Source organism: Malaclemys terrapin, chromosome 4 (genome assembly GCF_027887155.1).
Source record: "Malaclemys terrapin pileata isolate rMalTer1 chromosome 4, rMalTer1.hap1, whole genome shotgun sequence".
Lineage (NCBI taxonomy): Eukaryota > Metazoa > Chordata > Testudines > Emydidae > Malaclemys > Malaclemys terrapin.
The window spans coordinates 108107299-108251477 of NC_071508.1; the positions used below are offsets into that span (position 1 = coordinate 108107299).

The following is a 144179-nucleotide window of genomic DNA, read 5'->3' on the forward strand; positions in this document are numbered from 1 at the left end:
TGAACGAGTAATTGCTTTAGGTATAGTGAACCATTTCAAAGAAAACAAGGATTCTAATTGATTTGCAATTTGTTTGGCACGTTGCATTGTCTGGGGCTATTGATTAGTCTTCTGGATTTCACACTGCATGTGTTTCCCTTTATTAAGGGAATAACAGGTTACTGATTACTTTCCTTCTGGGTTTAATGTAGCGGTTAATGTCTACTTTGTTCTTGTGTCATGTCACAGGCAAGGAAGGAATAATATGCAAGTGGGTGGCCCTTTGCTAAGAAACTCCCCTGCTGCTTTGAGCTGTGTACTCTAAGACATGCTGAAAAGCAGATCAAGAGAAAGGGTTAGAATAGCAGGACTCACAAGTTATGGCCTGAGTCAGGCTCGACCCAGGCTCGAAACTTGGCTTTCCTTCACAGTCAAAGCACAACATGGGTATGAAGCAGCTGGTGGTAGATTTGTTCTTGTGTTATTTGATTATGTATTATGTGTATATGTATGAAAATATGCTATAGTTTTGCTTTTAACATATGTATAAGAAATAGAAATAGAAGAAAAAGGAAATTAACATCACACAATCTTTAATGGAAACTTGTAAACTGGCATTTTGCTTGCAATCCACCCAAGGTAATGTCACTAGGATCATCCAAATCATTTCTTATGTTTAAAATAAATGCGAGGAACATGTGTCAACTTTAATGCCATTACTCCATTGTTTAAAGTATAGCAGAAGCATCATAAATGGAGATCCTTACAGTGCTTTTAGTTTTGTTTTAGCAGGTTTATTCCCCCAATACACGTCCATTTAAGAGGATGTCATTCCACATATTAAATATACACCTCTACCCCGATATAACATGACCCGATATAACACGAATTTGGATATAACACGGTAAAGCAGTGCTCCAGGGGGGCAGGGCTGCGCGCTCTGGCGGATCAAAGCAAATTCGATATAACACGGTTTCACCTATAACGCGGTAAGATTTTTTGGCTCCCGAGGACAGCGTTATATCAAGGTAGAGGTGTATTTTGGTTTGGTAAAGAAAAAAATGGATTTAATTAACAACTCTACTCCTTTAACAGGTCAACTTTCCATTGTGTATTTAAGTCTTCTTGGAAATATATTAGCACATTTATTCACTTAATAAGTTTGCTGGTCAAGTAAAGTGAACTTCATTGTTTTTAAATTGCTTGTGGCTTTGTAGCTCATCTGACTTCAGGTTCTGCCTTTCCACATTTGGCCCCACAGATGGGGTCCCTGGTTTTTATGTAATCTGTTTAATCAAAGGAATCACATTTTTCTGCGTCTCTCATACTCCTCCCTCTATCAGAGACGGCTGCCATAGCTTCCCCTAATTTATCTGAACACCTCTATATGGGCCTGATCCCAGTGAAGTCCGCGTGAGCTCTTTCATTGATTTCAGTGGCCTCTGATTCAATCCTGCGCGAGTGGGGCTTTTGTGAATTGTCCACAGATGTATCGGCATGCCCATCATGCTGCTTGTCTCTTGAAGAAAAGCTCATCATTTCTACAACTGGGCTAAGCTTCATTGATCACATGAGTTACCTCAAAACTTGTTGCTTTAGGTTTTAGCCACTTGACTCCCTTAAAGCCATTGGATGTTATGACACTCAAACATCAGGTGCCACTTTGAAAATGACAATATGAGAATTTTAAGGTCTCCGCTGAATGCTTCCACACAGCAGAGCTTCCCAAGTCATCAGGCGACCTCATGAATCTAGTTTTTGTCCCACTTGTTAGGATTTTGAATTTCCTTATTTGTAAATGAAGTTTTGCTTGGCTTATTAGGGGTATTGTTATCAATATATTATTTATATCTGAATGTTATGAAATCAGTTGAAAAAAATGTTATGTAAGGGAGCTTCATTTCAGTTAAGAAAATATGGAAATTACTCCTATGTGAAGTAAGCAGTGCTTTTAAATGAAAGTCGTTCACTTCTTTCCTTCTCAGCAGTAATAGAGTAAGTAGTTCTAAATTGCTCCATTTTGATGCTGTCTGAGGTCCTTGGTAAGTGTTCTGAATTGCATACTGTATCTGTTTCTCCTCACCATCAAACTTATTAGTTAGTCACTGTATATGTATTTTCTTGGCAGTTCATAAATTCAGAGTATAGCACTCAGTACAATATGTTGTACAGCAGTAGTTAAACCAGCTGACATATTAATTTTAAAACATAAATGGTAAAATCTTCATTACTATCTATAAAAAATACTGTGTGTAAAAGTCTTAAATACCCTGGTTGCATAATTAATCTGTTCTGCTAAATCGAGTTGTGAAGATCATAGAATATCAGGGTTGGAAGGGACCTCGGGAGGTCATCTAGTCCAACCCTCTGCTCAAAGCAGGACCAATCCCCAACTAAATCATCCCAGCCAGGGTTTTGTCAAGCCTGACCTTAAAAACCTTTAAGGAAGGAGATTCCACCACCTCCCTAGGTAACCCATTCCAGTGCTTCACCACCCTCCTAGTGAAAAAGTTTTTCCTAATATCCAACCTAAACCTCCCCCACTGCAACTTGAGACCATTACTCCTTGTTCTGTCATCTGGTACCACTGAGAACAGTCTAGATCCATCCTCTTTGGAACCCCCTTTCAGGTAGTTGAAAGCAGCTATCAAATCTCCCCTCATTCTTCTCTTCTGCAGTCTAAATAATCCCAGTTCTCTCAGCCTCTCCTCATAAATCATGTGCTCCAGCCTCCTTTTTGTTGCCCTCCACTGGACTCTTTCCAATTTTTCCACATCCTTCTTGTAGTGTGGGGCCCAAAACTGGACACAGTAATCCAGATGAGGCCTCACCAATGTTGAATAGAGGGGAATGATCATGTCCCTCGATCTGCTGGCAATGCCCCTACTTATACAGCCCAAAATGCCATTAGCCTTTGTGGCAACAAGGGCACACTGTTGACTCCTATCCAGATTCTTGTCCACTGTAACCCCTAGGTCCTTTTCTGCAGAACTGCTGCCTACCTATTTGGTCCTAGTCTGTAGCAGTGCATGGGATTCTTCTGTCCTAAGTGCAGGACTCTGCACTTGGCCTTATTGAACCTCATCAGATTTCTTTTGGCCCAATCCTCTAATTTGTCAAGGTCCCTCTGTATCCTATCCCTACCCTCCAGCATATCTACCACGCCTCCCAATTTAGTGTCATCTGCAAACTTGCTGAGGGTGCAGTCCATGCCATCCTCCAGATCATTAATGAAGATATTGAACAAAACCAGCCCCAGGACCAACCCTTGGGGCACTCTTGCTTGATACCAGCTGCCAACTAGACATGGAGCCATTGATCACTACCCATTGAGCCCGACAATCTAGCCAGCTTTCTATCTACCTTATAGTCCATTCATCCAGCCCATACTTCTTTAACTTGATGGCAAGAATACTGTGGGAGACCGTATCAAAAGCTTTGCTAAAGTCAAGGAATAACACGTCCACTGCTTTCCCCTCATCCACAGAGCCAGTTATCTCATCATAGAAGGCAATTCGATTTTTGCATGCATTTACATATAAAATCTTACTCTGTTAACTCAGAAACTTAGAATAGACATGAAAATAACAGATCACATAGGCCCAAGGTAACTCACCATGGCCCCAGTGCTGCAGTTGACTCTGTGCAGGCATATTTTTGCATGTGCACAGAGTCCCATTAACTTAATTTGGACTCTGCAAGGGCTCAGGGTGTGCCCAAGCAGTCAATTGCAGTATTGAGTTATCTTGTCCCTTCAGCTGCCAATAAAGAATTGTTCTGTATAGTATATTTCCTTGTGCTTTGTCAGCCTTGTTTGAAGTTTTATATATGGACAGGATTTGAAGATAATTAAATTGCTGAGGAATACCTGAGGACATAACTTGTCCTAAAGAATCTTTAGTCCAAAGAGATGATGAATAAGCCTGAAAGAACACAGCTTGACTTTCAGATCCCATGTTGAGTTTGCAAGGCTGGCAGTTAAAACACCATATTTTTACTTGTAAACTTAGCAAATTTGGTGTGGAAATTATTGAGAGACAATAAATGTGGAATTCCATTTTTACAAAACTTCTGTTCTGAGTAGAACCACATTTTTAAGTATTTCATGCAAATAAATTAGCCTGTACATTAATAGATTAAGTAATATAAACAGTAAAACATTACATACAAAAGGCTACTACAGAAATACCACAGAGCTTGAGTCAGCCTAGATAGCTCAGAATTTGAAATGGTCCAGAACTTTAGCTTTTCCAGGATTCAAATTGATTCTGAGTTAGATGTTTTGGGTCATCCAGAGTCATATTTTGCAGGATTGGCCATTTATACAGCACATAGGCTACTATGAACAAGATATGGGCCCAGGATGCAAAATTCTAATCTGGGTCAGGTCTAGATTTTGAAATACTCAGACAATGATATTTGGGGATGTCTGGCTTTGGCTCCAGTTTGGCCTCTTATAAAGGTGAGTTCTAATCACAAACTTCAAATATAGTTTGGGGTCTGGATTTCAGAAATCACCCTCTAAAGATCGGCGTTTGGGGTTCCATTTCAGATCTCTGCCTCTTTCTAACATCCCAAATCCATGAGCAACTTTCAAAGAGCTGATACTTAGAAAAGAAACAGAGAGAAACTCCCATAAAATAATTCTTTCTTTCTTTCTCCAACATGTACAATTGGATGCTTTATGAAAGAATCAGGTATTTTGAAACGGCTCTATAATAGGTTCATTTTTCAATCTTAAATACAGTGATTGCCATCAGGCAAAGGCTGAATAATATGCTAATATGTTACAAATAATAGACCCGCTTGAAAGAAACCCAGCATCACATGTTGTATCAAAGAGATCAAAATGCAAGTAAGTGTGAAAGAATGGTCTGGGTGGGTATATGTTCTCATTATTGTGCACATGGAAGATCTTAGTGATTTTTCCCCCCATTTATAGGGGGAAATCAGGACAATTCTTTCATCCCTTAAATTATTTATTCCTAGGTTTTAAACATTAAGGTCCATATTCTCAACTGGTGTATATGTGCATGGTTCCATTAAAGTCAATGGAACTACATCCATTTACACCGGCTGAGGATACGGCCCTAAATAGTAAACAATTTCCCATCCAGGGAATATAATTTTCCATGCTCCATTATTATTTCATTTCTTCATATTGTAATAGTGTCCAGAAGCCTGTTGTGCTAGTTGCTGTACAAACATTTCTGCAGTCCTTATTCATGCAAGAAGTCCTTCTGAAGTTGCTCATTTGAGTAAAGGTTGCATTATTGCATCTTGTGTTAATACAGACTGTTTTCAGACCACTGGTTTGGAATCCTTGTGTGTCTTCTCTCTCCCATCTGCTTTAGGAATTTCACATTGAAGTCAGAGGATCTTGTCACCTTTAGTTAGTGTTGGCCCTGCTTTGAGCAGGGGGTTGGACTAGATGACCTCCTGAGATTTCTTCCAACCCTAATATTCTATGATGCATTGTTTCTTTTTGGCTCCATCTATGCTGAGGATGGAGCTATTCTAAAAGAATGTTAGAACATGATGTGCACAGAGTCTGCTGAACTGTTTTCAACCATGATTTTGCTGATTAATGTACACAGGATCAAACAACTTTTAGAACAGAGTTAAAAACGATGGAAATGTTTTTTTAAAACTGTTCGGGCATGGTTTAGCTCCTGCTATACAGGCCATCCTGAGTTCAGCAGAGTATGTAAGCTCCCTGAGCCTCATTACCCTCTCATTTACACCTGTGTAAAGCAAGAGGAGTTTTACCAACATCAGTGGAGTTACACGGAAAGGGGGAGAGGACAATCTGACCCACAGACTGATAAGCTGTTGGGGCTTCCAGGACTGCTGAGTAACACAAAAAGTAAAATAAAAAAATGTAGGGCCACATCTGCAGCTTGTGTAAATCAATGAATCTTCATTGACTTCAAATGAGTTATACTGATTTACGCTAGCTGAAGATCTGAACCTTAATGTATAGACAAGAAAAAATCTTAACAAGCTTTACTGTGGTATGTCATTCCCAAACTTTCATAACGTGGACTACATCTTAACAGAGAAGACTCTCATGGATCATCTCCTCTTCTATTTGTGATTGTGGACACCTTCACAATAGTATAACATCTGCTGTGGCAACTGCAGCAATTGCTTACATGTAAAAGTAATAATAGGAAAGTATTCAGAGTAGCAGCCGTGTTAGTCTGTATCCGCAAAAAGAAGAACAGGAGTACTTGTGGCGCCTTAGAGACTAACAAATTTATTAGAGCATAAGCTTTCGTGGACTACAACCCACTTATTCGGATGCATATAGAATGGAACATATGTATTTGGGCTTCTTTTCATGTTATTTAGCTGACAGAAACAAGGAGGAGAGTTAGAACCATTTGACCAGTTGGGTTTCCATGGACTATTAGCAAGGACTCCATAGACCACCAGTGGTCCTGGACCACAGTTTGAGAACCTTAAACCACTGCTGTAGATATCATGAAAACTTAATTACAATTATTCTCATAATCTTGGAATGACTGTATCTACTACCATTGTAAAAATGACCTAAAGCCTCCTACAGTGGTCCCCAGCACACAAATGAGATGAAGAGTTCTTAGTCTATAAAAGAATCATGTATTTCTTGAACAATACAAAGTTGAGAATAAAAACAAATGTGTTCCTTTGAAATTGCCTAGTGAAGCATTTGTTTCATACTGCCTGTTGAACATTTGGGTAGACTGATTCAAATGTTAAAGCTGTGTTCAAACCAGAAAAAATAAAAATAATAAGCTGTCAGAATAATTACTAAGAACATACGAGGATTATACAAAGTAAACTGCAGCCTGCAAAAAGAGAATTGCATGTTAGCTAATTGTTAATTTTAGCAATTGCAATGGCTAATTACTGTGGCACACATTGACTATTAGCATGATGCCCCAGCACCTGCTTTCTCCAATGAACAGATTTCTTCATTGCTCGTGCAGGAGCAAAATGTGTAATTATTGGCCATCATTGGGGCGATTTTTCAGTGATTCTTTTGTGTGATGTGAATAAAGCATAATGACATATTTTATTAGAGGGCAAATAGCTGTTTGTTAATGGAAATGATTTGAAATCCAAGAAACTAGGAGCTAGGAGCATGTTTTCAGTATCAGCATGAATTCAAATGTATTTTCTTTTAACTCTTTATAAAAGAAGCATAGAAGTCAAATCTAAACTTAGTATAATATATTTAATGATATGTGCAAACACAGCATTGATTAATTGCCTCAAATGTTTTTCAATGCAACACCATTTCATTTGTTACAGCAATCGGCTAAATTTTCTGCATTTCTTATTTAAACTCTTCTTCTCTGGGCAGAAGATTGTGTCTTGTTCCTCATTTACTGAAAAATTCATTTTTGTAACTTAAGCAACAATTATGAGCACTATAAGGCGTATCTTCATTGAACGCATTGTAGAGCAGTGTACTAGGGTTATTATCTCGGAAAATACATGCTTGAATGTATCCATCAAGACCCAAATGTCAGCCACTGAATAGATTATGCATAGTTTTTGAGAACAGTGTACAGATAAACAATAAAATCTTGTAAATCAGCAATAGCATGTTCCCCTTTTGATTTAAAAAAGATTTTATTACATAATTTACCAGCTATCCCTGAACAGCCAAAAAAAGATTAACATATGGACCTGAACTATAGTAGTATTTAAAGTCTCCTTCTACTTATAATTTTTGAAGGACAGGTCACAGCCAATATATTTGAGTTGGACATTGTCTTCAACTTTTTATTACAAATAGATTTCAAAGTTGAAGGAAGGGAAAACTGTGAGACAAATTTTGCGTTGTTCCGCTGTGTAAATCTAGAATAAGTCAATGGAAGTCAAAGAAGTTACGCTAGATTTACATTGATATAAATGAAAGTAGATCTGGGCTCTGTGGCAGTTTGAATAAGTTACAGAGCTAAACAACTCCTGCAGTAGTCATATATGATGACCTAAAACTCAACTCTGTGTAATATGCTTTCTTAATAAAGCTACTGGGCCTGATTTTGATCTCACACAGATTTTACATAGGTACAACTCCATTAGCTTCAATGAAGTTAGTCCTGATTTACACCAGCATCAGCAAAATGAAAATTGGACCTACTTAATAGATGTTAAATGAGAAGGTTGAAAGAAGATGGTTCTGAAAAGTATGTGCAGATAAGTAAATAAATAAAAACTACACCCAATAGGAGTAATAGGAAGATATTCTTCTAAAGTAAAGGATGATATATTTGAACTATGTGTTTAGCAAAGTTGCATTTGCTATATGTACCAAGATGGTTGCAAAGATTAACATAAGAAAAATTATCCCAGTTTTATAGATATTGAAAACTTTATGCTTATCCCATGTACCATATTTTAGTTATTTATAAACATAAGGAAGAAACAATGAATGGGCCTATAGCTTCTCGCTGTTGCAAGATGTAGATAAGTTCAGTATTCAGGTTCACTGTTTGACCCATTAAACTGGTATTGAGGTATAATTTGTGTGTTTTCCCAGTACGGTTGCACATAGAATGGGGTTCATTTCCACAAGTTTGAATAAATTTATCCAGTTCAGTGAACCTGTTGTTAAGCTTAGCAAAACTCAGTAGGTGGCTTTAAAGTCCTGTAATTAGCCCATTACATAAAATCTGTACTTTAGATTTTTGCACATTGGTTAATAAGTGTAACATACTTCATATATATATAAATAACATTACATTAAATGATGCAAGCTAAAGGAATTAAAGGCCAAAGTAGTTTAATAAAATACTTGAAAGAGACCTCAGATTAACATGTTTAATTCCAACTCATTGAACAGGAAAAGACTGTTAGCCTTACTGTACCACATTCTTACTACTACATACAATCACATTTACAGAGTAGCAGATATTTAGTCTCTTCATTTAATATACAATAGCTGTCATCTGTGATCTATATGTGACTTTGGATGAAGTTTATAATTATCTTGTTTCTTTTAAGTTCTAATCATTACAATATCTAAATATAGTTATGAATTACCAAGAAAACACTTGCCTAAACATTTTCTTCATAATTTGTACAGAGCTAATTAATTTTTGATGTTCCTTAAGTCTTGCTTTCCACACTGATATCTGTTAGCAAAATATAATTTATGGGAATCTTAAAGTTCAAGCCTTTTTTTTATAGCTTTGCAAGTGTAATAAAGCTTTGTATCCTACTGCAGCAGGCCAAAATTTCATGCTAATCTAACTGATAATTATATTTGTTACTTTTCAAAATGGGGAGGGGGGAATTACATCTTTAAGACTAAAGCCCAACCTATTACTTTGTCCTTTGAACCTAGTGATGAGTTTCATAACTCCATTCAGTTAATATATTTAAAATGACAACATTACATGTACAAATGTTACCTATATTAGAAAATTGATTTATTTCCTTTTAGTTTTACATAGAACCCCTTTCACTGATTCAGGATTATCAGTGAGATATATTAATTTATAGGTTAAGCATCTTCATATTAGAGCTGTGTGAAATGTTCACTGTGAACCCTGAAACCATATAAAACTTGCCCAGGTTAGATCTCGTGAAAAATTCAAAACTTTGGAAAGTCTAAGATCCATGACCCTAAGGCTATTTGTGAGCAAACCTGTCCTGATTTGTAGTTTTGTATTGAAATCCATATCAAATTAATGATTTCAAGTTTCAACATGAAACCAGGTGGCACTCAGAAGTTTTTTTAATTTGTAATTTTAGAGTTTATTGAATCTAAAATTTAAATGGAAACTCTGGATAAATGCCTTCATGAATTGCAACCAAGAAAAAAAATTCTTGAACCTTTGAAACTGCCATGTTCCACCTCACTCTACTTAATATAATATGACAAATAAGGTTAGCTCTTTGTATTGTAGTGACTGTTTGTTCTTGTTGCGTTTATATTATTTCTTTTGTTTGCTTTTGCCTTTTTCCTTCTGTGGGTTTATCTTATATTACTCCTGTTTGTTGCTTTGCTCATTTTGTTTAATATCATTTTACTTTCACTTTTTCTTTTAAAAGAGTGATTGCTCATTTATACTTCATGTCCCAGTTCTCTATTCTTTTTCTCATACATAAGGAAGTGCAGAGTTACCTTTACTTTTATCATACATCCAGGGCAAAATCCAGATTTGAGACTAAATTCTATTCGGTTGTAGAGGTGCATCTCCCGTTTGCAACTATGTAACTGGAGCAAAATCCACCCCTACTGGAAGCTGTTGCAATTCTTATGCAATTGTCTGAACCTGGTTTTGTGGTGGCAGAAACAGTGGTGGAAATGCGATAAATGGTGGTAATTGGTAAGAAAACAGGATTAAGAGACAAAGTAAAGTAACTTGCTTTGATCTGGCATTCCGTGACTGTGCAAAATGAGTGTAATTTACATGCTGAGACAAAAGATGGGAGGAAAGTGTAGCAGGAAAAGATATAAGATGAGACAGGGTATCTTCCTTATCTTGCACCATCCTGGTACATTTCTGATCTTCTGCCTCAATTTGTCATGGAAGATGCATTTATTTGACTCATTACTGTAGTATCTAAGCTCCTTCCGGTAGTGCATTAAGCAACATGACTACATATCTATTGTGTGTTTTTTCTCTCATCCTCTTCCCAGAGGGAGAAGCATATGTTGTGGAGTGTCTTGTTTTAGTTGTGTGTCTTTTTAAATATATGTGTGTGTGTGTGTTTATATTAGAGAAGGGAAGGTCAAAGAAATGCACCTTGTACTTGGAGCAGAAATTGGTGAGGTTCACGGTTCCTGTGAGATTTCATTCCACAGTCTCGGACCACCCCTGGGGAAGATTCTGTGTCTCACACAGAGGAGCTTTACTTTTATTGTTGAAAGTTCCATTGTGCCAGTGGAACCTAGTTGTCAACCAGTCTTTGTCCCAGAGCTTTTAGATGTTGAAGCCATGGAGTGCTTTGAAGAGAAGGTCTGAGACCTGGAACTTGATTCAAAATTCTAAAGAAAGTCAGTGTAGAGAGCAGAGGACAGGTCTGATATGTTTGTGGTAGGCTGTGTTGCTGAGGAAATGTGCTGCAGCATTCTGTACTAGTTGGAGTTTCCTAAGTGCTGAAGGCTTCATGCCCAGGTATTTTGCATTGCTGTAATCCAGACAAGAGGTGGCAAAGGTGTGAATAAATGAGGCAGGGTCTTCATCTGCCAGAATGCAACAGAGCTTCCTAACCAAGCCGAGTCTGTAGAGAGTGTTATTTGCAGATGCTGCTGTGTAAAAAATCAATGTCAATAAGGAATCCACGTGTACTCAGACTATGCATTGAATTGGCCAGTTGTGAGTGTATATCATCAACCTCTGTCTTGCATGAGTTCAACTTCAATCAGCTGTTCTTCATCCAAGAGCTGATTTCACCCAAGAGTTGATTTCACCCAATGGGCCATATTGGTGGTAGTGGCATGGCTGTATGTGGTGAAGGATAGGTAGAGCTGTGTATCATATGCATACTGCTGGCAGTACTCATTGGGTATATCCCTCCAGGAAGGACTCAAACTATTTTAGCATATTATCTTGGACCCCTGCCACCTCTTTCAGGTGAGACAGCAGACTCTCATAGTCAGTAGTGTTGAATGCTGCAGAGAGCTCAAGAAGGATGAAATGTTTGTCTTCTATCCATTGACAAAAGGAAAATATTCATCAGTGCCACCAGTGCAGTTTCGGTTCTGAGTCCTGGCCTGAATTCAGACTGGGACAGATCTAGAATGTTAGTGTCAGTGAGATGAGCTTGCAGTTGGCCTTTTTGCTAGCTTCTTTATGAGCCTGCTCAGGAATGGGTGGATTGATATACCGCTGACTCTGTCCAGATGGTTGGCCAAATTCATGAGGAAACTCATTGAAGTTAATGAACTTGCAACTTAGTTACACCAGGAGTTGGTCTGGCTCATTATGTCTGCAGAGATGGTATTTCCAGCAACGACGTTCATCACAGCAAGGGATCGATTCGACATCTCTGGAAACTGGTGGGTAGATATACAAATAGACAATTTTAAAAAATATAATTGCCTAAAGTTAGGCTCCTAAATCCATATTTAGGGGGCTAAATTAAAATGCTCTGATTTTCATAAGTGGTGGGAATTGTGGCCTCTGATTTAAATGCTTAAATATTAATTAAGGTGCCAAAGTTTATTTGAAAATGTTGGCCCTATGTTTGTTTTAGATGTATTGGTTAACCCTTACCAGTTCAGAGATACTTGTCTTTGAAGGGTACCTTAGCATCTCTAAAGCAATCCTTAGTGCAAAAGTTACACCTTCTCTGGTGTTGCAGTAGTATAGAAAAATAGCATTATATTTTAATTTGGTGTTGAATTAAGAAATATTTTGACACAAACAGCTTGGAGCACTTATCTCTTTTTTCAGTGTTTTTGGTAACTTCACCGAATTTAGAGCTTGCACTACTTTGGGGTGTAAAAAGAAGTAGCCACTGAGGCACAGAAATGAATACTATTTTTTTTTAAAAAAGCAGAAAAAGAAAGTCTTATTTTTCTAGACTTCTAGCCTACTGATTTTTTACTAAGTAGTATTGCAGATAGCTTTTGGGATTTATTTTAAGCCATTAGTTTTCATAAATATAAATATGAGAGTATTTTAATAATCCCTGACTGTTTGCTCTTGCACACCCCAAGACAAGATATAAACATAGCAAAGATTTCTGAGAACCAAAACACAAGTAGGTTTGTCTACTATTCCAGTGATTCTAAGATCTGCTCTTTGTAACCCAGCAGAAACACAAAACCATGACATGCTTCTTTTTTTCATCATGTCTTTTTAAAATGTATTAAAAATATGCTGCCAAGAAACATTTTTACATGCAGCTAACAAAAATTATAGAAAATACTGTTGAATCCTCTTTTATTTTACATTTTTATAGTCTGGAGGTGCCAGTCATGACTGCATGGGTAAAGTTGATTTGTCATATAATCATAGAATATCAGGGTTGGAAGGTACCTCAGGAGGTCATCTAGTCTAACACCCTGCTCAAAGCAGGACCAATCCCCAGACAGATTTTTGCCCCAGATCCCTAAATGGCCCCCTCAAGGATTGAACTCACCACTCTGGGTTTAGCAGGCCAATGCTCAAACCAATAATGAGCTCTTACACACTGCAGTGGCACTGGGTTGGCACTTAAATATAATATTTGGCATACAAAATGCAATGGCATGGTATAAGGGTGCTCTCAGCAGGAGTTTGGTATGACCACATTATTCAACAATGGGTGAAGCCATGAGTGAATTATACAAGTTATCCTAAATGAGTTTACATGGTGTGGGACAAATATATTATTTATTTTGTGCCATGTATTTTACAGAAACACCATTTTTAAAAGTTGCTCGAGAGTTTTTCATAATTTTATTGGGACTGATTTTTGTATGCCTTCTCCTGTTAGAACTGGCTCACTTATTGCCATGAATCCAACTGTATGGACCTCTGAAGAAGAGGAAAAAATATCACTAATATGGTCTTAAAGCATGTAAAATTTACCTAAATTCATCTGATATCTTGGGACTTCTGAAGGCTAGAAGCAAATCCAATGTGTTACACTGGGAAGCTTATACTTTCCCTTTTCCAGGGGTATAAAGCTCCTAAGCCAAATTCTCTGCTGGTACAAATTCACTGGAAAATCTGACCCAAGCTATTTCTAGTTCGGCAGGATCAGGAGATGTGGAGTTGTCACCTGTAAAGGACTGACTATGCTCCTGCTGCACTTCCGAGAAGAGAGGGTGAGAATCAAACTTTTGTGGCTGCTTAATTTCTTTTAAAAGGGAAAAGGGCTGTGTGAAGTTTCAGAGGAAATGGATTAGTGGGCAGAGTGCAAGTGAAGTTATGAAATGTTCATGTTAAGTGAAACTTATCCCTTGATTCTGCAATATACCACATGGATATTACTACAACTTATGTGGGAAGAGAGAGAGAGTGTGTATACTAGAGCCCAGACTCACTCAGCCTGATTCTGATCTCACGCTAAATCAGGAGAAACTCAATTTCCATCAATAACAATAGCAATTTATTTTTGTTTACTAGGACACCCATACTGTAAGACCTCTAAGCATCTAAAAATACAGCTATGTGCATTATATCTTTCTACACTTGTTCACAGTTACCTACTTCTGTTCATTTTGTGGACTATTGTGAAGCTTGCTTTATTTTCTGCCAGATGCACCCACTGAAAATAGGGGTTATACGATAAACATGAAGAAATTATTAAAATGTGCACTACCCCTTACTAGGGTATGTTTATAATATATTTTGGTTCACTGTGATCAGCAATGTCTTCTGGAATGTGGGGTGGGGGTGACTCTTTCTATAGCTCAGGGTTTGAGAAAACCTGATTGCACAGTTTTAAGTAGAGGGCTCAAGTTGAACTTGTATACTGCAAAGTTGATGGAGGTTTGGGGTATGCAGGGTCAGATCCCTAAGGGGTGCAGGTATTTTATTATTAATTATAGTTTATTATCCTATATAAACAATTAAGAGAGGAAACTAACTTTATTTACAGAGGAGCCTCTCCCTTGTTGTAGCATAAAAGATGTAGGAAATACTTGTCACAATTTAAATTATACAAACATGAGGAGTTAGAGTGAAGGGAGTCTTAATTTCTGAAGTTATGCAGGTCTTCAAACTAGGTGCCTCTCTTCACAATATCCTATTTGGCTGCCCAAGAAACCACAATATCAGAGGCAGTTTTGTTCAGGAGCAGAACAGTTGGATGTAGGGAAGAAGGGGTGGACGGGAGGAGTTAGGGGGGAAGGGTGAGGAGGAACACTGGTGCAGGCAAGTTTCTAGTTATACATTTTAAATTCACTCTCCAGATTTTTCTGCAGGATAAAAGCTTACACAGACCAGTGCAGGAAGAGCCACTGTTCAGAGTAAAACTACTCCGTGTCTCTAGAACTCTGCACTGCCTTGTGTCTCAGCTATTCTCAATGAAGTGTCTTTAATTTCACTGAAATAAAAGGACTCCACAATACCACACCAGAAGCTAGAATTTACCAAACTTCCTCTGCAAAATTCTTAATTTCATCTTCACAAAACTTTGTCCAATTTATAACGATAAAGTTAAGTGCAGCACTTTCACTCTACTGCGGATTAATTACATGAATCCGAAAGGCCTGGCAGAGTTTATTTCTGTGAGAATAAAACATTTTAAATGTGTATCTAAAATCCCAATTAGGCTTCCAGATGTAGAGAATAAAGATAACTGTCCACCAAACATGTTGAATTATTTAAAGATATTGATTTGGGGGGGGGGGTAAGCTAAATTCAAAACACCCTGTTGTAACTTCCAGAGTAAAACTTGATTGCACGTACATGTCACATTCGTAGGGGTTTTTTTTTTTTTAAACCCTCTAATTGGAAAGCTCCCATCATCTGCACACTTGTTTCCAGGCATACATGAAGTGATCAATGGGGAAAGCAGGGTCAATCGAGACAGACTGTGAGTGAAATTAAAATTATAAAATGTCCAAACATTTAACTGCAAATAGGAAATCTTTATACCCACCCACACCCTATTCTGTAGCATAAAGCTAAGGCAACAATTATTCATATACCTCCAAGTAATTTGCAGGCTCCACACAAAAATCTCATTTAAAATAATAAATTGCTATTTCTGCACATTTATTCTCCCCAAATGCTGGCTAATTGCTGCAATGGCCATTATAAAGAATAATTTTCGCTTAGTGGGGGAAAAAAAGGAATGAAGAGAACATTTTCTGGTTTTGTTCCTCTGCGAAGGCTCTATTCAGTGAATCTTGAATGCACAGCGTTTCACTGCTACATTTATTATGCTGAGAGGTCAAGTATTACACAGCATCTTGTATTACGCTTTGCATGCTAAGTATTTCACTTCACAAATTGACCCTTCGGTGTACTTACTACATAATGCTTTAAAAATCCAGCTAAAACGCAGGACAATTAGCAATACTTTGGCTCCCGGTTAACAATGAGGACACCAATGTAGGTGATTGCATTTACAGTGTTGCTTTCTTCAGAAAACATTTTTGACACATTAAGGTACTTTGGAATTGTGCAGTACCAGTCCTCTCTTTCCTGAATGGCTTTTCCAGCATGCACAGAGGGAAAGAGTTACTGTAGTTTAGGCTTAATTGAAAAGAATTCAGGCACGGCCCTATGAAGCACCAATTAGGGGGATATTATATCATAAAAAGCTGTAATATCCATTTTCAGGCTTGTGCATCAGCGAGTACAAAGTAGGGCACGATCAAAAAAGGATGGAGTTTAAACTCTTGAAACTGCTACATTTAATGAGAAGTTCAGGATGAGAGAAAAAGAGGAAGTTCTCTGCGGGGCTGAGAGACGTGCCTATTATGACCACATAATCTGGTCCAGTCACCTATGGTCGTGGATGTAACTAGGAAGAGGAGGAGGGTTGTTTGCTTTGTTCCGAGCTACAAGTTCATGTGGCTGGATGAATATTCATGTGAGTGATGAGTTGAGCTGGGCAAGTTCCAAGAGCTCCGTGTTTTGTATTTGTCAGTGGTTCATTTGGTCACCCTGAACGAAGGCAGCAATGTATGCAGCACAGACCCCCACCTAGTTCAAGCCCACTAAAAAAAGGAGTAAGTAAGTGCCTTGCTTTCAACGATAGATAATTGTGAAATAATAATAAAAAAATCATCGCACCCCTTTGGTACAGAAGTCCCTGCAGGCATTGGCTTCTGCTTTATACTTAAATCATTGAGCTGAGGTTTTGGGTTATTGTATCAAGGTAATAATCATCAACAACATTACAAACCTGTAACGTGTTCGACTGGCTTTCAATGTTCCTAATTACAAACCTTGTTAATATCCATTTCAGTCTGCCTTAATATGCCCACCAGATAGGCTTATTTCACACTCCACTAGGTAAGAAGAGGGGAGCACCCTCACGGTTGTAATTTGCACAGACTGCAGTGTACACATTACCCTCGCATGGGAGGGCTTGAGGGTGGTTTAAAGGAAAACTACTGTAAACATCTCACAATAAAATGAAACCTACAAGAACATATGAGAACGAAAACACCAAAAATTGTTTTATTGCTTATACCTGTAATCTTGGAAACAAACAGAACCCTCCATTAGTGTTCAGCTCTGAACTTGCCTTTCAGTGATTTCACTTACCCACATCCATACATGGAAATTCAGGAGAACAACCATTTTTATTGGGGGAGGGGGAGAAAAGAACCTTGTTGCCCTGTACATTTTAGATTTCTAATTTCCAGTTGGTAATAAAAGTATGTTAATGGGTTGGCCCTTTAAAAGTATATTTTAAAAAGTTTTAACTTATCCTTTAAGTGCCTTTAAAAAGTAACATCTTCCATAACAACTGCCTTGCAGGAGAGTCCTTTGTACTTTAATTGGTATATGCAGTGTTGTAACTGTTTTGGTCCCAGGATATTATCGAGACAAGGTGGGTGAGGGAATATCGTTTATTGGACCAACTTCAGTTGGTGGGAGAGACATGTTGTGTAGCTCCTAAGCTTGTCTCTCTCACCAACAGAAGTTGGTCCAATAAGAGATATTACCTCACCCCTCTTGTATCTCTGTGTAACTTAAAATTATGCCCTGTTATTTGATAGCACTATCAAAGCAATGCTCCATTTAGCCTTTCTATACAAAATAGTGTTGAAGGGCGCTCACATAACCAAATCATTTTAAGAGATGAACTATCCTGTAAATAGCTGTGACAGGACGTATGTGCGAAATTAAACCAGATCGAGGGAAAGCGTTTCATTAAATTAAAGCGTTAAATCCACGCCCACATTGTTTTAGAACCTGAATTTCTTATCTTAAAAATAGTGTAAATCTAATGGGTTAATTTTGAATTCAAATGCTGATTGCACGCCCTAAAAATGTTGCCTACGTGTATCCCCTCTTTATAGGAAGAAAGTAAAATTCAACAAAAGAGGTGGCATGAAATCAGAAAAAGTTTGGGGCTGGAGAGCTTAAAATAACAAGTGGATCGATAATGAGAATAACAATGAACTAGGTTATGTTTCCCCTTTAAATGTACAGAGGTTCCCGTGCCATGACAAAGAGAATCGTATGTGTATGCCCCTTTTGCTGTAATGACCCAGTCGGGAAATCTCTCAAAGTCAGTGGCTCATACATTAGCTCTCCCGAGAGGTGCAAACGGTCGATTCTATCGCTTTCATTTTGTAAACGTTGAAATGTTAATGTGCTTCGGTGGCACATGCAGCTGCTACATTAGAAGCAAAGTTCCCTTCTTCAGTCCAAAGCCCTTCTTTTAGGTGCAGAGGGAAGTGTAAAAACTCCCCAGAAATGCAATCTTTCTACGGGGAGAAAAAAGTGCCTGATGCCTTTTGTAAAAGAGCTGTGACACTCAACTGCCCTTGTCACTGAATTCTAGTTCGAAAGTACTAAGCTTTGATGCAATAATGGGGTTCATTAAATCTACCTTAATTACCTACTCACCACATTTTATCCCCCAATAATTATTGAGGATTTCTAACTAACTTTCAAAACTTAGTCTTTAAGGCTGACTGGGTTTCAGGACACTCTTGTTCTTAAGGCATCTATTATATTTAATATTTTATATAGAACGATAAAAGGGTCATTTTAACTGCTAACTGACATAGTAAAATGACTGCTTTTATTAGTAAGATTTAAAAATAGCAACAATAATTAAGTTTGACAGAAATCAATTTTTTATAATTTTGATGGATAATAATGATGTTTGTTTTAAGCATTTTTTTTCAATTTTTATCTATTTAAATTTTCACTGTTGCACAAAATTATGGGTTTTAAACATTTTTTTCTCTATTTAAATGTTCACAGTTGTGGGAAATTATGGGAGGTCAGAGAATAATTACTTCATGATAGTAGATGTTGAGATTCAAACTGTTAAAGCTCTATAACCACTAAACAACAAATTGTCAACATCCATTTCAAAATTTACAAAGGAAATATCCTTAAATCAAACTGTAATAAGTTCTAAAGCAGCATTTTTCTTACTTTGCTTATGTGTAACTGTCAATTATTTCCTATGCAAACATTTTTTCACTGGTTCATGTGTGTATGGTAAAATGGATGTTTACCAATAAAAATCTAATCCTTCCAAGCCTAACAGTAATGTTTTATTGGATTAGGTATGCATCTTGAGCATGACAAGTACATTGATTGGGAAGGTTTAAGTAGTATTTAATTGCTAGTCTGGGCTCCAGCCTAGCTAGTTCAGATCATTCAGATTTTAAAATAGGACATAAATACAGGTGAAAATATACAGGTTATGTAACCAATAATGGATTTTAGCTTTGATCTGAATAGCCATCGCAACACTAGCTCCAAAATTTTTATGTCCATGGCTGTTTAGGATAGACAGACAATATTTTCCCCTATCAACCTAATGATCCAGATCTTTGGCTGCAGGCAAGGTGGTTCTGCAGCTCAGAAGGCTTTAAAACAAGCTTTGCAATCCCTCAATCCCGGGCTAGCTGTGTGCTGGGTCATCTCTAACGGCTGCTTTAATTTGCACCAGCTGTTAATTGCCCCAAAGGTGATGGAAGCCCTGGTCATATTCTTTTCCCCAGCCTGGTACCCTACATTAGCAACTGGGCTGATGCTGTCATATGAAGTATTATGCTGGTACTTCCCCGACAGTGTGGTGATAATCTCATGTTCAGCTACACCAGTTTTAGGATTGCTTAGTGCAAAGACTATAGTGTACTTCACTACTGAAATCTATAGTATTTAATAAATTGCTTTATAGTATTCCAAGTGTTACATTGTTTCATGTTCTCTGTGTATATATAAATCTTCCTACTGTATTTTCCACTACATGCATCCGATGAAGTAGGCTGTAGCCCACGAAAGCTTATGCTCAAATAAATTTGTTAGTCTCTAAGGTGCCAGATGTATGCCTCGACTTTCACTGTGTGACTTTGTCTTTGCATACAGATTCTCCATTGCCTCTGTTCTTGCCTTGCTGCCCCCAATGGCCTGGCCTTAGTCCCATTGAACACAATGGAAGCTTTGCCACTAATTTCAGTTAGATTCAATGACAGCACAACTGGCAGAGGTGAATGCCTTCAATGGGTGTTTGCCTGAGTAAGGACTGAATAAAGACCAAAGGATTTGGCTCAATGAAAATATGTAACCTCAAAAAGATATTTTAGCCATTTGAACTATGATATAATCAGGTGAAACAAATATTGTGAAACATCTGACTGCTGTTATATCCATTTTGCTAATATCACACACCTGTAATGTAAAATGTTAATGCAATATTATTTAAAATATCTTTCTAAATGTATTCTTTTTATTTGTTTTTGTTTATGAAATCAAAAGCTGCAGGATGTGTCCCAAATCCATATACTGCTCTTTTTAGCTGAAATGGTGGTTGGTTATGCTAACAAATCAAGGTCCAAAAATACAGGGCCATTGATTTTTAAGCGAGCTCCCTTTTGAGCCCTTTGGCATGTAAGGAGACTGAAGGGAGTGGTATACCACATAAGTGAAGGAATAACTTATTTTTCTAAAAAGAATGGTTGCCAGGTAGTATACTAAAAATGCCCATTTTTGATATATGATGTTTCACCTTTTGAGGCTTCAGCTTCAGAAACATGGGGGATCTAAAGAACTACCCTCATAACTTTCATGGAGGTCAGTGGGAGTTCTTCATGTGCATTAAGGGTGGTCAATGGCTTGTAGATTTAGATCTGAGCATATTTGGGAGAATGACAGAATATAGCAGATCAACAGAACAAGCATATATCCCACAAAAATATCTCACTTGCATCCCCTTTCAGATGTATGGATGGATCCAGGGCTTGAAACTGGACTGGTTAGTGCTAGTATACTATACTAACAACTTTTGGCAGGAAGATAAATCAGTTACAACTCTGTGAATTGTACAGCTCATAAAGTACTAGAAATCATCCTCCCCCTGTGTCTGAATTTTTCTCAGCAACATGGTGTTCTGCTCAAATTTTTATTTTTGTATTTGTGAAACTTTCCTTGCAGGTAGAAACACAGTTTCATGTACTATATCTGGATGTCAGTGAAAAGTTGAAGAAGTTTTCCATGAAGGATATTGAGTTTTGCACTGGATTGGTCTTTCACTAGAAATCCCACAATATGTGTTTTCTTAGTGAGCCCTGTAAATTTAGTCTGAAAAACTTAATACATGGAGATATACCTATCTCATAGAGCTGGAAGGGACCTCGAAAGGTCATCGAGTCCAGCCCCCTGCCTTCACTAGCAGGACCAAGTAGTGATTTTTGCCCCAGCTCCCTAAGTGGCCCCCTCAAGGATTGAACTCACAACCCTGGGTTTAGCAGGCCAATGCTCTAAACGTGGGTCTGCTAGACTTTGCCTAACGTGGCTTAATAACTTTTGCATTCTTATCATTCCCCAGTTAGCAGGAACTATATTAGTTGGTTATTTTTTCTCATATGTGCCCTTTTTTAATTTTATAAGGGAAATGAGAGGCCTAACATCTTTTAGTATATACCTGGCAAAGAGAAACAACAGGCTGATTCCATGGGAGAGAAACTCTCACTTTAACATCCTGGTTTCTCTTGCAGTACAGATGAAGCATTTGTATAGTTTTGGAACCCGCAGCAGTGAGCAGTAGGGTGATTGATGATACAAGTCATTTTCATGCTGCCCCTAAAAAGTTAGCATGACTAGTATTTCATGCTGCATTGGAAGGCCCAACATGGTCAAATCACCATTCAGCAGTGAAAATGCTAATGTAAACTAGTGGTTATATTCAGAAGAAGTTAGTGTACCATCTTCATACTGTTAAGCAGCATAGTTGTAATGGATACTTATTTTAATAGACAAATCCTCATACCATCTGATTTGCAGTCCCATGTACCAGTAGTCATATGCCGGTCACAATATAAATAGTTTACATCATATTACTGACTGAGGATTATCCAAAGTATTGGTGTGAAATGCCTGGGTACTTCTGTAATGCTGAGCCACATGAAGAACAGATATATTTTTCAATATAAAGAACATATTTTGAAACGTTAGTGCATTTGTGATCAAAGAGGGGGTGTGCTGGTATGATTGTCCCCCTCTGTTGTATTCCCCTTTTTACATGTGAAGATAGAGGGCTTTGGAGTGCTGATGACAGCTGTACCTCTACATTGGCAGGTGCAAAGTCATATGTTTTTCTCTACTAAGGCAGTGCCAGGGATTTTCAGAGCAGTGCACACAGCAGTGAGGCATACTTTGGTCACGTGGGAAGATAAGACCGCTCACTTCATCACAATGGTCAGGCCACTGTATACTTGTATGTGAGTGGCCAGTGGGTCAACTTTGGCAGGAGCAGCAATACCTGGCTGCATGCCATGCTGTGTATGCACAGCTTCATACTGCCATTAAATCTTCTGAACAAGCTGTAAACAGACATAATAGAGGCAGGCATAGCATATTTGGTCACTAGACATCCTCTCCTCCCAGGCCTGTGATATCAGATGATGATGCCTGTGGGCCTGAAGGGTTTCTCTGTGTACCGTGTGTCACACAGCACTTTAGTTATAAAGGGTTTCCTGGGGAGCGAGCAGGGGGAAGGAATTGATAAGATGGTTGCTGTGGCCATAAGCTCTGCAGCCTTTTTAGCCAGTTGTGCTCAGCATAGTATTTACTCAGATTGTTCCAGGTGCACAGTGAATTCTCTCCTCCACCAGCTGAAGCAAACAGTGGTGAGATGGTGGAATTCCACTCTGCTGCACGTGCTGAAAAGTCTGAATGAGCAGCTCATAACAATTCAAGATTTCGACATCTGGTCCAGTGTGAACCTGCAGCATGGCTCCTGATTGGGAGCCTGTGCCATTTTATAGCCAATTGATGCAGCTAAGGTAAGGAACTGAGATGCTGACAGCAACCAAATCATACTTTTTATGTGCCTGCTAAAGAAAAACCTTCTCTAAGTTCAGTTCATATGCCTGGGCAGCTGATCAGGTATTGCTGGCATTGGTGCACAATATGCAGTGGAATTATACACGTCACTAAAGTATGACATGCACCTCATAACATTTTGTCTACATTCTTGGATCCACGATTTAAAAACAACATGGCCACTTTTTTTCCTGGAAAAGAGAAGAACTTCACTAAATACAAACAAACGTTGATTGACACAGCATCCGGATGCTCCAGTTGGCAACAGCATGTGGAGTGGAGGGATGTTATTAGCAATGCTAAACTTGACAGCAATAATGCACATGGTAAAAAGTTCATTGGAAACAGGTTGGAGGGCTTCAAAAGCATGAGTAAACCCTAGAGCCTGAGGAATCTGCATGGAATCTTATCGTTGAGACACCTGTTATGTCTGCCACATTAGAATGACTACTTTAATGACAGTTCAAGGGGGATTAAAGCCATAGACTATCACAAGTAGCCAGGAATCATCTGAACAACTTGTCTTCAATTATCTATTATATGAATCTCTAAAGAAACTTAACATGCAGTTAGTTACACACAATATTTTTTAAAATAGCTAAAAAAAGAAATAGTAAGAAAACAAGAAACATCCAAAAAGGAAATTGGCAGACAGTATAAATCAAGGAAAAAGAGAGAAGAAAAAGGTATCAACAATTAAAAAGCATTATATTGTCAACTGAACTTCATCATGTCTATGTTGTTGGTAGCACTGCTTAGTTGAGACTTTCATTGATAAAGTATTTCAATTAGTTATGAAGACTTACACAGCTAATCAGTTATAACTGACGTACATTTTGACTAAATACCTATAATTACAGTTGTTTTGCACCTGAGTCCCTGTTATTGATGTTGTGTAACAAGCAGTCCTGATTGCTGACATCAGCCCACTTAATGTGCTTGCATTTATGTGATAATCAGATAAAATCAAATAAAGACTTACTGGTAACTTCATAAAATCCAGTAAATGTATTGACTGAGATGTGGTTCCAAAGTATTTCATTATTTGTGGTGTCATGTTTTTCTTTTTAACTGTTGAGCACAGCATGAAAATACTCAAGAAGCTTGATCTAGAAGTGTTATATTAAAAAAACACCATCACCAAAAGTAACAGTGCACAAGTCTTTAATGACAGTCTTAGAATTTACAAGTGATCAAAGAAAGGGGTGCTCATGGGTAAATGAGTACGGCAGTGACTATTTATCTAAATATAATACCTCAAAGATATTCTAGGGGCACAGCTTCATAATACAATGTTTCTAATGTGTCAAAAAGCAGAGGCAGAAAATATGTTTAAGATAAATAAAGTACCTTGGCTGTGAGACCAACAAGATTTGGATTGAGTTGTAGATTTTCCTCCTTAATTCTAAAGGGTAAAAATATCCATTTTTCTGTGTGTTGTAATGTACATTTCCAGATAGCATATGAAATACGTAGGGGATCACTTTTAACAGGAGAACTACGACAACCACATTGATATGCTCTAACAGTGACATTCACTGCAGGGCACAACATTCTTCACCACTTAAACCTCACAGTATGGATGTACAGTGAGTGTGGTTAGTGGCCACATAGAGGAGTCTCTGTGCACCCTATGCAATAGATTAGAGTGCTCTCTTCCAGCTGTGATTTGGCTGACCTGGAAGGACCACTGGATCCATGTATACTTGGTGGAGGCTAACAGCCACTATTTAATTCCATAGGCTTGTATAGCAGCTACAGGAGTGTAGCATTGCAACCATCTGGCCTGCCTGCAAGTTGGCAGTTAAATTACATCCCTTTGAGCTTCATGTTGTCCCTGGCACAAATCTCACCTATTTTGGCTGTGTGCAGGGGGTCAGGATTTTCTCACATTGCCAGCTCTTGTGCTTTTATCATGAGTCTCACAATGTTTATTGGGGGGGGTGGAAGGGTTTAAACCCCAGCTGCTAGGATCACATGAGACTATCAGCTTAAGTTTCTAACCCTCGTGATTACAGAGAAAAGTTTTCAAATGTGAACCCTAGAAAAGCAACACCAGAAGACACACAAAAAGAACACCACATTCATTATTTTTTAAATGTTCATGATTTTAAAGCCAATCTTCTGTTTTTTTTTGGGGGGGGGGGGCTGACTCATGATTTTTGAATGCTTTGGGTTGGCAATATGGTTAACTGCACTTATTGGCTAATAATGTAGGGACAACATGGTGTCTATGTAGCTACTAGGTTAAAGATAGCTATGATTCAGTCTGGCAAGGAAAAGGGAGAAGATGCCTCATTTGAAGCCGATGCCAGTGGGCCACATGCTATATTTGTTCCAAGCACACAAAACTTCCTTTGAAATCAGGAGGGAGTTTTATGTATTTAAAAACAAACAGCACAAATTTGACCTATTATCCAGTGCATGTTTATCAGATCTATGCTTACGTAGGGCGAAATTCACCCCTGTGCAGAGGGCCAACACAAGGCCTATGCACCAGTTAAATCACACTTACACCCTATTTTGAGGTCTTGGGTGTAATTTAAGTGGTTTATAGGTCTTGCACTGGCTCTGTGCAGAGTCGTGAATGTCACCCACTCTAAGATGAAGTCACCTTCCCTGTGGAAAAAATGGGGTGATGAGCCTATAATTTAAATTACTAATCGGCCAAGTAGATAAATGGGTAGAGAAAAGCTATAAGGATTATTTATAAATATAAAGGTCTTAATTGTAGCATTTAGTCCACAGTCCTTGAGAAGGGGCTTGGCAGTTACACTGAATCAGTGGGAGTTCCTGAGACATGTAGCTCCAGCAGCCCCAAGGAAGCACAGCTACCCATGTGGGGCTAGCTCTTCTGGTCTGAGGGAGACTACAGCTACATTCCCTTCCCAGACCTCTATCTCTTCCCCTCTCTGGGGAGGCTAGCAGTGGTGGCCAAGCTAGATCCAAGTAGCTCTTGTGCTCAGGGAAGCATGAGGACTGGGATTATCTTTGGTCCCTGCACAGGGCCACAAGTGGGGAGACTCCTTGTACCTTGTCTCTCACCCTTGCTGCAGATGAAGTCAAGCCCCAAATATGCAAGCACTGATCTTAACATTATTTTAGTAAACAGAACTTCAGATGCAAGCTAGGAAATCCAACAGTTTTTAAAAGCAGTTTTTAAAGGCATTCCTGGAATCCCAGACCATAAACAATATATGGTTTCCTTCTCAGTGCCTATGTCCTCTCTTCTATTGCTTTTGTGTCATATTTTTTAAATACAAATATCAATACACCAGTGTAGCTAGCTACTCTGATAGAGAAATGTACTTGACTCCCTACAGTCATTACAATTGGAGGGGAATCTGATTAGGATGCTTTACTTAATTAAGTGATATCATCTAAAGAGAGTTCTACCCACCATTTTCTGTTTAAATATGCTATAAAAATAATAACAGATGAGAATCATTTGGTTATTTTATTTTCCTGATTTCAATGTCATTCCTCATTCATATTTTATGGAATAAAATTCCATCTGAATGAAAGAATTATGGTCAGTTTCCTACTACAGCTAATTATACACTATTATATACCAGATGTATTTAGGGCCCATTTCTACTCCCCTTGAATTCAAAGGCAGCAATATTGGGCTTTAAGTATATAACTAAGGGCCAGATTGTGCCTTCCTCCAACCAAGATTCACACACAGAGTGGATCCTTTAAGCACCAACATTGGGAATCATCCATCTCTATGGTACCACCTCATTATGGAACCTCCAGAGGGTCCTCCATAGAGTTGAGGATCCACATATGGGGCATGGAACATCATGGGGGAACATCATCCCCGCAACCTGTCATATACTGTGTAGCGGCACTTCTCTACAGATAACCTTTGTTGTCCAGCAGCTTCCCTAAGATCCATGGGTGTGGGGTGCTGAACCCCCTGTACATTCTGTGTGTGTGGAGGAGGGGGTGAAACTATCATTCCATAGAGCAATCTGGGGAAAACACAAGATTCTCCCCCTGGCACCATTCTACAGGTTTTTCCATGGTGAGGCCTGGCCCCACATTTGATGAAAATGCTGCTTACCTTAGTGCCACAAGTAATTCCATTGAAGCCAATTGGCCAAACAAGCAAGGATTGGCTCATATTTCCATAGACTTTTAACTAAAAAATATCAGTTGTTCAAGTAAGACAAATGTGGCTCTATATTTTATCAGCCCTCTCTCTTTAGGTCCCCATCGTGTTAATACACACATGTGCATGCACACACACACACACACACAGAGAGTTGCTTAAGAAATCACACTTGTTTGTTTAGATCCTAATTGTTGTCAAACAGGGACCTAAAAGAGAGGCCTCTTCCCGAGAAGGAATAATTTGTTATGACAAAACCACTGCTGCACTTTAAGAAAATACCCAAGTTGAGGTATTGCAGTTTGGCCTGAAGGAAGGACTTTCCGTTGTGAATTTCAGATAAAAATGTTGGACCTAATCCTGCAGTCTTTAGTTAGGCAAAACTCTGATTTACATTGATGGAAATTTTGCCTAATGAAGACTGCTGGATCAGGCCCATGATTACATATGTTTTCTAAATATAATGATATTATGTCACAATTAAACTCATTCATTTATTGTTTGTTTACATAATGTTCAAATGCATGTTTTATTCATAGATGCTCAGGAGGAGATTTTTCTCTTGATAATCACATGCAGAATACTTAACAAAAACAATTCTCTTTCTACTTCAGCTTTCCCATTAATATAATGATTTCATATTTCTCATTTCTTTCATTCTGACTTGTACGATTCTATGTGCCTTATTCCTCCCACCCTGCTGCCTTTTGTGTTTTAATGCCCGCATGCTTAGCCAATAATGGAAAAATAAACTTTCCTGCAACTCAGGCTTTTGTTTCTTGTACTTCAGCTCCTGTTTTTGGCTTCTGTTGTTTTACTAGTTCTATTAAATTAAATAACACACAAAGGAGGCAAATAGAAGCATAAGGGAAAGAGATTTCACCAACCCGTTGACAAATGTTAATAAGCTTTATTAACGTTAATATTTACTATGACATTTAAAATATGGAAATAAAATAAATAACACAAGAGATCTGATTCTTCACTCACACCATTGTATACAAAGCAATTCATCTGAAGTCAATGGTATTACACTGACATAAAACTCATGTATGCGAGAGGAAAATCAGGCTCAATATAATTGCCAATTCCTCTAGTTCAGTGATTCTCAACCAGGGGTACATGTACCCCTGGGGGTACGCAGAAATCGTCCAGAGGGTACATCAACTCCTCTAGATATTTGTTTAGTTTTACAACAGGCTATGTAAAAAGCACTAGTGAAGTCAACACAAACAAAAATTTCATACAGACAATGACTTGTTTATACTGTTCTATACATTATATACTGAAATGTAAGTACAATATTTATATTACAATTGATTTATAATTATATAGTAAAATGAGAAAGTAAGCAATTTTCCAGTAATACTGTGCTGGGACACTTTTGTATTTTTATGTCTGATTTTGTGAGGAAGTTGTTTTTAAGTGAGGTGAAATTTGGGGTATGCGAGACAAATCAGACTCCTGAAAGGGTTACAGTAGTTCGGAAAGGCTGAGAGACATTGCTCTAGTCTTTACTTGGGCAAAATGCTGGGGAGAGTCAGCTGTGAGAATTTTGCCTTCATAAGTATTGCACTATTTGGCCAACTAGCGTTAGAAAGATTAAATTAAAGAGCAATACTTTCTGTATAGAAGTGTGATAGAATGCCTGTATTCAGTTTGTGAATTTGTATACATTTTTCATTTGAAATTATACATATTTGACCAAATTCTGCTGTCAGTTTTATTGGTATAGCTGAGAAGAAAATTGGCCTGTTAAAAATAGCATTCTTCTGCTTAAAAACCGACCATACAATATAGCCTACTGGGCCAGTTTTTAATCTGTTACCTCATTTTAAGAAATTTAATTTGTACTTCTATAACTTTAATTTGTCCATATGAAGATAAGAAATATTTTTTACCCAAAACAGTTTTCTTTCCTATCTAGAGCTCTAAGAAGTAATGGCTACAAAGACAATGTTTGTGACTATTTTAATATTCGTAGTTGGCATTAGAGCGTTGACGTTTATTTATTAAAAATATTAAAACATTAAAAACAATATAATTTGTAGCTAAGTGCTGTTGATAAAAACTGTGGTTAGTATTTTGAATATCGGCATCATTCCAGGCAAGCAATATCAATTCATAAATGTTTAATTTAAATATGAACATGAGAGGCACAATTGTATTACAGTCTGTTGTTACTATCTCCTTTAATAGGAACATTCAATAATTTTCATCAAGGTATACATTCTCTATTAACAAAGCAAGATATTAAAGAACCGCAGTGTTTCAACCTATTAACTATCATAGTTACTTGTTTGCTTAAATACAAACTGAAGAATTAGAGGGGTTAAAGGGCAGCCATTCAAAAATGTACTTTATTCTACTTTTGATTTTTATTGTGTTTTTCCCCCCAAACAAGCAGACTAATGAAACAAAGTACTTTGCCTCTTAAAGCAGAAGCCCTTACACTCTCTCTCTCTAATTAATCCCATCCCCAAATTCCATTCACTTTTTGCAATAAAGTTGGCTCCATTCCTAATGGTTATATACATTTACAACTGAAGGGTAGAAATTTTCTTAACATTATTTATTTTATTGCCCAGAGATGAAGAGCAGTAAACAGCAAGCAGATAATAAAGAATTACTTAGCTTAGACTGAAGAATACATATCAGGTTTTTTAAAGCTCAAGAAAAAAAAAAAGATACACCCTTTAAGCATTTTTAGCACAAGATTTTTGTCTGGTACACCCTGTAGTGTTCCGATTTAAAAAAAAAAAATCTGAAACTGGAAATCCGTGTTCTCAACATTTTATACATTTACAAATATGTTCAAATTATTTTCCCACAATGAACAGTAAATGGACAGTCCAAAATTTTAAAATTAATACATTTTAAAAACAAATATATGTCTGAGAAGATTGTTAATAGTAAACTGTTGGCAGGTTTTATGTTTTTGCCACAAACTTTGATCGTAATCAACCCTTTAAAGAAGCTTTTTTGACAGTTCATTGCCCCAGTGAACTGCAATGTGAAGACATTTGCTGTATCATTTTTTTATTAAAGAACCTGTACAAAATAATAAATGTTGCATACCTGTTTGAAGTATATGATGCAAAGAGTATAAATAATTAAGATAACCACCTTGTACACTACAGACTAATGATAAACTCCATCGAAATAAAAATTGTTCATGAAATATGATGCTTCCCACTGAAAAGTAACTGCCCTTGCCTAAACCTGTAACAAGTAAACTCTTCAATCTCCTCTGGACCAGGACATTGGTTGACTAGCTGAAATAGGAGGAGGGAATCAGATGCTATTTAAAGGCATTAAGCAAAGTGTTAACTTAGCTCAGGATTCAGTTAATATGAAAATAATTATTATAATGTTGCACTTCATTATTTGTAATGCATTAAATGGAGCATTTTACAGATGACTTCGCAGAACAGAAAGACAGTTATCTCTTGTATAGTAAATAGAAAAAGTACATTAAAATTACATATCTTTATTCAAAGCAATAAATGTGATTTGATTATTAAGACTAGATATTAAAGCACAAAATGCTAAACAAACAGGAATATGAAATACAATGTTCAGTGGTTTTAATCTCTGTTTTTATAGTGATGGTTTCAAATCTCTTTTAACTAGTAGATGGAAAGATTAACTAAAAGACCTCCATATTTTGAATGACTAAACTGTATATTTTCTAGTTAATTTCTGCATCAAGAGTGTGGGAAATGTTTATTCTAAAGCTCAGATGGAGCATTGATGTGAGAAATGTTGCAAAGCATCCAGTGCTGACTGGAGCTAATTAACTTCGGTGCTCTAGTGTTGATCTCATTTTTAAGCAGGAGAACACTACACAATACCTTTTCTTTTGCTTTTCAATAGATTTTGCTTAAAAACAGATGAATTCAATATCTGTGGGGTTTTTTGCTTTTAGTTTTGGTGTTTTGAATCTTCTTTTTTTTTCTTTACAAATTTTCTGGAAAATTTTCTTTGATTTATTTATAGAACACATTACAATTTATGTTTAAACAGAGTGTTAAATCAGTTAAATTAACTATATTGTTGTATCATTTCATAAGTATCTTGCACATTCTACAGTTCATGATTGCATTTCCAAACTACAACTAAATTCCTCTTTAAAAGTTATGCGTCAGAGATAATGTGAGAGCTTGCAATTACAGCCTCCCCCCATAGATTCTGTGGTGTTACATTTCTTTCTTCTCCCATATCAAGCTAATCTTGAGTCAGAAATACATACACATCTCCTAAAACACTTGATTCTGTATATAAGAAGATATAGATAAATTCAGGTGGTTGGGAGTTGGAATATTGTAGTGTGGTTTCAATGCTTTAGAGACAGGCAGATTTTCACTTTTAAATCAGATTGTTTTTAATGTCTGACCTGTGAAGTGCATGAAAGTTCACGATTTATTTTTGCCAATGTTGCTGAATTTTAAATCACCAGAGAAAGGTGAATACAATGAATTTTTGGAGTCTGATGTCATAAGATATTTGTGTATTGAGTTTAGCTTCTTAAGTGAGAAAGATAGGAAATTAATCATAGACTCTTATACTTTATACTGCTTTTTTTTCAATCATATTTAATGCTCGTTTTACCTTAGGAACACACATACATAGAGACAAAGATATACGTATGTATACATTCTTAAGGAAAAATAACATTAAATAATATGAATAAAAAGCAACACATTTTTTTAAAACAGATGCATAGAGAAAGGCTTTTTGATATTTATACATTCACTGACCAGCTGCAAATTTAAGCATCAGTTTCAAGGTGCCACTTTCCAAGGTTTTATCTGTCTCAGAACTGCAACTTAATTTTTCTACCCTGTTCCTACATTGCCACACATGAAAACTGTTAGAAGCAGAGATGGGGCAAGACATTAAAAACCAGAAACCGTAACAACAAAGGGAATTTAAAATACAGTAACAGTTCAGCTTCTGTGACATTAAGGGATGACATAGGAGTCTTTCCATTTACATCAATGAGAGTTGCTCACACCTTAAATCTGTAGCTTTTGAGGGCTTATACTGTCATTAATCTGGACATAACACTGTCACTGCCAGTGAGTTCTATACATTGGTGGTTATATATGTTCATCTGGCTTGCTCACAACAATAGATGTCTACTACAAAACCTGTCTCCAAATTCCACACACACAGGGCCAGTGCTACCATTTAGGCAAACTAGGCGGTTGCTTAGGGCACCAAGATTTGGGGATGCCAAAAAGCGGTGTCCCCAATTTCCCCCCCGTGGCAGCTCTCCACCCCCCTGGCCCAGGGAGCCGTGCGGCAGTTCCCCACCCCAGCTCACCTCTGCTCCGCCTCCTCCTCGAGCACGCCGCCCCCGCTCTAATTCTCCTTCCCTCCCAGGCTTGCGGCGCCAAACAGCTGATTGGGTGGGGAGCTGCTGCGGGGGGGGGGGTGCCTCAGGGCGGGGAGCTGCCGCAGGGCTAGGGGGGGCCACAAGGTGGAAGTTTCGCCTAGGGCGCGAAACTTCCTTGCACTGGCCCTGCACCCACAAGGTAGAACTGCCTGTATGGTGTGCAGACATTCCAATGTACAACCAAAAATAGTCTTCACCAAGAAGTCAGGAAAAAGCTGCAAACTCCAAAATGGAGGCTATGCACTTACGAATTGTGGGAGGAGTCAGGACAAAGTCAAAGTACTACATACACTAGCCTGGACAGAACTTGGGTCTCCTTGATCAATCTCCTTCTTCCACCATCATGCCTCTCAGCCAAACATGCATACCTTGCATCCCTATGAAATCATGCCTCCATAAAGTAGAATTAGAGCTGAGGGACCTTTTCAGGCTCAGCATCAGTAGCAGTGTGCTCTTTCTTTCTTTCTTTCTTTCTTTCTTTCTTTCTTTCTTTCTTTCTTTCTTTCTTCGTTTCCCTGCTTCTGATGCTTTCAGGGCTTTTTGGATCCAAGAGAGGAGGGATAATCTTGTGGTTAAAGCATTGATGGGACTCAGGAGATCTGGGTTCATTCCCCAGTTCTGCTGTCGATTTCCTGTTAGCCCTTAAGTCACTTAATCACTCTGTGATTCGGTTCCCCACCTGTACAATGGAAATAGTAACACTCCTTTTCTCCCACTGGTTGTTGGGTGGGGGCTGTTTCTCACTGTGTATGTTCAGTGCCTCTCGGTGTTACTGTTATATGGATAATTTTTACTTAATTTACTTCCCTTCACATCACAGTGCAGAACATCCTATAGCTGTAAATGTGACAGGGGGATGTCAAACTCATTCCATGGAGAGGGTAGAATTTCATTTTCAATTAGGATCAGTGGGCCAGTGTGTCAGTTTAGGATACATATAATTCTGTGTTCTTAGCAGAATGCCTGCGGAACTCAATGGAAGGTTTGCATGAAGATCAGGGTAGAATATGGCTGTTAGGTAGTAATTACACTTTTAGTTCATCATTCAGTAACAAAATGTTCTTACCTTTATGAACACATTTATTTCTGCCCTTTCATTCCTCTTCCTTCCCCATGCTCCTTTCTCTGTTTCTCTCCCTCTTTCCTATCTCTTTGGTTTCCTCAGTTTTTTCCTATTTTTCTTTTCTGTAGTAACTCCCAATTCCCTGTACCACTCCCCTGATCGCTTCCTTCCCGCTTCCTTCCCCTACTCTGTCTGTTAAAATTATCAGCAGCAAAGTATAACGTTGACATAGTGGTGACATCAGGCTTTAGTGTTAATACCGCAATGAAGTTCACGTTTCCTATAGTCATTGATTCAGGCTCTCTGCATAGAATTATACTCATTTCACGTTTAGAAAGTTGGCTTCACATCCATGAGAACTAGAAACAGCCTAATTCTGTAAAATATAAATATAAGATTCTGTACAATCTGTATATGTTTTGTAGGTCACATAAATACATCAAGTGAGCCAGCTCTGGCTCGCAGGTCACTGGTTTGACACCCTTCTGTTCTTCAAACTAACCAAAGTATCCCAAACTAACACAAGTCTAGAACTGCTCTGTCTTGAAGTACTTCAAAGCAGAGCATACCTTTTCCATTTGAAGTACCTCTTGTAGGATGACCAGATGTCCCGATTTTGTAAGGACAGTCCCGATTTTTGGGTCTTTTTCTTATATAGGCTCCTATTACCCCCCACCCCCTGTCCCGATTTTTCACACTTGTTGTCTGGTCACCCTAACCTCTTGTGACAGGTTCAGTCACAGAGACTCCCCTCGAGACTGTCACTCGATGAGCTGGGATACCACTGAGAACAACCCTCTTTCCAGAACAGGCGCCCCTCCGCTCCTGTCTTGCATAGTTAGACACTCCAGTCAGCTCCAGCACTGACCCAAAGGTGGGCCAAGCCTCTCTGCAGTTCACTGAAACTGAGATTCACCCGGCCCAGGGACTTCTCAGTTAACAGGGACTTTCCCAGTGTTCAGCCTTTCTGGGAGCCTGAACCCCAAATAAATCTGTTTTACTCTGTATAAAGCTTATACATGGTAAACTCATAAATTGTCTTCTCTCTATAATACTGATAGAGAGATATGCACAGCTGTTTGCTCTCCCAGGTATTAAGCACTTACTCTGGGTTTATTAATAAACAAAAGTGGTTTTATTAAGTATAAAAAGTAGGATTTAACTGGTTTCAAGTAATAATAGACAGAACAAAGTAAGTCAGCAAGCAAAATAAAGCAAAAACACACAAGTCTAAGCCTAATACATTAAGAAATTGATTACAGGTAATCTCTCACCCTCAAAGATGTTCCAATAATCTTCTTTCACAGACTAGACTCCTTCCTACTCTGGGCCCAATCCTTTCCCCTGGTACAGTCTTTGTTAGTTCCAGAAGACATTTCAGGTGGTAAGCAGACTGGCCACCCCTTTTGTCCTGCTCCACCCCCTTTTATAGCTTTGGCACAAGGCGGGAATCTTTTGTCTGTGCTTGTCCCCACCCCCACCTCATCAATGGAAAAGTACAAGGATTAAGATGGATTCCAGTATCAGGTGACATGGTCACATGTCACTGTAAGACCCCCTAGTCTCCATTCTTCCTGGGTTGGCCCACACATACACAGAAAGGCTTGCAGGTAAATAAACCATTTACAACCAATTGTCCTAGTCAATGGGAACCACCAAGATTCTAAATCACCATTAATGGCCCAGACTTTGCATAATTACAATAGGACCTCAGAGTTATATTTCATATTTCTAGCTTCAGATACAAGAATGATACATGCATACAAATAGGAGGAATATATTAGGTAGATTATAAGCTTTGTTATGACCTTTTTCATAAAGCATATCCTTGTTACAGCATATTCACACTCATAAGCATATTTCCATAAAACATATGGAGTGCAACGTCACACCCTCCACCCCCCAAAAGAAAGCTCATTAATCTGCAGTATTATTACTTGACAAGGGGAAACAAAACCCATTTCCTATTCCTATTTCAAAAATCATCTCCAAGACCCTTTATTCCAGACTAAGGTCTATTGATAAGGAGGGGCAATTTGATTCTGGGAAATAGCTCCTAGCTAACCTAAAGCTATGTTTCTTTCTAATCACTTGCGGGTTCTGCTTTTCCAGCTTACCATGCCTGATTTTAAGAATTTCTCCTCACCAGTCATGTAAAGTATGAACTGATTCTCTGCTCCAGTCTGCTCTCTTTGCACCACGTATGTGGCACATCAAGTCAGCAGAGCTGGTTCTTGTGCCTCCTTCTCTGCAGCCCCATCCACAAGGTTAGGTTGGGAGCAGCAAGAAGCTTGTTGGGGGTGGCAAGAGGTGGGTTGGGAAAAGGCCAGAAAACAATGCCCTCCAGAAATCCCCAGTTGGTGTACAGTCTCCTGTGGACTCTGCCCAACTGTTGCAAGTTAGAGCAGCTTCCAGGCTAACTCTAGCTTGTGAATATTGTGAATATTGTTGTATGGACATTTTTGTGACTGTTGGTGGCATTTTAGTATTTTCAAATTTCAGTTAATATCAGTTGCTGATACAGTAGAACCTCAGAGTTACGAACTGATCAGTCAACCACACACCTCATTGGAACCAGAAGTACCCAATCAGACAGCACCAGAGGACACCCCCCACCCCAAAAAAGCAAATACAGTACAATACTATGTTAAACATAAACAACTAAAAAAAGGGAAAGTTTAAAAAAAAAGATTTGATAAGATAAGGAAACTGTTTCTGTGCTTGTTTCATTTAAATTAAGATGGTTAAAAGCGGCATTTTTCTTCCGCATAGTAAAGTCTAAACTAATTGACTGTCAGTGAGACAGGAGACTAAACTAAATTGATTGAGCTTCATACGTCTTTCACTATAAGACATGTGTCAAGGCTGCTTCCCCACTTTGAGCTTTAGGGTACAAATGTGGGGGCCTGCATGAAAACTTCTAAGCTTAACTACCAGCTTAGATCTGGTCCGCTGCCACCATCCCAAAGCTAATTCCTTTTCCTGGGTAGCCTTGAGAGACCTTCACCAATTCCCTGGTGAATACAGATCCAAACCCCTTGGATCTTAAAACAAGGAGAAATTAACCATCCCCACTCCTTCCTCCCACCAACTCCTGATGGATCAAGATCCAACCCCCTTGGATCTAAAAACAAGGAAAAATCAATCAGGTTCTTAAAAAGAAGGCTTTTAATTAAAGAAAAAGGTAAAAATCCTCTCTGTAAAATCAGGATGGAAAAATAACTTTACAGGGTAATCAAACTTAAAGAGCTCAGAGGACCCCCCTCTAGCCTTAGGTTCAAAGTACAGCAAACAGAGATAAACACTCTAGCAAAAGGTACATTTACAAGTTGAGAAAACAAAGATAAACTAACACGCCTTGCCTAGCTGTTTACTTACAAGTTTGAAATATGAGAGACTTGTTCAGAAAGATTTGGAGAACCTGGATTGATGTCTGGTCCCTCTCAGTCCCAAGAGCGAACAACTTCCCAAACAAGGAGCACAAACAAAAGCCTTCCTCCCCCCGCCCAAGATTTGAAAGTATCTTGTCCCCCTATTGGTCCTTTGGGTCAGGTGTCAGCCAGGTTACCTGAGCTTCTTTAACCCTTTACAGGTAAAAGGATTTTGGAGTCTCTGGCCAGGATGGATTTTATAGTACTGTACACAGGAGAACTGTTACCCTTCCCTTTATAGTTATGACAACATGTTTTCCAGACCATAAATCATTCTTGTAGCTCTTTTCTGAGCTTCTTTCATTTTTTCAACATCCTGTATGAAGTGTGGACACCAGAACTGAACACAGTATTCCAGTAACGATCTCATTAAAGCTGTATACAGAGGTAATACCACCTCCCTACTCCTGTTTATACATCCAAGGATCACACTCATCCTCTTAGCTACAGCATTGCATTGGGAGATCATATTCAATTGGTTATTTACCATGACCCCTAATCCTTTTCAGTGTCACTGCATTCTAGGATTAGATGTGTCTATTGCATTTCAGTCTAAACAAGCTAGACATTTTTCTCCACTGAACATGGGAAAGCCTTGAGAACCAAAACATATTGAAATATTAACTTATTATCTTTGTCAATGGGTGCTGAAAGTGGAACCCCAGTATTATTTGTTATAAACATTACTTTCAATTGTACTGTAAAAACATGTTTAAATGACAATACATATTTTAAAAGCCTTTCATATTCCTTTAGTAAATTTAATATATGTTTTGTTGCTTGACTAGGACAGAGGTGGATTGTACAAGAGACAACAAAACAGAGGGCATTACAATAGCTGCAATGCTGGTTGCATTTCCAGTGAATAGAGTAAAATACAGTGTTTTAAAGGTAGCAGGTAGCAAAAAAGAGTTTTAATTGTGTCAAACATAGGGTGGTTTTGTTCCCAGATAGCAGGTGAAGTACACAGGAAGAAGTTCCTCATACTATGGGAAGATTTCCTAGCATCATAGAATCATAGGACTGGAAGGGATCTCAAGAGGTCATCTAGTTCAGTCCCCTACACTCCTGGCAGGACTATATTATCTAGACCATTCCTGACAGATGTTTGTCTAACCTGCTCTTAAAAATCTCCAATGATGGAGATTCCAGAACCTCCCTAGGCAATTTATTCCAGTGCTTAACCACCCTGACAGTTAGGAAGTTTTTTCTAATGTCCAACCTAAACCTCCCTTGTTGCAATTTAAGCCCATTGCTTCTTGTCCTATCCTCAGCGGTTAAGAAGAACAATTTTTCTCCCTCCTCCTCGTAACCACCTTTTATGTACTTGAAAACTGTTATCATGTCCCCTCTCAGTCTTCTCTTTTCCAGACTAAACAAACCCAATTTTTTCAATCTTCCCTCATAGGTCATGTTTTCTAGACCTTTAATCATTTTTGTTGCTCTTCTCTGGACTTGGGCGCATCCTTTGCATTTTTATATTCCTCCAAGTTATGCATCCACTACCTAGAATACTTGTATAATTCCGATGAAAATTTGAATGATTGAAAATGCATACCCTAGGTTTAGAAGAAGATACCAATTACAGCTGTGAAGGGATTGGATATAGACTGCTGGACCCTCAGGTGCACCTCAGCACTGCTCATTGTACCTGAGAGGATGGGACAAAGGTGGCTTTCCAGCACCTTTTGTCCCCTAATCCATGGGGCTGCTAGGGCCAGTTCAGTCCAGAGACAATTTAGAGCACTCCCAGGGCAGCTGTAAATTGCACTTGCTTGTAACAACCACCTAGCACCATTACTACAGGGAGGATTGCTAGAATACAGGGTGCTCTGACTATGCCAGCTTTATACCATTCATGAATTTTCTGTGCTTAGAGCACCTTTAAGTCCCTTTTGTGCCACTGGAGCAGCACAAAGGGAACATAGTATAGTCAGGGTTTTATCACAGAAGATTTTCCAAGCAGAGTGGACTCCACTCTGCCCTTCCAAGAACCATTAAAGTTTGAGGCCCAAATTCTACCTGATTTACAGTCAAGTCAATGAGATTGTCAGGGGAATATTTTGTCCTCGAGTGTATGAATAATTTATGGTAATCCCAAAAAGCTAACTCAGGTTTTCCATAACACTGAAAATGAGGCTTGGGGCAATGACTTTTCATTTAAGATTCTCACATACAATCTTATTTTTGTATAATTGCATGGAAGGGGGAAGGTCCCAGTGCCTGGGCTCCAGCCCAAGCCCAAACATGTACACTGCAACTAAACAGCCCTGTAGCCCGAGCCCTGTGAGCTTGAGTCAGCTAACACAGACCAGCTGCAAATGTTTAATTGCAGAGTAGACATGCCCTTACTGTATGCTGCCAATTACCAAAAGTGGGCTGAGAGGGGATATGCACATTGAAGCTGAAGAACTGATTACCACAAGATATCACTGAGGCCATGAACTCAGTGGGATTCAAAAAACTACTTGACATCCATATGGATAAAGATTTCCCCTTTAGGCAGATTATTCCATAATTGTCAACTCTGGGATTTCTTGCACCTTCCATTGAAGCAACAGGTATTAACCATTGTCAGAGAGAAGGATACTGGACTATATGGACCACTGGTCTGATCTGACCTTGCATTTTCTGTATGACCTATTCATTAAGCCTAGCCATTGCCCTGGGATAAATTTTCTTATAAACTTGCCAAGATGCTTATCTGCACACTTCCATCACTCCCATGCTTCTTCTGCAGCACCTATAGTACCTGCATTTTTGTCTAAGAAACCTTTATTTGTAATACCCTGCTGTTCCTTCTGACCTGACAGCTGCACTATAGGTTTTGAAGCTGATGTATTTTACTGTGGCCCATCTTTCGAAGCAAGAGCTAGCCGTTTTTTGCAGTTTTAACAACTAGCTAGTCTGGGGAAAGAATGTTCTGAATATTCTGATAGCATCCTAGTATTCCTCCCATCTCTAAGACTAGTGTGAATTCCACCAAAAGTTCTCTTGTACTGACACAGAAACAAATCCACCTGGGATTTATCTTCCAGAATGAGGTGGGAAGAGCTTTCCTGTCTGAAGAAAGGGCAGCCAAAGTGAAACAAGCTGTAGAGGAGATCCAAAGTCTTCAGCACTACTCGGTGTGTCTGAAACTGCTTGTCTTTCTGGTGTCCTGTCTCAAGGCAAGTACCCTTCTGTACCCGGCATATGTTCCTGATAAAATAGAATCCACTGGACATTGCTCTGCTTGTTATGGTGGCTGTGGTACTCAAACTGACTAAATGGAGCTTCTCTATCTAGTCTCCAGTGGATGATGTTGACCACAGATACAAATCTCTCTGGTTGTGGCATTCATACAGCATGCCACACAGTTTAGGAGAAATGATCCTAGCCAGAGTCAAAGCTCCATCCCATCCTTCTAAAACTAAAAGCCATGTGAAGAGCCCTGTTTACCCCCAGGGGAGTATTCTCAGGCAAGCCAGTCCAGACAGACAACACAACATGTGTAACCTACCTGAACTAACAAGGGAGAACAAGGAGCCCTTGCCTCCTGTCTGAATCCAGGCTTCTGTACGCCTGCCAACATTCTGTAGCAAAAAAGGATAGATTGTAATTGTATATACATAAATTCAGGGAAAACCCATTAGAAGCATGTGCCTTCCCGCTTCTAAAGTTTTATGATAACAAAACCCAGGCATGGAGAGAGATCTGCATGCATTTCCATGAATTTTTCCAGTCTCATTCTCATGTCTTTTTCATAGTGACATATCCTAAGGGCTTGTCTATACTTACGCGCTGGTTCGGCGGCAGGCAATCGAACTTCTGGGTTCGATTTATCGCGTCTTGTCTGGACGCGATAAATCGAACCCAGAAGTGCTCCCCGTCGACTCCGGTAATCCTGCTCGGCACAAGGAGTACGCGGAGTCGACGGGAGAGCCTGCCTGCTGCGTCTGGACCGCGGTAAGTTCGAACTAAGGTACGTCGACTTCAGCTACGTTATTCACGTAGCTGAAGTTGCATACCTTAGTTTGAATTGGGGGGTTAGTGTAGACCAGGCCTAAGAGAGTGGGAGAATTGGGGCAGGTTAACATTAACCCTAATTTAGTGCTCACTTAAACTAGATTAACATCAAAATTGTGGGGAAAAAGAACTAGGTGGCCTTCTTTATGACAACCAAAGTAACACCGAAGGCCCAAATTCAGGCCCTCTGACAGAGGCTGACTATATAGACGGCCTTTACATAGAACAGTACAGGCCAGGGCCTGAACAAAACTAAGCTGTACAATTCCCTGCCAAATACGGTCATGGGCTTTGACCAGAGGAGGGAGGGAAAGGAAGCAATGCGAAAGGCCTTAGCAACATGATAACCGCTTGTTTATGAAAAACATGATAACCACTTGTTGATGAAACATAATAACGGCTTATATGAAGAAATTGCTTCTAGTAAAGGCCAACTTCTCCTATAGCCAACCAGCTAATCATATATCATATGTGGGCGTCCCGTAATAAACCCCTATGACCCCGGAAAAAAACAATATGTACCCTGACGAGAACAACACTCCAACTGGTGCCAAGTACCACCCATGTCGGAAACCACCAAGAAACCCCCCACCCAATAGGCACCCAATTCTCATAAATAATGAGGAAGCTGCCGGGAAAAAGGGACAGACCCCAACTCTTATTTTCGCATAAATGATGTATTATTTGTACTATGCTTGCGGTTTGATGGAATAAAAGCAGCCTGCGTGCTGTGCTAGGTGTGGTAGTTTTCAGACTGCTACCCCAACGCGTTGGTATGTTTTGCAATAAACTAGCCTCAGGCTTGCGTCTGTGAACTAAAATCAATGTTTGGGTGACTTTTTCCACGACAAAAGTAAATGTAGAAATATTAAAACCATTTCTACAGCTCTCTATTGGTGGGCTTAGAACAACTGGTAATGACATCTTAAGGCTGTACATTGGGAAGTCAAAGATTTAAAAAAATGTATTTCCATTATTTGTATAGCAAAAGAGTGTGATGCCTCTGAGATGTATGTCTTGTGAGAAAGTTTTGGGCATCTGGATTTAGCTCAGATAAATTATTATAGAAATCAGAGAAGCAGAAGATAGCTTTAAAACACTTTAGTTCCAGGGTTGTTGCTTAATACAAACAAATCATTCTCTATTTCATGTGAAATGCCCTGCACTGAGTCTATAAACCCAGCACTAGTAAAAGCAATAGATTGGTCACATTTCATATTAGACAAAAAAGCAGTAGTCTATTGGGAAAAACAGTAGCCTTGGCAGATCTGCTTCTATATCACTAGGTTGAAAGCTATCTTATAACCCTAGGGCCTGTTGCCTCAAAGGAAAGGTAAAGCAGCATGAAGTACTGTCTAGAGTATGGGGTAAAACTTCTCTGAGTGACAGCAGTGTCTGCCATGAATAAAGCTGTTCACATCCCTGATTAATCCTGAAATTCTACACCTGGTACTCAGACATTCAGGGTGGGATTTTCAAATACACTTGAGATGGCCTAGCTCTGCCATCATGAGTTTTGTCATTGACTCCAATGAAAGCAGAGTTAGGCCAAAACTGAGCATTTTTTAAAAATTCCAGCCTCACACTTCTTCGATGGACATATTTTTAATCACATAGTCTTTGGGGTTTTGTACTACATAACCTCCCTCTCCATTCCAAAAGTAGCAACAACAACAACAAGAATTCTGGTCAGAAAGGACAAGTGTCATGCCTTGTGCATGAAGCCCCAGTGTGCCGATTGTGCTTGACTGTCCACAGACAAAAATGTCCACCTTCTGCTCACTAATTATCCAAATTAACTTGACTTATTACCCTCCTTACACAATGAAGAGGTAACCCACACATTTCACAGTAGGACTATTGTTCAGCTTTACTGTATTTGAAAAAAATAATGCCTCTCTATGGATGAGGGGCTGCTATAAAGATCAAAGTCAATTGTGGACTGAGCTTGCTCACATGGGGCCTGATGCATTGCCCTTTAACTCTAATGGAAATTGAACAAGATCCCTGGGAACAGACTTTTTTATTTTTTTATTTTTTTTTTACCTGTAATGCTATTTCTGTGATGACATAAGTTTTGTCCACTTTAAACTCCCCTCCAACCACACACACACCTTGTTGTGCTATTGATTTGTGTTTGATGCCCTTCTTGTTGCAACTGTCCCAACTATGCAAAGTATCCTTCTTTGTATTATGTCTCTTGTAAAGCTGGGCAAATAATAGGGGAGAAATTTAATATGTTATTTTAAAAATAATGCAAAATTTGTTGGAAAATATTGTCATTAACATTATCTAGCTTGCTGTAGTTTCATGGTTAACACTTGTCCTGCCCCTGGATTTAATCTTGCTGTTATTAACTTGCAATGCCATAAGTTTCAATTTCCCTTTGTCACTGTGAAGCTTTTGCTTTTCTATCTTTGTCTTCTCTTCAGTGGTTCCTTTATTTTGCAATCTATGAACATTCCATCTAAAGTGCTATGGCAGCTGCTGGTGAGGCTGGGAAGGGAAGTGGGCTACAGACACTGGAAGATGCTTTGATTTGCACCCCAAGAGATCCCTCCATTCCATTGCTCACTCATGCCTATTGAAGCCTGGCATGAAACTCATTAAGCTGTGGACTGAGCTGCTTTCAGCTAAGAAATATCATTTACAGGCAAGAAAAATTGTCCAATCTTTTGAGATCGCACAAAGAGAAGACATTTCCCTGCATTTTCCACTATTTTAATAAGAACAGTTTTCTTGGCATCAAAATGAGTAGATTTGGGGCACCCCATTTTCAGCAGAGAATATGCTTGGGTCGCACCGTTTTATTTTCCTGTCTGATAGACATTGTGGGGTAAATGATCTACACACACATCATTATCTGAGAAGACTGAAGAGGAGTTTATCCTGCAGAGATATCAGGGTGAGTCCAGGTGAAGCTCCCTCATTAAAGGGAAATTGTGTCTGTGTTTATGAACCAAAGAGGAAAAATACAAACTGGGGGTCATTCCAGGTGCAGGAAATAAATGAAAGAATAAATCTATTACAAATAATCCGGCAAGCCTGGCTCCAGGTTATGATTTCTGCAAAGAATGAACAATCGCCAAGGGAATATCACCCTCACAGGCTTCAAAGCGGCAGAGCTGGAGTTCTCAGCACACACCGGAAAGGACTTTATCAGAGCAACAGTGGGAGGCCTAGGAGGCAAAGTTGATGAGCAAAATGTGGGGTCTTTTGATTTCCCACCGTAGGGCTCGGTCCCGCACTCCTGGGTCAGGAGAGTGATTGCAAATCAATAGCAGCTTTTAAATCCTATCATCTCGTCCCCAGCACTGGAGCCCAGGCTGAAATGTCCCGCTCAGCACAGCTTAATGGGCCTCAATACTGCGCACGTTGTTGTCATTTATTGTAGACTACACTGGGGAACTGACGCGATGGTGTGCAGAACTGGAGCGTTGAAATCGCTGCCTGCCAGTTATTCTGGGAAGCTCCAGGTGTGACAGGTTCCTGCCACTATCAAGGGCCACTATCAAGAGGCCAGGTTCCTGCCACTATCAAGAGAGGAGGGAAGAGAGTGAGGGAAGTCCATCAAAGCGGGCGGGCGAGGGTTGGGGCCGGCTGTGCAGTGGTAATGGGTGTTGGGCCAATTGTGATGCAGGCAACTTACATTAACGTCAAAGGGCACTTCAAATCAATAGGCGTTTTACCACTGACTTAAGTGGGAGCAGGATCGGGCCCAAAGCCCCTTTGCCACGGGGCAAATGACACCAACGGAAAACAATCCCAGTCGGTCAAGGGAGGGATCGCAGTATTTAAGAGGAGTAACACATCTTTGCGGGATCCCTTTTGTTATTCAGAGTATTAACTGGTAAAGGGTTTCTGAAATGATCTCGACTTGATCAAGAGAATAGGAACCGCTTCAGTTTAAGGGCTATGTTAATGTTAGGAGCAGAGGCTATTTAAAAACGATAATTATAATCATGATTATTATTAAAAAGCACCATTCACAGGCTAGCGGTGCAAAACCGGAACCTAAACACAGAGAAATTGTCACCAAGGTAAAAGAATACTCACAAGTGTCATTTTGCAGCAGCCCTCCCCTTCCGACCCACCCACACGCTTTTTTGGACAATCACAAACCAGTGCCTCGGTTTGTGGGTTTGTTTTTTAGATAAGTCACAAGAACTATAGTATTTAAACTAATATCTAACTTTAGAAAGGTAAACTGTCCCATCATGTCTCAGGCAATAGCGGTAAACAACCAGGGAAACAAATGTGATAGCTTAACGGTATTTTCTGCGTGTCTCTTACAAACCGATCATAAACTTCAGCAAATAATAATTTGACCCAGTCCTGCAATCCGTATGCTGTTTTGCATCCCTAAGGATAGAAGTATCAGACACGTATATTTGCCCCGAGTTTTTCCCGCTTAGGCTTGTACCAGATACCTTTGGTTATAGTGATATAACGTGCAGAATTGAACTGAAGTTTGAATGCTTGGTTTAGAAATGGTGAAAATACAAAATACATTCCCCGATGGGTCGTACTGTTACTTCGTCTTGGTTTTTTTTCCCCCTGCGTTTTCCTATTAAATTCTGCACACAAAAATCGACAAGTGGTTTGCAGTGTAAAGAGTCGAATAAAGGAGCAATGATTATCAAATTCAAGGTTTAAAAAAATTCTGTAACGCCTTAGGGATATCACTTTTAAAATGCCCCAAAATATTCTGTAGCTTTTTAATTGAAGTAAACAAAGAGCAACAAATCCTAACTCAAATATGATTGCATTGAGATTAGGCTCTAATTGCTTAAGGTTCAGGTGGAATCTGCAGGCTAAAGCCTATAGGACCAATCTGAATTTCACAATCATTCTGTCAAAAGCAAAGAGATGAGAGCCCACACGCTTCCTAACAAGTCATTTTTAACAGTTACAAGCTTCTTACAAAGACCACACAGGGAGTCTAAGAGATGCAAATCTAATCCTTGGTCATTCTACAGGCCTTCAACAAAGATGTGCTAAAGCCTAATAGAAAAGAAATCAGTTCTCTGTCACCAGCTCCTAGTAAAATCTATTAGAGAAAGTACAGATCTTGTATTTACAGCAGTTGCTTTTAAAGGTTAAGGACAAGTACATATAAAAGGTATAAAAATGTTCGTGTGAAATATTTAACAAAACCTATCAATTATCTACTTATTTTATTCCTAAACATGCTTTGATATTTTAGTTTGTATTCATTGGACAAAGGAATTATTATTTTCATCGATCTTAAATACATTGAATACAAAGGTAGAAAAAAATTTCATATGATAGAGAAATACGGAAGGGGTTTAAAAAGAACATTTTATTTTAAAAAGACATCCAGATCCAGAGTTCAAGGACATTACCACTACAATAGGAATTCATTGCAGTCAAAATACCCGGAGAAAATCATCGCTAAATTGGTATTTTGATTAATACCCGGAATAATATAAGAAAAGCGTCATAGGAGTGGATTTTTAAAACAAGTCCAAAGTCGAGCTGAATAAAGCGAATCGGCTGTGTGACTGAAAGACGTATATCAACAACAACAAAATCTTTTTCAGTACCCTTTCACTTGAAAAGTTTTGTTTCTAATTAAATAGATTCTTAGCGCTCTCACTTTCTCTCTTTATAGAATTACTTATTATCGCCTGACAAATCTTATATTGATTGAATATGAATCACTGTGGCATGTTTTAAATCATGCAAATAAGCTCACACACAAATATAATCATATATCAATATAATATATGTTTTCATCTTGTTTCCAGAAAATCTGTATGATCATGGAAGGGTTTTTATTTTGTTTTTTGTTTTGTTTTGCTTTGCTTTGCTTGTTCAGCTTTCTAGCCAGTATTTTAAAAGTTCAGTGTTTTCTTTTGTAAGACCTTTCTGTATTCCTCTGGCTAACAATGACTCTCAGTAAACCATGATAAAATCTAGTATGTAAGTAAATGAGATGTCAGTCCTGCAGTGCATAAGCAACACTCCCTTTGGATTAACTGGGATTGTTGCCTATGCAAGGACTACAGTATGGGGGTCTTATATTACTCCTTGGAAAAAAACAGTGTCATTTTTATAAATTAGTCAGTAATATTCACTTGTTGATGGATTCCACGTGGATATATAAAACGAAGTATAATATTCATAAAGGGAGTTGATGCGCTATATGTGTTTAAAGAAATAAGTGTGGAATAGTGCATGTTACACACAATAGGTGTTGTCTCTGAAAGCTAAGTCTGACCGTTTTGATCAGAACCCAGTTTTCAGTACCCAATTTAAAATTTGGCTTTGAACAATATTCAGCTAAGATAGCTCCATAACCGTAATAATAAATGAACAACCATCTAGGAATTTTTATATGAAGGCAACTCGGATCAGTGTCAATTTCCTTTTCCTACCTATTCTTCGATTTGGGGATGGGGTAGATTTAAAATGTGCCATAAAAAATGTACAATGAACCCTAAAGGAAAAGAAACAAAACAGAAAAAGTATGAATTCTACAAGAAACAATTAGAGCCAAATCCTGCTCCCTTTACTCACTTGAGTAACTCTTTGGATGTCCATGGGACAACTCCCGAGAATAAAAAGGAGCTGGGACTGGACCATCAACTGACTTTTCCTGAGCAGAATGGTGGCTTTTCTTTTCTTTTCTCTCTATTGCAGTTGGAGCGAATAGATGAGGTGCCCGCCCACATTTTGAGGTGTACAAATTGCTCTTACGAATTTATACCATGTAACTTTCATCTGGCTCTTGTGAAAAAAAATCCGGAACTCAAAAATTAATAATAAAATTAAATGGTGTCGTCCCAACTGTGTGCGCAAAGCTGGTAAATGGCACCTGTCTTGCACAGGCAACTTGACTTTTACTGCGTTTTGCTGCTACTGCACATTCTCATTTGCCCACACACCTCCGGCCCACTACTTTTCTTATTGTATTGACTGTATACAAATAACACCAGGAGCTACTGAAGTATGAAAGGCTTTTAGTTTTAAACGTTCCTTCCAATCGCTGTAGGAAGTTCTCGGCTCAAATTCCTTTTAATTTGTATTTGGAGAGCCTGGAAATGTTCTTAATTGTGACTTTGGACAGTTCTTCAGAATTAAACTCTACGTAATTAAGAACGAGCTGACCTAAATACATTGGGGACACCATTTGGCCCCTGGATCCACAATAACAAGAAGAGTAAGCTTATCCATAAACTACAAAGCTGACCCTGCCCTGAGGTAACCTCCCTCCAATTACATCGTACGTTTGTCTGAATTTAGAAGAGGATGTTAGGTATCATTTTGAATCAAAGCCTGGAAGTCTAGACTCCTGGAATAAAGAAGAGGTTCGTCACGCTAATATTTCGTACAGGATATTTGAATAAAATGATTCATAGCTTTCAGGGTGTCAAGAACAACAAATTCAGTTTTATGGGGCCTCCACCCATTCATTTCAAAGGGCGTTTGGCCTGAGTGGAAAATGCAGGATCTGATCCTAATTAGGAAGCTTACTCTCTGCAGATTGGAATGGATAAGTATGAAATAATATTTGAGGGAAGCTTACTTCTCTTCAGTGGCTAAAATGAAAACATCTGCTCACATTTACAGCATCAGCTACAATGAAACTTTAAAATAAAGTACTTAAAATACAACTAATGTCAGAAATGTGTTTTTGTAGGTCGGAGTAAAAACAGAGGAGAAATGTTTCTAAAGATAATATGGTAGGTTTTGGTGTGTAGAGTCTGAGAAGTGAAAAGGCAACCAAATTAACTCCAATAGCAATTTGTGAAGCTGTCCTTCCTGTCCACACTTGAATCCCTTTTCTCTACTTATTCTTGGTAGATGGTTTAAATTTAGTATCAGAGGGCAATACCAAAAAAAATCTGAATACAGCGCTCTTGCTTTTATTGCATCGGTCCATGTATTTATCACTGTTCCGGCTTTGACAGTGATAGTAAAAGAGGTGATAGTAAAAGATAAAATCAATAATTGTTGAAGATGACTGCGTTCTGTGTTAAGCAACTATGTAAACCCATCCATCATCAAGTGAAATTTGTGTGTAATATTTTGAAAGTAGGTAATAACAGTATTTACCTTTTCCTTACTAAATCAGCTTCTTAGAAGGTTACATTTTCAGGGCTGATTTTTCACTTCCTCTAGTGGTGGAGAATAAAATTGTGTGTATATCAAAGGGGGTGGGAGTTTGAAGAAAGCAGGGGTGCTGAGTCCAAAACTTAGTACTGTATTTTAGCTGCAAGTAGTAAGTGTCTCCCATAAAACTTATCGCAGGAATAGTTAAGGGCTATGATCAACTCAATTCAGAGCCAAGATACCTGACTACAGTAAATATTATTCAGTGCCCCCTGCCAAAAAAGAACCCAGAAAAAAATAAGGTGTGTTATCTTTTCAATTATGAAAGCTTTTAATTTTCTATTGGTTATATGCAGACAATCCTCAACTCCCATCACCACTCCCGTCATAAATTATGATGATTACTGAGGTCCTGTAGGCCTCTTATCTTCTGCCACTTGAATAATGAGAAAAAAAGCTTTATAGAATGCAGAACAGAAAATATTATCAGGCTTGTAAGATGCCTCTCTTAAGAAGTGTTGGTGGTGGGATGGGTAAGCCTGGAGGGGCTGTGGATTGTAATATGCAATTGAATCAGTGATGCCATATTAGGGTGTTATGTTTGTCTGGTTTTTACTTTCAGGTCAAAAAATGTTTGTTTGTTTGTTAAGAAACAAAATATATTGCTTTAAATTGCAAAACTTTTCACCTTGTAGCGAACAACTGTAAGGTGTATGAGTTTGTTTTCAGAGGCTTGGCACAAACACAATAATAAAAATGACCTGTCTCTCGCAACTGCATCTCAGCTATTTCCAACAGTTGGACCCTGTGCACTTATTCAGGCCCTGAGATTCACTGCGAGAACACTTAGCTACTGGCGCTGAGTGTTTCAGAAGATTTTGTTTCTGAAGAGAACTTCCTGTCTGTATCATTCTAGTTTCAGCACGATGTGTCCTTTATACTTTTACATTTGTGTATAGTAGCTTCTATTTATAGCCCTGTGCAAATGTTCTTCATCCAGTCCTTACTTTAAAAACAAGTTAGCATTTTCCACAAAATCATTTACCCAGTGTACTCTTGATTAAATGACTGTTAACCCTAAGAGACTAGTAGGACAATCAACATGCTTTTTCAATCACCATTCTTTCTTGTTTTTTTTTTTTTTTTTCCCACCAGGGAGTCTCGCTGTGGGTCAGAGCTTTGCTTTCTAAACCAATTAAGTCATATTTTCAAAAGGAATATTAGATTAAAAATGCATCATGATTAAAATATAATGTAAAAGGTCTGAAACTGGAAGAAAATATTTAGTGCTTGTCTACAGCTTCTATCACCTACCATCTACTCTGAATGCATTCTGTATCTTTCAGCGTGTCCGGCTCTCATGATTGCAAATAGGCCTGTTTTCAAATGGAAATAGGACTTCCAAACTGATTATGTGTATTGAATCGGAATCACTCACTAGATCCTCTTGTTTAAAATGTATTGAAAAAAGGATGATGGCTGCAGACCTCTGTAACCAGCTCCTTCTCATCTCAGGGAGGTCGATCTATTTTGCAACTTTTTGCCATCTGAGAATGTTTCAGCTAGATAATTGCGTTATTATTGTATAAGGGCGGTACGCTGTCACACAAATACCCCCAACCCTCCTCCCCCACTGCCAACTCATACACCCCTTCAACTACCCTCCTCAACCCTAACCCCCACAACACCCCCACCCATCCAGCACCACCCCCGACCTCCCCAACACCGACATACACTCATCACACCTTCAGCTGCCACCTCCCCCCCCCCATCTGTCACAACAAACCCGTTCCACTTCTACCCCTAACCTCCCCAACGCCATCACAAACACACAGGCTGCACCCCGACCGCACAACGGCCACACAAATGCGGACTCCACCACAATAGCTCTAGCACACCACCACCGCCCCGGTCCTCCTCCCCCAAACAAACTCGCAAAGCACACACTATTCCATCACCCCTTCCCCTAAACTCCACACACAGAATGCGGTGCCCAGCTTTTCAGCCTGAGTTCTGCTTCTCGACCTACGTTACTCTACATTATTCCAGGACAACATACACACGCGTGTGCGTGTGCTCACACACTGAATATATTGACGATGGTTTCCATTCGAAGGATCCTTCCAGTGATACGCAGTGGCAGCTTTCAGACATGTTATATTTTCCAGAGAATAACCAATTAAAATACAGAATGATTAAAAGATTGAAAATAGCTGGAATTGGCAGAAAGCATTCAATTCCCAGTAATCTAAATGCCTTGTGCATGTGATAGATATTTTAATGCCCCCCCACACACACACACAAATTCAGAAACAAGATACTTTGTATCACACACATAGGTAACTATACTATAAATATAAAATGATTCACGTTCTGATATGAAGCGGTAGAGGCCACGCCTAGGTCCTAATTTTTAACAAAAATCTCAAGCATATTCATTCTTAAAGTGTGGTTTTCTTTTAAAGGACAGAAATACACGTCAGGGCGTAAACAAGCAGTTACAAAATAAGGCGTATGTAGCAAAATGCTGGTAGCACCTTTGCGTTTTAGTAGCTATCCGGGTAGAATTAAAATAGCTAGAAACGGGCCAGGTTGTGATGGTTTTACTCACGCACCTAATCCCACTGAGTTAAATTGGATTACTTTCATGAGTCAAGCCAGCGGGATTTAGGCAGGATTGTGCTGTTATCAATGTACCTGAGCACATTTTAGTCCCATGAAAAAGTATTCAAATCGAAACATTTGTCAGCTATTAACGTTTACCAGACGACAGTGCTGGGGTAGTTGTAACCTGCCCACATTGCTTCAACAAGAGAATTCACACACACTTTTTTTTTAGGAGGCACAGCTGGTGTACCACTTCCTTCTTTTTTTAGCACACTAGCTAGGAAAGGGAAAGTCTGTGTAGTTAATGGGCAGTGTTCTTCATAAACCTTTCTCTCTATAACTTCAGTACTAAGCAATTTTTGTATATGCTGGTCCATATACTTTTGATTACATTAGTCATAAGCATACTTAAATAGGATACCATGTTATCAGCCGTAAATAATATAAAGCATCACAATTAGAAGAAATTATTAATTGGATTTAGGGTTAGCATTTGCATTTGAGTAAAACAAATGATCAGTTTGGTGTTTTTAATTCTCTCTTTCTCTCCCCTCCGCCCCCTCCACCCCCCTCCACATTACAATATAGCCATATATGATAAGGAGTAAAAGAAGCTCTCAATTTATACTTTGGGATTTTCCATTGTAGTACCTGCAGTCCAGTCTAGAATTATTGGGCTTTTTTCCGTACTCCATAAATAATTAAACAAACAAATAAACAAACAAATAAATTAAATTAATGAGCTAAGCACCTTACATACAAAACTCCTTTGTTATTTATTTTAAGGCTGCGTGTAGGTCACAATAAATTGAACTATATTGAAATTTGTTACCACCCACTACTCCCGAAATCTGCCTGATCACTACATTAAATGAGCAAAGACCCTTTTTGAAGAGTTATTTCTCACTTTAGTGAAATTATAAATGATAATCATTTTAAACCGGCTCCTATTTCCATTGAAGTCAATGACAAAGCTCCCCTGGGTTTAAATGGGAGTAAAGTCAGGCCCTCTATTCCATACTGAGGGGTATGTTTTTAAAACATATAGAACACTTTGGCATACTATGTTTTAGCTGATCTTGAAGGCCTTTCATTTTATGCTCCATTCTGTTTTTATTTGGGAGATAAATCTCGGGAAACGATTACCTGTCAGGAGAAATCAAGTCAATTTTTTCCAAGCACACACCCAGTCTTGAGGTGTTTTAAGGACAAACCTTTTAAAATATATTTAAATGTTCTTATGAGCTAGAAATGAGGAAATAATTTTAACAGTTTAAATAATTATCAATAGATGTTGGAGGGAAGAGGAGAAAAAATGAAGAAAAAAACGAATTAAAAAAAAAACCCAACACCCCACCTTCACTTAACTATTCAGTTTTGTTTCAATGTAACATTTTCTTCAACTGAGCCTGCTTGGGTTCTGAATGGTCCAGAGATAAATCAACTTGTCAGAGCAGCATCTATGCAAGTTGTGCCTAGTATTTATATTTTTTAAATGTCTATGTTAAATACTCTTTTTTTCTTTCTTTCAATAAGAGAAACTGATGCAGAAAGAGGAGAACGCTAAGGTGGCTATATTTTATTACTATCATGATTGATTGTATTCTCTGTTTTAATAACAATAATACATATCTTAAGAAATCGGCACTTTGGGAGTAAATGATCAAAACAAAAATGGACACAAAAGTATATTATTTATAAGTGCTTCTGAGAAACAAAACAAGTTTGCCAAACAAAAGCACTGAGAGAAACTCCAAAAGAGCGGCGTCCTGGAGTTACATTATTAGGTCACTAACAAACTGAAATGAACTCAGCCACTTCAGCTGCACCTTTAATATGAAACAGAAAGTTTGTTCCTTCAAAGTTCCCAGGTGTGCGCATGTTTGGATGCTTTTAGCACAGCATTACTTGGGAAAATTCACTTTCTCAAAGAAAAAGGCCGCTAGATCTTACTCTTTCTTTAGTTTTCTGTATTGAAACTATGTTGTCTTAATCTCTTATATACACGTTTTCTGAATATCTAATCAATTAAGTGCTTCCCCGAGAAACACTTTAAAGAACCATTACAATGATAAAGCAATGTATGGAAAGATATTAGCAGTTCTGATCAATCGAATACAAGAAAACTTTTTAAGTGTAGCAAGATAATTATGTAAATTCATTTGCTAGGGAGATGCAACCCACACGTTGATTCAAAATCACATGAATAGCCCCAGTGTGTTTATCAAATAGAAAAATATTTTTTAAAAGTATATTACTCAATTTCACATCTTGTTGTTAATGTGAGATATGGACGTAATTATTAAAACGGCTTAAATATTACTAATTACATTGTAAATATTTTTAAAAATTAAACATACTACTTTAGAAAAGTTTATATATGGCAGCTCGGGTCAATGAAGTCATACTCATAAAACTGGTTTTCATATCTTCGCTATTATTATAAAAATGATCAAGTTTTTTAAAAAACCCGAACCTTTAAATCTAAGCTTGAATCTCACAACTAACTTTTTCCACTTTAGGTTTTCGAAGCAGTTTTCGGCATGCTCATTTACTTTAAGCATTAAAAAGTATTTTAATTTAATTTTATGACAACACATCTTACTCACTTTCTTTATCCGAAACTGACCAGAAGCCTTAGAGAAAAAAGACATAATATATAAAGCTTTGACCTTACCTGATCCCTAATGTGCTTGCAGCCAGAGACAACCAGATCTCATTTCGTGTTAATCATCAATTTGCCATAGAAGACAATATTTCTATCTTTGTACCCATTTGATACATATATACAATTTACTTGTTGGGGGAGGGGGCAGTTTCGATGGGAATCATAAGAGGAACAGCTGGTCAGATAGAAAGATAGTGTCAACTTTGCGCCAAACATTGCCATGAAAGGATTGAAATTCTTCAGGAACCATTCAGTGTTTACCTCCAAGTTCCCTTTGTAAAAGCAGTCGCCAGGAGTAGTTAGAATAGAGCTCACTCCCCAGCGAGGCCCTTTTACCTGCTGTCTGCAATAAAACTCCTAACATACTTTTTTTCTGTGGCAACTTCCCTTGGTGTCATTTTAGAACTGTCTCAGATTACATTGTTTGGGACCTGCACTTTAAACAACTAACTGTATTAGGATATTGAACTGCCTTTTGAACTAAAATGCAGGCAATACACATCTAGATTAGCATCCCGATTGGTTTTCTCGTGTGTATAATAATCATCCCTGAACTGCTTCTTATTCTGACTGCAGGGAACAGAAATATCATCTTGGCTCAGACCCCAAGATTGGAGATCCTTCTGATTGTGTTTCTTTCCGAGACTCCTCAGCTACTGGTGGTAAAAGGACGTTGGTTTGAAACAAAACTGCGTTCATACCGAACAGCAAATATGGCGAAGCCCTGATTTTTTCCCCCTCCAGCCTGCTGTGCCACTACATCCACACACTTCATGGCACTCGAGCATGAACTCCTATTTACAGCAGGGAAAAAATGCCCTCAGCAAATCTCGTACATCTATAGGCAGTGCCAGGGGGGAGCAGAAGGAGGAAACAGCCATTCTTTATTAGATCTCTTTAACTACAATATATATATATATGGTGCCCGTGGTCTGATTTGTATATGTGATCGGAGACATTTGGAAATGTATTTCTCTTCCATCATTTCAAAGATTTTAATCACTGTTCTAGCTCCCCCCGCCCCCGCCTTTTTAACTTCCCATTATTCGAGTTCTGCATTGATTAACAAGCGACTGAAAATCAGTGGCATGGGAAGAGGCAAGGGTTTACATAGTAGCATATATTTTAATTTAGGAAAGCTATACAATGGGTAAATTCCCGCGAGTCTGCTCAAGGGATATTTTAGATTAAAATGTTTTAAAAGTCGTTGGAATATCTTGATCGTAATGGAAGACATAACTGGCTGTACAAAGAAGTCTATGATAAAAGGCTAATAATACGGTGTCATAAAAAAACTATAAATTTGTTAAAGAGGCAGTTTGTTTGCATTTCTCCTGATTGATATGTAAATACAGTTTGAATTGTGTTTGCTTGGTCTCTAGTGCTTTATAAAGAGATGAATTCACCTTTCTGTGGAACAAGTAAACAGACTTTAAACTAAGCCGACATCAGACAAAGTGGAAACGAGTTTATTTAATCGAAACTAAATTTAGTTTAAGAAAGATAAGCCAGTGTACATAATAATCCATTACAGTAATTACACCCACCACCAAATATGTGTTTATGAGGTTGTCTAGATACAATAAAATTCATTTATAGCCCAAAGTCTATTATGTTAAGTCGCTAGCTGGTTCCACACTAAATATGCCAACTTTATTTCTCCGTTCCATGAAAATAGTTCTAGGATTTTCCAATTATTGCTAGTTCCGCTCGAGTTTGAAAATTACCGGGTTTTGGAAGGAGTCTAAAAGAAATCCCAAGAAAGGGCAAGTGTCGATTTAAGCATAGCATTTCTTTAAAATTGGGAGAGAGTAACTAGACCTACTAAAAATGTATAGCATTAAATATGCACAGATCTCCCCTTGGGCCAGGACCTAAGAACATAAGTTTAACACTTCAAAGAAATTCCAACCAATTTTCCTGTGTATTTCTATTTTAAATGACCGCACCGAGCACTCAGTTTAGGCTCTCTGAATGCTAGTTTTGACTTATACTTATAAATTTGAAATTAATATTCTTAATAGAGACAAAAGTAACGTTAAAATATGTTCTAGCCCATTTGATAATCTTCCTCTATCAACCTACGGAATACTATAACAATTCCCGCTGACACACGTGATGTCCTCCAGTTTAACAGAAGGATCCGATAATCTTTTTATTCTATTTCCTTTTTCTTATCCAAGCTCTCACAAGGATATCGAAGATGATAGAGCCCTCAGGCGCTGCTACAAAAACTGTAGATTTGTTTGTTTGTTTCCACTGCTGGCTAATTCCTTTCTCGCTCCGTCTCAAATAACAGGCACTGGTTCGTGATTCTTCAGCATTTCAGAAATCTTTGAATTACGAGATTTATTTCCGCGTTTTAATTTAAAAATCGGAGGGAAAATTACAACTAAGGCGGCGATTTGGAGGAAATTGGGGTCTGAGGTCCTTAATAGGATAGGTTAACACTGGGTACTTCGATTTTCAGTTACACTCACAAAAGAGATGTGATGGGCCAAAAGGCTTCTGAATTTAATGTATTTGTTGATTGTCCAGTTAAAAGCTATTTCACAATATCTACTTTGTCTATTTACACCGAAGTTAACACATACCTCTCTTGAATCCGTATAGTGTTTACATCACTAACACATGCACGTCTGTTTCTCAGCTACACACATACACCCCCCCTTCTCTTCACCTGTTTCTTTACAGCCTAGTCCAGACACCGAAGCAAACGCAATCTGCGTTAAAACGAAACGCGCCCTCAGCAAAGTAGGTTCCCCTGCCTGTTTGTAAGGATGAAAGCTGCAGGACAAACTGAAGTGATTCGTTTGCGCCTGTGTGTGTATAAAATGAAAGACATTTTTATAAAGAAAGTTAATTCAAACTACACGCCGGACACAATAAACTACCATTTTATTTTGATTATAAATAAGGTGACTGTACTTTCCTTAAAATACAAGTACATAAAACCTGGTAGAAATGATCTTTGTACAAGTTATTAAAACTGGACACGCTTTAAAACGGTTGCATTTGCTAGCCTGTCAGTGGGCTACTCATTAGTTTGTTTCTAATAATCTCAGACATTTAACTTCTCTTGAATGCCTTTTGGAATTTCAGTGACTGCTTCTGGAATACTTTCCTTTCTCTATGGATAACCATCTGCTGGGGCTCCCCAGCCTGATATTTAGCTAATCAATTCGGACTCGGTTCCTTCATTAGATAAAACAGGAATATTGTTATCACGTATATTTGCTTATCACTTCCCCAGACCCTGGGCCTGATCCTGCTTCCCATGAAACCAATGGGCCGAACTCCCCATGGACTTCAATGGGCGCAAGATTTGGGCCTTTTTGCTTTTAGTGTCAGTATTTATTAGCATCCCCATTTGTTTTCGGGGGTGGGGAGAGAAATCTACGGGGGAAAGCAAAGGGAAATAATAATAATAATAATAAAAAGAATATTTGTAATGTGTATAATTTATTAGAAGCTTCTTAGGAACTATATTTAAGCCAAATATCTACATAAGTTTACAACAGAAAGAGGAGACGTGCGGAAATAACAAGCTGCCAAAGGATTTACACGGATCGTCCAATGTCCATAAAAAAGGTCGGGTGTGTGTTTTGGTTTGATTTGGTTGATTGTATTTTTTTTCTTTACAACAAAATATACAGGTTACTAAAAACTATGGGTTTAGCCCAACTTTTGACAGCATTATACAGCTACAGATTCACATCAAAAGTAAGGGAAGAAAAAAATGCCAAGCTGTGACGAATCAATATCTCCATCCGCGGGCCCTGGTGTCTGGGCTGGGGGAGTAGAAAGGGGACCTTTCCTTTTGTCTGGGTGACACTAATGGTTTTTTGGGGGGAAACGCCCACCCCCCCTCCGAAAATCTCTGTATTTACATGCAAGGTCTATTCGCTGGCAAAGTGTACATTTGAAATCCAAGCCTTCAGACCATGACCACTCATGGGCTCCATTCTGCAACTGCTCCATGATTTTTTTTATTAAATACCCATTTAACAACCTAAAAGTCACTCTCTGTCTCTCTGTTTTAGGGGTTCCTCAAAGAACCGCTCCTTAAAAAATAAAAATAAAAAAAAATAGTTTGAACAGGACAGAGATTTGTGTGACTGGGCGCCTCTGAGCTTTCTTTACAAAAAAAAAAAAAAAATCCTCTCACCAGGTCCTACCGTAGAGCAAGGTAGAGCAAGACATGGCAGTGCCATAGTCAGAACTAGAAGAGTTTAAGTGAGACAAACTGGAGACCTGGCTCTGGAGAGACGAAGGGCTGGCTGAGTGCTGTCCCAGGTCTGGAGACTGCCCTGCACTGTTTGGCTGGTGGTTCTGATGCTGTCCAAGGCTGTTGCCATTGGTAGCCACTGTGATTGCTGCAGCTGCCTGCTGCTGATGGGTCTGGATAGCTGCCGTCGGTGTGTTGGAGCCGGCTTGACATGGCTTGCCATCCTTGACAAGCACGGGCACCGCCACTCTTCTGGGAGACTGCTGCTGTTGGCAAGAGCTGTTGTCCTGTTGCATCTGCTGTTGCGCAGCTTTGTCTTTGGCCTGGCGTTTCATCTTGTAGCGGTGGTTCTGAAACCAGATTTTGACCTGAGTCGGCGTGAGATGTATCATGCTGGCTAAATGCTCTCTCTCCGGAGCCGAGAGGTATTTCTGCTGCTTGAAACGTCTCTCCAGCTCGTAAACCTGGGCCTGGGAGAAAAGGACCCTGCGTTTCCTCCGCGGAGTGCTCTGGAGAGGTGCCATGCTCTTGCTAACGTCTCCCAGCGAGCTCAAGCTCCCCATGCCGCCCATGTTCATTCCAGAAGACGGCCCCATAAAGCGGGATACTAAAATCAAGAAGATCACACATTTTAAGCAACACGGTTAGCGGCACAGGACTGCCTGGGCGAGAAACGCTTTTCGAATACTGACTCCAAAGCCAAGATCCTCTCCCCAATTAATCGCCTTCCCAGTCAAAATCTATTCGAAACCCACCTAAGCGCACCACCGAGCCAGGCAGGGCTGTATACCGCTGCACGCTGTGTTACTAGCAGGGAAACAGTTTGATAACGATTTGCGCTTCTTCCCTCCCCCTCAACCTGTCTCTCTCTGTGCTATTCCAAACACTTAGGGGGTCATACGGAGCAAAACCTTCACCAATAACTGAGTATGTACAAACACGGGCTATCCGAGAGCTGGAAAGAGGACACAACAAAAGCAGTGCTATGAACATACAATAACTGGTGCAAGTTTCCACCTTCAAACGGGTCTCACGCCCCTTTCGAACCACTCTCCGTAAGAAGAAAACATCTCGCTCCGTATAGCCTTATTAAACGAATACACGCGAGTTCCCCCTTCCACCACCTTCTGTGTTAAGTAGGCATGTGTGGGGCTGAGACAGGATAGGTCAATAACTAAAGGTCGATTTAGTTGCGAATTATTCGGAATTTAGGTTGGAAGGTGTTTGTATTTAAACGAGTCCCTTGCCCTAATGACAATGTTTCCCGCGTTTCCGTTCTCTGTCGCCTTTATCTGCACGGTTGTTTATTTCAGGGGGCTTGGGAAGAGACCCCCCTTAAGGACACGGCCACCCAAACGTTTCCTCGCCTACAGTGAAATCGCTTCTATCCCCCGTCGGTTCTCCTTCGGCAAGGGAGCGCTGGCTCACTAGGGCCGGACAACACCTTCCCTCTCAGTGAAGCAACCCACAAGCCGGGGGTGAAATGGAAAGCGAGAGACAGGGGATACCGAGAAAGAGCTAAAACAGGACAGGAAGCCGGGAAAAAAATACCGATCGTATCAATCCTAGACAGCCCTGCCGCGATCCAGCTATTTGGGCTGACCTGGTTTCGACTTCAAGACACTTTCCCCCCTTGTTTTCCGCCCCCCCCCCACCTCTCCCGCTCCAAAACCCGCACTGTACCGCAACCGACATGGTTTCTCCAAGTCGCTACATTGGAGCTGTGCGTAAAGTTTTGCCCGCTGGTTACGGGGCTCACTTACTTGTAGAGAAGCGCGGGTCCGGGTTGGCCCCGTACCATCCTGTGGCTGAAGCACTGTTCCTCATGGTCTCCTGGTAAGGTGGAAGCTCTCCCATGTTGCCTAGGTTGCCGTTGCAGTAGCCCCCCATAGTGGTATGGGAGAGTTGGGGGACGCCTGCCGCTGTCATATGGTAGGCAGCAGTCACTGTCCCGTTGTGGCCCATGGGGTGCTGCTGCATTGCTGGCTGAGAAACCTGAGACTGCCTGTAGGCTGCCAAGGGAGCCCCCAAGTTGCTACCCTCCATGCCCACTTTCTTGTAGCTTTCCTCCAAGGGACTCAAGATGTCAGACACTGAGAAAGGAGTCGTATGCTTTGGGCTCATCGACATGATTCGGCGGCTGAAAAAAAAAGGGGGAAGGGGAGGCAAATCTTTTTTGCCAAATATTCTGGTGTTGCCTTAACGCCGATCTTGTTGGATGTACACGTAACCGAGTGGACGAAGTCCGCCTTAATTGGATTGAGTGGAGGCTCAGGGCTGCCTTTCGTTTGTTTTAGCCAGACGCCAGGTTTTAGGCTGCCACCAGAGGCGGGGCATAGGCACTAAAGCAACAAGACAATAGAAGCCTACATCTTGCCCAAGATAATTAGCTTACATGCTGATGACAAGGTAAACACCTTTAAGTTTTACTTGTCAGGATTTTTAATGTCTTTTTTTTAAAGACCCCGTGAGCACAAGTAATTTTATTTTATTCTTCTGGGGTGGCAGCATTATGGATAGGGAATTTCATGTCATTTGTAAAGACAAATTTGCTGAGTTAAAGAGAAATGACTTACAATTCTATTCCGACTCCTAACATTATAGCTTCAGCCTTTGTGAGGGATGGCTAGATAGAGTTTAACATTATGGAACAAAGAGATTTATTTCCCCTCTCTTCCCCCCTCCCTCCCTCCTTCCCCACTAAGTTAGACTTTAAAGAAACATTGAAGGGAGAAATCTCTCCTAGAATAGTTTGAGAATCTAACGTTCATATCTGAGGTACCGTTTCCAACACTGTGCATTGCACAATACCAAGGGTCCTAGAGATGCCCAAAAGATTGTCAGGTATAAAGGCTGACTAGTGAACAGCACCTGCATTTTAACAACCTTGCAGAGGAGGTTTCTCTATAACATATATTATAATAAGTCTTAAAATGCAACGCCACAATCAGCGTCTGGTTCTTATACATTAAATCATCAGATAGTTTTGCCTACTTTTTACTTTGAGAGAGATGGAAGCTTGCTTGCAAATATGTAAAGTAATGATAGGTGCCAGATTGTTGAAAAATATCTTAAAACAAAATGTCATTCGTCATTTTCTAGCAGGAGCAATGTCAGAGGCTTTCTATGGCACCGCTAAAGATGGTTTCTAAGGTTATTTATGAATCAAGGAAGTTAGGGATGGAAAAGACCTATTTGGTCATCTGGTCCATCATCCTGCCAATGAAGGTTTGGTTTCTTGAAATGTTTGATACTGTATTTTGCCCAATCTAGTTTTAAGTAAATGTAGAGTCCATTCATATTAATACATATATATGTCTCGAATAGTTAATATGACTCAGATTATTGCCAAGACTTTGAAGGACTCTTCCAACTTTTACAGTAACTACAAATCACACATTTCAGTGTCTCTCCTGAACACAACGAAAAACCTTCCACGAATTTTAACACACTGGCCCAAAGGATTGGGAACTAATTTAATAAAGGGATTATCTGAATATTAAGAAAATTGCAGCAAAAGTGCAGTTAACCTAGTGACTTTAAAGCATCAAATAACTATTTAATAATTGCACTTGTAAATATGTTTGTACTCGTTCCTGCTTAAAAATGCAAAAGTGCACTTGCTACCCGGGAATAACTAAATATCTTTGTCTAAAGTGGCAGCATAAATGGCCAGTCGCTTTGTGACTGTGCTTGATATTAGACATAAGGATCATTTTACTTCAATTGGGAGGCTCTCATTCAGTAGGCAAGAAACGGTTTAGGAGAAAGTAGGTTCCCGTATGAGAATTAACACCCTTCAAGTATAAGCCTGCGCCTTGATTATACTTTAGAGCTCTGCAAGAGGTGAGCTTTTCCACACAAATATAATCGGTGGAACTTTTTTTCAGTCAGGCCCTCAGTTCCTCTGCATCAGTTCAACTGCCTCTTTAGGCACCAGGTTATCTCCAGCCTTAATACCGAAAAGAGGGTTTGTTGTGAGTCTGTTGTGTCGCCTATAGCATATCCGGGAAGGGCAACTTTTGGTTAGAAGTGCGTCTGCTTTGGAGGCGTCCTGTTTTCTTTTTCACGTCTTTAGTTCGTCTTTCTAATTACGTGGAACATTTCCTTCGTTGGCTTTGCCAAGGGATAATTGCATTAATCTGTCATTTTTTACACATTTATTTCAATGCTCTCGTTGATGAGACTATTCAGTTCAAAATTCGAAGCTTTTTTCCGGATTTTCCACATAAATCTCGTCCGTATTTTATTACGTTAGCAAAGGAACAGGACATAAAAGTATATGGAAAAATACTAATTCTGCAGCCTATGCGGGCAAGAATAATATATTTTTGAAAGGAGTTTACATTACATTATACCTAATTCCAAAACCACTCAATTATTGATCTCAATTTAATTATTGCAAAAAGTTATTGTTAGTGATAAGGAAAAGGGATGTTTTCTATTCAGGATATTAGCTATGTATATGACACGTCTAAAAATCCTCCGTATTTTGCCTTTCCTACGAAATATCACTGGAACCTGTATCTTTCCGAGTAATGTCTAATTGCCCGTTTAATATAGCGCAGGCTTCCTATCTGACGATAATTCGGCACATACACTATAGTAGTGGGTCTTGGTGCAGATGTGCCTTTTTAATGTGTTGAAATTATTCCTTTTTCAAAACTTTTCTGGTTAATCATTCTTATTTGTCCTGCTGTTCGAACGAATGCACGTCAATGGCCTCAAAATATTCCTCAATTAGATTAACCCGATCAGTGCGGAGGTGGCTTTGTGCTGGATCATGGAAAGGAAAGTTGATGTGATTGTTATATGTGTCCTGCGTCTCTGATATGTATGAAGGTAAAACTCGCTTTTTGTCATTGTCATTTAGCTTACACACACACACACACACACATACACACACACACGGATTGTTTATTGCAAATCATATGACTTGCATACACTTTTTAGCAAAATGAGTTATCCTAGTGGAATGCTATCACTGAGCCACCCAATTTAATTACAGCAGGGTAGTTCAGTCTCCTGTGCAACTATCAGGAAAGTTTGTTTTTTGTTTTTAAACCGCCTTTCCGACCTTGTTTTGAAAGAGCTGCCTTCAGAGCAATTGAAATCCAGCCTTTCCGAACTCCCTGGTTTGATCCTACCTCACTGCCTGGCAGCGATGTGTTCTTTTACCTGGTGATGCGGTCCACTAAAGCGCTTGAGTTAAAAGGAAATGCTAAGGAGGAGGAGGAAGAAGAAAGATGAAATGCATTCGCCTGTTGGAAGCATATTCATGAGAATGCCACCGTCTGCACCCAGTGTTTGCAGAATGCTTTATTCTCTTCTCTGCGGCTACACGGACGGTTCTTCAAGAGCTTGTGACCCCACACAATCCGTTTGATAACACTCAACATGTGGAAGAATGGGAGACTTTGTCAATCAAATGGTGCCAATCCCAATACAAACGGTGCCACCAAAACCACAGCGCCTTTCCTCATCAGCTGGATTGCGGGGGCTGGGAACTCAAGGAGCAGCTTTTTAAAGTGCGCCCAGGGCTCTCCAAATTTAACAGTGTCTTTTTAAATACGCGCTAGCGTGCCTCCCAAATGGGGATCAGATGAGCTAGTCTAGGCAGAGTCAATCCAGGGGCTAGAAAAAAAGCAGAATTTCCATACATTTCTCTGTATGGGAAGGGGAAAGATTTCTGCGCGTTTCGGCGTCTGGTTTAACTAATTTAACGTTGTTTGATGTCAAATCAAGAAGGGTGTCTTTCACTTTTTTAACATTTAAAACGAAAATGTATCGCTCTGCAGGTGTTTTTCATGTGCAAGCAGAGCCAACGGAGAAGCAGCGAAAACTAAGGAGCCGATTCAGCAAAGCACTCAAGTTTCAACTATCAGGGGGTAGCCGTGTTAGTCTGTATCTACAGAAACAACAAGGAGTCTGGTGGCACCTTAAAGACTAACAGATTTATTTGGGCATAAGCTTTCGTGGGTAAAAACCTCACTTCTTCAGATGCATCTCTTTAAGGTACCACCAGACTCCTTGTTGTTCAAGTTTCAATGGGACTCCTCCCGTGCTTAACATTAAGCACGTGCTCAAATGCTTTGGTGGATAAGGCTCAAACGAGCCTTACAACAAAAGGGTGTCGAAGAATTTCCAGACAGGGTGCTTGTTTCTCCACAACGGGTTTTGAAATCATAACTTGAAAAAGTCAAAGGCGCCTCCTTAAGTCCCAGCTGTGTAGGGTCCACAAAATTGCTGGTTGTGTAAGGTCGGTACAATTTACCCTTTGATTTACAAAGCAACAGACACACCTTAGCCAATTTCCCGACCTGTTAGTGAAAGATAAATGTCAGTGTCTTCTGTGCACACCTTCTGGGAAGTTTCCTTTGCCTTTGGGAGGAAAGGCGCTTGACGTTTTTCAGTTATAGCAACAGAGGGTCCTGTGGCACCTTTAAGACTAGCAGACGTATTGGGAGCATAAGCTTTCCTGGGTAAGAACCTCACTTCTTCAGATGCAAGAAGTGAGGTTCTTACCCACGAAAGCTTATGCTCCCAATACTTCTGTTAGTCTTAAAGGTGCCACAGGACCCTCTGTTGCTTTTTACAGATTCAGACTAACAAGGCTACCCCTCTGATACTTCAGTTACAGCGAGATTCATTGCTTAGACGTGATTAACTTTGATGGGATAGCCCCAAGTCAATGCATGAGCAAGTAGAACAGTGAATAAGCTCCCTTTGCCCTCATAGGTAACATTCGATAAGAAGAATAAAAATAATTACTCTTAGAACATACAGAGTGGGTGGAAATATGAAACCACTGCCAATATAACGCGCTGTGCAGTGTAATGGAATGTTATGTTATCTATATAAGGATCATTACAGTGTAGTGTTACCTTTCACGCTAATAATTTAGTGCCATTAAACGAGCTTTGTTTAGTTTAAAAGAGTTAATAATAACGGGAAAATTCAGATCCAGTCTTTAGAGGCTATTAATATATTGCCCGCTCATTGAATAATCCGCTTCTCCTCCTACAGCCCAGATGTCTGAGCAAATTAAATAGGGACAGCAGAAAAAAAGAAACCGTAATAGAGCGGTTTAAACAGTATAACTGAACACTGCTAGAACACTTTTACACACGTTGCAGTCAGCTACTCCTGAGAGGTAAGATGAATGGGTATCCGTGTAAGTAAAGGTTATTTTCCACAAACACACCTTGGAAATACTCCCTTGAAATCTATTGCCCTGATGGGAGGAACTGTCGTTAGGAATCATCGGAAAAACCTACATCTTTCCCTCTGTCGTAAAGTCTCACTCCACTGGTTACTTCAATGAGCCCTGAGAAAGTCTGGCGGGTTGAAGTGAATGAGTCCAAATTTCCCCGGGTTTTGAGTTCGGAGGAAATGAAAGGGAAACCTTCACTTCATCGTCTCAGGAGCTGAGGCTGCGTATGAAAATGAGCCTTTTGGAGCCTGGACTCTATAGTGCCTCTTGGGTGCAGGTTCCGAAGATAACCTGTGGCTTTCCAAGAGCTGCTCTGGCCAAATGGAGTCCCCTTTGGCCCCATCCTGCAGGCTCATCTTGCGCCGCGCTCTCAGTGTTTGTACAGAATTCCATGAGCTCCCCACCTCGGCCTCAGAGCGCTTATCCTATCATTCAGTGCCCATCCTCTGCCCCAAAGCCCAGGGCCCGGACTCCTCTCCTGCTATGCCATTTGCCCAGAGGCCGCTGTAAGGGACCATTATTTTATGCAGAGGGCAGCACTTATAGGCGAGAGTCCTCCTCTGTTTTAGGACAGATTTGGCCGGGATGCTGGTGCCGCATTGCTGTGCCTTTATGGATTGTCCCCAGGAGACACTAACATCCCGTTTACCTAAAACGCACTTTGCTGAGGGGGGGGGGGGGGGGGAAGAACTTCACGCGATGAGGGGGAAGGGAGAAATGCCAGCCCAGAATCAGGGGCTGAGTGGAAGCCCCTAGCAGTCTGGACAGATCAGTTCTTTATGGACAGCTTTGGCACATTAGGATCCGAGGGGGATTATTACCCTAGAGGAGAGGGCTGTTGGCCGCATTTGTGAAGGATTTTATTAAAAACAACAACAACAACTATATTTAGGAACTCATCTCAGAAAATAAAATCAGTATTTCCCCCAATCCTACAACTGCCACCCTAAGCTATTTCCACGTTAATCATTTCAAATGCCAGCAATTCTGGGGAGCCATCCTGCAGCCCCTAGTCTGGAGTGGTATATAGCTTGAGTAGAGAGTGAAGGAGAGCCTCCCCCAACCCCCGCCGAATAGTAATGTTAATTAGATTTGTTAGGCCACTAAACATTTTAGAGCCGCTGTGGATTAAAACTCTGATGTACAAAACCTCCCAAGCCCGCTGGGATAAAGCTCCCGAATGGATTATGTTTCAGCGGTTAGGTTTAGGATGAAAACCAAGGGAGAAAGTTGCCAATAGGTATATATTTGCTTTAAGAAGTGGGTGAATGAAAGAGAGAAGGCGCAGGTCCAAAATAATTTATTTGTGTGTCTGTTTTTTGGTTACAGTTCTCCGTTGATTTTAATTAAGTTTGTGAATATGGAGGGCAGTGGGGGAGGGGAAAAAGAGACCTTGTCTGTTTGACTGTTTTTTTCCAAGACTCAGTGGCTAAACTTATTCGCCTGGCTTCGGCAAATAGTCCCATTGGTTATAATGTGAGCAGGTTTTGATTTTATCATTCAAAAATATATTTTCTTCTCTTCCGTTACCGAAAGTATTTAACTTCAAATATGATTAAGTTTAAAAACTAGACAATACGTTCTGCATTTATTGCACAGATGCTGAAGTTTAAAAGTCTGCGTTAACGGAAAGTGCCTTCCTTGTATTACCAATAACATCTTAGCCTATTTAAAACGGAAAGAATGAAAACAATCCGATGTCTGTTGTCACTGGGCGCTGCACAGTTTCCGCTTCGCACTTTACTCAGCTGGGACAACGAAAACTACTTTTTATTTTCAGTCAGATGTCACTTTTCAGTATTATTTGTGTGTTTAGTTAATTTCCCTCCCCAGCTGGCGTCCACTAGCTGGCTGCTGCAATGGTTGGGTGGAAAGCGCTCTCAGAAATGGGAATGTTTGATCATTAAAAAAAATCTCTTTCCATTGACATTTTGTAATCCGATAATAGGAATATTTCTATTGATCTTGTGGTTGCAGAACTTGATTTTTTTTTACACAAATTAAAACGGAGGCCACATTAGACCTGCCAATGTTTCTTCAAACACCTGTCGGTTACATATTGTGATCCACCTTCAGAGCTGTTACCTGCTGATTTGTCATCACACTGAACTCCTTGCTTTGTTTCAAAGAACGCTTCTAGCTAAAGCGTTAATTACATTGATCAGATCTGAGATTCCCCAACAGTCTTACATGGATCCCCTGCGAAACTTGTCATCGCAGTCGAAAAGAATGTTGAAGCCGACCTTAGGACTCATTCACTGTTGCCGTGTTATAATTTCCTTCGGAACAACCAAGCAATAGCTCTCCAGTAATTTGCCCTGAATTCTTCACTTCCATCCCCACCAAAGAGTTGCTTGGGCTATGATCCTCAGGGAGCTTTAATTCAGAGGGAAAGCTCAGAGATCTCCCACTGCACCCTTATATCTGAAAGTAGTTTTTGTGGTAAGTACAGACGTGTTAAGGACGGATGCTGCATTTGTGCTCAAGAGGATTCAGTGCGATTTGGAGGATGCTGGGATTTTCCGACCTGCCCAGAGAAAGATGTAGTAGGACTATCTGCTTCCCTTGGGCGCTTCGAATTGATGCGATCTACAACAGCCTCTACTGGCCACCGCGAGAACCGCAGCACTCCGGGGACAGGAAGGCAGAGGCCTTGCTTGACCATTACTCAAATACATTTCATTGCATAGGTGCTAGAACTAGGGGGTGCTGCAGCACACTGTGGCTTGAAGTGATTTCTCCATTATATACAGGATTTACAGTTTGGTTCAATGGCTCTCAGCACCCCCACTAGAAACATTGTTTCAGCACCACTCTTACACTGGGGATGATTTTTTATTTAAATTCTCCTTAAACAAATTGTGGCTCAAGATAAAAACGGTGAAGCAATTTTGACCAGTTCTCATGTATAATTGTGATAATGGTCTACACTCTGCATTGCGCCATCTGGCTATTTCTCCTGATCTGTAGGAAAGGATTAGCTCCTTTTAATTTGGCTGGCCTTAATTTTCTATTTTCAACTCTCTTTCATTCGAATAGCTCAATCTCCAAACCAGAGATAAGTCTTTTCCTCCCCAAATATCTGGTACAGACCAGCTCAGGGATCAAGAGAAGGAGGAGGTTAACCTATGACCATTTATACTTTGTTTCCAAAGTTCACTTCTGCAAACCAGTAAAATATTCTCAAAATGTGCTCTTGGTAAATCCATGTGGCAAAAATATACTGTTTAAAACTTCTCCTGCCTAGGAGTGGATTTCCTTGCTTTCCCCTTTGCTCCCTACACATACGGCCAAGCATACATGCTGCTGTTCCCACCACATGACATGACAGAATGCATCTCCCCCTTCCTAAGTGTCAGGCCTTATAACACTTTTCACAGTAGTCCTTACCAGTAGGATAAGGCTTGGTAAGGATTGAGACCTGCCTGAGTCACTGCCCATCCTCACTGAGTTGGCAATGTGGGCCACTATGGGGAGGGCTTATTACACAAGTGCGAATTAATACAAAAAAGGCTTTTTTGTTTAGTTTTCCTGTTTCAGAAATATCATGTTTTAATGTACATGTGATAAAATCAGAGACAGCCATATGCTAGGATCTTCTGCTGTTCAATTAATGGGGAAGTGAGAGCGGCTGGTCTCATGGGAAAACAGACCCATTTCAGAAGGTCTTTCCCCAGAAGGTCTTTTGGGGAAGCTTCAGAGGTCCTCTTTCTCTTGAAGAGGTCCTCTCTCCAGGAAAGATTATGCCCTTGCTCTGGCTAGAGGAACTGGTGGGTACTGTTCAAAGCTAATGTATAGTGCTTCTACAAAAGGAAGCTGTTTGCAGTGTCCAACAAGAATGAACTTTTTTTGGTCCTACTACCTGGCCCCTAAACAATGCTAAATATTCTTAAGAGCCATCACCTGGCATATTTTCTGTTAACTGACTATTGATATATAGAGAGAGACACAACACTCTGGTAACAAACAAATTCCTCTTGCCAGTAGTTCCGCTGCTTGTACACTAATGGCCCTAATTTTAAGTCCCAGTTTTCCAAGGGATTTAGATCATACAATATATTTTCAAGGTTATTCTTCTATTGATATGTGACAAGATCATATGGCTAAGTGACATAATGCTAATGGGATGTACATGTGGTCAAGTCATTGCAAGCTTATATGAAAGCAGAACCTCTTTCGTTTATACTATAAATAGAGGTGGGTGAATTGTAAAATATGACCCTCCCAGCTCCTCTCACGAGTACCCTGTAATTGGGATCTACTCTATGAGTAATACGGTGGCCATTTTTCTCTGTTACTCTGCGTATCCGCCAAAATCCAAGCACAAGCATTGACATTTTCCAGCTGACTGACATTCAGTTAATCAGAGCAAATTTGTAAAGTGGTTGTATGACCCAAATATACTGGCTCTGCCGGATAAGAAGAAGAATATGGCCAACTGAACTGAAATTTTTCCTTTTAGCTCACTCCCCTTCCCAAGAAACAATAATCTGGCAGGGGATGGGCCTGGATGGGAAAAGTCTCCTCCAACCACTATTTTACTCTAGCAATTGAGTGAAGGACAGGCGTGCTCCCAAAGCAGGTTATTTGTAGTAGTTCGTCTTGTCACCTGTTAATCTCCCTTCTTAGTAAATTAAGTAATGTTAAGCAGTAACCTCTTAACATTGTGTAATCTTCGTATGAGCTCATTTCTGTGAGTTCTTCTCCCTGTGGGCAAATTCCCATCACCCTAGTATAGAGGCATTTTATTATTAGTTTAGGATTCTCCGTGGAAGACTGTCCTGAAGCTTGATTTTCTGCTAAGTCACTATGTATAGCAGGGGTTGGCAACCTTTCAGAAGTGGTGTGCCGAGTCTTCATTTATTCACTCTAATTTAAGGTTTTGCATGCTAGTAATACATTTTAACATTTTTAGAAGGTCTCTTTGTCTAAGTCTATATTCTATAACTAAACTATTGTTGTATGTAAAGTAAATAAGGTTTTTAAAATGTTAAGAAGCTTCATTTAAAATTAAACTAAAATGCAGAGCCCCCTGGACCAGTAGCCAGGATCAGGGCAGCGTGAGTGCCACTGAAAATCAGCTCGCGTGCCACCTTCGGCACGCGTGCCATAGGTTGCCTACCCTTGATGTATAGCTTTCTCCTGCTTGAATGTCTCTGAAGTTTAATACATTGAGATTGTTATAGTTATATTCTATATTATAGAATTTTTAGAAAAATCTCACCTCTTTCTCCAAATACCACCTTTGTTTTATTTTCTCATTTTAAAACAGGAAATTCATTGCAAAAACAATATTAGCATGACTCATGCTGAGTAAAAGTAAATGTTAAATATTGACTTAGGGGGCTGGTGGGATTGTTTGAGTGTTTGAGGAGAGCATGATGAATAAGGATGGAGTCATGGATTCCAGAATTATGATGTTTTATTTAAAAAATGTCTATGACTTTTGACATTTTTAGAGTTTCATTGTGCTAGTAGTAAGTGAGGGAACAGGTGGCATAATGGAATGGATGCCAGTCAGATGAACTTTGATTAGAAATCCTGGGTAGAGTTTTAGGGTGCAGAGCTGACGTTGTCTACAAAGAAAGCAACTCCTTCTGTGAACTTTTAGTCAAATAAAGATTTAGGGCTAAAATCACTGGTAAACTTTGGCTTCTTTGCGCATATCCAAAGACAGAAAACAGCCATAAACCTGGCTTAACTGGCTGATAAACATGGGTTTACAGCTGCTTTGCATTGTCAAAGTGATGCGAAGTAGTCTAGAATGTTTTGGTGAATCTGCCGCGTCATGTCTTAACTTATCTCTTGTTGTCTTCTCTATCTCATACCACAGGGACATCACTTCTCACAGATGGAGAGTCTAGAAAGGAATGAGTGGGGGATGTGGTCAGACTCAAAGATTTGGACAGGTGGAGTCATACTGGAGCCCTACACAATAGACCTCCAAGGTAGTACTTGGCAACTATCTGAAAGAAAATAAGAGATGACAATGAATTAGGGTGACCAGAGACCAAGTGTGAAAAATTGGGACAGAGGGTGGGGGGTAATAGGAGCCTATATAAGAAAAAGCCCCAAATATCGGGACTGTCCCTATAAAATAGGGACATCTGGTCACCCTACAATGAATATTCATAATTTTTGCCACACTTTCAATGACTTGTGACACTGTTACCCTAGTTCCTCTCATTATTTAAAATTTACCATGAAAATAGGGAGCAAAGAGATCAAAGACAATATAGAAGGAAGAGAAAACAGAAAATCCAAGCAGTGGAGACACAAGAACAGAATGACAAAGAAAATGTATTCCATGAGACACAGTGTCTCTTAGTGGCCTCTGACAAGAAACACTGCCTCCAGGAATGAAGGCATTGGAGAATGACAAGAGTGGTGGGAGAAAATCAACTGTTTTGACCTAAGGTAGGCGGCAAAAATGGGACGCTGTCCTGCTTCAACATATCTCTGAAATGAACTCTGTTCTCTTTCCCCGTTTCTATACATAGACTGAACTAGCTTCTCCTTTCCGCTTGGTCTTTGTTGTCACACTAGTATCTGCCCTGGTTCCTCTGTTTATTCCACTGTCTCTGCCCACTTTGTTCTTCTCTCTGTCCCTTTTTTCTTCATCCTTTACATCTCCATGTTCTGTTTTTCCTTCATCCCTCTTTTCTATTGTCTTCTCACCTCTTTGAAAAAATGGACTAAATGAACTCAGACATTGAGAAGACAAAGAAAACATGCCAAAATAGAATACTATGAAGTGAAATTCCAGGTGTGAACCCCACATAAATGGAAGCTGGAGCAAATGTTCAGATAAATTCCTGGGAAGAGAAATCACCTAATACTGCAGAACTCTGTTGTAAAGCCTATTTCCTTCTGGGGCCCCAAGACAAGGAGTTAGATTTTTCTCTTAGTCAAAGTACAGTTCTACTCTGAAAAATGATTTTGTAAACTAGCCTCATCATCTTACTCCATAAATCTGCTCCCCATTCAGAGACCTATCTACTTATTTTAGTGGCAAAAATAAGTTTTTACTCCTGCTATCAGTACAGAAAACAGATACAATCTGAGAGAGTGTGCTGGATTCTTTTCCAGCTTGTGCATCACAACAGAATTGTTAACCGAGTTCTAATTGTAGCGCCAATCCCTTCCAACTGAGTGTTGACAAAGGTATTTCATAGATGTAATGGAAGACAGATTATGGCTTGCAGAATCTTTTTTATTGGTGTTGATGAGCAGGAAAGAAAGTTGCAGCTTGGCTTTCCAACCTCAGACTGAGTTTGAAGGATTGGCAGTTAGAAAAAAGCATATTTTTATAGAAAACTGAACAAATGCAAATTAGAAGTCACTGAGGGAAATAAATATCACTCTTCCAAGTAGAATAACACTTTAGAATTTTGGGGGAAAATCCATTAGAATTACAACATGCCTTCTTTGACAGGTATATATTTTTTACACCCAGATAGTAGTCATTATTAGCATTTCAGTTAAAAAAGTCTCCATGTTGCAGGACTACCTTTTTAATTACTTTGGATGTTGGAGATAATAAAATGAAAAATTTTACTCAGCTATGCCCTGTAATAATGAAAGCATATAATACGTATTTTAAAAAAAAGCTAATTGTGTAGCTGGGTTCATTCAGGTTACAAGTTTAGTGTAGAAATTTTTATCCTGAAGAAGGTTAGCTATCTTTATAGAGCCAGTTTACCCATTGTAATAGCCCATTAATGTATTTTTGACTATTGTATAGTTTTTAAGTTTCTTTATCCTGTAATCATTTGCTTCCCCACTATTTTATGTGTCTTGCTTGTTTCAGATTCCAGGCAAAGAAGGTTGCTGAGGTAATACAATGAGATAATGACCTGCATTGGAGTATGGAAGGACAAGATTGACTACCACCTACATCAGTAATTATATATGCATTGGTTTCCACAGTTGGATCCAGAATAAATCATTTACAACATTGCCTTGGAATAACATTGTCTTCAGAAACAAGCAAGTACCTTAGGTGAACTTGTTTACCTATTATCACTGGATGAACAGATAGGGTAGAAACCTGAGCTAACAGTGCTTATGTCTGTTGAGCCACATTTGATCATTGTACCAGATCCCTGTGTCAAGTCAAGCTGCACTTGGCACAGGGCCTAAGAAAAGGGAAAGGTTTCTCTAAGCCCCTTTTCCACTCCCCTGATCCTGCAGCTGGTTCAACCTCTGGCATAATTTTGGGAGGGTACTTTGCACTTATACATATCACCTTCTAGTCCAGGATCTGAGAGCACTTTACAAGTATTAATGAATTTAGTTTCACAGCACCCCTGTGAGGTAGCGATATAAGTGACTTGCCCAAGGTCATCTGAGAAATATGTGGGAGAAGAATAGAGTAAATCCTGCTCTCTGAAGTATTGCTCCTACCTCTTAATCATGAGATCTTCCGTCCCCCAAAGTTCAGTTTGGTGGACCCCCTTCAAATGTTTGTATTAAGACCTATGTGGGTCAGGTCTCATTTTTCTATGGCTCCCCTCTGAAAACAGATATTTTGTTGAAAGGCTGAACAATCTTATGCCCTTAGGGGCAAGCCTTTCCCCTGCCTATTTGGTTGATGTACTCCCTTAACAGCAGAACCAGTGGAGTTTTGCTGCCTGTAGAAGCAGGATTTTGCGGGGTGTAATGTGGATAGAGAGCGCAACTCCATGTTACATACAGATCAGTCTCTGAGAGTCTCCTGCCTGCAGTGCATAGGGGGTGGATGGAAAAGGGGCATAAGTGAGAAGGGGCAGGGTGAGCCAAGGGATCCACATCTGCATGAATCTTTCTATCCTCCTTCTCATGGAGGCTGCTTATAGGGTTGGGGAACCTACTCCAGTATTAGCATAGTCATCACAGAATTACTATGAAGCCACGTCTTGGCCTGCAAAGATTTGCCTTTCTCTGTAATCTGTCCAGGGCTCAACTAGAACGGGCAATGGGCAGGGCCAGGGCCGGCTCCAGGCACCAGCTTAACAAGCAGGTGCTTGGGGCGGCCAAGGGAGAGGGGCGGCACCTGCGGCAATTCAGGGGCGGCAGGTCCCTCACTCCCTCTAGGAGCGAAGGACCTGCCGCTGAACTGCCGCCGCTGATTGCGATTGCGGCTTCTTTTTTTTTTTTTTGCTTGGGGTGGCAGAAATGCTGGAGCCGGCCCTGAGCAGGGCATGTGACTTCAAAGAAAGCAAGGTTTTGCACCCAGCCTCTGATGCTTGCCCTGAAAAAAACCCATAATGTATACATATGTTTTTTTAAAAAATGCATTTCAGTTCTGTTATAATAAAATGTGTATTTGTGGAGTACGAATACTCCATCCTGTTAGGGACCACCAAAAGTACCACCCAGAAACATCACATTGAGGTAGCAGACAAATATTACATACATCCCCACCCCACCTCACTACAAAAGAAACATGCCGTAGAGGATCATACACAACCATGAATTAGAATGACCAGCTATTTCAGACAAATACAGTCCAGACAAGACAAAATGGGCAAGAAAGAATATTGGAAGGCTTTACCAGTTAGTTGCTTGAGAACTGTGACTTCTGGAGGAACTGTTTAATGAACTTTTGATACAATGCTTTCTGTGACTTGTTCCTTCCAAAGGACGAGACCTAGCTGAATATGCAGTCCTTTGAGTTGATTTCTCTCATTTTTCTTTGTCTGAATTATTCATAGAACACCCTGTATTTATTGCAAATGGCCATAAACAAATGACTTTCCCTTTGTCTCTCTTTACTCATGATTTCTTTATGCAGGTTGAAAATATTTCCCTATGATGTTTATTTATTTTGCTTTTCTTTATATCCAATTAGACTGTTTTCGTGATGGCTCAGAGATGAAAATGGCAGTGCCTGTCTTGCATGCAGCTCTGTTTCTGTTCAGTTTCATTTCCCTCAGGGTCACTGATGGGTTATGATATGCAGTAATGTCCCCGATGAGGTGTTGTTTCCATTAGCTTTCCCCTTCAGAGGTGGTCAGAGGTCTGAATTCTTATATATGATTTGTTTTCTTGGCTACCTAGGAAATAATGTTCAGTTTTCAGCCCTCTTCTGTGCAGATGGTGAACTCGCTATTTGCAAGAATTGCTTCCTTCCCTTTTAAAGAGGCTGCTGTTACGCCTGTTTAAAAAAAGCACTGTGGTCTGGTGGATGATTTTTCTAATTAGCATTCAGTACTATTTATCCTCCAGAACACAATGCATTTATATGTATTTATACATCTTATTAAAAAAAAGAAAAAATTCATAAGAAAATAAGAATGGCCATATTGAGTCAGACCAATGGCCCATCTAGCTCAGCATCCTGTCTTCCAACAGTGGCTGGTGCCAGATGCTTCAGAGGTAATGCACAGAACAGGGCAATTTATCTAGTGATCCATCCCGTTGTCCAACCCCAGCTTCTGATAGTCAGAGGTTTAGGGATACCTAGAGCATGGGGTTGCATACCTGACCATCTAGGCTAATAGCCATTGATGGCCCCTATCCTCCATGAACTTATCTAATTCTTTTCAGAACCCAGAAATATGTCTGGCCTTTTCAACATCCCCTGGCAACGAGTTCCACAGGTTGACTGTGCATTGTGTGAAGAAGTACTTCCTTGTGTTTGTTTTAAACCTGCTTCCTATTAATTTCATTGCATGACTCCCGGTTCTTGCGTTATGTGAAGGGGGAAATAACACTTCCCTATTCACTTTCTCCACCATTCATGGTTTTATAGATCTCTATTATATCCCCCCCATAGTAATCTTTTTTCTAAGCTGAACAGTCCCAGTCATTTTAATTTCTCCTCATATGGAAGCTGTTCCATACTCCTAATAATTTTTATTGCCCTTCTCTGTACTTTTTCCAATTCTATTATATCTATTTGAGATGGAGCGACCAGAACTGCACACAGTATTCAAGGTGTGGACGTATCATGGATGTGTATAGTGGCATTATGAGATTTTATATTTTATCTATCCCTTTCCCAATAGTTCCTAACATTCTGTTAGCTTTTTTGACTGTCACTGCACATTGAGCAGATGTTTTCTGAGAACTAACTGCAATGACTCCAAGATCTTTCTTGAGTAGTAACAGCTAATTTAGGCCCCATCATTTTGTATGTACAGTTGGGATTATGTTTTCCAATGTACATTACTTTGCATTTATTGAATTTAATCTGCCATTTTGTTGCCCACTCACTCAGTTTTGTGAGTAGCCTCTGTAACTCTTCATAGTCAGCTTTGGACTTAAATTACTCAAGATAGTTTGTATCAGCTGCAAACACTGCCACATCACTGTTTACCCCTTTCTGTAGATCATTTGTGAATATGTTGAACAGCCCTGGTCCAAGTACAGATCCTTGGGGGACTCGCTATTCACCTTTCACCACTGTGAAAACTGACTATTTATTCCTACCTTTTGTTTTCTATCTTTTAACCAGTTACTGATCTATGAGAGAACCTTCTCTCTTATCCAATGACTGCCTACTTTACTTAAGAGCATTTGGTGAGGGACCATTTCAAAGACATTTTGAAAGTCCAAGTATACTGTATCTACTGGATCACTCTGGTCCACATGTTTGTTGACCTCCTCAAAGAATTCAAACAGATTGGTGAGGCATGAAAGCTGTGTTGATTCTTCCCCAGCATATTGTGTTCATCTATGTGTCTGATAATTCTGTTCTTTATTATAGTTTCAACCAATTTGCCTAGTACTGAAGTTAGGGTTACCAGCCTGTAATCGCCAGGATTCCCTCTGGAGCCTTTTTAAAAAATCAGTGTTACATTAGCTGTCCACCAGTCATGTGGTACAGAGGCTGATTTAAGTTTTAGGTTACATAACACAGGTAGTAATTCTGCAATTTCATATTTGAGTTCCTTCAGAACTCTTGGGTGAATACCATCTGGTCCTGGTGAGTTATTACTATTTAATTTATCAGTTTGTTCCAAAACCTCCTGTATTGATACTTCAATCTGTGACAGTTGCTCAGATTGTCACTTAAAAGATTGGCTCAGGTGTGGGAATCTCCTTCACATCCTTTGCAGTGAAGACCGATACAAAGTCATTTTTGGCCTGCCTAATTACACATTTATACTTGACTTGCTCAGGGCTGGCTCCAGCTTTTCTGCCGCCCTAAGCGGCAAAAAAATAAAGCCAATCTGTGGCAGCTCAATCGTGCCGCTTCATTCTTCAGCGGGTCCTTCACTTCCTCTCTTCCTCTGCGGTGGCAGCTCAAAGAGGAAGAGAGGGACTGAGGAACCCGCCGCCGAATTCCCGCTGAAGACCCGGAGGTGCCGCCCGATACCGGACGGAGTGCCACCCCTTTGTATTGGCTGCCCCAAGCACCTGCTTCCTTCGCTGGTGCCTGGAGCTGGCCCTGGACTTGCTAGAGTTTATACTCCTTTCTAGTTTCCTCACTAAGATTTGATTCCAATTTTTAAAAGATGTCTTTTTGTCTCTAACCACCTTTTTTACTCTGTTGTTTAGCCATGAAGGCATTTTTTTTTTGGTCCACCCAGGTTTTTATTTGGGATAACCCATTGTCATGTGTTTAAAATGTTTCCATGCAGCTTGTAGGCATTTCATGCTTGTGACTGTTCTTTTTAATTTCCATTAACAATCCTCCTCATTTTTATTTAGTTCCTCTTTTTTAAGTTAAATGCTACTGTGGTGGGTTTCTTTGGTATTTCCTCCCCTATAAGGATGTTAAATTTTATTAGATTATGGTCGCGCTTACAGCTATATTCACCCCTTGGACAAGATCCTGTGCACCACTTAGAACTAAATCAAGAACTACCCCCTGTGGATTCCAGGACTAGCTGTTCCAAGAAGCAATAATTAATGGTGTCTAGAAATTTTATCTCTGCATTGCATCCTGAGGTGACATGTGCCCCATCAATATGGAAATAGTGGAAATTCCCCATTATTATTGGGTTTTCTGGTTTTGTAGCCTCTCTAATCCCCCCAGAGCATTTCACAATCACCATCACTATCCTGATCAGGTGATGTACTGTTCACACATATAATAATACACTAATAAAACTAATTAGCATTTTTCATCCATAGAGCTCAAAGCACTTTCTAAAGGTAGGTAAATATTATTAACTCCACTTCACTAGAGCCCAACAGGCTCAGAATAAATTATTTTTGCTGAATGAAGTATATCTTAAAATCAAGAATGGATGTAATTATATTTTTCCGGTGCCATTTCAGTTTCGGCAATGGTCGATGGGGGCAGACAACCAGGGCTGCAGGTTCATCTAGTTAATTTTTCTCCTCTGGAGAAAAGTCATGTAAATGTTTTGCTTAGACTGCTCTTTTCCTGGTTATGGAGCTATTTATTTTAAATGATCACTTAGGCTTATTCATCAAGTAAATATTCCCGTATTTGTGCTTCTAATATTTCAGGCTAATGCACCTCTCCTTTTGCAGGTTTTTCATATTGGACTAAACACTGGTTGTGTAAAACATTTCCAAACGGATACTAACACTGTCTACAATGTTTTCTTATGATCACTCAGCTGATTGCATTGTGTTCCAATTCCATTTGAGATAGACTTTAAATTCTGACATGCCGTGCACTTCATAGTCTTATTGCACCTTAACTTACAATAGTGGTTAGAGTTAATGCACCTCTGACTCTTTAGGTTGGCTCTTCACACCACTTGAAAAGCTCAAGGTGGGGCTGTGCAGTGGAAACTGCAGAAAATGCTCTGTACCCTGCAGCCATGGATCCTGAACAAGCTATTGTATAAGTGGGCTGGTGACAAGCCAGGGGTAGTATGACAGGAGCCAGGGTCTTTAGGATCCAGTGGCCCAGAAACTCCATGGAGGGACTGTGGAGAGGCAGGGACTGTTACTGCAGTCTATGGAAAAGTGGCTGCAGAGGGCCTAAAACTCAGACCACCAACCTGTGAACAGGCCACAGGGCTGAGGTGAACTTTCACTCACCGAGTATATTTCTTTCATCCCCTTTGTTCTGCTGCTGTGAGTTAGTTAGCCTTTCCATAGGTTCACTGTAGGAAAATGGAGCCTAGGCCTCTTGACTAAAGAATTGTTTGTGGACATTAGAGCTAGGTAGGAATTTTCCACAAACCTTTTTGATAGAAAAAAAGTAGTTTTGCTGTTTTTAAAAATTTTCTGACAGGAAAATCAAAACTAAATATTTTGTTTTGAGTTGGATTGACTTGAATCAAAACATTTTGGTTTGTAGAACTGAATTGAAATATATTGACTCATGTTAATTTGATATTAATCTCTGTTTGCTTGAGCTGCAGCAGAACATCATGGCAGTTGTAATTCGGCTGTCAGTTCTTTTCTATGGGCTAGGCTCCCTGGCCAGACTACATCTCCCATGATTAGGGTTGCCAACTTTCTAATCACACAAAACTGAACACCCTTGTCCTGCCCCTATCCCTGCCCCTTCCCCAAGGCCCAGCCCCTCCCCTCCCCATCTCCGAGGCCCCACCCCACTCACTCCATCCCCCCTCCCTCCATCGCTTGCTGTCCCCCACCCTCACTCATTTTCATTGGGCTGGGGCAGGGGGTTGGGGTGAGGGTTACAGCTGGGGCTGTGGGCTCTGGAGTGGGGCCAGAAATGAGGGATTCAGGGTGTGGGAGGGGACTGTGGGCTGGGGTAGGGGGTTGGGATGCAGAAGGGGGCTCAGGTCTGGGGCAGGTAGTTAGGGTGCAGGAGGGGGTGCAGGGTGCAGGGTGTGGGCTCTGGGAGGGGACTCAGGGTGAGGCGGGAGGTTGGGGTGCAGAAGGGGGCTCAGGTCTGGGGCAGGTAGTTTGGGTGCAGGAGGGGGTGCAGGGTGTGGGGTGTGGGCTCTGGGAGGGGACTCAGGGCTGAGGCGGGAGGTTGGGATGCAGAAGGGGGCTCAGGTCTGGGGCAGGTAGTTAGGGTGCAGGAGGGGGTGAAGGGTGCGGGGTGTGGGCTCTGGGAGGGGGCTCAGGGCTGAGGCGGGAGGTTGGGGTGCAGGCTCTGTGAGGGAGTTAGGGTGCGGGAGGGAGTTCCAACCTGGGGCCGAGGTTTGGCGTGCGAGAGGGGATTCAGAGTGTGGGCTCCAGCCGGGCAGCACTTACATCAGGCGGCTCCCAGTCGGTGGTGCAGCAGGGCTAAGGCAGGCTCCCTGCCTGCCCTGGCTCCGCGCGGCTCTTGGAAGTGACTGACATGTCTGGCCCGGCTCCTAGGTGCAGGGGCGTCCAGGCAGCTCCGCATCCACAGGCCCCACCCCCGCAGTTCCCATTTGGCCATGGTTCCCATCCAAGGGGATCTTTGGAGCCAGCGCTTGGGACAGGGGCAGAGCGCAGAACTTCCTTGATTGCCCCTGTGCCCAGGGCCGGCTCCAGGCACCAGCGCAGCAAACAGGTGCTCGGGGCGGCCAACGCAAAGGGGCGGCACGTTCGGGTCTTCTCAGAGTGAAGGACCTGCCACCGAATTGCGGCCGAAGAATGAAGCGGCAGCGGTAGAGCTGCCGCCGAACTGCCGCCGAGCGCGGCTTTTTTTTCTTTTCTTTTTTCGCCTCTTGGGGTGGCAAAAACACTGGAGCCGGCCCTGCCTGTGCGTAGAGGCTGCAGGGACATGCCAGCCACTTCCGGGAGTCATGCAGAGCCAAGGCAGGCAGGAAGCCTGCCTTAGCCCTGCTGCACCGCCGACCAGACTTTTAACAGCCCGGTCAATGGTGCTGACCAGAGCTACGAGGGTCCCTTTACAACCAGGCATTCCGGTCAAAAACCAGACACTTGGCAACCCTACCCATGATGTACTGTGATCTTATCTCTGGTTGAACTGACTTGGTACGTCAAATGACCATACCACATCATTGAAGACATAGTCCAGCCAGGGACCCCAGTTCATAGAGGATAATGGGGGCATGAGGCATTTGAGCTACAACTCCCATGAGGCATCACAGCAGCTCAGGGGGACACAGGTTAATTTCAAACCAACCTAAACTGAAATGTTTCAATATAGTTCAACAAAATGAGATACAGTATTTCAATTTGGGAATATAAAAACATTTTGTTTCCAGTAAACTAGATTAAATTAAATGTTTCAAATGGAAATGCTTTTGAACTTTCCATCCCATGAAAAAAATGATACTTTTTGTCCTGATTTGAGACTTAAACAAATTTCAAAATATTGGAATTTTCTGCAGGATAGAAATTTCAATTTTCAACCATCTCTAGTTGTAATTAACAACCCAGTTGGTTAGAGTACTTAGGATTTTCCTTCCAAAAGACATAGAGTTGAGAAAAACAGTTGGTCTTGGATGTGAACCTTCTAGCATGATCCAGCACCCTGAAACAAACATTTTCTATTTGTACAAATTTTGCTTTCTATTTTTGATCAATGGAGTGACCATTGAAAAATATTCATATTGCCTATGTTGAATGTGTAACTCAGTTTCCTTTTGCATCATGAATTTCTGTGGTCTCCTGACACGTCTGAAATCAGTCCCGATATTTGGGGCTTTGTCTTATATAGGCTCTTATTACTCCTCACCCCCATCCTGATTTTTCACACTTGCTGTCTGGTCACCCTACCGACACCTAATATTGCCTGTTGGTTGAGGAGAGGTCCTCAATTGTGAGGCCCTTTGCTGTACCCTAGCAACTTCTTGTGCCCAGAGGCCAGTGTGGTTTCACTCCCCATTTCCACGAGATGAGTCAGATGGTGTACAGTTTGGAAAGGAGGTGTCTGGGTAGCCACCTGGAATCAGATTATTTATCTGTACACAGATTTTATGTGGATGTACAGAATAGCTATAACTGAGACCAAGAGATGCTACCAGTCTTTTGACATAGACACCATGAGCAGTTGTCCAGATGATAGGGTGACCAGATGTCCCGATTTTATAGGGACAGTCCCGATTTTGGGGGCTTTTTCTTATATAGGCACCTATTATCCCCCACCCCGTACCGATTTTTTATACTTGCTGTCTGGTCACCCTACCAGATGAACACTTTTGGGGATAGCAGATTCTGATTAATCCATATTGTTTCATCGTATTAGCAGTTTATTCAGCTGATCATTATGGCGAGTTTGTTATGCTCTTTATAGATATAGCAGAACTGGTTGAAGTTGGTCTCATTATGCCTTGTGTTTCTCAGAGCCCTGGGCTTCTGGGGGATTGTGTTCCCATATTTGGGGCTGTCTTGGTTTCTGAGGAGGGTGTCCACTGTCCCTGAGATCTACCACTTGTGGTCATGTCCCTTCACCATCTTGGTTACATAAAGCAAATAATGTGGCTGTTGTGTCATTACTGACAAGCTATGTCAAAAGGACAAATTCTGCTTCTTCTACATGGGTAGAAGTCTGTGGCCACACATTGCACAATATTTAGAGATTAGATCATGGCATTTCAGGTCCAGGCTGGAAGGTTCTCATGACTTTGCAGTGTTGCATGTATGGCATGGAACTCGCTTTCCTTTGACATATGCCTCATTCTAGCTTAAAAATAAGCAAATCCATAAAACTTGTTTCCCCTTCAAAGTGGTTTTTTAACCACTGCCAGCTCCATGTTGTTATTCCTCTCTCCCATAATTTTTTTTTACTTTTGCTGCATGTTTTATTTTATTTACATTTTAAAATATGCTGTTCAACACACTCAGCCCTTCAGTAGGGAAGATAGATGCTTTAATTGTTATGGATTCTCATGGGAAACCAACATCCTGCAAATCCATAAGAGACATATTCAGTATCTTTTTATTTTACAAACTGTGGGTCTTATTGTACCATTACTTTTTAAGCAGAACACTCCATTGGTACCTTGCATGATTCAGCCCCATATACTCACAGTTTACTGCCATAAAACATATATTAATGTAAGTTTTACAATGACATTATAAAGCCCCTTTGTTTCTTGTTTTCAGGTCAAAAGGTCCCATGGAGCATAGGTGAGGATTTCTTAGCCTTGTTTTCCAACATAGCAAATGTTTTTCACCAAGTTTCACAATAGGCATTATTCCTTTAGACCACTATAAAAGTCTTTCTTAGTCCACCAACACTGCTTTAAATCTCTCTTAAGAACAATCTTCCAACTGAATAGAAGGTAAACCTCTTCACTTGCAAATTCCACTCTCTTTGTGTGCATGCATAACTTCTACTGATATCATTGAGAATTGCGTACACATAAGAAGAGGAGACTAGAGCCCCAGTGATTGTCACCATAGCAATTGGCAACACACAACAAAATTTATTGCTTCTTTCTTTAAATTTGAATGTGACTCATAGATGTTAGGATTTTAATATCCATTATTGCCTCCTTTAGTTGTATTCATTATTTTCTGCAGCAATTTAATTGTTGGCTAAGCCTATATGCCCCCAAGTCATGTTGCAGAGGGGAGCAAAATACCAGGAATTCCATAAAAAGCAGTAGGATGGCTGTGAGGAGGGGAAACACAGCTATATGTCGTGTTCCCTCCCGTGCCACCCATCTACCACTCCTCATGCCACATAGCTGATCACCCATATAGGAAAGAGAGTCAGGGAAGATGGGAACAGACTATTTAATAGGCCAGATTCTCCAGTCTGCTAAGGCCACTTTGCATAAGCAGTGCAAAGTGGCCTTAAAACAATGGGAGGTGTCCAGAAGGGACTTTCCCCCATTCAGGAGAACTCTGCTGGAGAAAGCAGTGCTGCCTCTCGCTCAAGCCACCCCTCACCCCCAGAGTAAGGAGAGGTATGAGGGCATTCCACAGGCAGAAGCAGGATGGAGAACGGAGTGGGCATGGCAGAGCAAGACTCCACGTCTAATCCTCTGCTGGTATAAGGTCCCTGTATCGTAAATTTGAGCTGCTCCTTTACAGTTCTATCTTGACCTGGAGGCAGTTGACTCCAGATGAGGGAGCTACAATCTGTGGCCTCACATCTTCACTCTGTTTGAGTTCTGCTAGGACAGAATGGAGAATTGAGCCCTAAATGTGATGTTCTCCATCCTACATAGGTTAAAATGATCAGTTAGTGCAGATTCTAGGAACATTAACTACTTCTCTGTACTCTGCAATTCCCATGGAAGGAGTGCAGCCCATAGCTTGGTAGACAGGTCTAGGAACCAGCTATACCTGGAGATGGGAGAGGCCTAGAAGACATGGGGAAGGAATATCCCTCTGCATGCTTGGCCAGGGATCCAGGAATTTGGTACCAGAGGGTTTTGTAATAGAGCCATGGGGTGAAATCCTGGAACCCTTAAAGGCAATGGGAGTTTTGCCACTGACTTCAGTGGAGCCAGGATGTCTTTAGTGCTTTTCCTGACCCTGCTTTCTGATTTGCCTGCATCCCAAGGAACAAAACGGAAAATGTGCCCCAACAGCTATCCTCCAAAATCCATGTGCATTGATTAATTTGTTCCCTTCCACTCATTTTTATGCGAGAGAGGCACATAGAGGCTTTATAGAACACACATTTGGATGTACTTTAAATTTATTTACAATTGCTTGTCTCTTTCAAGAATCAATTTGATGGTTACCTGTTCTTAAAATTATTTTTTCCTCTAGTTATATCAGATTCCTCGCTTTTATTTTTAATATCACACCCTTCACATTTTTCTTCATTGAGCTGCATGTTTTCCTTAGATGAAATCATAGCATAAATTAGGGTTGGAGGGCTTGATTCTGAGCTCCCACAAGTACTTTACTGGTCTGTAACTCCACTGGTTTCAATAGTTATTCCTGATTTTCACTAGTGTGCCTGACAGCAGAACAAGGGCCAGAATATTTCTAATTACAGTACAATTTAATTTTGCTATTCTTTAAAAGCTTTTCAGAACGGGTTGGAAAATGCATAGAAAATTAACAACTTTAACTAGATTCTTTCCTTTTCACTGCAGCCTATTACCAGGTTGGTGATCTACTAACTTTCTGGATTTCTCCTTCTCTTCAGTTAGTCATCTGGTCCTTGCAATTTCTGTCTCCATTATTTCTGGCTAAGAAGTTCCTCTGTGATTCCATTGCATTTAACAGGGTCCAATTCTTTCAAATCAAATGGATTTGGTAGCTCTGCTGGTTCTGCTGGCCCTGCCTAATTTGTTTATGTGCTTATAGATCAATACACAGATCTGTCCATGACCAAGAGAAACCAAATTTAAACTCTGTTGTTTCCAAATAGTCACGGTAATGCTGTGAGCTAGGGATTCTGAATGAAACAAGGAGACGCAAGAAGACTCAGAATTAAAGCTGGAAGTCCACTCTTTACTCACTACCATGTGCAACTTGGCTATTGAAGGGTTATGATAAACATCTACAGATACTGAAGGGTTGAAAGACAGGATAGAAAGAAAGCATCTATAACTAAAAGTAACAGGATGACAAAATGTCAGATTAAGAATAACAGGATGAAATTTCAAAAAAGAAAACAGTCTTAATGTTCAGAAATATTGTGGAATAATCTCCCAAGGGAAGAGATGAAAGGCCCAATAAGATTGGACAAGGCACTAGAAAATACATCATAGGGAATAATCCTATGCTGGCAGGGTGATTAAATAGATGACCTAATAGTCTTTTTCAATTCAAAGTCCTTTGAGAAATAATTTTGATGCCCACTTCATTCCATTGTCCCATTGTAACACTGTGGCATGACATCAGAGTTTATCCTGATCTTCAAAAATGGCAATATTTTTGCTTAACCAGGATATACATACTTATTTCTTTTAATCTTTCATCATAAATCCATTCATCCAGCTCACTGATCATTTGTGTTTCTCTTCTCTGAACTCCCTTTAATCTGTTTACATCTTTCAGGTACTGAGGTACCCAAAAGTAAACACACTATTCCAGGTGTGGTCAGGGGTGCTGGAACAATTTGTATAGCGGGGAAGCTGAGAGCCATTGAACCAAACTGTAAACCCTGTATATAATGGAAACCACTTCAAGTCAGGGGGTGCTGCAGCAGTCCTGCACCCGTAGTTCCAGCACCTATGGGTATGGTCTCACCAAGCTTAGAAAGACCCGAATCCTGTTCCAATTGACATTATTAGCAGACTCCTATTGGCTTTAATGGTTGCAGGGTTAGGCTTCTAGAGAGGATGTGTCATTTCCCAGCCCTGTGACATGACATCAATATATGTTCAGTAAGATTGGTCTCACTTGCTGCAGTGTCACATTGAAGATGTATCTCTATTTTGCTGTTCACTGTTACCCCTAAGTCTCTTTTAGCATTACTGCTTAATGGGGTTTTCCTTCCAATTGATTATTTCTGGGTTGAATTCCTCCCACCCCAGATTTCCCAGCTTGCATTTTCTCCAGATGAATCTCATTTTGTTATTTTCTACCTATAATTTCAGACTCCCTTTGTATTATTGCCCCCTGCTCCCTTTGTATTATAACTGCGGCCTCAATGAGGTTTGCAAGATCTCCCAGTTTGGTATCCTCTGCAAATTTCATTCATGTCTTATTAACCTCTTTTTCCTAAAAGATATTAAATAAAACCTGAGCCAATACCGATCCAATTTATTACATGACTGATTATCATTAGCCTTTGCAGTCCATCAGCCAATTTACAATCCATATTATAGTGCTCATACCCAAGCCAATTTGAATTAGTATTGCAAGTAAGCTTCATCATGTAATACTGTATATAATGTTTCTTGGCTTGTCTACACTTGAAAGTTAATTTGTATTAACAGAGGGTATGAATTTAAAGTGCAATAGCTATTCCTGAATAATACCATTTAATATTCTGGAATAAAAATGCATTGTTAAATGGATTAAACTAAACAGGAATAAGGCATTTTTATTACAGCATAAACATGTCCACACATGGAGTTATTCAGTAATATACGGTCAGGAATAACTCCATGTGTAGGCAAAGCTCTAAGTAGAATCCAACTGTATTAAATCTATGGCATTCCTTTCAGCTATTAATTTATTATGGAATGATTGCTCTTTACAAATCCATGCTTTTTTTTCACTCAGTGTCTGTTATCCTCCATGGGCCAAATCCAACAGTGTTTAAGTAGGTGCAATTCTATTAAGTCTATAGAGTTTCACCCACTTGCACCAGTGATCAATTTGGCCCCATATAATGATAAATCATTTCTCTATATATTTGATATTACTCGGGATTGAGATTTAATTTATCAAACAGTCAGTTTTCCTGTTTTGAAGATTGGTTCCACAATTGTTTTTTCCCAGTCACCCAATATTTCACCAGTTCCCTGGACTGTTCACATCAGTCAAGGGCTAGATCACTCCTCCACCCCAACCCCTCCCTCCACTGCCCAAGGGACTGAAAACTTCTCACTGAGCTTTCAGGAAATCATTCTTTCCAGTGAAAAGAAGAACAGGAGTACTTGTGGCACCTTAGAGACTAACAAATTTATTAGAGCATAAGCTTTCGTGGACTACAGCCCACTTCTTCGAATGCATAGAAGTGGGCTGTAGTCCACGAAAGCTTATGCTCTAATAAATTTGTTAGTCTCTAAGGTGCCACAAGTACTCCTGTTCTTCTTTTTGCGGATACAGACTAACACGGCTACTACTCTGAAACCATTCTTTCCAGTGGGAAGAGTTCTTTTGCAGGAAGGTGCAGAGCAGACGGTGTGTGAGGCTTCCCAGTCTTATGGATCCTGGAGTTTACAGGGACAGGCTCTGAGATTCAGGAGGGCAAGAGCCATGAGGCTGCATAAGTAGCCGTCTATGCAGCCGTACTGGCCCCTCTGTGCAGCTGAAGTCATGGTGCCACTGGCTGAGACCCTCAGCACCTTTCCTTGGCACATAGGTACCACAGTGATTGAAGTTGCCCTGTGTGTGTGAATATATATGTGTGTGTGTATAAATAAAAACATTTAGGTGGGATTTTCAAAGCTGCCTAGAAGATTTAGACATCCAATTTCCATTCATTTTAATAAGATCATTTACAGATTTCATTTTATGTTATTAGCATACTAACCGTGTTAAATAAGAACAGAATGCCTTAGGCAGCTTCGAAAATCTCAGCCTTAATAACCAGCCATCCTCAAGCTCTGTTCTCTTGGTTCCCTGTAGAGTGACAAAAGCAAGACCCCAGAGCAGAACCAGACCATAAAAAGTTCCATATCTCATCCATTGTAAAATCACCATCTGTTGAGTCAGTTACCAATGTGTCGTCATTCATGGACTGTACTAAGCATTTACGTTCTGATATATCAGTTTTGTAATAATGACTCAAATAGCACGGAATAAGCCCATTCTTGCAAGTTTTTGTTTGTTATCCATGAAACCTAGCACTAGGGTGACCATATAGCAAGTGTGAAAAATCGGGACAGGAGGAGAGAGGGAGGCAAGGGGAGGGGAATAGGTGCCTATATAATGCAAAGCCCCAAATATTGAAACTGTCCATATAAAATTGGGACAGCTGGTCACCCTACCTAGCACTAGTGGTGTTAGTAATGAGCATGATATGTAGTTATTCTATTTCAAGGTCAAGATTTCCTGAGAGAACAGAGAGGCACAAATAACCTCTATTTGATATAGTTAGGTATTCAAGCAGCAGGGCTATTATAAACAATCTCAAAAGGCAATTTAAGGCTGATGCTTAAGGCCAGAGCAATTTGTTTCTGAGTCCCTTGGTGAAAACACAAATAATTATAAATTTTATCTTTTTTCTTCAGCTTAGTGTGTTTTATTGGCATTTCACCATCATGTAGGCAGCTCTGAAACCAAAAATACGTAACCAGAAGGTTGCACATTTCATTGCTTCTGTCAGTCAAACTCATCACACACACGAGGGGCTGCTTGCATCCCTCCATTTCCCCCATAAGCTCCCTTTGTGACCACTCCCCTGTATTTCAGGGACTCCCTGCAATGCCCCCCTCATGCCAAGGGTTCTGTGTGGGCCCCACCCCTCCTTCCCCCATATCAGGGTCCCCCATTCTCCCACTCATGCCAGGGGTTCTGTGTGATCCCCGTTCTCCACTCCCCCCATACTAATGTATCCCATTCTACCTCTCTGCCAAAAGTTCTATGTGCACTCCATTATCACTCCCCATACCAGAGTCTGCCATTCTCTTCCTCCATGCCAGGGGCTCTGTGTGCCCCTCATTTCTCCCTACCCCCATGCGAAGGGCTGTGTTGTGACCTGCATACCTCCCTCTACCCCATGTAAGGACCTGTGTTCCCCTTTCCCTCCTCCCCCATACCACTGTGTCCCATTCTCTCCTCATGCCAGGAATTCAGTGTGCTCCCTATTCCCCCCACCCACATACCAGAGTCCTCCTATCTCTTCCCCCACTGCCAGTGGCTCTGTGCATTCTTATTCCCCCTTTCACCTCATGCCTACCCATTTCGCCCTTTCCCCGCACATTATTATTTATTTTGTTTCTGTTTGGAAGATAAATCATTCAGGAGGTCAACATTTTAAACTCAGCTGAGAGAACAGGCAGAGCAGGGCGTGGGGTGTTGCTATACAGGAATGGCTGCCATCAAGCTGGTCTCTAATCTATAGATAATTGCAGTCTTGAATAAAGCTGAGGGGTCTGCTAACTTGATTCAAGGGGGAGTATGTGCCCCCCATTTCCCCTTTAAAGCATTCTGATTTCCCCCAGAATCAACAGGGTTCTGCCCATTGATGCCTAGAATATTCCCTGAAATTTTGGAATTAATCAGTCAAAAGATATTGCATAACACCCAAAAAGAGAAGAACCATCAAGCTGAAGGTAGGCCCTCACTTTGCTCAACCAATTAACTCTCCTATGTAAGAAAATGTTGAATTAAATATTACTTCTTGAAAGACAGCAGTACCCAGAAATCATTTACATTTACCTCTGACTGAAATCTGAAGCATTTTTGCTTGTGGTGTATTACTGAGACACTTAAAAAGTATCACTTAATTATTTTGACCTCAGTTGGAAGCTAGATTTGTTTTGTAAATACAGGTGTTAGGGGTAACCACCTGCCCTCTTGCTTGTTCTTTGTGTAGTTGTGGTCACTTGGAGTTGGGTTTTCGAAACAAACAGCACTCCTCATGTGCCCTTTTATTCCCTTCCCTCTTTTTTTTGGTTTGCTGCTTTGCTTGGTGCCTTTACTTTCAGGATATTTGGGCATTCATAAACAAGGCAAGATGCTATGTATTGGACTGAGCTGATACTGATCTATCCTTGCGATGCATCTTATGTACTCCTGCTGTCACATGCAGTCAGCAAGTGCATGTGAGATCATGACAAAATGAAAGTTATTTTTTAAAAAGCACTAAATTAATTTATCTCATTGCGTACTAAATTATGGCCCTGGGAGCCAGTGAGCCTCAGATGAAAGAGATGGGCCAGGGCAGTTATGAGCAGTTATAGTGCCCACAAAGTGGTTGAAGGAGCCATTCTGCTAGCTTAAGGTAGGATGCCCCTGGGGTTGCTGGGAGAAGCACACTTTGCAGTGTAAATTGCTACAAGTTCCTGTACAAACAAATATGATGTTTTTTTCCCTCCAGCACTCCTCCCAGGTTTGGGAGGCTTCTAGAGGCGGTGTTGTGGCACAGTTCCTCTTGCACACATCAGGGGAGCTGTTTAAGGGATTGAATCCCTAGCCCATTCTATGGTGGAGGGAAGGAAATGGGAACAATTTCCCTGCCCACCCTTTTTCTTCATCCACCTTCCCAAGACAACCAGCTGGTGAAAACTGCAGATGCAAAACCTGTGAAGTTTTCAGTTCCTTATAAGGAAATAACTCATAGATGGGACAATATGCCCCTAAACTATACCAACTTGTTTCCATCTATATCTCTTTACGTGCAAACCCTTTGCCTCTTGATGGACTTCATGGAGTCTCTGCCCTCTGTTTTCTGATTTCCCCCTTTTAAAATAATTTTTTTCATGGTATCCTCTTTCCCTGAAAATGTCATACTGAAAGAGAAAGAAAGGAAAGGTGTGTGTGTGTGGGGGGGGGGGGCGGGCGGAGACTGGAAGGGTAGCTGGAGGAGGAAGAACATGCCTTTATTAAAATATTCACACCAACCTCTATTGCTCACCAAGAATGGAACACTTTTGATGTTGAGAGCTCCCAAGTTCTTTATGTTTTCAGTCTTTAAGGTTATTTTATTTTATTTTCTCCTTAGTCTTTAGATTGACTCATCCTAGACCAGGGACAATGACCCAACAGGAAACATAGATGTTTCATCTGCTAGCATGATGATGACGTAGACGTAGGAGAGATGGGAACATTGGCAGAATATGTGACATCCTGTGCCCATTTGTTAATTCTGTTCCAGAATGTGAGTGAGGACTTTACTCCTCCTTCTGAGAGGATCAGCAAAGTGAACTTCACATTGTGGTACTTCATCTTTCCTTGTTACAGGGATGCCCCAAGCAAGCAGTACATGGCCTCCACCTCACTGAATTGGCTCACTGAATAGGCTCAATGTGCGTGTGAGAGAGAATAGGTGTAAAGGATACAGGAGGAAGAGTATATATCAGAGTGAATTTGGAGGGGAGAAAGGGGGCACAGAAACAATGGAGAGAAGAGGTGAATCAAGGAAGTGAAAAGGAAAAGAGAAATTAGGATTGAAGCCACAAACCCTGATATAAAATGCTTCAGCCTGTCTGCTTGGCAACACAGGTTACCACAATCTAGCATCCCAGGGATCTGCTCTCTGTACCCGCTCCCTATTGAAGACAGGGGCCAGTTCAAGGTCTCTGTCCTCAAATTCAAATTCTTCTATGAGGTTTGGGGCCCAGCTACCTGAGCGACCACCTCTTCCTCCATGATCCTGACCTGTCACCACAGCTACATTCCACCAAAACAACTCAAGCTATTGACTGATTTGGGGAGGCTTCTGAGTACAGGAGACAGAACTTTCACTTTCACCAGAGCTGGACCAAGTCTATGGAACTTGCTCTCACGAGAGATAAAAATGACCACAGACCTCATCATTTTCAGAACTAAATGCAAAACTCAGTTCTTCCACTTAGCTTCCCTTCAATAATGTTTTTCACATACACATTGGGATACACAACACACACACTCTCACACACACACACAAAAATCTGCTTTGATTCTTGTCTTCTGTGTACTTCCCCTTAAATTTCTGAGAGTCTATTGGAGGCAGCTACTCTTTTGTGTCGAGTTCAGATACAGAGAGTCACTAAGGAGAAAAACATGGTGCTCGTTCATGGAGACTTTACTTTCGTTCTTTCTTATTTTTGTTGTTTCTTTTAATCTAAAATAAATAATTCAGACTGAAAATACAATATTGCCAACTCATGGTTTTCTTAAGGCACCAGCTCCTGGAATCATGCGATTCTGTGACAATCTCATCTTTTTTTCCTTTCCTTTCCTTTTTCAATTTTTTTAAAAGTAAATTTATCGCTCTAATGGTTGTGAAGAAAAGCTTGGACATGTGAATTTCTTAAGGCTCAAAAACTAGATGTTGACCAGAGAACCCAAAACATATTATTTAAAATCTCATGACTTTTAAGCCAATCACATGAGTTTTGAACACATGGGATTGGCAATATTGAAAGTATATAGTTGCTCTTTGTGCATGGCAAACATCCTACTATATAGTGACCAAACTCGGAGTTGTTTTGAGGGGTTCTGACAAGAATTTTAGCCAGTTTTTCTTACTCAAGGAAGTTCACCACAACATGTGGCCTTAAAGATGTGGAAAGAAGAGTAAAACCCAGGAGGAACATTGTGTTTATAACACAAAATATATGAAAATGGGTGTGCAAATCCATGTCCAATCAACAACAATTTGGTGTGGAGGAGGACAGAATTCAAAAGCAATGAACCTGATGAACTCATAACCTTCTTCAGCTCTTGTAAAATAGTCCCCAAAACTCCCAAGGAATTCCAGTTCAATCTTCTGAGCATTAAAAGTCCTAATTGTTTGAAAAATGGTTCCACTAGCACCTTTGCAGAGATAAACCGATGGTGGGAGCTTTACTGCCTGAAAAATTTGCAAAGAAAAAGATTTGAGTGAATATCATCCTAAAATATCAGTGTCTAATTTCACAGGTTAATTTTGCAAACTGTTGCTGTCAATTTACATTCCTAGTGGCCACCTCTGGGAGACAACATGCATCTGTGTCTAATGCTCTTGGATCCATCTTTCAGGAGAAAAGGGTGGAGGCCCTATTCCATTAAATCAAGTTCTACATATTCAAGGAAAGAAAAATATGACAGCTAACAGGCTATGCCAGGAACAGCTAAATATAGATTCAGTGGAAAAGGGTCTTCAGCCTGAAGTGTTTCAGTTTCTAGTGAGGAAATTCAGGGTCCTACTGATGGATCACACTGGAACTGAAAGATACTCTCCTTTTTCTCCTGAAAGATGAATCCAAGGGCATTGGGCACAGATGCTGTCTCCCAGAGGTGGCCAATAGGCCTTATGTACACCTTGCCTCCTTACCTCCTGCTACCCAGAACTATCCAGAAGATTAGTAGGAAGATGGCTGTGGTAATATTAGTGGCTCTGTATGGGCCAAGGAGGTCCTGGTTCTCTAGGCTCCCCAACATGGCTCAGTTGGCCCCAGTGTCTTCCCTTTAAGACAGGATCTGCTCTTTCAGGGACCAATTTGTAACCCAGAGCCAAAGTATCTAAGATGAACTGCCTGGTCTTTGAACAATTTTGCATGAAGAAGAGAAAATATTCAGAAGGTATAATCTGTGCTATTGGCTTGTATATAAGTTTCCAAAAATCTTTCCTATTCTAGAACATGATGGAAGTTAAACTGTGGTGCAAGAAATGTAGCTTCTCTCCTTCTTCACTTGCTATATTGCAGATTTTGGAATTCTTACCGAGTGTCTGATCAAGGGCTTCACAAACTAAAATGTCTAGTGGCTGCACTATCAACATACTTTCCTCCACAGGCAGGAAGTGGATCTCTTTTTACTGGCATATCAAGCATTTCCTCACAGCCACACCTTTACTTCATCTTCCTAAGATTCATTAGGCACTGCCATGGTCCTCAATTTGGTTCTTAAAGACCTGATTCGACTTCCCTTTGTATCCCTCAGGAAGGTATCCATGTATTTCCTCTCCATCAAGGTGGCTTCCTGGTAGCCATCTCTTCTGCCCAACACTTGCTTGTATTTAAGCGCAGCCATTGGCTGGAGGATTGTCCCCCCAGCATAATTGTTTTGGGCTCTGATATTTTTGTCAAGCCACGTCACATCTAACTTTGTCTATCCCTGCTCCTCAGCCTGGCCTAACAATTTCTAACTTTTCAGTGTTATTAATAAAAATGATAGTATAAGAAATAACATTTTTTCCAAATGAAAAATAAAAGTTAAAAGACATCACAGCTGTCGCTGAGGCTTCACCAAAAGCCATATCAGCAGTTTCTGTTTTAAAAACATTTTTGTTCCTTTCCCTTGCACTGATGCAGCTGCAGCTTTCGACAGTGCTTCATCTATGGCTGATCTGCCTATTAGTGTTCACTTTTCATTAAAAAATAAAGAGATGGTTTTTAACACCTCCAGATTTATGTCTTTTAAACTCTCAAAGTGAAGGTTAAATGTAGCACTGCATCTGGTGAAGCTGTGTTAAAACCAAGGTCAAGTATTTTACATTTTAGGTGTGGGAAGATCTGTTTGTTCTCCTATTGAATTCTGAATGTCAGCTGAAATTGTCAAAAGTCGCTCCAAAAACTTGAAGTAGTAATAAAATACTGTGGCTATCTGAATACTAATGGAATCTAATTTAATTTTTTCTAGGGGCTCACCAAAGATGAGAAAAGGAATTCCTAGCCAACCATCAATATTTGGGTGAGCTGGAGCAGCACTGTATTCCATAAAAGCCCACGACAGCATACTGTTTTGACCATTGGAAGGCAGATGCCCTCAATATACATTGTGATCATTGCTTTTGTCATTTCCTCAAAGTGCTTTCCTCTGCCTAATAACTTTACCTCCATCTGCATGGGGTTAGCTTGAGCCAGCTTTCTATCATCCAGGACCCAGTCTCCTGCAGACACTGAGGCAGTTGGACAATAGCATTGTCTCCGTTAGATCTGAAAAAGATGTAGAGCTGGATGTCATCAGCATATTGATGATACTGTAATCCATGATGATGCATGACCTCCCCTAACAGTCTTACTCTCTTGCAGTGTCATAACAGACAGGGATGTTTGAACCCCTGGGACTTCACAGGAGAGAGCCTATGGGGATGTATAGTTGCCTATTGTCATCCTCTGAGACTTATCCAAAGAATGAGCAGAAAGATATTGCTACATTCCAATGTAAAGGCATGCCTACTTAAGTCGTGTAAACCCAGTGTAAATTATCTCCTTGGAACTTCTAATTCTGTAATCTTGGGTAGTGATGTTCCTTATTCTTTTTTATTCGTTTTTCTTTCATCCTCTTCGGTGTCTTTTTCTTGGTCATTGTCATTTTGTCAGCAGTATAATTAAGTCTCTGAACAAAATATACAAGTGCAATGACTATTCATGCCAGCAGCTGTTATAATACTGATATCTAAACAAAGAATTAGTACACCACTGACACAAAATATGTGGACTATGAATTGACTATTTAACATTTCTGTCTCTGTCTTACAGCTGACTTAGAATCTGGTATACATATGTAAAAATACAGTGTATTGCTTACTATTACAGTAAGAGCGTCACTGTTAATGAATGGAATGGCATATAGAACGTGTGTTTTGTACAATTCTATTTGTTATTTTAAAACATTAAAGTTATTAAATATTTTTAAATGACCTCTATTAGTAGCCAATTATTCATGTTAAAAGACCTAGTATGATCATCGTTACACCATACACAGAGGGAGTCAACACAACGGCTCTTGAACTCAATAAGAACATCCACAATTGAATGTTTACTCTATTGCAGGGAGTTGTTTTCTCCACATGCTGGCTACACTTCATTGACATCCTCATTCCTTATGAGTCCCGGAGGGTGGCAATAAGCAACTATACCTCCCAGTGGGCTTGTGACATCCAAGAAGGCTCAGTCCTGTCATCCCCTCCTTTTATGCAACTGCAAAAGAGTAAGGCTGTTAGGGGATGTCATGAGTCAAACATGCTAAGTTATTCTCCCCCACTGAAGCCAAAAGGTGAATCAACATCACTTTATTTTTTATTAAGTGCCTGGCACTTGTGAAAGTTCTAAGGAACCTTTGGAACATTGGCATTACATCCTGCACCTTTTAGCACTTACATGTGGAGCCTTCAGCATATGTTGTTTCAACAAGTGGAACTTGTAGTTGCTTACTACTTAACTTCAACTTTTAAAATACGCAAATTAAGGCATAATAGGGTAATCTTAATTGGTTGGCCTAATTTGCATATTTAATGTCAGGCTTCAAATATGAAGGTTTGATCCCGATAGCTCCCAAGATATCTGCACTAAAAATAAACTATCCCCATTGGTTATAGCCACCATGGCAGCAAACACGTGTGCCATTTGTTGGACAGTACAGATGTATGAGTCTGTGATGCCTCAGTGAATACAACTGACTTCTCAGGTTCTGCAACATCTAGAACCATAAGCCACCCCTTCTGAGGAGTACAGGAAAAGCTCAGTTTTCATTTTTTTTTTTTTTTAATAGCTTCCTTGTCTTTTCCTTGCAAAGATAACTTTGAATATAAAACTGGGGCAAACCCATTACTAGGATTGAGAACTTGTCACTGATTTTATTCTTAAGATCCCTTCATCTACACATGGGGCCAGGATCTGGAGCCCAGAAAAAATAGCATAATCAGACTCTTGATATTTTGGAAGAAAATCAAGCTCGCAGCTGTGGAGGTCAGTCCTGGGGTTAATGATGATGGTATGAGGACAAGCTCCCTCCCAGTCAGCTATATGCAGCTGAGGCAGGTCCTATGCTGAGCAACACACATGACTTTAATATGGCCACGAAGAGGGGCAGCTCAGTATGTGAGAAGCAGCATGAGTTAGTTGACTATGCAAAGGACAGAGAACAAGGCACTATTCCCAGCTCTGAGTGACACCTCCTCTCCCACAACCCCCATGGCTTTTGGCAAGTCAGTTTTCCTTCTCTGCCACACAGATAATCCTAGGGTTACCATATTTTGTGCCTCCAAATGGAGGACACTCCACGGGGCCCCGGCCCTGCCCCCAGCCCCGCCCCCGCCCCAACTCCGCCCCTTCCCCAAAGTCTCCGCCCCCTCCCCTGCTTCCCGCGAACATTTGATTTGAAGCCTGAAGCAGGTAAGGAGGGTGTGGGGGGAGGAGGCGCGGCCCAGGCTGGCCACCCCGGCGGCTCCAGCCTGGGTCGGCTCGGGCCCTGGGGTGCCGGCCCCGGGCCCGAGCACCCCCGGCCCGCCCAGCACTGCCGGCCCCTGGGCCCCCGGCCGAGCACCCCCCGGTTCCCAGCGGCCCGGCGCACCCCCCGGCGGCCCAGCACCGCCGGCCCCCAGCGGCCTGGCACACCGCCCGGCACCGCCGGCCCCCGGCGGCCCAGCGCACCCCCCGCTGGCCCCCGGCGGCCCGGCGCACCCCCCGGCCGCCCAGCACCGCCGGCCCCGGGCCAGCCCCCGGCCCAGCGGCGCCGGATTTTCCCAGACATGTTCGGCTTTTTGGGATTTCCCCCCGGACGGGGATTTGAGTCCCAAAAAGCCGGACATGTCCGGGAAAATCCGGACGTATGGTAACCCTAGATAATCCCAGATTCTGAGCTCAAGGTTGGGAGCAAGGATGTCACAGAATATGTGAGCAAAACATTTCCAAACTGGCTTTCCATAGGCTTTACATTATGAGGGAGAGTGGGGCAGAATCCAGCCCATAGTCCTTCTTTTGCTGAACATTTAAGTTCAAAGTCTGTCCTATCTCCACCACAGAAGGTTAGTTGGGCCTGCACAGTAGGCTGTATTGCAGAACAAATACAGCAAGGAAAGCTGATTATAAATGATGAGCTGTGAACCTAGCCCTCACACAGGTCCTCTGCAGAGAAAAACATGAACTTTCCCATCAGTCCTCACTGGAATTATTTTAACTGCAAGGATGCAAAGAAAACACAAGCTAATTATAAAAGGAACATTGTCTTAATATCTTAATGAAGCAGTTTTGCTAACAGTGAGAGACCTGAATTTTAATGCATTTTAAGAGCTTCTTGATTACGTGTTTGTTAGTTGATATGATCATTTTAAATTATCTGTATGTGGCTTTACTCCAGGTTAAAAACTGCATTAAGCAATGTACTCTAAACAGGCGTTAATGAAGCAGGAGAGTAACACAAACATTGTTGTTAAGAAATTCACTTAAAAAGAAATCTAAACTAGTTAATGTAAAACATGTCATCGCACCCGACAGTTACACCTATCAATATAATTGTTTATACACTTGCCAGATAATTCTTCAAACATATTTTCTTCTGAAAATAGTATTCCATGAGATTGACAGCTAGTGTATCTCTACCACTAGTTCCTGTTTAATTTTGTAGTACATTGCACACAAATTCTCTGTCAGACAGAGAAAACTTGCATTAAAACATTGAATGCTGAGGAAGTTGAAATTAGGAATGGGTATACAGTTTGGAAAATCCCATTCCATCTCTCAGCATTAGAACCAATCCCTCTTTTTTTGTTCTGAAGATGTTTTGTTGCTCTTCTGATTCTGCTCTGGATAGGGCAAAGAACCTGAAAAATGATTAATTATGAGTATATCCAGTGGGAGATTCCTATCTATTCTTTCCACAGAGGTTAATGTTGAAGTTTGGAGGTTCATAAATGATCCCATGGTAATTCATAATCAACCGTATTAGTTTAAGAAGCTTGCTGATAAAGTTCTTACATGTAGTAAATTTGACTGTGTTAGTTAGCAAATAGGGCATACTTTGGTGTTGCTTAAGTAAGTTATATATAGATTACTATTGTTCATCTTGTTATAAATGAAACTACAATTTTTGTTGCAGTCAGTGGAGATTAAAAATATACCTAAAATCATATTCATCTTCATGAGAATTTGTAAGGGCAAGTAAGAAACAGAATCTTATTTAACATAGACAACTATTGAAAACATTCTAATTGCATGGCTCAGTTTAATTTATTTTTAGGTCATACTGCCCTCTAGGGGATTAAGCATATAACCGAGTGTTTTTTGCATATACAATTTTCCTAATTCAGACTTTCTTACTTCAAGAAAAAAGGGGATACTTCCTTTGTACTGCAGTAGAAATATTGCCAAATATTATTTGACAATTTCACAAATAATTATTTTAAGTATTATTTGCATTATTTCCCTGGAAACATTCTTAATAATTAGCACATAGCCACAACTGTACACATACCGGGACCACGCTTCAAATGTGTCCACAATCCCACATTAGAATGCTTGTATAGGATACAATTCAAAGCCTACTGAAATAAATGGGAATTTTTCCATTGACTTCAATGAGTGTTGCATCAGGCTCATAAGATCATTTACATACTTTAATGTCTGAGCATCAAAATGTGGAATTTAGATGTTCAAGTTTTTAAAAAGTGGATCTTCTGGCTATAGCAAATACTATGCATGCAGTCAGAAGCAAATGCAAGTCATCTATACTAATGGGTTTATCACATTTTATAAAACCACGGTAGAATATATTTAATGTGTATTTATTGCTTTTTCAGATGTACAGAGAATCCCAGTCTACAGTATATTTTTATCATGCCAAAATGTTTAAAATAGAATCAAATGCAGATTATTCGAAATATCAACAAGCATGGGGACTTTTAAAGATGGAATAAAAAAGGTAGAATAAGAAAAGGAAGAAGAAAATGAAAAGAGAGGGAAGAAGGAAGGGGAAAGATTTGTAACCACTAGATGGGCTGGTATATACAAATACTTTTTCAAAGGAGACAACTTTTGTTAAGGAGATAGACTAACATTTTCAAAAGCACCTAAGTGACTAAGGAGCCCAAGTCTTATTTTCAAAAGCGATTTAGGGCCAGATTTTCAATAGGAATCAATAAAAGTTAGGCACCTAGGCACTTTTGAAAATCCTATTAGACACTTGCCTACATCTTTATGCATCTAAATGCCTTTGAAAAATCTGGCCCTTAGATACCTCTTTGAAAAAAATGACACTACTATCACCACCCTCTGCCCCAAATCATTTCTTGTATTCCAAATAAAAATAAACCAACTAAATAATGAGTGTCGTGCACTTTGGTGTTTAAGTCCCATTGAAAAATCAATGGATGTTAGGCTTCTCAGGGATTGCCCAGCAGTTCAGACTACAGGGGTGTGTGAGTAGCAGTGCACGCCAAAGTGCTGCACTGTAACTCGCTTGTGTGGACACTGTGGGCACGAACCGAACTAGGAACCTTTTTGTTTGTGCCCACAGTATCCACAAGGGGGAGTTACAATGCTGCTATTCACACCCCCATAAACTGAACTGTGGGGCAGTATAGACATAGCCTCAATCTCTTAAGCAATCTTGAATTTTTACCTGGAATTCCAGTTCTCCGTTTCTGACTTGCAGATAGTACTTTAGCATCACAGTCCTAGTGCAAATGACATACATGCCTGAATTAACTAAAGTTTTATTTTGAACCTCTCACTACTTTTTGAAAGTATTTACCTGGGGGGAAATTAGCTTCAGTGCAGAGGACCTGTGCAAGGCACTTCACACCATATGTGCCTTAGGGATCTACTGTGGGTTTGGGATGAGGGATTATGGCATGCCCCATGTAGGGGTGGTGGAGTGGCCTCCACGTCCACTAGGAGGCTTTCACAGCAGCTCCAAATAAATTGGGATAGTGTGCAGCTGGGGAGTATCCTCTAGATCAGTGTTAGCTAACATATTAGGGTTACTGCCCCCTAGGGGTCTCCATGATTAGCTATCACACATTAAAATATAACTGGTCCTGTCTAGCTATGAACTGTAAAATGTCTTAGTTACAAAATTTTTGCTAACATATTTCAGAAATAGATCTATTATCTTAGTCTAAATAATACCATAGAATACAGTCAGGAGACAAAGGGACTAGCAGCATCTAGCACCTTCAATACGCCAGCACCATATGGTGCAGTGAGGAGAGGCAAGTAGAACTAGAAAGAGTCTAGCTCCAGATATGTCAACTCAGCCAGCAGCAGCAAGCCTCCAAGCCTGGGTCAATAGCCTTGGCCTCAGGGACTCATGCTGCCATGCTAAAAATAGCTGTGTAGATGTGCGGCTTGGGCTGGAGCTCAGGTCTGAAGCCCGCCCACCTCCCATTGGCTGTGTACATATAAGAAGGTCCCTCCCTCCACTGTAAGTTTAGAGCTCTGAGATCAGAGCATGCTCAGATGCTGCCTTTTCAGCAAAGTCAGATAAATGCTGACTAAACATTTTTTCATTGGACATTACAGATTCACTGAAAATGAAGCCTTCTGAGGAGATGGTTCAATTTTCACAAAGTTCCCGTGGAACCCACCAAAAACCTGTCTGGTTTCCTGCCAGCCTACATGGCTCTTTGGCAGCCCCACTATACAGACTGCCAATTGGAATGAAATCAAATGTCAGGATATTGAAATCCTCCACAAAATGGAATCAGTGGTCTGCACCCCCGTTCTACTCATCAGCCCTGTTTGGGACACAGTGTCAGGTTAGCCCCAGAATTTAAGAGTAACTCAGCCCCTCTGCAAGCTCCAGCCCCACCACAGAAGCAGCACAAGGGACACTACTGGGGGAAAGCCAAGGGAGAGGAGATAACCAGTCTCTGATCTGAGTGAGGCAGCAGGTAGAGAGGGGCCTGTTACCAAGGCGTCAAAGTCCTATGACCTGGAGAGGGATGTGCCAGAGGGAATGTCACAGGATGACACTGGCCCTTTAAGAGGGAGCAGGGCCAATGCACCCATGGCTTGTCAGATGACCCCAATTAGGTTTAAAAGAGGGCACCTGGGACTAGGGAAGAGCTAGACTTGGTAAGTTATAGAGCTGCAAGAAGCAGGATCAGCTGGAAGTTCCTGAGAGGTAAAGAGGGGAAAGAAATTCTGGGCTCTGTAGCCTAAGGTGATGTTAGGAATTGTGTTTTTTGTTGCTGTTTCTGGATGTGGCAGAGAGTCCTTTGTGAGCTGGGAAGAAGGCTAGCTTGTTACAGGGAGCCTGTGATCTGGTGAGTGGTGGGGAGCTAAGGAACAGAACAAGGCTACCTGTTTGTTAGTTTTCTTTCTTTCTTGGGTCTCCCCCCCCCCCCCCCCCACCCCGGAGTTGCAGTAGTGGGAATTACAGCAGAGGAGCTATTGGGGGTGGGGGAAAGGGAGTGAGGATTGATTTATTTACTGGGTGAAGAGTGAATACAAGAAAATATTTACCTTGGGTGGTTTGTTTTATTAAATCTGGAATAACAGAAATGATTGTGAGAGAGATTGGGGGTAGGTGAGAAATAAGAGGAGGGAAAGGTAGCTAACTGCCAGCCCTGTGTTTTGGAGACTGACCCAACTCTCTGCTCCCAGTGAAGCCAAGGGGACTTAAGCACTTACTCAGTGAAAGCAGCTAGGCCAGTGCTAAGTGCTTTTGAAAATCCTGCCCAAAATGCGTAAGACTTTTCAGTGGGGAGGAAGGAAACCAGCAAGAGTCCCATTAGCAAATGGTCATTTCAACTTGGAGGGGGTGGCCTCAGCTTTCCTCATGCATTAGTATGCCACAATCAGCATTGTGGTATAATGAGGTAGACGGCAGCACTCTCATTTAGGTACATGTAGAATGATAATTAATGCTCCCCGTGTTGCCCTCTCCCACCCCATTGGGTTGGCTTTACCTGCTAGAGCAAAGATTCAGGTAATAGTAGCCACTAATAAATACGATCATATCCTTGCTATATGACTTCATTCCTTATGAGAGAGATCATCCTTCCTTATCGAAAATAAATCAATGGTGTAGAAAGAGAGCAAAGAGTACTAAGTAGACCTGGTCAAAAGTGTTCTGAAAGAATGTTTTCCTGTCAAAAAATGCTGATTTGGTGAAATCAACATGTTTTGTGGGAACATACCAATCTTGTTGAAAAATGCAATGAGAAATCATCAAAATGTTTAGTTTTAAAACAGCCTTCTCAAAACATTTATTAAAGTCAAAATAAAATGTTTTGAAAAGGTCTGATCAAAATATTTCAGAATATTTTGTTTTGTGGGGGGGAAAAAGAGATTTCTACCTTTTGTCCCAATTTGGGATGAAATGAAACTTCAAAATCTGTTTTTATTTTTGTAACTAACTCTAGTTCTAAGTGACAGAGTCCTGTGGACCTTATAGACTAACAGAAGTATTGGAGCATAAGCTTTCGTGGGTGAATACCCACTTCGTCAAGTGAATACCCACTTTGTCGTTTAGTTCTAAGTGTATCCCAGCTAATTCAAGCAGGCAATAAAATCTGAAACAGCAGCCATTGAAAGACTTGTGTGAATGGCAACAAGAACTGAAAAATTCAAATTTGAAGGCCAGACAGGACCATTAGATTATCTAGTCTGACCTCCTGTATAAAACTGGCCACAGAAATTCACCCAGTTGCCCCTTTAATCAGCCCAATAACTGCTTTCTCTAAAGCATCAGAGTGTCAGGACAAATGGTTTTTATTTCTCTTGGAGAAAAAGTGGGTGAGATCACATCTTATTGGCAGGAGCAGCGCCAGGGTTTTTGCCGCCCTAGGCAGCAGCGCTCCTCTGAGCATTCGGCAGCGGGGGGGTCCTTCCGCTCCGCGTCTTTGGGGCACTTCAGCGGCACATCCCAGAGCAAGTGAAGGACCCGCCGCCAAATTTCCACCAAAGACCTGGAGTGGAAGGACTCTCCGCCGAGGATGGCAAAATGCCGCCCCCCCAAATCCTGCCACCCTGTGCGACCGCCTAGGGTCGCCTAGTGGAAGCATCGGCCCTGCTTATTGGACTTATTTCTGCTAGTGAGAGAAGATTTTGAGCTCCACAGAGCTCTTCTTCAGGTCTTAGACTAATCATAACTTGTATGTAAAATTTTTGAACGTTTACAAAATAAAAGGTTGGCTAGTGAGGGATGCACTTACTACATATATTTGTCTGACCCCTATCTCTGTTCCTTACCCCCTCCCTCCCTTGTTTCTGTGCTACTCTAACGAAGACCTTTCCTCTTTTGGTGCTTGCTTTTTCTCTTCCAGACTTTCTTTCCACTGTCATTCCTACAGGAGAAAGTCACATCACTCATTATTACCTGACAGTGTCATTTACTGTTTCTCTGGCTGACCTCTTTGTATTCCCTTCTGATTTTTCTCTGTATCAACTTTATTAATTTAATAAAGAAATAATAATAATAATAAACCATTCTGTAAAATATGTTAGGAATGTTTTACAGAATGGTTTATTGATTATTATTGTGGCACATGCAAAATACATGATGATGGGTAAAATTGTCAAAAGTGACTAAGGCTCTAAGCCTCATTTTCAAAAGTCATTTAGGAGATGAGTCATATTGAACACCAATACGACATTGGATAAAAATTTAAAAAGCACTTTCTGTAGCTTCTACTTATAAGCAGTGCAAGTATCCCAGGTTCATGTTGCATATTTATAATGAACTTATGACATGTGCATTTTTGGTAGTATAAATTTAAAACGATGCAATCCTGTAGTTTTTGCTCAGGCAAAACACTTATTGAAGTAAACAGTTTTGGAATGTAAAAATAATTATGAAATTTAACAGCATTTTCCATAGACAGTAATGTGAATAATCACAAGATTCATCAATAAACATAGGGCTCAATCAGAGCTTTGCCATGAGCCCAGAGCAAGGCCCAGTGCATTTGTTACTTTGCCTCAGGAGCAGTCCAGGAGGGAAATTGTCTCCCTCGTGGTTCCTCCCACCCGTGAGGAGGGAGTAAGGTGTGCCAGGTCTATACCAGGCATAACATACACTAACCAGCCCAAGAGGGGAAGCAGGAGATGGAGCCAGAGCTCCTCACCTTCTTTCCATCTCTTCCTGTCCACCTGCACAGGGAGTAGGAAAGAATGGTTCTGAAGAGCCTCCTGTTCTGCTGCCTGTGATGTGGGTAGCTATCACGGGAGCCCATTATGTCCCTGTGCCATTGTGCTACCTAGGCAACAATTTGGCCCATGGAAGATAAAAAACAAAGGAGAGAAACGAAAATATCCAATATCTTGCCCATGGCAAGGTAAGAAGCTTTAAATAGAGTGGAATCATTTTAAATGTAACCCAGGCAAGATAAAATGGTCTTGCGTGTTACTCTACTGAGTGGTTCCCCTAAAACAAAGGGCTGCTTATGAGTAAGGTACTACTTAAAATGGATAAGGTGCTAGAGTCAGATTCTGATAGTACTACTCAAGCTCATAACTGGGGACTATGGATGCTGCTATGATACAAACAAATAATAGTAGTAATATCCACACAGCAAACAAATGCAATTAGATTTTCAATCTCCATGTGATTGTTTCACAGAACTTGGTGAAACAGGACTAATTTATTCCCATTATATTAGCCAGTGTGTCTCATTCATTTGGTTTTGATAGCAAAAGACACTTTACTTAAAGACAAGGTTTGCAATTCTTTAACCCCCAGTAGAATGATTACTATAATTTAAGAAAATGATATTCATTCTAATTAAGGTGTTTTCAGACAATTAAATTGCTTCCTGATTTTCATAATTGTCTCATTTCTAAGTTCTACCTCTTTCTTGATTAGTGAGGTGGAAAAAATCCCAACCTTTTTAAGTTTGTACAATATTTAGCAGTCAAAGATAAATCCCCAGCAAACATGCTGGGCCAGATTTCTCCACCCCCATCCCTTCCCAGTTGTTTTGTGCTGCTCTGTCTCTGCAAAACCACCAGAAAGCCTGCTTAACAGGGGAATTAAAGGCAATCCCAGGAGAAAGAGGAATAATGGCCTCTGCTGTTCCTGGCTTGTGAAGTGCAGCCAGGCACAAGTTAGAGCACTCTTTGTAGTGCTCTATTTTTTTTACTAGGAAATAATCCAGTCCCCAGATGGTCCAGAATCTTTAGGCCACAACAGTGGTGTATAAACCTCTCTTTCTCCCACTACCTTATCTATCTGCTCTAATGTTCTGAGAATATTACCCCAGACTTCTGAAAAGAGCTTCTCAAAACCAAAGAGGCTGTCCTCCATGGGTATGTCTACACTTGAGTTGGAGGTATAACTTCTTGCTCAGATAGACCTAAGTGTGCTAGCGTTAACGGAGCCAGCAAGCTAAAAATAGCAATGTAGCTGCAGGGGTGGGGAACAGGCTAGCTGTCCCATATATATACCCATGGCTTCAGATAGAATCATAGAGTTATAGAAGATTAGGGTTGGAAGAGACCTCAGGAGGTCATCTAGTCCAACCCCCTGCTCAAAGCAGGACCAACCCCAACTAAATCATCCCAGCCAGAGCTTTGTCAAGCCAGGTCTTAAAAACCTCGAAGGATGGAGATTCCATCACCTCCCTAGGTAACCCATTCCAGTGCTTCACCACCCTCCTAGTGAAATAGTTCTCATAATATCCAACCTAGACCTTCCCCACTGCAACTTGAGACCATTGCTCCTTGTTCTGTCTTCTGCCACTACTGAACAGCCTAGCTCCATCCTTTTTGGAACCCTCCCCCCCCCCTTTCAGGCAGTTAAAGGCTGCTATCAAATCCCCCCTCATTCTTTTCTGCAGACTAAAAAAGCCAAGTTCCCTCAGCCTCTCCTCGATCATGTGCCCCAGCCCCCTAATCATTTTTGTTGCCCTCTGCTGGACTCTCTCCAATTTGTCCACATCCTTTCTGTAGTGGGGGACGCCAAAACTGGATGCAGTACTCTAGATGTGGCCTCACCAGTGCCAAATAGAGGGGAATAATCACTTCCTTCGATCTGCTGGCAATGCTCCTACTAATGCAGCCGTTAGTGTGCCCTTGTTCCAAGAATGCTGTTAACTCATATCCAGCTTCTCTTCAACTGTAATTCCTAGGTCCTTTTCTGCAGAACTGTTGGTCCCCAGCCTGTAGCAGTGCATAGGATTCTTCCATCCTAAGTGCAGGACTTTGCACTTGTCCTTGTTGAACCTCTTCAGATTTCTTTTGGCCCAATCCTCCAATTTGTCTTGGTCACTCTAGACCCTATCCCAACCCTCCAGCATATCTACCTACCCACCCACCCCCCAACTTAGTGTCATCCGCAAACTTGCTGAAGATGCAATCCATCCCAACATTCAGATCATAATGAAGAGCTTGAACAGGACCAACCCCAGAGCACTCTGCTTGATACCGGCTGCCAACTAGACATCGAGCTGTTGATCACTACTCATTGAGCCCGATGATCTAGCCAGCTTTCTATCCACCTTGTGGTCCATTCATCCAATCCATACTACTTTAACTTGCTGGCAAGAATACTGTGGGAGACTATATCAAAAGGTTTGCTAAAGTCAAGGTATATCATGTCCATTGCTTTCCCCATATCCACAGAGCCAGTTATCTCTTCATAGAAGGCAATCAGGTTGGTCAGGCATGATTTGCCCTTTGAGAATCCATGTTGACTGTTCCTGATCACCTTCCTCTCCTCCACGTGCTTCAAATGGTTTCCTTGAGGACCTGCTTCATGATTTTTCTGGGAACTGAGGTGAGGTTGATTGGTCTGTAGTTCCCTGGATTCTTTTTCTTCCCTTTTTTAAAGATGGGCACTATATTTGCCTTTTTCCAATTGTCCAGGGCCTCCCCTGATCACCACGAGTTTTCAAAGATAATGGCCAATGGCTCTGCAATCACATCAGCCAACTCCCTCAGCACCCTTGGATGCATTGCGTCCGGCCCCATGGACTTGTGCATGTCCAGCTTTTCTAAATAGTCCTTAACATGTTCTTTCACCACTGAGGACAGCTTACCTTCTCCCCATACTGTGCTGCCCAGTGAAGCAATCTGGGAGCTGACCTTATCTGTGAAGATCGAGGCAAAAAAAGCTGATTACTTCAGCTTTTTCCACATCAGCTATCACTCGGTTGCCTCCCCCATTCAGTAAGGGGCCCATGCTTTCCCTGACCTTCTTGTTGCTAACATACCTGTAGAAACCCTTCTTGTTACTCTTAACATCCCTTGCTAGCTGCAACTCCAATTGTGCTTTGGCTTCCAGATTACACCCCTGCATGCCTGAGCAATATTTTTATACTCCTCCCTAGTCATCTGTCCAAGTTTCCACTTCTTGTAAGCTTCCATTTTGTGTTTAAGCTCACCAAAGATTTCTCTGTTAAGCCAAGCTGGTCACCTGTCATATTTGCTATTGTTTCTGCACATCGGGCTGATTTGTTCCTGAGCCCACAATAATGCTTCTTTAAAATAGAGCCAGCTCTCCTGGACTCCTTTCCCCCTCATGTTATTCTCCCAGGGGATCCTGCCCAATCCCATCAGTTCCCTAAGGGAGTCAAAGTCGTCTTTTCTGAAGTCCAGGGTCTGTATTCTGCTGCTTTTCTTTCTTCCTTTTGTCAGGATCCTGAACTCTACCATCTCATGGTCACTGCTGCCCAGGTTGCCACCAACTTCTACTTCCCCTATCAATTCTTCCCTGTTTGTGAGCAGCAGGTCAAGAGGAGCATGGCCCCTAGTTGGTTCCTCCAGCACTTGTGTAACTTTAGCGCCCTCATGGCCAAGATGGAGTCTGCTCTGCAGGCAGCTCTGGCCAAGAGAAGGCGCGTGCAGGAATGCAGCAGGAGAAATCCCTTTCACCCCAGAGGCACATGTTCACTCTGGGGGGTTTGGAACACACATCCACAAGAAAAGTACAATGGATATAACAAAGGGAAATATCTATTTACAGAGGGATGAAAGAAGAAATACAACAAGGGGAAATATAGAGGGAACAGTAGAACAGGGTTGCATTCAAACCAAGGCCCCATGGGCCCAGTAGTAGCACAGTCTGGAAGGGCAGACACCGAGCAACGTGTCTGTACACAGAGTTCAGGAGTTCTGAGCAAAGTTCCAGTCCAGTGATGAGTCTTGGGTGTTCCTGGTTGTCTTCGGCGCTAGTGAACTTTCCCCAACAAACCCCTCCCGTGTCCTCTTCTCCCGCTCTCTGCAAAGCCACACAGAGCGACCACCTCCCCACTTAACTACCTAGCAACCTCCCTCCTTGTTCCCAATGCAGAGTCACAAGCCCCAGTACTCACAGCCCCATGCAGCTCTGGGCAGCCGTGATACTGGGTCCAGCTCCTGCCTGTCCTTCTCAGGCAATTCCTCCCTGGCACAGTGCTCTTCCTGGCTCCTGTCCTGGGGTGTCCCCGATCAGCCGCCCTGTCCTTCCCAGGCTTCAGGCAGGTTCTTTGCTGCTTCCTTTGCGAGGGCCTGCGGACTGCTCCCTCCCCCCCCCCCCCCCAAGCTCCAGGGTTGCCCCCTGGAGTTTCCCTCCTTTTTTTTCTACTCTCCCCCTCCCCCCAGGAAAGATTTAAAGGGCCCATACTCTCTAAACCCCAAAGGGGTTACACTTGCACCACAGAGTTGTCCCCAACACTCTCCAAAAGCTTCCTGGATTGTCTGTGCACTGCTGTATTGCTCTCCTAGCAGAGGTCAGGGTGATGGAAGTCCCCCATGAGAACCAGGGCTTGTGATTTGGAAACTTCTGTTAATTGTCCAAAGAGAGCCTCACCTACCTCCACCTCCTGGTCTGGTGGTCTATAGCAGATGTCCACCACAACATCACCTTGTTGTTCTTGCCTCTAAACTTAACCCAAAGACCCTCAACAGGCTTCCCCCCCCACACCCCCAGTTTCATACTGGAGCTCTGAGCAATCCTACTGCTCTCTTATATACAGTGCAAGTCTTTTATCTCCCACCTGTCCTTCCTGAACAATTTATACCCAATCATGACAGTGCTCCAGTCATGTGAGTTACCCCACCAAGTCTGTTATTCCAAGCACATCGTAGTTCCTTGACTGTGCCAGGATTTCCAATTCTTCCTGCTTGTTTCCCAGACTTCTTGTGTTTGTGTACAGGCACCTTAGATAACTAGCTGACTGCCCTACTTTCTCAGTATGAATCAGGAGACCTCCCCGTTGCACCCTTCTCCTTGTGTTTCCTCCTGGTATCCCACTTACCTCATGGCTCAGGTCTCCATCTCCTGGTAAACCTAATTTAAAGCCCTCCTCACTAGACCTGCAAGCCTGCCTGTGAAGATGCTCTTTCCTCTCCATTAGGTGGATCCCATCTCTTCCTAGCAATCCTTCTTGCTGCAACAATATCCCATGGCCAAAGAATCCAAAGCCCTCTCTCCAACACCACCTACACAACCACGCATTTACCTCCACAATTCGATGGTCCCTACCTGGGCCTTTTCCTTCAACAGAGAGGATGGACAAGAACACAGCTTGCACCTACAACTCCTTTTATCCTCCTTTCCACAGCCACATAGTGTGCAGTGACCCACTCAAGGTCATTTTTGGCAGTATCATTGGTGCCCATGTGGAGAAGTAGGAAAGTAACCCAGTCCAAGGCTTGATCAGTCTTGGCGGACACTCCATCACGTCCTGAATTCTATCCCCAGGCAAGCAGCATACTTCTGGACAACAGATGGAAGACTCCATCCTCCTTAGGACAGAGTCCCCGACCACCACTACCTGTCTCCTCCTCTTGAAAGTGGTGGTCCTAGAACCTCCAACCCTAGGACAATGCATCCTATGTCTTCCAGTCAGGGCTGTCCCTAGCTATTTTGGTGCCTTATGCAGCCCCTCTGTGGGGTGTGTGTGGCCTCAGGCCTCCCCAGGGGGGCAGAGCAAGCTTGGGGGGGGGGGACGGAAGGGGGAAACTACCTCCCAGCACAAGCCGGCAGAGCAGGTTGGGGCCAGGTCACTCCACTTCCTGCCACCCGGTAAGTGCAGGGCAGGACTGACCCTGCACTCATGGGGTGGTGGGAAGTGGAATGATCTGGCCCCAGCCTGCTCCACTCTGCTCCCCTGGTTCCTAGCTTTGAGACTGGGGGGCAGGGGGAACCACCCCCCAGCACTCAATGGCGGCACAGCTGGGAGCTGGCAGGGTAGAGCAGGCTGGGGCCGGGTCGCTCCACTGCCCAGTGAGTGCAAGGTGCACCCAACCCCTGCTGCTGTCCTCAGGGGAAGAAGTGGGATGGAGGTGGGGAAGGGGTGGGGCTGGGGGGAGCAGGGGCAGGGGCAGAGCAGGGATAGAGGTAGCTTTCCTGAGCAGGTCAGCCAGCCAGGGATCAGGCTGGCTGCCGGAGCAGCACACAGCTGCATAGGGCACCAGGAAATTTGGGACAAATTGGTGTCCCAAATTTCCTGGTGCACTACGCAGCTGCGTACTTTGCATATGGGTAAGGATGACCCTGCTTCCAGTCAATGGGGTCTCCTTCTGATCCCTTCCCTCAGATGCCTCTTCCAAACTATTCTCTACTAGGATTGTATTTGAAGCAGCTGGGGGGTGAGGAGGGAGAAGAGGAGACACACATACAATACAATACAATACAATACAGTGGGACAGGGGAATTCCCTTCTGACCCCTGCAGGTGATCAGCTGCAGCCCTAAAGCAGGACAATAGGAACATAAGGCAGAAACCAGAAGATATCTTCACAGCTGCCAAGGCCTGCTCTCCACCATCACAAGCAACCCTATCATACAATCGCATCCATACATTTGTCTTTCTCTCTCAAAACTAAGATGTTTGCCCCCCAACAACTTCTTCTATTAGGAAGCTGTTGTGGAACCTCACTCTACTGATTAGAAACCTTCAAATTTCCAGCCTGAATTTGGTCATAGCCAGTTTATATCCATTTGTCCTTGTGCCACCATTATTCTCTAGCTCTAATAGCTCTTCACCTTTCTAGTGTTCTACCTCCCTGATCATTTTATAGAGAGCAATGATATCCCCTCTCAGCCTTGATCTTGCTATGTTAGAAGTCTAATAGCTCTTCTCTGCCCCATCCCAGTTTGAGTTATCTCTCAGGATCATAAAAATACTTATGAGGAGCACGTATTTGCCTTCACAATTTATCCAATGGCACTTAATGGGTAGGATTTTCAAAATGTTTCCCGGGGAGGATGTCCCAGTTATCTCAACAGGATATTCACCTCCAACTCCAATTTCAAACAACACCATTTGAACCCTCAGCTATTGTATCAATATAGTCAGTATAGTTGTCAGGGGGGAAATGTATACATATTTCCAGCAAATGCATTCAATAAAAGTGTTTGCCAGGTCCTGTTTCCTTCTTTGATTTAGTTACAGAATAACCTCTTTTGTTTAATTGGGAAAACAAATGACTAGATTCTGCAGTCCTCACCCCTCCTCTCTGCCACACAAACAGCCTTGGAACACACATTAAGGAAGAAATATTTTTAGGAGCCACTTGCTAAAATATTAGCAGCTTATCACTGCCTCTCTATTATGAGATACACAAGAACTAATTTACATACATGACAGTGGCTTCCATTTAACATGCGAGTTTGATAATTTCACCTGCACTCTGCCTGCTAAGCCATTTCCTTTGGGGCTACTGCTAGCATTTCAGCCCTCTCTCCAGATTCAGAGGGCCACCAATTTAAAAATTCAAACTCTTGATGTGTTCCCTATGCCACCCTCAGAACTGCATTCATCTTAGGTGCAGAATGAAAGTCCACTACGAGACAGACCATCAACGCTAGAAATAAGAGCCATACCTCATGGGTGAGGGAAGATCCCTAGCTTCTTATGTAGGATGTATGGTGTATGCTTCTAGCCTTGGAAGGTTCTGAGATACTGGAATTTTTTTTAAAACTTAATAAAAGCTATTTTAGACTTTTTTTTTTAGATTTCTAGCTAAAATCAGCTTTATTTCTTTCTTCCTCTGAGCCATGTACTTATAAGACCCAAACCCCACCCACAAAGCAACTTTATATTGTGCCTTTAACCAGTCTGAGGGAACAATTGGCTAAACATTTGGTTCACACATACACTAGAGATCACTTAGAGATTAATGAGTCTGCAACAGCCTTAGCTAAGAGCCATGTGATTTTTAGCTCATGCAATAGAGGCTCATGCACTAAGCTTCAGAGGTCCCAGGTTCAGTCCTGCCTGCTGATGACCAGGGCCTGTAAGCATTATAGTGGCACTGTAAAAAGTCAATCTAATCCTTCCTCATTGCATAACTCTGCACCATAAATCATCCAACAATGCATTTTTCCATATGATGGGTATATTACTGTGTACCCAACCTCCAGGGACTCTTCTTCCTGTGTAAATTATCTCAGGAGGCTTCCCTGGCTATGTCACCTGGAAGGAACACTCATTTTAAGCCAGTCTACAGCTTGCTTTGCCATGGCGTGGCATTCTCACCGTTGTCTAGCTTTCTGAATGCTGGGAGATGCAGAGCAGTCCTACTGCTTCACCATGGAAAAGCCACAACAATGTGTCGGGTGTGAGGGGGAGGTTGAAGCCTTGCTTGCTCTTGAGTGAGGAGAGCAACTGCTAATTTGAATTCTGCCAAATGGAATCAATGGATCTGTCAGGCTCTTCTGCAGTGGCTCAAGCCCATGAGTACCGAGCTCTTGGAAGTCTGGGGAGAAACAGAACAAAACCCTGAAATTGATGGTGAATGCTATACTTGGATTTCCCCAACTAATTTTCGAGTGTAAACACCTTAGACACTATAACAGCCTTAATATGGAGTCACGGACAGTCACCTTGAGCACGCCGGTCTGTCTCGTCACCCAGGTAAGCGTTACTGAGTGATAGATGGTCCCTTACACCAATGATCACAGCAATATTCAGGTTACTCCTGAAGGACCAGTTACTTGCCCAGTCAGTTGTACTTTTGATCTCACACCAAAGACAACACTTATAGTCAATCCTATAATAAACAATCTAAGGATTTATTAACTAGGAAAAGGAAATAAGTTATTTACAAGGTTAAAGCAGGCTAATATATACAAATGAGTTACATTCTTAAGTTTCCAAATTAATAAAAGCTTCTACACTAATAAAACTCTATATGCCTTTTAGGGCTAATCCAGGCTAAGCACTGGGGATCTTTTGCTTATGCCTTGTAATCTGTGCCACCAGAGTCCAAGCAACATAAAGATCCAGTTCATTTTTGTTAGGGGTTTTTATACCCTTCCCTGCTTCTGCTTTGAGTGCAAACTGAGCTGATATGAGTAATTCACTTGCAAGACTCCTCTTCTGTGTGTGTGTGTGGGGGGGGGGATTGGAGGGGGAGAACAACAAAATCTTGTCTTTAATGTTTCAGTCTAGTGTGTCTGGTGTCAATGGGCCTTTTTCTTCTACCAGGATGTCAACGCCTTCTGCTGGAGATCAGCACTTGACACTAATTCCTGTCTCTCTCCCATGTGGTGATTTACACAATTACAGAGGTTTACAATGCAAATGGTCAAATATTACAGAATAATGAGATACCGATGTTATAAGTGAGATTAATGCAGGCAGCAATTTACAAGCATTCCATGAAGTCTAAACACTAAATACATTCTTACATTTTAATACCTATTTTAACAATACTAACACACACATGAACTAGACTGATTCTAGCTATGTATCTGTCAGGATTTAAATGAGGTATGGGGACTTTAGCAGGAGCTGGCACCTAGTCTGCCAGCATCACAGGATCTCGGGCCACCTTGCAGAGAATGGGAGCCAGGCGACTGCTATGCTGTACAGAGAGAAAACAAAGTTCATCAGGGTTCAATATAAATTGATGGACCTGGTTTCATACTGCCCTACGCCTTGGATAGTCTTTCACATCTGTGCAAAGTGGGTCTCAAATGCCCTCATTCTGACTGTTTACTCCCACTTTGCACTTGGTCTTCAATGACTAAATTTGATGTAGGGCAATGAAAATTAAGGCCCCAGGTCTCTGGTAACTGGAGGCACACTGTTCACTGATTCAAGTAGCTGGACCAGGTTCTCTCAACCAGGATGACCACAGATGCAATTACAGTTATGGATGTGGAGGAACCTGAATTTGGTGAGCTGATGGCAGAGGAGAGGGAAGATTAAGCTGACAAAGTAGTCTGGCAGAGGATGAGGGGGTGCCTGATTCAGGTGTAAGCCATGAGCTTCCCCCTTGCCATCTATTGATCAACTGGGAGAACTTAGGAGCAGAAGGTATTTGTATAGACACACCTACTTTGTCAAAACAAGTCTGTCTGCTGATCACCTACACAAAGTGATCAATTTTGGCTAATTTGGGTCAAAATTCACTTTAGTTTTGAATGCAAGGGTAATAACATGTTATCTTTGTGACCTAAAGGGCAGCAGAACTGCACATAATATGTCCTAATTGAGGAGGATGATGGTGTCACCATGATTTGAACCTCACTCACTTAGCAGGAGACAGTGATGCCAAAACCAAGTAAAAATCAGAGGTGATGGGGATAGCTGTTTCTATCTGGTAGTGTGTACTCTGTTTAAAGAGTTCTAGATACTATTTGACCTTTCCCTTCTAGTGTTTGAAGATAGAGCTGATGACTCTCAAGGGAGAATCCTTGTTTTTGCTCAGGGATCAGTAGAGCTGAAATCACTGATAAGCTGGTTTAGGGGGTTGAATGTTAGGCCTGTTGTGGGGAGAGTAATGCATTGAAAGACACCACAAAATATACTGCCACAGTGAGATTCCCTATTGCCCTGTGACACCACTAAGAGCTAAAATCTCTAAGAACTGGGCCAAGTGGTGGAACCATTGCAGCTAGAGGCAGAGACCGTGGCAGCAGTGAGCAGCACAGTCAGTGCTCAACTCCCTCCCCTGCCTTCATGGGCTATAGGTGAACACATGTGATTGCACACCTGAATTCTGGGACTTCGCTGACCTCAATCAGCAAACTGAGTGGGGTCAGTGGCAGAAAAGGGGAGGGGTGTGTGACAGGGACATTCATCTGTGGGATGTTCACACCACAAGGCAAAGGACACTGCCGAAAATACTGTTTGCTTCTGAAGGGGGGGGAAAAAAAAAAGTTAGTCAGTACTCAGACAGATTAAGGCAATCCAGGGTCCTAGGCACACTCTGACATAGGGCCTCCCATGGCTCCACCCTGCAATCCCCCACTGTGACATTCCCCCACTTGGAATGGTAGTGACACAGAGCAGGGCCAGAGAGATAGGAAGAGTAGCCAAGGACCCCCTTCTCTCCTCTCAGAAAAGACAGCAGGGCCCCTCTATCCCACAGGGGCAACCACCAGGGTTCCTCTCTACTACCCCACCCCCTAGACTGGCAGGGGTGTCAGCAGTGGCCCAACAGTACTTACTGTCAGCTACCAAGGTGTATCTCCTTGAGTGGACCAAGCCTGGCTCACTGCCCTTTCCCCCAATTGCCACACATAGTCGTCTCTTGGGGTGGTGTTGGTAGGGAGCCCCCCAGAGTACTGTGTCTTAGAGCTTGTCTTCACTATGGGAGTAAATCGCCTAAGTTACGCTACTCCAGCTATGTGAATAACGTAGCTGGAGTTGACAAAGCTTAGGTCGTCTTACCCCGGTGTCTTCACTGCACTGAGTCGATGGGAGATGCTCTCGGAGAGCTGGAGTACTGGGGCTGACTAGAGAGCACTAGACCCACTAAATCACCACCCACTGTATCGGTTGCAGCAGCATTGATCTCTCTGGTAGTGAAGACAAGCCCTGTGTGTTAGCACCTGTGACATTATCTGATTAAAATATGACCGTATAGATAACTGTTGCAACCACTGTTGTATATTTGCCACAAATCTTGTAGAAAATGTGGCATATGAGATGTCTATGAAAAGGTTATGATTATGCTATCTGTATGCATTTATAATTTTTGTATTTGAAGTTATGAATATTGGTTGTATACCTGGATTTCAAATGTTTGCTTCTGGGGTAACACCCACAAGTTAGCCAGTACATCTTGGAGGGACTATTCAAATTATGTGGCTCATCAAGAAACACTTAACTGACAATAGACCATGGGAGACGCCCCTCTACAGTGAATGGCCTGTCCTGCAAACGTGCTGTTTGGGGTATAGATAATGGCTTTTACTGTGTCCAGACCTTCACTGCACCTGTAATTTTCCACTAGCCGTGCTGAGGGCTTTGTTTGGAAACAATGGGTTTCCCTCCACATGGCAGAAGATATAAAAGGCCCTGGAAACCCCTCCATTTTGCCTCTTTCCTGCTCAAACCTCTGGAATGTGGACTATACTAATGGGAGCATTCTAACCAAGGGACTGAGGTCCTTCCAATGATTTGGAAGCAGACAGAGACTTGACATAAGCCAGCAGTTTATTCCGTCACTGCTACAAGCCTGAACCAAGAACTTTGCAATTACTCTATGTATTTGATTCCTTTAACCGATTGTAACTTTCACCTTTCTTTTTATAAATAAACCTTTAGATTTTAGATACTAAAAGATTGGCATCAGCATGATTTTTTTGGGTAAGATCTAAGATATTGACCTGGGTGTGTGGCTGGTCCTTTGGGATCAGAAGAACCTTTTATTTGAAGAGTGGTTTTAAAGAACCATTCATCTCTAGTGTTTTCAGTGGTAATACAAGGATTGGAATGTCTACAGAAACTGCTTTTATGACTTATTAGCCAGTGTGGTGAAACAGAAGTTTACTTTTGTTGCTGGTTTGGTATATCCTATGGGGGATTAGTCACCAATCTTGGGGTGTATCTGCCCTATTTCTCAGCAGTTTGTCCTGAATTTGACATTCTCAGTTGTTGCCCAAGAAGACACGGTTACAACAACCTATTGAATACATAATAGAAATTGAATACAATAACAGAAAATTTGGAAATGGCAGAAGTGCTAAATGCCTTTTTTGTTTCAGTTTTCACCAAAAAGGTTAGTAGAGATTCGACATATAACATAGTGAATGACAGTGAAAATGAGGTAGGATCAGAGGATAAAATAGGGAAAGAACAAGTTAAAAATGACTTAGACAAGTCAGATGTCTTCAAGTCACCAGGGCCTGATGAAATACATCCTAGAATACTCAGTCTGAGGTCAGCTGGCTGAGGAGATATCTGAGCCATTAGCAATTATCTTTGAAAAGTCATGGAAAACCGGAGAGATTCCAGAGGACTGGAAATTGGCACTACATTTGCCCATCTATAAAAAGATAAATAAGGACAATCCAGGGAATTACAGACCGGTCAGCTTAACTTCAGTACCTGGAAAGATAATGAAGCAAATCATTAAGCAATCAATTTGTGAACACCTAGAAGATAATATAAGTATTGGTCAGCATGGATTTGTCAAGAACGAAGTGTGTCAAACCAACATAATAGCTTTTTTTGACATGGTAACGAGCCTTATGGATGGGGGGAAGTGGTAGATGTGGTACATCTTGACTTTAGGAAGGCTTTTGATACTGTCTCACATGACCTCATAAACAAACTAGGGAAATACAACTTAAATGGAGCTACTATAAGGTGGGTGCATAAATGGTTGGAAAACCATTCCCAGAGATAGTATCAGGGGGTAGCCGTGTTAGTCTGTATCTACAAAAACAACAAGGAGTCTGGTGGCACCTTAAAGACTATCAGATTTATTTGGGCATAAGCTTTCGTGGGTAAAAACCTCACTTCCTTCCCAGAGAGTAGTTATCAATGGTTCACAGTCAAGCTAGAAGGGCATACTGAGTGGGGTCCTGCAGGGATACGTTCAGGGTCTGGTTCTATTCCAATATCTTCATCAATTATAAGTGTACTCGCTATGCCATTCTCTAAATAAAGTTTGCAGACGATACCAAGCTGGGAGGGGCTGCAAGAGCTTTGGAAGATAGGATTAAAATTCAAAAGGATCTGGACAAACTGGAGAAATGATCTGAAGTAAATAGGATGAAATTCAATAAGAACAAATGCAAAGTACTCCACTTAAGAAGGAACCATCAATTGCATATGTACAAAATGGGAAATGACTGCCTAGGAAGCAGTACTGCAGAAAGGGATCTGGGGGTTCATAGTGGAGCACAAGCTAAATATGAGTCAACAGTGTAGCACTGTTGCACCAAAAAAAAAAAAAGTGAACATTTATTAGCAGGAGTGTTGTAAGGAAGACACAATAAGTAATTCTTCTGCTTTACTCCATGCTGATTAGCTTTAACTGGAATATTGTGTCCAGTTCTGGGCGCCACATTTCGGGAAGGATGTGGACAAATTGGGGAAAGTCCAGAGAGGAGCAACATCAATGATTAAAGGTCTAGAAAACATGACCTATGAGGGAATATAGAAAAAACTGGGTTTGTTTAGTCTGGAGAAGAGAAGACTGAGAGGGGACACAATAACAGTTTTCAAGTACACAGGGCCGGCTCCAGGCACCTGCCCAGCAAGCAGATACTTGGGGCGGCATGTCCGGTTCTTCTGTGGCAATTCAGCGGTGGGTCCCTCAGTCCCTCTCGGAGCGAAGGACAAGCCGCTGAATTGCCACTGAAGAATGAAGCGGCGGCGGAAGTGCCGCAGATCGCGATCGCGGCTTTTTTTCTTTTTTTTTCTTTTTGCTGCTTGGGGCAGCAAAAACCCTGGAGCCGGCAAGTACATAAAAGGTTGCTTAAAAAAAGGAGGGAGAAAAATTGTTCTCCGAAACTTCTGAGGATAGGACATGAAGCAATGTATTTAAATTCCCGCAAGGGAGTTTGTGGGATCTCCATTAGAGTTTCTTAAGAACAAGTTAGACAAACACCTGTCAGGGATGGTCTAGATAATACTTAGTCCTGCCATGAGTGCAGGGGACTGGACTAGATGACCTCTTGAGGGCCCTTCCAGTTCTACAATTCTATGATTCTAAAATGCAATTCACAACTCAGAGCAATTGTTTCAGGCAATCTGCAGAGGCGGGCAGATAACCAATCCTGTGACATACTCTTTTCACATTTTCAAGTGTTTTTTTTATATATATATATTTATAAACAATGAAGTCTAGAAACTCAACTTTGAAAAAAAAGAAAAAAGCTGTGATGCTATGGTGTCATTGTCTTACTTTGGCACTGCATGTACTCAGCCATTGTCCAAGCCGTAATTAGTCATTTTAAAACTGCAGTGCAGTAATTTACTTCACTCAGGGTCACTGAGTTACAAAATACTAAGTGCCTGTGTTGGTGGAAGCAGTGTCTGGTGAGGGCAGAAGTTAAGTAACATGCCCAAAATACTTGCAGCGTCCCTACAATGGCTAACTCGAGGTGTGGGTTTGCATATTTCACAAATGTAGAAGAAAAGGAAGGGACTGTATAGTCAATCAGCGGATCAATATATTTCACTAATGAGGTGAAGGCTACCATGCTGGCACCAATTGCTGATGCCCTGTGCTTGTGTTCTTTGTTTTGTTTTTTAAACCCTCTCTAAACTAGCCAGTTTGAGAAACTATAAACTGAGAGATTATCTGAGATCTTTCCTGACATGTACTGTTCTAGTTTATGCCCCAGAGTCACCGGTAATGGATGTTTCTCTTCTGATTCTGCATATTGTACTCGACCACTCCAGATGTGTGTCTGAGAGCATAATTTATCATAAGCTTGAACAGTCCAACAGCAAAACAGTCTGGTTTCCCAATACCTAGTCCTATAAAAGGTATCATTTACAGCTGATCAGGATGACAAATGTGTGGTTATAAGAAATAAACCATCTTATTTGTGTCGGGAAGGTAAGAAGATTTGACTTGGTACACACAAAAAGAGAAGGGACTATTTTTTTGTAGTCGTTTTTCTGTTCTTATCTACACTTTGTGTTAACTCCCTCTGTCAGATCCTCTTTCAAGACAAAGTGTTTCTTTTTATCCCAATTTGTTTAAATAACTTCTCTCTCAGACTTGCTTAGTGTGCACCTTCAAAATAGACATAGAGCAGGGCAGATAAACAGGTTACGCATAATTGTTTTCAAAAGTTTATTTCTAGTCTTGTCTGTGTTTGAATGTTAAACAGATTCCATATTTTTTCCCCCTTGTTACAACTATCCAAACAAGGCACGGGTCAGAGCTGTATAAATGAGGAGGAGGGAAAGGAGATGCACTGCCTGAAAGGCAGGAGTTGGCTATATTGGGACCCATCCTCAGCAAGGGTATACTAACATTAATGGAGCTACACTGAGCTGAGGATCTGACCCATTATGCCTATGAAGGCCAGAAGCAGAGCTAATAACTCCACAGGCTTTTGGGGGGAACCCATCACCAACAGTCCTTTCTACATCTGTATAATGGGCATACTATATGCTCTCTCCAGCCCAGCCCTCTAGTTGCTTTCTGGTGCTCAGAATTCCTGTCTCTGGGAGGTGAACACAAGTGGTCCTCTTTGTATTTAGGAAGCACTGGGTGCCAAATTATGTGTGCCTCCTCCATGGAAACTGTGGTGAGGGAAAAGCTCCCTGCTTCATTTCCCATCCCCATAGGGCACCCCCATAGGGCACCCACCTGGGCAGCTAATCTTTGACCTGTGGAATAAAGAGCATTTTCAGCACCACACAAATCAAAAGGTTGGCAAAGCTGTCCTCACTTAGGCCAGTCTCTGTGTCTCTACTGAGCTAACACACTTTGGCTCTCTTAACTGAACTCTGCCTTAGAACAGATAAAGGAAACTCCTGGTTGATGGGACAATACTTTCCCTCCTGCACTGCTGAGCAAACATTCTTCAGGCAAGCCATTTACCATAATCCGTTCTCAAATGCATGTATTATATAAATGCTGGCTATGGAATCCATAGCTCCCTTTGATCTGCATTCGCAATAATTGTGCTTACCAGATGCAGTGTTTCCTTTGGAACTTCAAAAAGTTTCCTGAGCCCTTTGATTATGACTTTATGGGCCAACATTGTAAAGTGTTCTCAAGCAGCCTCTAACGTTGCGCCCACGAGGTGTGGTTTTATTTTTTAATATAGTGTATTAACGATGTACAGAAAGAAAGCACAAAATGGAGCATGTTTGCAGCTTCCAAGTCAACAGGAAACAAAACAAACCAGAGTATAAAATAAGATTCAATTAAGAATTTCCAGAAGGTGTTCCTCTACTTATAACAGTAAATAATATAAGTTAGCATTGCAACAAACTCTTAATTTATATAGTCTTTTTTTTTTGTTTTTAAATACACCTCTACCCCGATATAACGCAACCCGATATAACAAGAATTCAGATATAAAGCAGTGCTCCGGGGGGGGCGGGGCTGTGCACTCCAGCAGATCAAAGCAAGTTCGATATAAAGCAGTTTCACCTATAACGCGGTAAGATTTTTTGGCTCCCGAGGACAGCGGTATATCGGGGTAGAGGTGTAATAAAGGGCTGGATTCTGCCTGGCTCATAGTGGGAGGTCATAGTGGAAGGGAATAAGGAGCATTCCCCATCCTTGTATGACCTACATAAGGGCAGGGTGAATTCTAGTCCCTTCACCCAAGGGAGTTCAGGACTGTGCCTTCCCTACTCCCCTGGGGGAACAGGACATACCAATAGGTGAGGGAGGAGTAGTTGGAGTCTTGCCTCCACATCCCTCACGTTCAGGCCAGCAAAGCTGGCCAACTGTGTACCTGCTTGGGGAAGTAGGCTGCACCCCAGGAAGGAGTGGAGTAGTGTGCATACTCCCTTACATACTGCTTCTTAACAACACATGGCTTGTGGTTGTACAAGCTAGTCCAAAATTATGACTAATGTCCATTCATGTCTAGGTATGTGTCTGCTGAAGCTGGAGGTGTAATTTCCAGCTCGGGGAGACATACCTGCACTAGCTCTGAGCTAGCATGCTAAAAATAGTAGCATAGCTGCGGTGTCATGAGCAGCTGGATGGGCTAGCCACCCGACTACATCCCCTATGAAACCCGAGGCACAGAGTGAGTGGCTAGCCTGTCCCACTGCTCATGCTGCCCAGCTCCACTGCTCCATCACAGCAAGTGTGGGGATGTCTGCTTGAGCTGGGAATCACACCTCCAGCTCCAGTGCAGATGTACCCTCTGCCTCTAGTGACTCTAATGTTTTTTCTATTAAATTTCTATGTAACATTTTTTCCCTCTTGACTAACTTTACTCTTAAATCATATGTGTGCAAAATCTGTGTGTGTGCGCAAGCACTGCTTTGTGCACAGTAGCTAGGTAGTCGTACCCCTGCCTGGCATGTTTACATGCCCACTGGAATTCACAGGTAGGGTTTTGAACACACAGGGAACAAATTTTGCAGGCAGCTTAGGACCTCCCTTTGAAACTGTAGTGTTGCCAACTCTCATGATTTTATCATTCTCACAATATTTAGCTTTTTTTCCCCCCTGAGAGCTCCAGCTCCTGGAAACATGTAATCACATGAAACTCTCAGCTTTCATTAAAAAAAAAAAGTTTCTATCACTTGTGGTCATGGAGAAAAGTGGCCTGAGTGTACCCTAATGGCTCAAGAGGCAAAGAAAAAGAACCTCAGTTTAAAAAAAAAAAAAGCCATGATTTTTAAATCAATCCCCTGACTTTTGAGGCTTGATTCATGTGGTGTTTTGGGGGTGTTGGATTTTTTTAACACTTGGGTTTGATGATACTGAAAATGAGGTGCTGACCTTGTAAGACCATGAGGATATTAATATAACCAGGTGTCTTCCCCAAATATACATTCACAGGAATATCACGTGTTTCATGTAATCACCATCCTTAAAGTTCCTGACTAAAAAACCAGTTTCACTTACAACATGTGACCGACTGTTTGACTTGAGGTATCAAGGGCTGTTATCGTTAAAAACCTCTTCTGTCACAGATTGTCTTCCACAAATCCCCATGGTGAAATGGATTTTTATGAATCCATCACTTCATTGATAGTTTTGTGGGGGAAATGGGAATGCATATCAGAGGTGAGAAAGATTCTTGGTGGCACCATGTCCCAGGAGAGAGACAGATGGCAGAGCAATACTTCAGGCAAGGCAGCACAGAGTGACCCAGCAGTATTTAGTCAATTTCTCTCTTATAGTGTCAAGATTCTGCTGTTAACTAGTTTAGTTTTTATTGGGTCTGGAACCATTGACACTTTCACATACAATGCTTTTCAACTTTCTGCCATTTCCTCCACTCACTCTCTGAGAAAGGGCTAATGAAGCAAATAATATTTTAGCTGCTGAAAACAAACCTGTCAAAACGTACCCTTTGGGAAGAGAACATTCCAAATACTTGCATGTGTCTTTTATATTGGAAGTTTATAAATTCACTCTGACCTTTAATACCCTATTTCCTGTGGAATCCCTTATGTGTGGCACAAAAACCTAGAAGAAAATTATACTGCTACTACCTTCTCCTCTTCCAAATCCCTCCTTAAATTTCACTTTCTGTGATGCCTACACAACACTGCCAGTTGGTAACTGACAGGCAAGGGCCAGTTTGTATGAAAATGTGCTGATATTCCCACCCACCCCCCCCTACACACCTCCACTCTCCCATCGGTATGCTTCAACCACTGATTGGTTCTTGTTACTAATCTAGTTCCTCAGGGCAAGAGCTGTTTCTTTACTTCATTCATACAGCATCTAGCACAAGCGGACCCCATGGCCTGACTGAGTCCTGTAGGCCAGGGGTCCCAAACTGTATTCAAAACATCTCTATGGGGTATGTGGGAGAAACTGTGTAATGGTGGATTTTATTTATTATTTTATGTATTGTATTTTCATAATAGACTAATCAGATGAAACTTTAAAACTCTGTGGGAATTTTATATAAAATACTGAAGTTAATTTACCTCAAGATGTACCAATGAGAACAGAGATGCACAGAGATGCAGATGTACAGAGCCCTCACCTCCAATCACCGTACAGTATGGATTCAGTTGCCCAGCAACTGTCTAGTCTAACTGAGCTCACAACTTAGTCAGGATCTTTTTTCAGTTATATATGTCCCACTATAACAATAGCTGTACGTACTAGTGCAATGTGGACAGATGGCTAAAGACAGGCAGTGTTAGGAAGAACACACAAAGTATCAGTGATGAGAAGAGTAGGCGTTATGCAGGCAGCTGGTAGATCTGGAAGGGGGTATGCAATAAGAAAAGTTTGGGAACCTCTGCTCTAGGTGCTACTATATTATACATAGAACTGGTGGAAAATTTTCCAGCTGAACTCTGTTCCATCAAACAATGCTGATTTGACAGACTTGACACATTCCATGAGAGCTTATTGATTCAATCTAAGCTTTTGATGGAAATGAGGCAGGCTGGCTGGCAACCCAGCTTGCCTGATATCTAGCTGGCTGTGCAGTGGGAGTGAAGGGGGCACCAAAACAGATTGTTTTGTTTCACCAGAACTTCCACAATATTGACATTTAATTCCAGTGTGGAATTAAATAAAATAAGGACAACTCAGAATTTCCTGGAAAACAAGTATCAGAGAGGTAGCCGTGTTAGTGTGAATCTGTAACAAGCAACAGAGGGTCCTGTGGCACCTTTAAGACTAACAGAAGTATTGGGAGCATAAGCTTTCGTGGGTAAGAACCTTACTTCTTCAGATGCAACTGAAGAAGTGAGGTTCTTACCTTGGAAAACAGAAATTCCCTTTTCTGGCCAGCTCTAATTATAAATAACAAATTATTTAAAACATCAATTTAAAAAAAATGGTATCAAAGAAACTGCACTTTTCATCTCTGAGATTCGCACAGCATCTAAAGCATCAAGACTGAATCAACGTGTAGCTTAACTCCCAAGATCTCTCCCCTGTTGTTATTATCACTGACAAGGAAGGCAGTGTTGTAAGTGCAGTGCATGATGGACAATTTACTGTGTCTTGCACTCTAGCTGCAGGTGCATGATTTCTCTGAAGAAATGATGACTGGATCAAACACATTCTGGCAGACACTCTCAAAATCAGAACCCCTTTCACTCAGTAATTGACCATAAAAAGGCTTTGAAGACTACAATAAAAAGTTATTTAATTCATGTTCAAAACAGAAGCACCTGCCAAGCCAATGTACTATTTTTACATGATTGGCTTGTACAGTGACAATAGTGAAAAATGCAAAGTGTTGCTGCTATGAGAAGCTATTGGTCTAATGCTATAGCAAGCATAGTTGGGGGGTGCGTGGGGGGGGAGGCGAAGGCAGAGAGAGCTAGAACCGCAGATTCACTTCCTCAGCCTCTTGATCGTTCAGTTATTTCTACCAGCTGCTGTAATATCCTTTATAGGGCTGGATTCAGATATGTGCTTAGCACCCACAATTCCCAACAAAGTCAGTGGGCCACATCTTTATCCTATTTTATGAGGGAATAAGAGGCACTTTCTAAGGGAGAAATCTACATTAGCCGGGCTGATCTGGCTGCCCCAGAAAAGGGGGTAAAGCTGCTCAGTGCAGCTCTGCTGTTGGATCTCCCACAACTGCTGGAGGGGTAATACAAATCACCTACACATCCCTCTTTCTCCATGAATGTTGGCTCCCTGTCTCACCTGTGGAGATACAGTAATCCCCATGGAGAAGCCTGTGGGGGGAAGCCTAGCCAGAGACACCCCCTCAAAAAAAAGTTAACTGGTGGCTTGAAGGATGGAGAGAACTCTGAAGCGCCCCCTTTTCATGTGGGCTGCCTTGGAAGGGGAGTTTCCTTTTGCTCTCAAAGGCCTCACCCTATTTCCACAAGGCAGCCTTGTTTCTACTTCAGACGAGTCATCTGGGTCTGTAGACTGAGTCTGCTCAATTCCCCCTTATTCTCCTTGCACACATGTGTATGTTGGAGGAGACACCACTTCCCCTACTCTCCAGATCCGCCACTGCCATATATGACAATAGGGACTGGTGATAGTCATTGACAACTCCTCTGGGGAGAGGATGAGGATAAGTATCCGCACAGCAGCTCAGTGGCCACTGATGATTGGTGGCTCCACTCTCCCAATGCTAAAGGGTTACAATTTAGCCAAATAGGTGTTGAGTGCTCAGCAATTCTCATAAATAAGCAATTAAACTGTGGCTTGTAGTTTCTGGGCCTGATGCTGAGCTGCCTTTCAGCCTTTACTCAGTGCAGCCCAGTAGTGGATGGAAGACCAACATAGTTTTAAGTCACCTTTGTGGTTCTCTGATTCAGGGGCCAGATAGTGACCAGTTTGAATCCCAGCATAAATTAGAGCAGCCTTGGGGCTGTCATAATTTGAAGTGGATGATAATAGGGGCCATTCTGATACCCGGAGATCATGAGAGTGTATGAAAGGCCAGAAGGGACCATTGTGATCATCTTGTTAACTTCCTGCATAACACAAGCCATAGGACTTTCCTGAATTAATTCCCACTTCAAGTCCAACAATTGTGATTGAACTAGGGAATGTCTCTTGGCAAAACATCCAATCTTGATTTTAAAATGTCCAGTGATGGAGCATCCACCACAACCCTTGATAAATGGTTAATTACCCTCAGTGTTTTAGAAATTGCACTGTACTTCTAGTCTGAATTTGTCTGATTTCAATTTCCAGCCACTGGATTTGGTTATAGCATTCTCTGCTAGGCTGAAGAGCCCTCTAGTATCAAATTTATGTTCCCTTTTGTAGGTATTTAAAGGGTGTCTTGTCAGTCTATAACCTTCTCTTTGACTAGCTAAGCAGATTGAGCTCCTCAAGTCTTTCCCCAGAAGGGATGTTTTCCAATCCCTTAATCATTCTCATGGCTCTTCTCTGAACCCTTTACAATTTCTCAACATTCTTCTTGAAGTGTGAATACCACAACTGAGTCAGCATTCCAGTAATGCTGGAAGTATACACAAACCTAGATGAGCTATTAAATTACCAAATGGGAACCATTTCACTATCATCACTGAATTTTAATGCCAAAACTATTTTAAAAAAATCAAGCTGTTAGATTACTTTGAAACAGGAAAAAAGTAAAATTAATTTCTTCAATAGCCAAATGCTAAAATAATTGTAAACATACAATTATTATAAGAGCTATTTGTGAAAGTGGTCCTGCAGATTATTCAATGGTGACATGAATTCCTCCTGATTGTCACATCAGACAATATCAAAGACATTAGAGTGTTAAATCTGTTGGATTAAAGATATAGTAAGGTATAAGATCCTGATTCAAATGAAGGGGAAGAATGAAATAACTTCAATTATCTACCTATAACAGAAGAAAAACAGACAAACACCCCATGAAAATGTGTGTGTGACGTTGTGCAGTCTATATGGTTTTATAAAAACTTGATAATAAGTCAATATAATGTAACTGAGATAGTTTTAGAGAAAATACGGTAATAAGTGAATGTAACGTAACTGGGATATGCCTCATGCAAAAGGTCTCTTGTAAGGTATCATTACAAAGCTTATAATCTACTGAGTATGACCATCTGATTTGTATAAATGTACCACTCTTGTATCTAAAACTAGAAATATAAAATGTAACTCTGAGGGCCTATTGTAATTGTGTAAAGTGTGGACCATTAATGATGGTTTGGAATCTTGATGACTCCCATTGTCTGCAGATGGCTGTATTTACCTGTGAGTCTTCCTGTATATGTGTGTGCTGGCAAGTGAGTAATGAAGTCTTGCAGTGACATGTGATCATGTCACCTGAACTGGAATCCATCTTTAACCTGGTGCTTTTCCAGTGAGGGGGGGTGGAAAACCAGAGAGACAAAGAGTTCCCGCCTTATGCAAAAGATATATAAAGTGGGGAAGAGAACAGAGAGGGGGAGGAGCCATCATGAAGAATCCCCTAGCTACCACCTGAGCTGCAACAAGAGCTGTACCAGGGGAAAGAATTGTGCCCAGGCCTGGAAGGTGTCCAGTCTGAGAAAAAACTTACTGAAGCATCTCTGAGGGTGAGATTATCTGTATTCAGTTTGATTAGACATAGATTTGCGCATTTTATTTTATTTTGCTTGGTGACTTACTTTGTTCTGTCTGTTACTACTTTGAACCACTTAAATCCTACTGTCTGTATTTAATAAAATTGCTTTCTATTTAGTAATTCACTCAGAGTATGTATTAATACCTGGGGGAGCAAACAACTGTGCATATCTCTCTATCAGTGTTATAGAGGGCGAACAATTTATGAGTTTGCCCTTCATAAGCTTTATGCAGGGTAAAACGGATTTATCTGGGTTTAGACCCCATTGGGAGTTGGGCATCTGAGTGCTAAAGACAAGCACACTACTGTGAGCTGTTTTCAGGTAAACTTGCAGCTTTGGGACAGGTGATTCAGACCCTGGATATGTGTCTGGAGCCAGACAGGAGTGTCTGGCTCAGCAAGACAGGGTGCTGGAGTCCTGAGCTGGCAGGGAAAACAGGAGCAGGGGTAGTCTTTGCACATCGGGTGGCAGCTCCCAAGGGGGTTTCTGTGATCCAACCCGTCACACACCCCATGAAAATGTGTGCAGTGGAATAAGAGGGAGGCGAAATTGTTACATAAAAGATTTATTAAACAGTAAAGTTAACAAAAATGCCCTGAGATTGCTATCCCTTTCTGTCTCTTAACTTTTCTGCCAATGTTGCTATTACAATTATACGTAGTGTTGTGCCAAAGGCAATGGGTATGCAGGGACAATAGAAAACACAACATCAACATGATCTATGAGAAACTGCTGGGAAACAGAAAAAACAAGAAAGAGCTGGCAACTTCTGCCAAAATAGCAGCAGCAGCAGATGTGTTTTTGGAAGAGTAGCAATAGACCACCTATCATAGAAGGATATTGTGTCCTGCAGACAGCAGAAGTGTTCAGTTGGCAGCTCTACATGAATGCATGCAAACAAACACAAGAGAAAAATCAACACCTTCCAGAAGGGCATATTGTTAGCTGTGGGCATCTTTCCAAACCAAGTTGCAACCTGTTTGGGAAATTTCACTTCTGCTGGAAATGTTTGGAAAGGTATGAGCATGTGATGTAGCTATGATGATATTTCATGCATATAGAAAACTGGCAATAGTAAAAGGGAATAAAAAATCCATGCAAGTCTCTACAAAAAGATACAGTAGATATGTCTCATAACAATGCAATCAAAATGTTTTGATTACAATTTTTAGACAGAGACAAGAAAAATGATTGGGATATTTGGTCACTATCATAAAGTAAAAAAATAAATACTGTAATGATAGATTCCTTTTCTTCAAATGTTCTTTTAGTCTAAGAAAGATACAATTCAATTTGCTACATACAGTATATTGTGTACCAAAATTAACATCCAATATAGCAAAATTAAATAATGTAATTGCATACATTAATATAGTTTACAGAAAGATTAACATCTTCCCTTTAGTACATATTCAAGTCATGGACAGATTATTTTCTGTATTAAAAAAACTTACATTGCATATATTTGTAATATCTTTTTCCAATTATTACTAGGACTGGCATCATGAAAGTAGACACTACACATCTATAAGAAGGAAGAGCACAATAATTCTGCAGGTATTCTACAGGTCCAGTCTATTGGCTTTCTAGGATATTACAATCAATGTTTCTCCTAAATTAGAACTATAGTGGATCCGAAGCATCCACTCCATCCCTTTGTACCCACATCATCTTAGTATAAAGGTTACCTGCAACAGAAGAAAAACTAAGTGAGAAGAAAAGAACAGTAGTCACATATGGATTCCAACATCTAGTGCCATGGAATATTTTTGGGATCCTATTCCATGGCTGTTGTAAAGGCCAAGAAAGATTTCTTATCCTCCACTATATTGTTGAAGTCCCAGTCAGTGGAAATGTTCTGAGTAGTGGACGTTTTGATTAATCTAGGCCTCCTGCAGTCAAAGGCAGTCAATATTTTCTCACTGTGAGGAACTCCAGAGATAAGGATACCCCATGGACTTCCTGCTTCCAGCCCCTCCTACATTAGTGAGAATGACACTATTTTACTTACCTATTGCTTCCTTTCCTCTCTTTACTTTTGTCCTGTTTTCTTCTAATAATTTACTCATTTGTACAGTTGTTTGTCCTTAGATAAGATCAATCAGTTTCTGGATAAATCATCTGACTCCAGTGAGAAGAGATCTTTCTGGTGAAATAGAAAACCCAGTGGGTTTTTTTCTAAATGGATTTTGCCTAGTTTTGCTCATGAGGATTGTCCGTTTCAAATGTTCTGACTACCTGTGAGATGGAGTCATTCTCCATGTTGCTAGTAAAAGAAAACAGAGGTGTGGGGACTCTTGTTGGATCAGATTGTTACTGTCTCTTCATGGGAAGACCAGGTTCTGGCTTCACTCAGATGAGTGCTTTCCCAACTCTTGCTCAAGATACTATCTCTTGATACTGACAGTTTTGCCAGTTACTGTCCTGTATATAATCTTCTGCTGTTTGAAAAAAAGGTTAAGAAGGCTGTGGGAAAGTAATATTGGTGTAATCTATCTACAGTCCTCTGATTTTTCTAGTCCCCTGTCAATCTAGGCATAGGTATGGATATGGCAAGAAGGTACACTGCTCCTGTAGGTCAATGATCTCTGCCTAGTGATGGACAAAGGCTAGCTGTCCCTGGTGAACTGTCAGCAGCTTATAATGCCATTGATCAGAAATGTTGTTCATCCACTCTCCTCTAGTACACTACTACTACTACTACAGTTTTATGTTTTTGAGTGGGCCCCATTCCATCCTTTGTGGGAGATTGCTCAGCTGATATATTTGCTCTCAGATGAATTTCAAAATGTGAGTAAAGGCACTAGGTGATTAAGTGAAGCTGTTTGAGCCTACATGGCATCAATGATTCCAATGGCACTTGGTTATACCTCTGACCTTCATCTGATCTAGATTATGTTGTCTTTGCTTTACCATTGTCTGATCAAGACAGAAGCTTGGAAGAAAATATTCTAACTGAAGCTCAATACATTTAAGATGGAAATGGAAGTAATGCTGGTGAGTGAGGAGAAACATCTAGAAGAGAAGGAAAACAGAGTATCTGGCCTCTAGGTTAAGGGATATGTCAGAGTACTGTTAAATAAGGCTCACAGTCTGGAATTGATGGGATCCTCAGCTGTTCCTGGATTTTCAAGTAGCAGCAGTAGCTAGGAATGCTTTTTCCAATTTGAGTCTGGTTAAGAGTTTTTACCTTACCTCTTGGATGTGGTTCTCACCACTGCTATCCCAGTTTCATCACCTCCAAACTGTATTAGAGGAATGGGATTCCTCTGTAGACCACACAGAAATTTAAGCTATTGTAAAATAACTTAACTTCGAGTATTTAAGACTTGGATTCCTCTATAGACTACAATAGTTACCAGTTTGTTTCTGCATGCAATACAAAGCACTGCTGTTTCCCTGAGCACCATTTTAACAATTGTGATCAGCTGGGATATTCTCCCTAACAGTCCTCAGGTTGCAGCTCTAGGGAGCAGGGGGCAGGGAAGTTAGTGGAGAGCCCTCAGCTCTGGAATTTGCTTCATTCATAACAAAGTCTGAGTTTGTTAACCAAGACATATTGCAAGACAGACTTATTCACTGGAGCTTTCTCCAAGTAAGTGATAAAGGTAGTGAGTTTCCTTTGTGGGTTGAGGAATTCTGTTTTTGAGGTTACCATTGTCATTTTTTATCTTTTGTGATGTTTTAAATGTATTGTGAATGCAGCCAGAGATTATTAATAGCCACACATATAAACAGACAAATGCATTATGCTATAATAAACCATACCAATAAATATGCACTAAATAATATATGTGCACATTTAAAACGATTATACATTCTCTGAAGGTTAATTCTAGTGAGTTGTTGTAATACCTCTGGTGCTAGTCCAGTAGTCAGTAACTTTTGCTAGTGATTTCAATGGGAGCAGGAGCAGGCCCTTAGATAGCTAAATAAGAATAAATATCCAAGAAGGATTTTTGAAGTTTTTAGCAATACCAATTACGGATTCAGTATCACCATTTAAAGCCTGATTCTGCCACCTTTACTAATTTGTTTCAGTGGAACTCCAGATATGTGTGAGAGATTAATCGATCTCTGGCGGCCAGATTTTTTAAAGAATTTAGCCATTAAAAGATGCAGATAGGCAACTAGTTTTTTTCTGCGTGCAGAGGTGGAATTTTATTTTTACTTCTCAGCAGATGCCAACTTTGATGCAAAATAAGACTGAAAACATCATCAACATTCCTATTAGAAAACCCTGGAAGGCAGAGAGAGATTCAAATCAAATACCTCTCTCCATCTAATTACAGCTATCCACATATATAAAAGATGGGTTAACCATTGGTTAAGTTAGCAATTAACACAATATAGAATTTTCCTTACAGTGACTATGAAATTTCTGGTTTCAGAGTAGCAGCCGTGTTAGTCTGTATCCGCAAAAAGAACAGGAGTACTTGTGGCACCTTAGAGACTAACAAATTTCTTAGAGCATAAGCTTTCGTGGACTACAGCCCACTTCTTCGGATGCATATAGAGTGGAATAAATATTGAGGAGATATATATACACACATACAGAGAGCATAAACAGGTGGGAGTTGTCTTACCAACTCTGAGAGACCAATTAAGTAAGAGAAAAAAAAAACTTTTGAAGTAAAATTTCTGATTTTAGAATTTTTTCTAAGGAGGAAACTTCTTTCTTGTCCGTCTCCAGCCTTATCCTATTATTAAGTTGATGGCTCCCTGGGTGGCTTTTTTTTATATATTATTCCTCTTTATTACATTTCAGATGCCTATTTTTTGTAATTTATTCCTGCTTTTAATTAGATGCAGCAATTAAATGCTGTTTTATTACACTACATTTTGCCGTTAAAGTTTTCACTGTGCAACCATCACCATCATTCACTTCCACAAATCATGCAACCTTATGCCATCCCCCTTAATAATCTGTGAATTATGCCTTCCCTACAAATCTGAGACTTTTATAGGTGCTGTGCAACGTTCAAAACTGTGTCTTGTTATATGCAACCAGTGCCTATTTAAGACAATACTTTAATTAAATGACTCCACTGCAGTCTGTCTGTGACACAAAGGGAGATAGATAAATAAAGCAGCCCTTCCACTTTGCCAAAGGAATTTGGTCCTAAAATAACCAAGGTAGGCTTTCTAATGTATAGTGATAATATAAAGGTCAGCAAACTTATAGGAGCTACTTTAATGCATGTGTGATGTCCACCTTAAAAGAACATCGAACTTGGAACTAAGTAAAGGGAAGGCCCTAGGTGTGAAGCGAATGGGTTCTGGGATCGATTATTTCAATGGTGCTCTCTCTGGGTTTTTTCATTTCAAATAACTAAATAGTTCCATTTTCCCATCAGATCGTGCTAGAGAATTGTGTCTCTGAGAGATAAAATGTAAAACACCATGTGCAGTTTCAAACATACCTTTGACAAAGTCTATTGCTTGAAGCCTCTGCCCCTCTCCCCTCCCCCCAGCAATCATTTATTATAAAGGCGTTTTATGATACAAATTTGATAATCTCCCATACACATTGGCACTGTTCTAATTGGAGTTGTAAGCCCATAAAATTCGAGCCCTTTGTTTTCATGAAGGCCACAAGGTTTTAAAAGATACCATTGTCCCGCCTAAAACCCATAAAATTGTCACTAGGGACTGATTAAACAGTCCTGAATCGAAACAGTGCGGATTTTGTCTAGGTCCTTTTCAAGCATAACAATGCTCTTTTCAAGTCCCAAGACAAAAGGAGGTTTAAGGAGCCATTCTCTGGGAGATTCTTCTAAGATAACCCCATCCATATGGAAGACAAGGTGGCCAGCAGCTGAGACAAAAAAAAAGGGGGGGGTGGGGGGAGAAGGGAGGGAAGAGAGGGGCGAAACAGGTGACGAGACAGGGCCATCCTACGTGCTCCATCCAGGACACACGAGCCCTTCCGCACTGCACTCTGCACCTCACTACGACACACGTCCTGAAATCACCACCCGCACCCAGTTCCTCCCTCCGGGCTGGGCCCAGAGCGGTGTCAATGGGCTTTTCTTGGTGCATCTTTTGAGGGGCTTGGAGATGATCAAACAGCTGATCTGATGATTGAAAGGGGGCGTTCACCGCCCAATTCACCAGGAAAGTGGCAGGAGAGAATGGGACGGGCGCGGCTTGGAAGTCAGAAAATAAATCTCCTGAGAGGCTAATTTCTTCATCCAAAGCCTTCTATGGCTAGAAAACGAGTCTGGGACCTGATCTCACTCAGTCGAAGTCAGTGGTGTAGCCCCCATTGATTTAAACTGGAGTTGAATGAGGGCCCTATAGGGTACATCGCCGGACGCTCCTTAGGTTAGACAAAGCAGACACACAGGATCAAAATTAATCCCACGCTGAGCGAAACCCGCACATTTTCTAGGAACGTATTGCTTTGCGGAGAATTAACCGCTGTACAGCGGTTAATGCAACTAACTGCACTCACAGAGCGAGCAAATGGGTATTTGGGAGGGCTGCAGACTCAGAGCGAAATCAACAGCAGGTGGTTCAGTACTGCAGATATTTTAAGCCGCATCTAGCATTTTTAAACCCATCAAATGATTTTTGGTTGGTTGGTTTGTTATTTCAATGGGTATTTAGCCTAAAGACCGCGGGATCGCGCTCTTGTCTACTAATGCTCGTGGAAAAACTATGAACGAGTGAAATAATACTGGTAAATCCCTCCATATCCCATTGCTCGAATACTATTAAGTGAGCAGCCTCACTGGTGTAAATGATGACGTATCCTTTATATGGGATTTAATACAGTTTAAAATCATTGTAAGCGAAATCCACGTAGGAGAAAACTGGCCAATTGTTTTTAAGAGATAGCTAAGGTGTGTGGGGGGGGGAGAGGGGGAGTTGTTTCCACATGCCCAACCCATCCTTCTCTGCTTGGACAACGTAAATTGCACTTTAATTTCCCCTTAGCTTGTCAGTGCCGATTCTTTTAAAATTAAGCTTGACCCTGTTACAACTGTCCATCGGCAGAGCAATGAGGAGAGGTTTTAGGGGTGAAGGTTTAGTGCAGACACGGCCACGCATTTTAACTTCTCTCGCGGCTCTGATGTGAAGCTCCTCTCTCCGGCAGCATTTACTCTGCAGCTACCCTCATCGAACTTGTGTAGATGATGTGTATCTTGCTCCATCAAATGTGTCTCTATTTTCTATGCAAGATGTACGGGGCCCTTCTGGGCTATTTACACAGACAAAGCTCCTGATGAAGCGAAAAGGGAGTTTTGTCTGAATCGGGACAACAGGGACTGGGCTAATATTTCAGGAATCTTTCCCAAGATTCTTGGTAGGGCAACTGTTTGCATTTGAAATGAATAAATCCAATGGCATAATGCCATTCGTATGTTACAATAAGATGTATTCGTTTGTCTTTAAACATTTTCAAGTCTGTGGTTAGCAAAGGAAAGCGCACTTATTTTGGATAATCCTTTCACACTAAAAATATTACAAATATACCGTGAGCTGTAAGTATAATTCTGAAGATTTGCTTGAAATCCTGAGACGCTATAGCCTGGATCCTATTTTGGAAAAAAAAAATGATGGAAATTGGTGAAAATATGTCTGTGCAAATGAGACTGAATTGCAATAGGTATCATACTCTGTAGCTGGAAACAGAGATAGGTAAAACCTAATCGGGAAATAACAAGCATTTAGTACATTAAAGAAACATGAGACCTCATTAGACTCCAAAAATCATAGCCCCAAGTGAATGTACAATAGACTAATTTAAAAGGGATTTTTGGGGGGTGGCAGGTATAATAACGTCATCAGGTTTAAAGTTAGGTGTTTGTAGCAAACTTTGTGTTTTACTGGAGCATGAGGGTCAAGTACAATGACAAACGTAATTTCTTTAGCACATTTAAGAGAAACTTACTCTTCATCACACAACGAATAAGCTAAAGGTGAGATCCAATGTTCAAAAAGACACTTGTCCTGGCGGATTTTATTTGCCAAAAAAAAATCGGTTTATTAGTCACTGGAAGAATAATCTATTTTAAAATAAACTATTTTAGGTACAAACCACTATTGTGTGTATTTATTTTACAAATAGCCTTTCGAATGGAAACAGGAGTCGCATAGGATTTAAAAATATAATTGTTTTCTCATCCATCCTCTAAAACGGATGCCCCCAAAGGAAAACAAAACACATCCTTGACTAGCCATGCTCACAACGTGCTTGAATAAAACAAAACATCCCTAGGTTGCATCCCAAATACCAGCCTACACTGCGGATTCGCCTCCCTTGTGGATCCACCTGCAGTTTCATCCCAGATTCTTGATGTAGGAGCTTGGGGCAACGAATTCGCTTTGATTCTTGAATTTTTGTTTTGTTTTGTTTTTTGTTCTCAGTTCAGCTCAGGAAGGTTAGGCAGCATCACCAATTCCAGGAGACTATTGCAGGGTGTGCTAAGCGCTGGTAGGCAGGGAAGAGGCTCAGGGCAGCGGCGGAGCTGGGCTGGAAGGCTTGGTATCCTTGGATTGTGAAAGCAGTTTGTGTGTGGCAGCCCAGCTTGTCCTGCGCCGCTGCCGCTGCCGCTGCCGCTCCCGGGCTGGTGGTACAGCTCTGGCAGGGTTTGCCATCCCTGACCAGCACTGGCACCACGACTCTCCGGAGCAGAGGGGGCTGGCTGAGTTCGGTGCTGCAGGACCCCTCCGTTTTAGCCCTTTTCATTTTGTACCTGTGGTTCTGGAACCAGATCTTTACTTGCGTGGGGGTCAGGCTGAGCAAATGGGCCAACTGCTCCCGTTCCGGGGCCGAGAGGTACCTCTGCTGCCGGAACCGCCTCTCCAGCTCCAGGGTCTGTGCCTTGGAGAAGAGCACTCGCCTCTTTTTCTTTTTCTCGGCTTCCGGGCCGTGGGGCGGGTGCGATCTTTGGGTGGAATCGGGTAAACTCGTTTCTGGACCGCTCTCATCCGAAGCTGGGGACAGCAATAACAGTGGCACGGTTAGAGGGAGAGCAAGGAGCCGCCGCCACCAGGCTCGGGTACCGATAGCCCCACAAATAGATGGGGAAGGGATGCTGGTGTGAGCAAGGTGCTCCTGGGTCATTCTGATTGGAACAGTGAACGCCACCGTTGTTTAAAAGCCCGAAAGAATTCTAGTAGAAACCAGGAGATTCGATCTAAAATCCCGATTTGGGAACAAATTAATTCTAAAAGAAAGGATTGCCTAGTGTAGCCACATATAACAGCTGTATTGTGTGCAAGATCGAATCTCTGTGGATGTACAATATGTAAACCCTGCAGAGGTTACTATAATGTGTATATCGGTATGCCGTAAGGTTATTATAACAGCGACCCTGTTTCTTTCAATAATTTTTGTTCCTGTATCTCTCTTTGTCTGCAGCTCCGTTACTTTAATATGAAGCATGGGTCGGGGGGATACGTTACTTTTTGTGTAACGTCTATGCACGTATCATAATCTATACAAGTTACAGCTTAATAATAAATACACGCATACTTGTGTATATGCATATTTCTACCCACACTTGGATTCTATTAGGCTACCCGCGGTCTATATGTTGTACGTGGGTATAGATTGAATCTCAGAGCACGTGTATTAGATTTGGAACCTCCCCACTATATATAGAATTGCAACAAGAAAAGAGAAGGACAATTCTGATAAACTTTAAAGCTTATAGTGTGTATATAGGTGAGCATTTACATACATCTATAGGTGCACCTATACGCATATCTATCTTTAGATCTAATTCTCTATCTCTACCTATATGCCCTTAAGCGTGTTGTCAGTATTTTCCTGCTGTTTTATTGCTGCAATTCAATCAGTGTTCTCCAATAAATCCAGTCTGGCTCCTGCGGAGTGTTGAATTGGCCCCGGTAAAAAGGTATTTTACGCTTGCGAGGTCCTGTTTCTTTCATACTCACACAGATAATGGTTTCTGTCGCTTTCGATCCATTCCCCGTACGGCGAGCTGGCGTACTTCCCCGACGGGTGGCGATCCGAGTCCGGCTTGCTGTTGTTAGCATCCTGCTCCGGTAAATCCAAAATGCTCCTCACCGTAAAACTGATCCTGCCAGCTGTGGCCATTGTAGGGTCGGCCGCCTTTGCCACAAACTCTCCCCGAGCTACAAAATAACTGCGCCAAGCTACTCGGGAACCTGCGGGCTCAAGGGGATGCTCGCTCCATCCCAGCCGAAGCCCAAATATTAGTGTCGTTTACAGAGGTGCCCTGTTTATATAAACAGTCCTCCGCACTGCAAACACTGCCCGCTTTCAAACCGTCCCTGTCTAGGGGATGCTAAGTACCTGAATTAGTCAAGTGCTAAAGCTCTAATGGGAGTAGGTGTAACCCCGCCGAGAGAATAACCCGTTACCTCCCAAAGACAGCAGGAAACGGGCTTCATCATTACATATTCTGTCTGATTAGCCCAAAGTGGGGACAGATAATGGTAATTGTTAGCAGTGAATAACATCTTGGGTGGTATGTGGTGACCAACAACCGCCCCCCTCCATACACCACCAAAGCCACCACCGTCCCTGCTAGCGCAGGAACATCCACAGAGCTTGGCCATTCCCCCGCCCGCCCGCCCCAGGCAGGAATTTATTCATTATTGGTTTTATTCCTGGCCTTCATTTGGCTCGTTCACCGCAGCACATGGAGCTAGCCCCCAGGCCCCTGGCAGGTTTGCTAAGCCACCGGGGCTGTTCCACACCTCGAGCCGTTTGTTCCCACTAGAAAAATGGGTCCGCTCTAGGAAACACCTTCACTCCCGTCAGGGCTGGATTTGGATGTCTGCTCCTGCCTTTCCAGGGGCTCGTGTAAACTTGGGGGGGGGGGGGGGCGCAAAACCTTGCAGGAGAAATGGCCATTTCAGACAACGAGGAGCTATTTTTAGCATCATGTGACATTGCAGCGCTCCACCGTCGGATCTCTCACGCCAGGCATGGCAGTGACCGAAACCCCGCCGCCGGGAAAGCGAGAGACGCGAGCAGGCGCAGGGTGGGGTTGGTTTGTTGCGGATGGACGCAATTTAAAAGGGACGGGGCCAAGGTAAATCGCAGGAGCAAACTCTCGCTCTGAAGCAGGTCTGTTCTGAACCACGCGGCCGGGCGAGGCACTAACGCGCGGCGGTTTCATCTGACAGATCGACTTTCTGGTGTGTGTGAAACTCGTGTAGGAATTTTCTTTGGCCGCCGCCCTGCAACGCTGAAGTCATCGGGGGTGTTTTCAATCGACTTCAATGTCTCGGCCTTGAAAAGGCTTCAGTGTAGGAGGCAAATGTAGCCTTTTCACATATACATTCAATGTTCAATGTAGCCTTTTCACATATACATTCCCTTAGCAGGTATCAATCAAGCCAGCGGGCATTGTCTAACTTTGTGCAAACTGGTATTTTGAGAGAGACTTTAGGTTCAAAAGAGAGGCCCAGTCAGTTTTTCATACGTTAAATAGCAATATGATAGGCCTGAGCCTGTGGTCTGAACTGCATGATCGAGCCATAAATAATCGATGCTCACCAGTTTGGGGTCAAGCCCCTTCCCCCCGCTTCTGGTTTAAATCGGTGGGATTATTCCCCGTATTTCCATCGCATCAAACCAAGCGATGGTGGCTCGCACCCCAGCCAGAGCAATCCCACGTGGCTGTGAGTCACAAACCGCTCTCCCTGCCTATGGCGAGCTTATCTCCAAGCCATCCCCACCCGTTGGAGCTGGTGTCGCACCAGGGACGGGGAGAAACGTACAAGTCTGGCTCCTGGTAAATATAGGCAACAGGGGCCCTTTATGAAAGGCGACACTTCCTTTCCCAAGCAGCGCTCCTTTTATTTGGACCGCGTCAAAAGTACAAACAAAGCAGCAAAATGGGTTAAAAAGTGAGTTCCAGATTATGCCTGTGAAACATACACGGTCATATTTACATACTAGCTTAATATCTGGCTTGTAATGTTTCAAATGTGCCTGTATACACACCAAACAAATGCTCCACTACCCATGATATTAACCCCCCCACCCCACTGCTCCGGGTATCGCTTCTGGAACCAGTTACACTAGATAGGGAAAATGTAAATAGAGCGATAATGGCAAGGGAACGAGACAGATTTATATCTGACAGATTTGTGGGCTAGATGAACAGGGCCCAAAGCTCTCTTTGGCCAACTTCCTGCATATTTCTTGGAGACTGGACAGGCTCCATATAAAAGATTCCCAGGCCATGATTATTGGAGCCACCTATCAAGCGTGCCTGGTGACAGTAGTTATCTTCCCTGTTCCAAGATCAGCCTCCCAAACGTCCTGGGTGGTCGGACCGAGGGGAACACAAATACATGCCAACTGCTAGCCTGTGAACAAAGGGGAAATGTAGCCCTATGTCCTGGACCTGTTGGAAGCATTTGTTCCAGTCAAGATTTTGCATTTGTTCAGATCTGGAATAATAGGTGATTGACGCCTCCTCACAATGTTCTTTAACTCTCCGGGATAAATCGGAGCTTGTTTCTTGTTGTCATGGTTTTCAATAGGGTTCAATGGGATTTGAACCACTATCGACTCTGCTTTACGTCTACTGCAGCCTAGTCCATACAAATTTATTAGTTATGTCTTTTTAAATGAGATTAAATTGAAATGCCTTGCTTTCCCTTCATGGAACAGCTCCTTCCTAGATAGGTGGCCCTGTATCTCCTAATCATTTTAATCCCAGCAGAGATCCATAAACTGCACTCGACAAGGTATGTATAGTAAAATGTGTATTGTATTGTGGCGCTCCCGAGCTATGACTGATAACAGCTTACTGGTAGTTTGTAATGGATTCAGATCCCTCTGCAAACAAAGCAATGAGATTATACTAAAAGCATATTTAATATGTCGGGCCCTGGGGCCATACAGAGGCAACCAGTAGTGCTAGTACCAATGAAGCGAGGCAATATGTTGAATTGGAGTTGTAAAGCCCCCCCCCCAAATAAAAGACACCGAAAAGTATTTATTAATATCTCGCCCCCGAATGCAAACATATTCCTACTGCGCTGGGGTTTTTTTGGAGTTCACAGAGGCACACATTTGTACTGTAGTCAAGGTGGCTCTTAAATGAAGTTTGCCAAGCACCCTCTAAAGAAAGTGTAAAAAACTTTGTAAGGGAAAAAAGTCAGGAAGAGAGAAAGAAAGTCTCTACTTCAGTGACCTCTCTTAGCCTTTTAATCTATTTAACATCCTAAGCCCACACTGATGTGTAGAAATAAGTAAATGGTACTCTTCAAGCCTTAAGAGCTCTTCAGCATCAAATATTTGCTCTTACTCTTAGAGTTTTCTCAAATAGCACAAGAAACGGTCTCCTTATAACAGTTGAACTGTCTAAATATACCTACCTTTTGTTATCTCTTCGGAATATTTGGTTTCAAAGGAAAATGTAATAACCTCAAGTGTATTATGGCTTGTTTTGATTGGGATCTACTTGGATACATTTTAAATTCTGCGTCTCTCTCCCTTAGTTTTAATGTCTCCTATCTCAGATTTCCACCTTCAGCTAGAATAGTTTTTTATGAGCATTTAAACCACCGAGATATATAGCCATTTAGAAGTTCTTAATGTCTGCAGGTGTCGGTTCCCTTAAACAACGCTGCTAATCAGTGGTCATTTGGCAAATGGCGAGATCAAATTCTTTGATAAAGATGTATTGTATCGAATAGTCACTTTCAGAATCAGGTGGGACGTTTTTCAAGAAGAGACGCAGGTTGAACAGTGCGTAATACGCTTAATAACTCAATTATTGCGTATAAAGCACAAGTGACTTTGTTTATAGTTACTATTAATAAAGATACTTATCTGTAAGGTTACACTGCCAATTCCCAGGTCTCTGTAACTGCAATTTGCATAACGCTATCCAATTTGTATGCCCCGTATATACAGAAAATACTATATAATCGTATCACATTATAATACGAACATAGGATTTATATTTCTCTAGGTACGTACACACACACTGTGTATATAGACAGTATCATGCCTATGTGTGTTTTCACGCTCTGTGTACGTGTACATAAAAACACATATATTCTTTGCAGAATCGATGTCTAATTCATTTCATGGTGTCCAGGTAAAGAGCCCGATCCTGCTCTCATTAAAATCAATGGCTAAATTTACATGGACTCCAACAGGAGTAGCATCAGTCCCAACATTTAGGTTATAGTTTGAATGAATTCCTCAACTCCTCTCTCAGGCTTCATGAAAAAGCTATTTGCATTTTGAGTTGTCTGAGCCCGTCATTTCACTAAAAAACATGCAACCCACTTGGTATCATCGTACATTTTCGTGCACATAATTCAATTAAAATAATGTTTCCTAAGGCGATGTTTATTTGTATTGTTTATTCTTATTTCCATTGTTCATTTATTCCAAGAATATGGTTTTCCTGTGGGTCTAAGAAGCGCCTTTACTTAAGTATCGAGCCCTTTTTAAGTAATTACTGCTTGATGCAGTCTGAGAAGATTTAGGAACATCCACAGAAAATTCCATTACGAATGTGTCCCAACTAAATGAAAGTTGTGCATCCTATTACAGTGTTGGAATCTATATTAAATTGAAGGGAATTTCCTCTAGGCGTGTGCATTCTGGATTTTAAAATGTTTGCGGGTAAATCAGTGTCTTACAACTGTGTTATACTTTTCCCTACATACTGTATTGGAAAAGAGGTAACACTATGTATTCCTGCTAGTGAATTCGATCAAGAGCTGACAATTTGTTCGAACCCATTTTTACTCAGGCTTCAAATGAAATAGCTTACGAAAAATCGATCAGAAAATAAAAATAAAAATATGCAGTTTTGGAAGCGAACCATAATGATTTTTCCAAAAACCGAAGCCATGCTGGCGAAGGGAAACTCCCTTTGTACTGTAAAGCTTTTGCTGTGAGAGCTCAGAGGAGTCTTTGCCGCATTCAGTCAATCCCCATTGACTTCCCTAGGCGTTTTGGTGTGCAGAATCAGGTGCCGCCTCAACTGCT

The 144179-nt window shown here is 41.2% G+C and overlaps 2 protein-coding genes and 2 long non-coding RNA genes across 4 annotated transcripts; 2 read left to right on the forward strand and 2 right to left on the reverse strand.

Moving 5' to 3' along the window:
- Positions 1 to 7182: 7182 nt before the first annotated feature.
- NKX2-1 (NK2 homeobox 1) lies at positions 7183 to 60723 on the reverse strand. Its single transcript, XM_054027833.1, has 3 exons — positions 60261 to 60723; positions 56864 to 59104; positions 7183 to 11983 (listed from the first exon to the last, which is right to left on the reverse strand). The coding sequence occupies exons 1-2, from the start codon at positions 60625 to 60627 to the stop codon at positions 58434 to 58436; spliced, it is 1038 nt and encodes a 345-aa protein (XP_053883808.1). The 5' UTR covers positions 60628 to 60723; the 3' UTR covers positions 7183 to 11983; positions 56864 to 58433.
- Positions 60724 to 60845: 122 nt separating this feature from the next.
- Positions 60846 to 71984, forward strand: LOC128837026 (uncharacterized). Its single transcript, XR_008444879.1, has 3 exons — positions 60846 to 60906; positions 71544 to 71658; positions 71923 to 71984. It is a non-coding gene; the product is annotated as an uncharacterized LOC128837026 (long non-coding RNA).
- A 41-nt stretch (positions 71985 to 72025) lies between these two features.
- Positions 72026 to 96327, forward strand: LOC128837025 (uncharacterized). The gene is made up of 3 exons (XR_008444878.1): positions 72026 to 72127; positions 73521 to 73712; positions 95336 to 96327. It is a non-coding gene; the product is annotated as an uncharacterized LOC128837025 (long non-coding RNA).
- Positions 96328 to 137212: 40885 nt separating this feature from the next.
- NKX2-8 (NK2 homeobox 8) lies at positions 137213 to 139676 on the reverse strand. The gene is made up of 2 exons (XM_054024987.1): positions 139118 to 139676; positions 137213 to 138151 (listed from the first exon to the last, which is right to left on the reverse strand). Exons 1-2 carry the CDS (start codon positions 139278 to 139280, stop codon positions 137607 to 137609), a joined length of 708 nt encoding a protein of 235 aa, XP_053880962.1. The 5' UTR covers positions 139281 to 139676; the 3' UTR covers positions 137213 to 137606.
- Positions 139677 to 144179: the final 4503 nt, after the last annotated feature.

Bases quoted from the DNA above. Each gene is read 5' to 3' on its own strand.
- NKX2-8 (XM_054024987.1), bottom strand. From the start codon at position 139,280: ATGGCCACAGCTGGCAGGATCAGTTTTACGGTGAGGAGCATTTTGGAT. The intron at 138,152-139,117 runs GTGAGTATGAAA...TGCTGTCCCCAG, and splicing joins CGACAGAAACCATTATCTGT to CTTCGGATGAGAGCGGTCCA.
- NKX2-1 (XM_054027833.1), bottom strand. From the start codon at position 60,627: ATGTCGATGAGCCCAAAGCATACGACTCCTTTCTCAGTGTCTGACATC. The intron at 59,105-60,260 runs GTAAGTGAGCCC...TCTTGATTTTAG, and splicing joins GGACCCGCGCTTCTCTACAA to TATCCCGCTTTATGGGGCCG.